The following is a 117,644-nucleotide window of genomic DNA, read 5'->3' on the forward strand; positions in this document are numbered from 1 at the left end:
GATGCAAAGCCTTGCGATACAATATAATAAAAAAAAAACACCACCCACGAATGTTTCGCTCACACTCGTGCAAGGATTCTACATACACTATTCCAAACTTTTGGCTGCAAATGTACAGATTTAGCTGTTTTGGAAGGAAATTGGTACTTTAATTCACCAAAGTGGCATTCAACTGATCACAAAGTATAGTCAGGACATTACTGATGTAAAAAACTGCACCATCACTATTTGAAATAAGTCATTTTTGATCATATCTAGACAGGCCCCATTTCCAGCAGCCATCACTCCAACACCATACCCTGGAGTAACCATGCTAAATTGCTAATATGGTACTAGAAAATCACTTGCCATTATATTAAACACTGCTGAAAGCTATTTGGTTCGTTAAATGAAGCTTAACATTGTCTTTGTGTTTGTTTTTGAGTTGTCACAATGTGCAATAGACTGGAATGTCTTAAGGTCAATGTTAGATCAAAAATGGCAAAAAAGAAACAGCTTTCTCTAGAAATTCGTCAGTCAATCATTGTTTTGAGGAATGAAGGCTATACAATGCTTGAAAGATTTCATACAAAGGTGTACACTACAGTCTTCAAAGACGAAGGACAACTGGCTCTAACAAGGACAGAAAGAGATGTGGAAGGCCAGATGTACAACCAAACAAGAAGATAAGTACATCAGAGTCTCTAGTTTGAGAAATAGATGCCTCACATGTCCTCAGCTGACAGCTTCATTAAATTCTACCTGCTCAACACCAGTTTCATGTACAACAGTAAAGAGAAGACTCAGGGGTGCAGGCCTTATGGGAAATAAAAAAAGCCACTTTTGAAACAGAAAAACAAAAAGAAAAGGTTAGAGTGAGCAAAGAAACAGATAATTGACAACAGATAATTGGAAAAGAGCGTTATGGATCTTAAACCCATTGAGCTTTGTGGGATCAGCTAGACTTTAAGGTGCGTAAGCAATGCCCGACAAGACAGCCACATCTACGGCAAGTGCTACAAGAAGTGTGGGGTAAAATGTCACCTTAGTATCTGGACAAACTGACAGCTAGAATGCCAAGGATCTGCAAAGATGTCATTGCTGCACATGGAGGATTTTTTGATGAGAACACTTTGAAGTAGTTTCAATTTTTTTTTCAAATTGTAATAGTAATTTTTCACGTTATTAATGTCCTGACTATACATAGTGATCAGTTGAATGCCACTTTGGTGAATAAAAGTAGAAATTTCTTTCCATAAGAGCAAAATCTGTACATTATTCCAAACGTTTGGCTGCCAGTGTATATGTATTTTAAATAATAAATGTCTGACATTGGCAACAAAAAGCAGAGCTCTATAAAAAAGTAACTTAAACAATAGCACTGCATTTATTGTTTGATTGTAATGAGAAACTCATGAACTCACAATTTTCATGTTTTTCTTGAGAAAAATGTGTTTGTCTACACAAGTCATTTGTACTGAAGCAGCTTTATAGAAAATCATGCCTTAATGTATTAAAGCCCCCAGTGATCAAGCTAAAGTAACTGTAGCAAGGGAAAAACTTCTTTCAATGTCATTTAGTGGTAAAAAAAAAAAAAAAAACTAGAGGTTTTACGATATAATCAAATATTAACAAGCGGACTGAGCAAAAACCGATTGGTGCACTTTTTTTTTTTTTTTGCCCTCTTCCCTGTTTCACTTTGCATGTAAACATTAACGGCATATAACATGTGCACAAGTGTTGTGATTATACCCGTTTACATTTCAACGTCAAAAGCAGAGAATAATAAGTGTCATGTAATCGTGGGTTTCTTACGTTGTCAGTTTTTTTGAATAAGCTTGTTTTTGATACTTACTAGCGTCTTGCTCACTGTCATGCTCAGTGTCGTCTGGGAGAGGCTGGCTGTTAAATGCAACTTTGCTGCTGCTGTTTCTGCCTCGCAAATCCACCGATTTGTGTAGTGATGTCGGCGTAAATAAAAGAACATTGAACTGTAGCGCCGGGACATGACGCCGTTGTTTGGCAAATTCGTCAAGCTGTAACGCTACAATCTACTTGCCGTTTGCCATCGATCTTCTCACCTATGTACCGTAAGTGTTGCTCTGTTTTTCCTGTGAGCGCTCAGCACCCCATCACCGTTTTTCAAAAAAAAGAGTGAATCTTTAAAACATCTTAAACTGTAATATAATTTCAGTGTAAAATTACCCTCCTTTGCCCTTGCACTGCTGTTCAAAAGTTTGGGGTCACTTGACTGAAATGTTTCTCATGATCTTAAAAACCTTTTGATCTGAAGGTGTATGCTTAAATGTTTGAAAATAGTTTTGTAAACAAAAAAATTGTGCCAACATACTAATTTATTTCATTACAAAACTAATATTGTATTTATTTATTTTTTTGAATGGATGACTTGGGCCGAATAATAACGAAAAGCAGCCAATAAGTGCCCAGCATGGGATGGGAACTCCTTCAGTACTTTTTAAAATGCATCCCAGGGTGATACCTCAAGAAGCTGGTTGAGAAAATCCTAAGAGTACATTATTGCAAATTCTAGGCAAAGGGTGGCTACTTTGAAGATGCTCAAACAAAACAGTTTTGATTTTATTTTGGATTTTTTTAGTCATAATATAATTCCCATAGATCCATTTCTGTTATTCCATAGTTTTGAGTACTATTATTCTAAAATGTAAAACAAAAAATAAATAAATAATAAAGAATGACCCTAAACTTTTGACTGGTGTTATTTTACAGCACAGAGCAGTCACAATTCAAAATTTAAAAAAAAAAAATTTGTACATTTTTGTATGGTTGTATTGTGAGACATAAAGATTGAAAAAGAGGCTCTAAAACGGATTCTGTGATTGTTCTGTTAAAGGAATAGTTCACCCAAAAATGAAATCTTTTTGATAATTTACTCAGCCTTAGGCCATCCAAGATGTATGTGACTTTCTTTATCACAACAGGATTTAAGATTTTTAGGAAAGTATCCCAGGTTTTAGCTTCATCCATTGCAAGTAAAAGGACACCCATTTTTGATGGTCCAAAAAGCATATTTAGGCAGCATCAAAGTAATCCACACGACTCCAGCCGACTAATAAACATCTTCTGAACCGAAACGATTGGTCATTTTAAGAAACAATTAAATTATACTATATTTTAACTAAAGTTTCGCTTCCGCCCAGTTCCTACTCTTGCCAACATGCTTATGTCACGCAAGAGGTTGTAAACTCACCCCTCTCGTGAATGCGCATTCCAGAGCTGGGCGAAAATGAAGTTTTTTTTTCGTTAAAAAGTATAGATGTATTTAATGTCTTTTAAATCTTATGTTACACATAATATATAACTGAAGTTATAGATTGTGAAATTAAAGACGTGTCATTGTGTTTTTCAGTTAGCATGTCACTGAAGTGTAGGCTATCACAATACCATTTTTGCTCAGGCATTACAAACGGTTACCCCAATAGGGACTCGATTTACCAGGCGGACTCGATGTATCATGACACCGGCTATCTGGATTGCTTATTTATTGTTTATACTTTGTTACACATTATTCTTTTTGCTGTTCATTTATGTCAGTTTTGGTCCAGGTTCCCCTCAAAAAAAAAAAAAAAAAAAAAAAAAAAACTATATCAAAATACTCTAATTTCTGGATTTAGTTGTTTGTGTATGCTCATTAATAGGTGTACAGTGCATCTGGAAAGTTTTCACAGCACTTCACTTTTTCCACATTTTGTTATGTTACAGCCTTATTCCACAATGGATTAAATTCATTATTTTCCTCAATTCTACAAACAATACCCCATAATGACAATGTGAAAAGTTTGTTTAATCTTTGCAAATTTATTAAAAATAAAAAACGAAAAAAATCACATGTACATAAGTATTCAGAGCCTTTGCCATGACACTCAAAATTGAGCTCAGGTGCATCCTGTTTCCACTGATCATCCTTGAGATGTTTCTACAACTTGATTGGAGTCCACCTGTGGTAAACACACTTGTCTATATAAGGACCCACAGTTAACAGTGCATGTCAGAGCACAAACCAAGCCAGTCCAAGGAATTGTCTGTAGACCTGGGTAACTGGATTGTATCGAGGCACAGATCTGGGGAAGGGTACAGAAAAATGTCTGCAGCATTGAAGGTCCCAATGAGCCCAGTGGCCTCCATCTTCCGTAAATGTAAGAAGTTTGGAACCACCAGGACTCTTCCTAGAGCTGGCCGCCTGGCCAAACTGAGCGATCGGGGGAGAATGGCCTTAGTCAGGGAGGTGACCAAGAACCCGATGGTCACTCTGACAGAGCTCCAGCATTTCTCTGTGGAGAGAGGATAACCTTCCAGAAGAACAACCATCTCTGCGGCACTCCACCAATCAGGCCTGTATGGTAGAGTGGCCAGACGGAAGCCACTCCTCAGTAAAAGGCACATAACAGCCTGCCTGGAGTTTGCCAAAAGGCACCTGAAGGACTCTCAGACCATGAGAAACAAAGATTGAGCTCTTTGGCCTGAATGGCAAGCGTCATGTCTGGAGGAAACCAGGCACCGCTCATCACCTGGCCAATACCATCCCTACAGTGAAGCATGGTGGTGGCAGCATCATACTATGGGGATGTTTTTCAGCAGCAGGAACTGGGAGACTAGTCAGGATCGAGGGAAAGATGAATGCAGCAATGTACAGAGACATCCTTGATGAAAACCTGCTCCAGAGCACTCTGGACCTCAGACTGGGGCGAAGGTTCATCTTCCAACAGGACAACGACCCTAAGCACACAGCCAAGATAACAAAGGAGTGGCTCCAGGACAACTCTGTGAATGTCCTTGAGTGGCCCAGCCAGAGCCCAGACTTGAACCCGATTGAACATCTCTGGAGAGATCTGAAAATGGCTGTGCACCGACGCTCCCCATCCAACCTGATGGAGCTTGAGAGGTCCTGCAAAGAAGAATGGGAGAAACTGCCCAAAAATAGGTGTGCTAAGCTTGTAGCATCATACTCAAAAAGACTTGAGGCTGTAATTGGTGCCAAAGGTGCTTCAACAAAGTATTGAGCAAAGGCTGTAAATACTTATGTACATGTGTTTTTTTTTTTTTTTTTTTTTTTTTTTTTTATAAATTTGCAAAGATTAAACAAACTTCTTTCACATTGTCATTATGGGGTATTGTTTGTAGAATTGAGGAAAATAATGAATTTAATCCATTGTAAAGGTTTTTGCCAGGGAGGACACGGGGAACCAGGTTTTTTTTCACTCGGGTAAGGGTCTTTAATGGAGTTACAGGGTTGCCACAACACGTCATCTTCACGCTCTCACAATACTCTTTAGCTTCACAGTAAGATTCTAGCTTCACAATAACAGTGTAGCTTCACGAAGAGCTTCAAGACCCAGACTCTCTCTCTCTGGTCTGCTGGTGGTGTGGCTCTTTTATGCCGCTCTCCCCATGCTCACTGTAATTAGAGACAGGTGTTAGACATAATTTAGCTCAGGTGCAAGCGCCCTTACTGCTTTCTCTCTCTCTGGACGGATGCTTGACCATGCCCCCGCTACCACAATTGGCTATTTGTATAAAAATAGCCATAGGCTACTTGTACCCGCCGCCCGACTCAGGCCGGGGAGGCATCCGGCCTGCCTACCCCCCCCCCCCCCATTTCTGGAAAGGAAATCGGCGGCAGCCATCTGTGCTCCCAGTCTGTGGACCACCTTAAACGGCTGAAGAGCCAGATACCAACGGGTGATCCACGCGATAGTGTCTTTCATGCGGTGGAGCCATTGGAGTGGGGCGTGATCCGTACCCAACAGGTAGTATCGGAGATTGATTTTCCACGGTGCTGTACTTAGTTTCCATCAATGAGAGCTTGCGTCTAATGTACAGCACCGGGCGCTCCTCCCCCTCCACCACCTGTGAGAGCACGGCACCCAACCCTCTGTCTGAAGCGTCCATCTGTAAGACAAAAGGGAGAGAGAAATCAGGTGAATGTAAAAGCGGCCCACCACAAAGTGCGGCTTTAACTTGCGTGAATGCCTGCTGACACTGCTCCGTCCACTGGACCGGGTCTGGAGCTCCCTTTTTAGTGAGATGAGTCAGCGGGCTGGTGACGTCTGAATAATTAGATACGAATCTCCTATAATAGCCAGCCAGCCCCAGGAACTGTCTCACCCCCTTTTTGGTCTTGGGCCTCGGGCAGGTTGCAATCGCCGCCATCTTATCAATTTGGGGACTCGGGCCCAAGTGGAACTCCAGATACCGTACCTCCACCCATCCAATTGCGCACTTCTTTGGGTTTGCCGTGAGTCCCGCTCGTCGCAGCCAACTCAGAACCACCCTGAGATGCTGCATGTGCCGCTGCCAATCATTGCTGTAAATGATGATGTCATCTAAATAGCTGTAAGGCGTAAGCTGAATGCGGTCTGAGGATTCGGTCCATGAGACGCTGAAACGTAGCCGGGGCCCCAAACAAGCCGAACAGAAGTGTCACAAATTGGTGTAATCCAAACGTGTTGGAGAAGGCTGTTTTTTCACGGAAAATTAGTGTCAAGGGGATCTGCCAATAACCCTTCGTCAAATCCAATGTCGAATAAAATCGAGCAGTGCTTAACCGATCGAGCAACTCAATGCAAGGCATTGGGTACGCATCAAATTTAGACACCGCGTTGACTTCTATAATCCAAACAGAACCATACAGACCCGTCACTCTTAGGCACTAGAACAACCGGGCTGGACCAATCGCTGTGGGATTCTTCTATAACCCCCATATCGAGCATTGCATCCAATTCTTCCCAAACAATTTTCTTTTTGTGCTCAGGTAATCGGTAGGGGCGGCAATGTACCACGACCCCCGGCTCGGTCTCGATGTGGTGCTGAATGAGGTTCATACGTCTCGGTAGAGGGGGAACATCTCCGCGAACTCCTGTTGCAACCTGGCAACCTCTGCGAGTTGACTCGGTGAGAGGTGGTCTCCTCAAGTGACCGGGGTGAAATGATTATGTTTTGAATTCACCTCTGGCCCGAGCTCCGCCCTCTCCGGAACTACTGTAGCTGACATCACAGGGTCCGCCTCCCTCCACAATTTCAGGAGGTTGAGGTGGTATATTTGACATGCACCCCCTCTATCGGTTCATTTAACCTCATAATCGAGCTCCCCCACTCATTGTGTGACCTCAAAGGGTCCTTGCCACTTGGCGAGTAATTTAGAGCTTGATGTAGGAAGCAATACAAGCACTTTATCTCCCGGTGCAAATTCCTTTAGCTGAGTTCCCGTCATACAGTCGGTGCTGCCGTTCTTGAGCTTGGAGCAAATTCTCCTGTGTTAGCTCTAAGATCAAGAACGAACGGAATTTCATTCTTACTATTTGAAGGTCCCGCCTCCCAGGCTTCCCGCAAGACATCAAGCACACCGCGAGGGCGCCGCCCATACAGCAGCTTGAATGGGGAAAACCCAGTGGAGGCTTGCGGGACCTCCCGTACTGCGAACAACAGGGGGTCAAGCCACTTATCCCAATTTCTAGCATCCTCGTGCACGAACATATGAATCATATTTTTAAGGGTTTTATTAAATCATTCCACCAGGCCATCTGTTTGTGGATGGTACACGCTGATGCGAACCGATTTAACGCCCAATAACTCGTACAGCTCACATAGTGTCCGTGACGTAAATGCTGTGCCTTGATCGATGAGGATTTATTTCGGAATCCCCACCCGGGAGATTATTTTGAAGCGTGCCTCCGCTACACTGCATGCTGAGATGTTGCGTAGAGGCACTGCTTCCGGATATTGCATTGCATAGTCCACTAGGACCAATACAAAGTGATGTCCGCGTGCTGACCGCTCTAATGGCCCGACGAGGTCCATTCCAATTCTCTCAAAGGGGACCTCGATCAATGGAAGGGGACGCAATGGTGCTTTTGGGGTGGCCGGTGGATTTACCAGCTGACATTCGCAGTATGCCGCACACCACCTGGAACACCATTTCCCGACGGCTCCGCAGTATCAAAAGCTGGGTTGTGTCTTCTTTTGTTTGAGCATCCTGCGGCACTCTATACAACAACTCTATACAAAAGTGTGACGTTCGGCTGGAGTTGTTGACCATCGACCACTCTCACTTGGTCAAAGGCATGCTTGAGCGTTTCGTCTCGTGATTGCTCCAAAGGGAAATCCCCTGAGGATGGGAGGGGCTGCAACCTCTCCCCACCTCTGTCATTCTGACGTGGAGTTGACAAGGACGGCCCCGGCTCCTCCGCCCCTGCCAGAGCATAGCACATTTCACATCTCCTTACTTTAGTGCAGGATCCATCCACACAAATACCTTCCAATAGATTTCTAAAATCAGGCCAATCAGTCCCCAAAATCAGCGGATGGGTGAGGCGGGAACTAACTGCGGCCTCCAGTCTATGCTTTTTCCCCCAGAATTTAATTACAAGTGTCACCACCGGGTACTTGTGAATATCCCCATGCACACACTTCACACTCACCTTTTTAGCTGTGCCCAAAGCCTCGTGTTGAACCAAGCGTTGGTGGATAGTGGTTTGATTACAACCTGTATCCACCAATGCTTGGTGAATACCCCCCTGACACTTAGCGGAATCCGGTATGCTCCAGCCCGATCGGGGGCAGCCTGCGGAATGTCGGAAACCCGAACCACTGTCCCCAGCTCCATCACAGGGCACTGATCGGAAGTGTCCCGGATCTCCGCAAATCCAGCAGGCTGGCCCAGGCACTATGCCCACAACTGTGTCGGCAGACGCCCCCACCTGAGGGGGAGAGTGGCGGAGCATCATAGGAGTTGAGGGGGGTGCTCCCCTCGCCCAGAGAACTGGTCTTGGTGGCGGTCCTCCTCGCATGCGTGGGGCAGGAACTGGCCCTGGAGAGAGAGCAGAGTGAGGGGGAGGAGAGAGAGAGTGTAGGAGGGCTCTTCTGCCCTCGGGAATGGTCCTCCATGAGCTGGACAGCCTCCTCCAGTGATGCCGGGTGGTGGAACTGGACCCACTCCGCCGTCGCTTTTGGTAGTCGATGTGTCCGCTGCTCCAGTACCACCTGATTGATGACTCCCTCAACTTCGCGGTCCCCTGCCAGCAGCCATCTTCGGCAGGCGTCTCGGAGCCGCTGGGCGAAGGCGAACGTGCGGTCGGTCCTCTCAAACTCCATGCTCCAGAAGAGCTGGCAATTCTCTTCCGTGCTCCGGCACACCCATTGCAAGATGGCCTTTTTTAGATCTTCATAGGCCAGGAGACTCGCTGCCGGTAGATGTTGAGCCGCGAGCTGGACTTCCCCCGACAGTAATGGTATGAGCCTCGCCACCCACTGGCCACGTGGCCATGACCAGATCTTCGTGGTGCGTTCAAACAAATCCAAGAATGCTTTAGGATCATCTGCCGCCCCCATCTTTTGTAGCGTGGGCGAGGGCAAGGGGGTTGTGGTGTCCGGGGTCGCGGCTGGGGCAGTCTCCTGGCTGAGGAGGCTCCGGATCACCTGCCGGTCCTCTGCTTGAGCTCGTAGGATTTAAAAAAAGCGACATTCTTGGTCTTGTCGGAGCTCAAGCAGGGATTGTTGGTGTGCTTGGTGAAGGCCAGCGAGGGATTGGAGGATCTCTGACAGCTGGGAGGACTCTATGGGGCGATTCGCTTCCATCCTAGGCTCAATCCCGGGTTTCGGCACCAGTGTAAAGGTTTTTGCCAGGGAGGACACGGGGAACCAGGTTTCTTTCACTCAGGTAAGGTCTTTAATGGAGTTACAGGGTTGCCACAACACGTCAGCTTCATGCTCTCACAATACTCTTTAGCTTCACAGGAGGTTTCTTGCTTCATAATAACACTTTTGCTTCACAATAACACTATAGCTTCACAAAGAGCTTCAAGACCCAGACTCTATCTCTCTCTCTGGTCTGCTGGCGGTGTGGCTCTTTTATGCCGCTCTCCCCATGCTCACTGTAATTAGAGACAGGTGTTAGACATAATTTAGCTCAGGTGCAAGCACCCTTACCGCTTTCTCTCTCTCTGGATGGACGCTTGACCATGCCCCCGCTACCACAATTGGCTATTTGTATAAAAATAGCCATAGGCTACTTGTACCCTTACCGACTGTGATTAAAGGTCATCTTGAAAGAAGAACATGATTCCCTGCTGTTAAACAAGAAATGAATGATCTAGCCTAATAATTACATCAACTAAACCCTAGAACAGCATTATTTAATTCAACAGAATTTGTAGTTTTAAACATAGTGTTTAAGTTAGAAAAAATCATTCAAAGATTAACAGTGTAACTAGGGTGCATCTCAGTCAGCTCCCTTGATCAGTAGTCAGGGCACTGATCAGGGAGTCGGCCATTTATAGGGCTGTCTTAATCGTACAATTGTTCCAGTGCATGGCAACATTCGCTCCCAAAACATTCCCACAATGCGCCATAAAAACCAGGGAGCATCATTGGTCACTATATTCTTTAATGGAAATGTCGCTATGCCTTCTGAAGTTTTTTGATTCGTTAGAAGACAAGCACAAGTGTAAAACTATAAACTCAAAGCCTTATTTTCTCTTTAAAAGAGATGTTGTTTGCAATGTATTTCATTGTTAGAGTTGTTAGCAGAAGGATTACCAGTGCCTGAATTTGAGTTCAGGATATACTGATTCACGACAGGGAGCTAGGGAACTGATTGAGACACAGGGAGTGACATAATAGAGACCAAGAGAGAGTGATACAGTATAAATGGAAACATTGCAGTGTTGCTGACATGGCAAATGACTGAAACACTGAATCTTTCCCCTTGTCGGGTGATAAACTCTAACCATCCCAATCATCAAAAGCATTAGTTGGCACAAGGTATAAATAGATACCCATGTCATACACTGGGAGTGAACTTTTATGGTATATTGCATTTCAAATATTTTACATACCTTTTTTATGGCTTGCCTGTTAAATTAGGTGTCTGTGCTTGTGATAAAAATAGAGATCTTAAATGTGTAGTTTTTGTTTCTTATGAAGATATGTTTTTTGAAATCTATATTCCAATTCGTGAAATAATTCCTTACTTATTAAAAGCCATGGCATGCATACCCCCCATTCTAGGTTCTGTAAATGGAAATTATATTTCTTGGTAGTCAAGCTGAATGAGTATAAATGTAAATACTGTAGATTTTATAATATGATTATAACTACGTATTATAGTTTTGTTGTACTTAATTTATCACTTGTTATTTAATCTGAATGTGGGGACTTTATTGAACTATTTCTTTTTGTGCAGATATTAACACCCAAGTTGTCAAATGTCATACCTTTATCATACCACGGGTGTCATTAATGAAAGGCTGTCATATCTGTTTCTATATGTGAATGCACAGCATCTTACCATACATTAAGACTCTAATGCGTGTCTATACATAGCATTTATATATAGCATATATAGCATGTGCTTAGTGTGCAAGTTGGCCTCAATATAAGTGTGAAGGAGATCACAACCAGCCTCAGAGGAGACTAGAGGGGTTCCAGCTTGTGGTAAGATGCTCAAGCACTTTGCAATTGATAATGGTGTTGACTGAGATTGTAAAAAATAACACTAAAGCCATTAGACAGAATATACCTTTTGATAATATAGTATTAACTTGAAATCAAATTTTTTATGATACACTGTAAATACAATTAAAATGCTCTGGTATTTAAAGTGTACATATATTACATTCACATGCAGAGATACATCCTATGACTAAATGTAGTTTATGTGTAACTATTTTTGACAGGTCTGTAGAAGTTTCATCTGGTCTCTAGGAGAAGGAAGGTAGGTGGCCCATACATTACATTGCTGAATTGAAGATGCAGATGGATATTAGCAGTCTGTAGTCAAATGCATGAATGTATGTTTATGTCAGCTGTTTGTCATATGTCTACTGTGCTAATGTTTTTGATAAATGAGGCTTATGTTTTTCTCCGGCCAGATTTTGATTCCTGACATTTTCTCACACATGTACTGTATAAAACCTAAATCTGTAATATACAGAACTGTCTGGAAGACAGTGAGAGATAAAACATGGATTTAAAAGGATATTTTTTCATTTTGTCTTCATCTGTGTATTTGTGTTCATATAATCAAAAGACTCCATAAATTAGGAACAAGTGTTTTCACACAATTTTTTGTATCCCTTTGTTGACATTTGCATTTTAGTAATAAACAGCTAAACTAAGTGAGACTCTTAGTGAATACAGTGTATGAATTGTATATTTGATTGCTATAGTGATTCTTTTCCCATTTTTATTAAGCCGCCACCATGAGTACGGATGCAGAGATGGCCATTTATGGCAAGGCTGCCATTTACCTCCGTAAGCCTGAGAAGGAGAGAATTGAGGCTCAGAGCAAGCCCTTTGATGCTAAGACTGCCTGCTATGTGGTTGATCCCAAAGAGTTGTATGTCAAAGGAACAATCAAGAGCAAAGATGGTGGCAAAGTCACCGTTATTGTGCTTGACACTAAGGAGGTGAATTTTCCACAATTCATAAAAAAAAAAAATAAAAAAAAAAATGTAATTCTCATCTCAAACCAATCAGTTACATAGTCTTGATAAATCTATTGTACTGTTTGCTTGATGACATTTATAGGAGAGAGTTGCTAAGGAGGATGATGTCCACCCAATGAATCCTCCTAAGTTTGACAAGATTGAGGACATGGCCATGATGACCCATCTCAATGAACCCTCTGTGCTGTATAACCTCAAAGAGCGTTATGCAGCATGGATGATCTATGTGAGATAAGAAGCTACATAAAACAGCATTCAAGTTCATTTTGACTATGATGCTGTAATCTGACAACTTCTCTGCTAATTTCAGACCTACTCTGGACTTTTCTGTGCTACTGTGAACCCCTACAAGTGGCTCCCAGTGTATGATGCAGAAGTGGTGTCTGCCTACAGAGGCAAAAAGCGTATGGAGGCCCCGCCCCACATCTTCTCGGTCTCTGACAATGCCTATCAATTCATGCTTACTGGTAAGATCTAGATTCTAAAAAGGTGATTCTGATATGTGGAATACTGATCTTTAGTTTTCATCAAACAATTACTTAAAAAGTTATTGCCTTTGAATTTACAGACAGAGAGAACCAGTCTGTCCTGATTACGTATGTATCTACTGCTATAAGATGTAAAGAACAGTAAAAATTTTCTTCTCATGGAACTTGTACATGTCTAATCATCTTCTGTCTTATCATCTCTCATAAACCAGTGGAGAATCTGGTGCTGGAAAGACTGTGAACACAAAGCGTGTCATTCAGTACTTTGCCACAGTTGCAGTGGTGGGTGACAAGAAGAAAGAGCAAGCTTCTGGCAAAATGCAGGTATAAGATATAAAACTATGTTCATATCTTTATGTGATATGTATTATTTTAAATGATACAGTGTCTCAAAATATATGATTACTATATTGAGCATTGCCAGCTGAATTTGCAATATACCAATAACTGACTGCAAACATAAGATGGAAAATAAATGTAAATCCTTGGCACGAAACAGGGATCTCTTGAGGACCAGATCATTGCAGCCAACCCTCTGCTTGAGGCTTATGGTAATGCCAAGACTGTGAGAAATGACAACTCTTCTCGTTTTGTAAGTTCACCAGTTTTTATTTACATGCAGTACAATTGGAATTTTCTATTACATTTTTCTATACACTGTTGCCTAAAAAGTCTGTTCATATTTTATATAGCCTTCTGTCTTTGCACAACAGCAACTCAAATGTTATTTTGCTTTAAACAGGGTAAATTCATCAGAATTCACTTTGGCACAACTGGGAAACTGGCTAGTGCTGATATTGAGACATGTATGTGGACATGCTTTTAATTTTTCAATCTGTATATTTATCTTTGTCTATCACTCTTCAGAACATGACTTCATTATATTTTCTCAACAGATCTGCTGGAGAAGTCTAGAGTGACATTCCAGCTTCCAGATGAGAGAGGCTACCACATCTTCTACCAGATGATGACCAACCATAAGCCTGAGCTGATTGGTAGCTACACAAATGTTTTTCAGTTCCATTTTGAAATGTCAGTGTATAGTGTAAAAGGCTTGGTGATAAGCACTCGGCTTATTTTACAGAAATGACACTCATCACCACCAACCCCTATGACTTCCCCATGTGCAGTCAGGGTCAGATCACAGTGGCAAGCATTGATGATAAAGAGGAGCTGGTTGCAACTGATGTGAGCTTTAGACAACTTAAATATACAGTATTTCTCTTAATTATTACTGTATATACTATAAATAACATATATTTTTTAGACTGCTATTGACATTCTGGGCTTTAGTGCTGAGGAGAAGATGGGCATCTACAAGTTCACTGGAGCTGTGCTGCATCATGGTAACATGAAGTTCAAGCAGAAGCAGCGTGAGGAGCAGGCTGAGCCTGATGGCACAGAGGGTGAGACTAAATAATTCTTATGTGTTATCAAGAATGCTTTGAGGGATCTTGATTTGCATTAAGTTGGGGGTTTTTTTCAAGGTAAGAAACATAATTACATTTTTTTTTTTTTTTTGTAAAAACAATATTTAATTGCAGAGGCTGACAAAGTTGCCTACCTTCTGGGCTTGAACTCTGCTGAAATGCTGAAGGCTTTGTGCTACCCCAGAGTGAAGGTTGGAAATGAGTATGTGACCAAAGGTCAAACGGTGCCACAGGTATGTAGTAGTATCAAGTGTCAAGCAGCAAGAGTTGCCAGCTAAGACAAATTATTGCAAAAATGGAGTAGGTTTGAATAATATTTACACTAAATCCTATTCACAGGTGTACAACTCTGTTAGTGCTTTGGCCAAATCTATCTATGAGAGGATGTTCTTGTGGATGGTCATTCGTATCAACCAGATGTTGGACACAAAGCAAGCTAGACAGTTCTTCATTGGTGTGCTGGATATTGCTGGCTTTGAGATCTTTGATGTAAGAATTTTTATTGTATACAATTTTAATGAGTTTAATGAGTTGACTCATATTCAGTGTTCTGTACATGTTTCATTCTCTCCAGTTCAACAGCATGGAGCAGCTGTGCATCAACTTTACCAATGAGAAACTGCAACAGTTCTTCAACCACCACATGTTTGTGCTGGAACAAGAGGAGTACAAGAAGGAGGGCATTGTTTGGGAGTTCATTGACTTCGGCATGGACTTGGCTGCTTGCATTGAGCTCATTGAGAAGGTTTTTACTGGCTTGATTGTACATTTTCATAATTTGCCATTCTTAAAATCGGAAACTTTTTAATAATACTCTTTAATCATTTACAAATAGCCCATGGGTATCTTCTCCATCCTTGAAGAGGAGTGCATGTTCCCCAAGGCTACAGACACTTCCTTTAAGAACAAGCTGTATGATCAGCACCTTGGCAAGTGTGCAGCTTTCCAGAAACCGAAGCCTGCCAAAGGCAAAGCTGAGGCCCACTTCTCTCTGGTTCACTATGCTGGAACTGTAGATTATAACATCGCTGGCTGGTTGGACAAGAACAAGGATCCACTGAATGAGTCTGTTGTGCAGCTCTACCAGAAGTCTTCTGTCAAACTTCTGGCCACTCTCTACCCACCTGTTGTTGAGGGTGAGTATATTCATTACAAGTGCATATTTAAAATATAGCTCTGTCATGATCACTTTTTTCAAATAATATCTAACATCTAAAATCAGAGTGGGGAGAGCAGCAATTCACTGCAGAATTACATTACAACTTGGTACCAACTATTTCACAAATGTGCTTTCAGAAAAGAAGTGTATCTGGGGATGGAGGGGGGTGTCAAAGCAACCTGGGGCAATGCAATAGAAAGGCAGCTTAAGAATGAAGAATGGAGGACTTAAAAAGAATTGCTCTGATATTTGTTACCATCATAATTCAGCTGACCGCAAAGACTGACTGAAGTGGCCTGCCTGAACTAATGCAATGCTTTAATAATTATTGAATTACACAATCTGGGTCATTATTTCAATGTTTGTGCAGAATCTGGCGGTGGCAAAAAGGGAGGCAAAAAGAAGGGTGGTTCCATGCAGACTGTGTCCTCCCAGTTCAGGGTATGTATAGAGGATGCTAAACTTGATATGACAACAATATTGCTGTGTTTGAAAGAAAATTAGAAAACGTCTTTATATTTTCCTCAGGAGAACTTGGGCAAGCTCATGACCAACTTGAGGAGCACTCATCCTCACTTTGTGCGTTGTCTGATTCCCAATGAGTCCAAGACTCCAGGTAGAGTAATAAAGAGCTTAGAGATATTCTGACATCAGCACAATATACTGTATGATAATGCTCATGTGAAATGTTTATGTATTGAGCTCAAGATGTAAGCTGTTCTTTATAGGTCTCATGGAGAACTTCCTGGTTATCCACCAGCTGAGATGTAACGGTGTACTTGAAGGTATCAGAATCTGCAGAAAAGGCTTCCCCAGCAGAATTCTTTATGGTGACTTCAAACAGAGGTAAATAGGACTGCATGAAAATACTACCTGTAGGAGGGTTATCTCAATGCAAAAATATGAAGCATTTTGATAAATCTTCCACAGATACAAGGTGCTGAATGCCAGTGTTATCCCTGAGGGACAGTTTATGGACAACAAGAAGGCCTCTGAGAAACTCCTGGGATCTATCGATGTTAATCATGATGAGTATAGATTTGGGCACACAAAGGTTCATATTCTGAATTAAAAAATTCAAAGATTCAATAATCATGCTGTATGTTTTCAGCTATGATTTAAATCAACTCTGCATTATTGTGCATGAATTCAGGTGTTCTTCAAAGCTGGTCTTCTGGGTGTTCTTGAGGAGATGCGTGATGAGAAACTGGCGGCTCTGGTCACAATGACTCAGGCTCTCTGTCGTGGTTACCTGATGAGGAGGGAGTTTGTGAAGATGATGGAGAGGAGGTTAATTATATAAATAAGGTCTGCAATAATAATTGTGACAAGAATAAGTAATGATATTTATGACATTTATTGGCAAAATAATTCACAGGGAGTCCATTTACACCATCCAATACAACATCCGCTCATTCATGAATGTCAAACACTGGCCATGGATGAAAGTTTACTACAAGATTAAGCCTCTGCTGAAGAGTGCTGAGACTGAGAAGGAGCTGGCAACCATGAAAGAAGACTTTACAAAATGTAAAGAAGATCTTGCCAAGGCTGTAGCCAAAAAGAAGGAGCTTGAGGAGAAGATGGTAGCACTGCTGCAAGAGAAGAATGATCTGCAGCTTCAAGTAGCCTCTGTGAGTTAATTGAGGAAAACATTCATTTGGATTATTTCATAAGAGACTTCAGATACAGTAGGCAATGAGCACAAGCTTTTAACATAATATGTATCTTGACATTCATATTTTGCTACCATAAAACAGGAATCTGAGAATCTCTCAGATGCTGAGGAGAGGTGTGAGGGTCTGATCAAGAGCAAAATCCAGCTTGAAGCTAAACTCAAAGAGACAACTGAGAGACTGGAGGATGAGGAAGAAATCAATGCTGAACTCACAGCCAAGAAGAGGAAACTGGAGGATGAGTGCTCTGAGTTGAAGAAAGACATTGATGACCTGGAGCTCACCTTGGCTAAAGTCGAAAAGGAGAAACATGCTACTGAAAATAAGGTTTATGACAGAGTTGATTTAATATTTTATTACATTTCAATTGCACCTAAATTTTGTTCAAGAATATTAATTATAACAAAAGGAAGTAATATATCACACAGGTCAAGAACCTGACTGAGGAAATGGCAGCACAAGATGAGAGCATTGCCAAGCTTACAAAGGAGAAGAAAGCCCTCCAAGAGTCACATCAGCAGACTCTGGATGATCTCCAGGCAGAGGAGGATAAAGTCAACACCCTGACCAAAGCCAAGACGAAGCTTGAGCAGCAAGTTGATGACGTGAGTTACTATTTCAACATGTCCTTAATTCTTTAAATTCACATTTTTGCTTTGGATGTTTATTTATTGTTTCCCCATAGCTTGAAGGTTCCCTTGAACAAGAGAAGAAGCTCCGGATGGATCTTGAGAGAGCAAAGAGAAAGCTTGAAGGAGACCTTAAATTGGCCCAGGAGTCCATTATGGACCTGGAGAATGACAAGCAGCAATCTGAGGAAAAACTGAAGAAGTAAGTAAAAACATAAAATAATTAGAAATTATATAGTTATGTTTGTGTTTTATTGTTTTATGTATGTTATTGTTTTACAAACAAGTTATTATTGAACTCCCACAGGAAAGACTTTGAAACAAGCCAGCTCCTCAGCAAGATTGAGGATGAACAATCTCTTGGAGCTCAACTCCAGAAGAAGATCAAGGAGCTTCAGGTATTTGGAATTATTTGGAACTTTTTTTGGTTACATTGTTATTTGTTTAAAAAAAATCAAGATCAGAAATTCATTAATTACTTGCCCCAATAGGCTCGCATTGAAGAACTGGAGGAAGAGATTGAGGCTGAGCGTGCTGCTCGTGCAAAGGTGGAGAAGCAGAGAGCTGATCTCTCCAGGGAACTTGAAGAGATCAGTGAGAGGCTTGAGGAGGCTGGAGGAGCAACTGCTGCTCAGATTGAGATGAATAAGAAGCGTGAGGCTGAATTCCAGAAGCTGCGTCGTGATCTTGAAGAGGCCACCCTCCAGCATGAAGCCACTGCTGCTGCCCTCCGAAAGAAGCAGGCCGACAGTGTGGCTGAGCTGGGAGAGCAAATCGACAACCTCCAGCGTGTCAAGCAGAAACTTGAGAAGGAGAAGAGTGAATACAAAATGGAGATTGATGATCTCTCCAGCAACATGGAGGCTGTTGCCAAAGCAAAGGTATGCAACAATGAAATGCAAGATAATTTAATGAAAAAGTCCACACCCACAAAGCAATCCACAATATTTTGATATCATTCTGAAAATGTTTACATTTACAGGCAAATCTTGAGAAGATGTGTCGTACTGTTGAAGATCAACTCAGTGAACTCAAAGCCAAGAATGATGAGAATATTCGTCAGTTAAATGACCTCTGTGCTCAAAGAGCAAGACTTCAAACAGAGAATGGTAATTATTATTATTTTTGACTTCTGTTATCCAGGGCTTTCTTGTAAATGAAAACCAAGTGTCTCTTAATTGTGGATATTATTTTTTTTGAATGCCATAAATATTCATGCAGGTGAGTTTGGCCGTCAGCTGGAGGAGAAAGAGGCTCTGGTTTCTCAGCTGTCAAGAGGCAAACAAGCTTTCACTCAGCAAATTGAGGAGTTAAAGAGACATATAGAGGAGGAAGTGAAGGTAAAAAAAGAACTAAAAAAACAACTCTTGGAAAGAACTTTGTGCTGATTGATCTGAGGAATCAGTTAATCACTGACTTTTAAAATGCATTAAACATAAATTGTATTTTTTAGGCCAAGAATGCTCTGGCCCATGCTGTGCAGTCAGCCCGTCATGACTGCGACCTGCTCCGTGAGCAGTTTGAGGAAGAGCAGGAGGCAAAGGCTGAGCTGCAGCGGGGAATGTCTAAGGCCAACAGTGAGGTTGCTCAGTGGAGAACCAAATATGAAACTGACGCTATCCAGCGCACAGAGGAGCTTGAAGAGTCCAAGTATGAACATCAGAAGAGTTGATAAACGTGTTAATATTTGAAATGTTTGCATCATAAGATTAATGTTGACAAATTCATAACAGGAAGAAGCTGGCTCAGCGTCTACAAGAGGCAGAGGAACAAACTGAGGCAGTGAACTCCAAATGTGCCTCTCTGGAGAAGACCAAACAGAGACTCCAGGGTGAAGTGGAGGACCTCATGATTGATGTGGAGAGAGCCAATGCTTTGGCTGCCAACCTTGACAAGAAGCAGAGGAACTTTGACAAGGTAAATTATTTAAGTCTTTCTTTGAAATGACTTTATGAGTCTCTTTAAAAAATAGCTTAACCTGACCCTGAAATGTCTCTACCCAAGGTCCTGGCAGAATGGAAGCAGAAGTATGAGGAAGGTCAGGCAGAGCTGGAAGGTGCCCAAAAAGAGGCTCGCTCACTCAGCACTGAGCTGTTCAAGATGAAGAACTCCTATGAGGAGAGTCTGGATCAACTGGAGACACTTAAGAGAGAAAATAAGAATCTGCAGCGTAAGACCACAACTGTTGAATTAATTATTAACTTTAACACTCTTACAGTGTTAAATCAATATTGGGAATTCAATGTGTGTATTGTTTATAATATGCTGATACTATTTTCTTTTTCTTCTGTAGAGGAGATATCGGATCTGACAGAGCAGTTGGGTGAGACTGGTAAAAGTATTCATGAGCTGGAAAAGGCCAAGAAGGCAGTGGAGACTGAGAAGTCTGAGATTCAGACTGCCCTGGAGGAGGCAGAAGTGAGTTTCTGGAGAGAATTGTATTGTAGATAAATATGTATTATTTTGTTGTAATTCTTGCTAAAAAACTGTTGCACTATCCTGTCATGTTAATGAATGTTTTCATTTTGAAATTCAAATTATTTATTTATTTTTTCACATTTCATAGGGCACCCTGGAGCATGAGGAGTCCAAGATTCTTCGTGTCCAGCTTGAGCTAAACCAGGTCAAGAGTGAGATTGACAGGAAGCTTGCAGAGAAGGATGAGGAGATGGAGCAGATCAAGCGGAACAGCCAGAGAGTCACTGAGTCCATGCAGAGCACTCTGGACTCTGAGGTCAGGAGCAGGAATGATGCCCTGAGAATCAAAAAGAAGATGGAGGGAGATCTTAATGAGATGGAGATTCAGCTGAGCCATGCCAATCGCCAGGCTGCTGAATCCCAGAAACAGCTAAGAAATGTTCAGGGACAACTCAAGGTATGTGACCTTTCTCTGGTTTTCAGTTGTATAAATAAATGAGTATTATGAACAAAATTTAAAGCAAAAAAACTATTCAGGGAGCCATCAAAAAACTGCTGTGTACAGGACGCCCAACTGCACCTTGATGATGCCCTGAGAGGACAGGAGGACATGAAGGAGCAGGTGGCCATGGTGGAGCGCAGAAATACTCTGATGCAGGCTGAGATTGAGGAGCTGAGAGCTGCTCTGGAGCAGACAGAGAGAGGCCGCAAAGTGGCTGAACAAGAGCTGGTGGATGCCAGTGAGCGTGTTGGACTCCTGCACTCTCAGGTAATCATTACACAAAATGTATCTTAAAACACAACAGCAATCAAATACAGATGTAATATTTTCACTTTATTATGTACTTTTTCCTCTATTTCAGAACACAAGCCTTCTGAACACAAAGAAGAAGCTTGAGGCTGACCTTGTCCAAGTTCAGGGTGAAATTGATGATATCGTCCAGGAAGCAAGGAATGCTGAGGAGAAGGCTAAGAAGGCCATCACTGATGTTAGTTTTTAAGTTATAAAAATTATAGCCATTTAAACTAAAATCAAAGTTCACCTTTTGGAGGGCAGCAAAGACTCTCACTGATTTTTTTTATGTGCTAATTAGGCTGCAATGATGGCAGAAGAGCTTAAAAAGGAGCAGGACACCAGTTCTCACCTGGAGAGGATGAAGAAGAACCTGGAGGTCACAGTAAAGGACCTGCAGCACCGTCTGGATGAGGCTGAGAATCTGGCTATGAAGGGAGGAAAGAAACAACTCCAGAAACTGGAGTCCAGGGTGGGATTTTATTTATTTCCAAGTTTATAGTCTTGGTGTGGGTAATGTGAAATATATGTTATGTTATGAAATATTGTATTTTGTTTGGATAAAATTAGTTTAACAATATGTATCGTGTAGGTCCGTGAGCTTGAAACTGAAGTCGAAGCAGAGCAGAGACGTGGAGCTGATGCTGTTAAAGGTGTCCGCAAATATGAGAGGAGAGTTAAAGAACTCACATACCAGGTATGACCATACCTGACCATATCCATGCATTAATTCTCACAAAATTATTTCCACAAAAGTGTATAAGCTGTACTTATAGTAAAACCTTTCAAATAAATCCATAAAATATTTGTATTATTTGTAGACTGAGGAGGACAAGAAGAACATTACCAGACTCCAGGATCTGGTTGATAAGCTGCAGCTGAAAGTCAAGGCCTACAAGAGGCAGGCTGAGGAGGCGGTATGTAAAATATATCTGAACATTTTGATTCTGTAATTTTCTCGCTTTCTACTTAATGTAATATTAGCATAGCATAGTTCATAAACATGCTAAAAACAACCTTTTTTAGGAGGAGCAAGCCAACACTCACCTATCCAAGTTGAGGAAGGTGCAGCATGAGCTGGAAGAGTCTGAGGAGCGTGCTGACATCGCTGAGTCTCAGGTCAACAAACTCAGAGCCAAGAGCCGTGATGCTGGAAAAGTCAGTTGAATAATATTCTGATATATAATAATATATGAGTGTCTGTACTCAGTAGATTCTTTCTTACATTTACTAAGTTCAGTTTATTCTAAATTTTTCTATGCAAATAATAAGGACAATATATACAGTTGTGAAGTTGTATTAAGCTTATGCTTTATGACTGTTTACATGATTTATGTCTAATTTGCTTCTTTTTTCTTTCATAGGCCAAAGAAGAGTGAACACCTAAAACCACCTACTGAAGTCATATAATATGATTGTTCAGTAGAATTACCTTTAAAATTCCTTTTGAAATAAATATGTACATACTGTATCAGCATATTAATTTGTTTTAGAGTGCTTTTATTCTCAAAGGAAATGCTTTAAAATCTCTATAAAACTACTTAAAAAAGGGTATTAATGACAATATTACTTACATTAATGATAAATATCACTGAACTACTGTATTTCTGTAGAGTTCCGCAGTATGGTTTCAAGTTAATGGCTTCCCTAGGACAGTTAGTGAAAGAGCCTGTTCATGAAGTCTTCATTTATTAATGGCAGACAATTACAGTTTTACATTTTTTTGGAGTTAAAATGTCTGTTAGAACTCACACTTGGGTGACTAGCTACCTGTAAATGGTTAAGAATCTACTACTAAAACAAGACTGCCATTTCAGTGCAATGTTCAGTGAACTGGCAATAGGAGAGTTACTCAAATCTCAATTCTGCTTTGAATATTGTGTTCTCAAACTAATTTGGTGTATTGTACCTACAATTTGTGTAAGGCAAATTGTTTGAATGAAAAGTGTATTCAAAAGGCTGCCATGGAGAAGAGAAAAAGAACTTATTTAATTTAAGTAAAAAATTAGTGCACTTGTTTTTATAATTCATGGATGTGAAAAAATTAGCAGAACATGAAAAGACTGCAGGATTTGGAAACAGGTTTAAACTGAAGGTTTACAAATAAGGCTTAAAATGAGGCATGCTGACAAATGTGTGTTTAACACATTCATTTATAGATCATAAGCATACATGCTAATTCAAATATGTTTTGTCTTGGATGATTATTTGCCTTTCAGGAAGAGCAAGCCAATGCTCACTTGTCCAACTGAAAATGAGCTGGAGGAGGCTGAGGAGTGTGTTGAAATCACTAAGCCTCACAAGCTCAGAGTCAGAGTTTCAGAGATAATTTATCTTCTAATGAAAAGCACCACAATTGCTAAATTAATCATGCTGAGAGCCATGAAATATTGTCTATATACTATACTGTATTAAACCATTTGCTAAATATATTTAAATAGCAATACATTGCTTTGTGTTTACTAAACAGTTGGGTCTGAAGCAAATACAAAGGCAATCCCTTCATGTGCCACAAATGGTTTCATCAGGTCTCTGGTGTAAATCTAGGTAACCCTCCACAACATTAATGCATGTTTTCTACATTTCCTTTTTGTATTGTATTTTATCTTATACAACTTTCTCCCTCAAACAAAGTGCAAATTAAGGCTATTAAAGAAATACAGTATAAATGTATGAATAAAGGCTAGGCTACAGTGGCAAGATGTTGCAGGTTACAATAATGAACAAACACAATCTGTTTTCACTAATAACACACTAGTTATTGCATTGTTTTTGTACATGTTGAATACATGATTCAAATATTCACAGTGTAGGTTGGAAAAAAGTATGTGAACCCCTAGGCTAATGATGAAAAAAAAGAAAAGCTTATTAGAATCAGGAGTTGTCAAACCTGGATTATCCCAAGTTCATCAAGATATCCTACAGGATAATGTCAGGGTGGCTGTGTGCCAGCTGAAGCTCAGTAGAAAATGGTGCACAGCAGGAAAATGACCTTAAACATAGAAGTAAATCCACTACAGAATGGTTTCAAAAAAAGAAAATCAATCTTTTGGAGCAGCCAGTCAGAGCCCAGATCTTAACCCAATAGAGATGCTGTGGAATGACCTCAAGAGAGCCATTCACACCAGACAACCTAAGAATATGGCTGAGCTGAATTCCATGTAAACATTGTGCAGGTATAATCTTCAGCTCCCGAAAACGCTTGGTTGAAATTATTGCTGCCAAAGCAGGATCAACCAGTTATTAAATCCAAGGGTTCACTTACTTTTTCCACAACACTGAAAGTTTAACGGGATGTGCTCAATAAAGACATGAAAGATTATAATTGTTTGTGTGTTGTTAGTTTAAGCACATTGTGTTTGTCTATACTTGTGACTTTGATGAGGATGAGATCACATTTTATGATCAATTAATGCAGAAAAACATCTAATTCCAAAGGGTTCACATACTTCTTAATTATTCTTAATTTTACTGATAAGAAAATGTTCTGCAGGGCATTTTCCTGTATCTAAATATAAATTAATCTTTATTATAATCTCATTATAAGGTTAATTTATTTAGCACCCAACATCAAATATATTATCAAAATTTATATTTTTCTTAAAGTTACTTCAATCCCGGGGGAGCCTGTGTAGCTCAGCAAGCAAATACGCTGACTACCACACCTGGAGTCACAAGTTCGAATCCAGGCCATGATGAGTGACTCCGGTCAGGCTTTCTAAACAACCAATTGGCCCGGTTGCTAGGGTGTGTAGAGTCACGTTGGGTTAACCCTTCGTGGTTGCTATAATGTGGTTCTTGCTCTTGGTGGGGCACGTGGTGAGTTGATGTGGATGCCGCGGAGAATAGCGTGAGCCTCCACACGCTCTAGGTCTCCGCAGTAATGCGCTCAACAAGCCACATGATAAATTGCACAGATTGACCGTGCAACGGCTGTTATGCTGCATCCAAGTCAGATGTGGGATCTTCCTTCTTAAATTTCTCAGATCCCTGACCATAAAGGCATTATATTATCCTATGTTCAGAAGGTTATGTACAAGTAAAAAGCTAAATCAAATAGTTGCTGACAAAACTGCAACACCCTTTTGTTTTAGCAGTGGTGCTGGGTAGATTACATTGAAATTGTAATCTGGTAATGATTACAAATTACATGACTGTAATTTTAACAAATTACATGATCTCTCCAATTACTATTTTTATGTAATGTAATAATCTGATTACTTTTGAATTACTTTCAGTTTAGGCAACCTCTGACCTAACTTTTGTTTTTTTGATGTCACTTGCATTTAGGACATAATGTTCCTTAAATTCATTTAAGAAAACCTAATTAATGAACAGTGTTGGGCAAGCTACACAAAAAAAGTAGCTAGCTAAGCTACCAACTGCTCAACAGAAAAATTAGTTAAACTAAGATAAAGCTATACTTCAGAGAAAGTAGCAAGTTACACTACAAGATACATGCCAAAAGTAGCTTGCTACATTTAAGCTACTTTTACTACTTTTTTTCCAACCAGATGCACTGAGCATACTGTCATTCACAAAGAATCTAAAAGGCTTATTCACATGGCACAGCTTAGTACAGTATAGTACAAGTATACACTATGATACAATATAAAATGTGTGTGCATGTAAAAAAATAAATAAATCCATATTTATACATGCTACCGATTCAAAATTCAAAATTACTATTTTTTTCATTTATCATATTTACACTACTACCTGTAGACAAAGAAACCAGGGGAAACAAGGGCTTAAATACACAAGGGCAAACAAAGGAACGAGGAACACCTAGGGAAAACAATCAGGGGAAAACTAATCATGAAAGGAAACTACAAAGAACTAGAAAACTAACAGGAACGGGGAACTAAACAAGAATTTCAAAATAAAAGTCTAGGCACAGACACAGGGAATATGTGACAAAGCCCCCCTTTAAGGAGCGGATTCTAGAAGCTTCACAAAAATAAAAAAATTGTCCTGGGGTGTGGGGGAAAACAGGCAGTTCAAGGGGGCACAAGGGGCAAGGGGAGCAGAGGAACAAGGCAAAGTCAGGGAGGCTTGAGACCAAGGCAGAGCTGGAGGGATGGAGAGCCAGGGTGACACTGCAGGCTCCGAGGACCAAGCTGGAGCCAGAGGATCAGAGGGCTGAGGTGGAGCTGGGGGCTCAGACGACCGAGGCAGAGCCGGTGGGATTGAGGCCCAAGGAGACCAGAGCAGATCAGGCGGACAACCAGGAGACCAAGGAGACCAAATCAGATCCGGCGGACGGCCAGGAGACCAAGGAGACCAAAGCAGATCCGACGGACGGCCAGGAGACCAAGGAGATGACCTCAGGGTCGGGACTGGGTCAGGAGTTCTGGTAAGCCGAGACAGGGTCAGGAGGTCTGGGGGGGGCGACCACAGGGTCAAGACAGGGTCAGGAGGCCTGGGGTGCGACCACAGGACAGGGACTGGTTCAGGCGGTAGAGCCGCTGGAGGAGGGGTGGGCAGAGCGGCTGAAAGAGGAGTCTCTGGTAAGGCGGGTGGAACCGCTGGAGGAAGAGTCCCTGGAGGAATGGGCGGAGCCGTGGAAGACTCTGTGGGCAGAGCCACGCAAGGCTCTGTGGGCGGACCCAATGGGCCCTCCACCTGCTGTTGCTGCTTTCCGGGGAGGCCCTGCTCACGGTGCAGCAACTTCCAGCTGAGGACCGCCTGGACTACGTCAAGCTCCGGGTTGGCCGGAGCCCCGAAAAACACCATCAGTGATTCCGCTCCCTCACCTTGAGCGATGCCGCCCACCCGTTCGTGTTTGTCCAACAGCTCCATGATGCCTGCTGTAGATGGGTGCTGGCCAAGGAAGGGCACGCGTGGAGGATCTTATCGACCTGATAGTGCTGGAGCAGCTAACCATTCACCTGCCCCGAGGAACAGCGGAATGGGTCCAGTGCCATCGTTCCACGTCGGTGGATGATGCCGTCCAGCTGGCCGAAGCCCACATGGTGGCCTACCCGGAAGCTGGCGAGCCGCAGTCCAGTTCTCTCTCTCTCCCTCTCTCACTCCCTCTTGCTCCTCCTCTTGCCCCTCCCTCTCCTCCCTCTCGCCCTACACCCACTCCCCAGAAATGGCTGCACTATGCTCCGTCGTCCTTCCCAGGTTGATGTGTCCTCCGCCATGGGTGCAGCTGGGAAGACTGGGCCGGTCTGTCAGGGTTGCGGGGAGCCGGGTCGCGTTGAAAACCGGCATCCAGTGATGGAGGTGGAGACGTGGATTCAGGTCCGCAACACGCCACAGTCTGCCCCTGGTCGAGCAGGGACGTAGAGGATACCGGTAAAAATGAAGGGGTATACATACCAAGCCCTGGTGGATTTGGGTTGTAATCAAACCTCGATCCACCACAGATTGGATTATGATGGGGCTCTGGGTACAAAACACAAGGTGATGGTGAGGTGTGTGCATGGGGATGTTCACAAATACCCAGTAGTGACTACCGCCTCACCCATCCACTGATTCTGGGAACAAATTGGCCGGGGTTTAAAAGATTATTTAAAGCATTGTGTGTGGATGCTTGTGTGAGAACCAAAAACACGGTGTGTGATGTGTGACGCGATGGCTGGGGAGGCAGAGCCGAGGCCATCCGCATCTGATCAGCGTCAGAATGATGCAGGGGGGAATCCTCCGGCATTCCCGCCCTTAGGGAATTCCCAGAGGGGGACTTCCCTCTAGAGCAGTCATGTCATGAAACCCTTTGGCACGCTTTTGACCAAGTGAGAGTAATCAATGGCCAGCAGCTCCAGCCTGATGTCGCCCTCACATATCTGTATTTTTCAATTATTAGGGACCGGTTGTATCGAGTGACGCAGGACACTTAAACCCATGAAAATACAACCCAGTTGTTAGTCCCGAGAAGCCGTCGGGAAACACTTTTCCAGGTGGCTCATCACAATCCTATGGCAGGTCACTTAAGGCAAGAAAGAACACTACACCATTTAATGGCCTGCTTTTATTGGCCGGGCATTCGCAGGCATGCGCGCAGATTGTGTGCGGCATGCCGCGTATGTCATTTGGTGAATCCACCGGCCACCCCAAGAGCGCAATTGTGCCTGTTACCGCTAATCGATGTCCCCTTCAAAAGAATTGGCATGGACCTCATTGGGCCATTAGAACAGTCAGCACACAGATATGGTTTGTGTTAGTCCTGGTGGAAGCAGTGCCCCTGCGCAACATCTCAGCACGCAGTGTTGCAGAGGCACTCTTCAAAATTATCTCCCGGGTGGGGATCCGAAAGAAATCCTCACCAACCAGGGTGCTACATTTATGTCTCACACTACGCAAACTTTATGAATTGCTGGTGTAGGGTTTTACTGGTTGTTTAGATCAGTGTTACTATAAAAAATAATTAATAATTATTTCTTTAGTTATTAATTAATATTTAAATTAATTAATTTAATCTAACTCATTAAAACCTCATATGGGGCTCCAGTAAATGTAGTGTGCTACGTTTAGGAGCGGGTTTGGTTATTTGCAATAATTAATAATTATCAAAGACAATTATTAATTATTAAAATCAATAGAACATTGATGAGAATCAATGTTAGCTTTTTCTAATCATTTAAATCAACAATTATCAAAGATAATCATCAATGGTTAACATCGATGAAACATTAATTAAAATTAACACTAGCTTATTGATCATTCAAATTCAACAATCATCAAAGATAATTATCAATTATCAAAAATCAATAGAATATTAATAAGGATTAACACTGACAGGGCACCACCCTGGAATCAGGGACTAATAACCAGATAGTATAGCAGTCTTAATATCAGATTGTTTTCTTTGGAAAATCGACGTCCGAAGAATATCGATTTTCGGGAAAAAAACAATGAATGAAGGCTTGAATCCGAGCACTGACATCCCGTCAGCATGACACAGGTGTATGCAAAAAAACCAAAACACTTCTCTTTGTAATATAACAAAGTTTATTTATGCAGTAATATCAATTAATAATTAATCAAATGCAGTCAATAAACTTCTGACTTACAAATACAAACTAAACAGTGATATGATTTGATATGGAAATCAAAATAATCCTATAACACATGAGGGTGTATGTGTGAGAGTATGTGTGTGTGTGTATGTGTAAGGAGGGATGCGCACAAAATGGCGGACATGACTCTCGTGGAGAATATGTCATGCGAGACATCTGGCCAGGGAATATGACTGCGAATGTGGGCAGAGAGAAACCAGTCAATGGTAGCTTAGGGACAAAGCTGAACTTTCTCATGAAGCTATCTACTAGCCAAAAATGTGTGCCAGAATGTTTGTGAGGGGTCGCGTGTGTGTGTGGTTAGTACGAGAGAGAGAGAGAGAGAGAATTAAGTGACGGCCCCAAAGCCAATTTCGCGATCGTGGGAGAGAAAGCAGCTGTTAGTTTATCACTCAGAGACGCAGTGGATGGCTCGTAAACAGTCCTGCGTTCTTTGATTCTTTAATGGATAAACTCAGTTTGCCGGTCTCACCCGCAATGGCGAAAACGCACAACAGCCCATTGTGGTTGGACCACAATACAGCAAATCAAATTCGTGATAATTTATACCTTGAGTATTAATAATGAGTGGACATGGCGGTCCATAAACTGTACAAGCAAAAACCTTGAAACACAAGAATAACACACTATAATATTCGATCTCTGCCCAGACGTAAACCTCTTACTTGAATCACATGAGGATGCAGAATGTGTGTTCATCTGTCCTTTAACTCAGACTCGGTTCCTCGAGGCTCGGGTGATGACGGGAGGCCGTTTCCTCGCTCTGTCGGCAGGCGGTACAGCTGCTGATTCTCGGCGGGCTGGCGGAGAAATCAGAAACGTTGACTTGATTGAAGATGGAAGAGAAATCTTTATCTCTTCACTTCTGCAGGCAAACGGATGAAGATGCGGATTGCTCGGTGGTCTCCTTCGGTTGAACATAGAATAATCTCAACTCGTCCAGTGAGGTGGAGATTGTATGGCCACAGTTTCAAGTTGGACGTTACTTCCTTGTGCCACGAGACTGCACCTGACAGCAGCGATGAGCTGTGTCTACCCACGGCGAGCAAAGTTGCTGGAAGCAAATCCCAGAAGCATTTCAGAGGTATTTCTACTCCTGATGATGTCATGGTTGAGGTGCGTTCTGTTGTGTGCCTCATCCAATAGGAGTTGAGAGTTCGATCCTTTAGTGAGCAAGGCTTCATGGGATTTGTAGTCTGTTTTGGACTCCCTTTGTTTGATTTTGGCGTGATTTTTATCAGTATAATTTATGACCTGGTATGTGGGGGCCTGAGTTAGGTTTTATCTGAATACATGAGGCCCAACACTGGGGATGAGTTGGGGACGATTATGAAGTTAAATGAACGGATAGATGCGGGACATGTCAAATTTACCACCTCAACCTCCGGAGTTCCGGAAAGTGCGGAGTTTGGGCCAGAGGTGAAGTTCAAAGCCAATCCATTCACCCCAGTTCCTTGTGGAGACCACCTCTCACCATCCCAGCACACGGAGGTGGCCAGGTTGCAAAAAGCGTTTGCGGATGTGTTCTCCTCTTCCCGGTCAGACTGACCTCATACAACACCATATCGAGACCCCACCGAGAGTGGTAGTGCGTAGTCGGCCATACCACGTACCCGAACACAAGAAAAAGTTGATTCGGGACAAATTAGAGGCAATGCTTGAGATGGGGGTAATACAAGAATCACACAGCGATTGGGTAAGCCCGGTTGTTCTTGTACCTAAGAGTGATGGGTCAGTACGGTTCTGTGTTGATTACCGGAAAGTCAATGCAGTGTCTAAATTTGATGTGTCCCAATGCCCCGAACTGACGAACTGCTCGATCGGTTGGGTGCGACTCAATTTTATTCGACACTGGATTTAACTAAGGGATATTGGCAGATCCCCTTAACTCCATTATCCCGAGAAAAAACTGCCTTTTCCACACCGTTCAGATCACACCAATTCATCACTCTTCCGTTCGGTTTGTTCGGGGCTCCCACCACATTCCAGCGCCTCATGGATAAAATTCTCCAGCCACACACTGCGTATGTCGCTGCCTACTTAGATGATATCATTATATACAGTAATGATTGGCAGAGGCAGGAGGAGCTCACGGCAAACAAGAAAAAGTGCGCAATTGGGCGGATGGAAGTACAGTAATTGGGCTTTCACTTGGGTCATGGGCAGGTATGTCCCCAAATTGACAAGACTGCAGCGATAGCGGCCTACCCACGTCCCAAGTCCAAAAAGGAGGTGAGGCAGCTCATGGGACTGGCTGGCTATTACAGAAGGCTTGTTCCAAATTTTTCCGATGTCACCAGCCCCTTGACTGATCTCACTAAAAAGGGGGCACCAGATCCGGTCCAGTGGACAGAGGCATGCCAATAGGCTTTCACAAGAGTGAAATCTGCACTCTGTGGCGGGCCGCTTTTACATGCTCCTAACTTCTCTCTCCCTTTTATTTTACAGACAGATGCATCAGAGAGGGGGTTGGGGGCCGTGTTCTCGCAGGAGGTGGAGGGTGTGGAGCACCCCATGCTGAACATTAGTCATAAACTCTCTTTGAGAGGGACTAAGTACAGCACCATCGAGAAAGAGTGCCTTGCCATCAAGTGGGTGGTCCTAACCCTCCGCTACTACCTGCTGGGGCGGGCCTTCATCCTCCACTCGAATCACACCCCGCTTCAGTGGCTCCACCACATGAAGGATACCAATGCATTGATCACTCGTTGGTACTTGGCGCTTCAGCCCTTCAAATTTAAGGTGGTCCACAGGCCGGGGCCACAGATGGTTGTGGCTGATTTCCTCTCCAGGAATGGGGGGGGAGTTGGCAGGCCGGACGTTGCCCGGGTGGTGGGGGTATGTGGAGCGGGACGTGGTCATGTGTCTGTCACTGGGGAGAGAGGAAGTGGTAAGGGCCATCACCTGGTGATTAATTATAATATGTAACAGCTGTGTCTCATTACAGTGACGATGGAGATGGGCTTGAAAAGGCTGCCGAGACACTAGTGAGGGAGGGAGAGTCCCAGTCACACAGACCTGCCAGATCATGAAGCTAAACGCTGCAAAGCTGTGAACCTTAATTATTTATGAGTTTGTGTGGTCTCTTACGACTAAGGCTAGAGTAGATACCTTGTTGTGAAGCTGAAGAGTAAATGCACTGCTGTAAAGCTGAAAAGCCAAAGACTGTTTGTTAGACTGATAAACCATTAAAGCTTGATTTACCTGGACTGCCACCCCACTTCCCGCTTCCTTATTGTTGATCTTTCTACATCCCCATTGGTTCATTGTTTCATTAGGTTGTTAGCAGTCTTGCTATCTTGTTTAGTGTCCTAAGTGTTCATTGGTTATCATTGTCATGTGTTCTCCCAAGTCCTAATATTTAACCCTCATGTTTGCCACTGTCCATTGTCGAATATTGTTTGTGTAATGTTGGTTCTATAGTCAAGTCATGTTTATGTTTTGTTTCATAGTCAAGCCAAGTCATGTCAAGTCAAGTCAAGTTTAGTTAAGTCAAGTTCATGTTTATGTTTTCTTCACATTTAATGTTAGGGTTCTTGGATATCACTTTTGTAAATAAACTGCACTTGGGATCATCACACTTCATTGTCATCGTCTCTACCTCTACCTTGTTGCCAGCCAACATTACAGGCCCGCAGGATAAACTAACTTCCAGTATTAACAACAGCCATTTAAACGTGAACAAGATCTGCTGAAATCAAAGTCTTAATACAAATTAAATAGCGTGTAAATGTTTGATCTGACTTTATGTTTTGTTTGCCACTCTACAGAGCTCTAATTTACATTCTGACAACTTTAAGGAAGGCATAATGTGACTGAATCCAACATTTTCACTGAGATATTCAAGCTGCTACTGGTCATAGACTACACCGGTAATAAATAACTATAATCATAACATAAATAAGATAATAAATTCTCATCATTATTCTCCATGTCTGTTTGGGCCAGCTCTGCATTATTGCAAGTAAAACTGCATGTGTGCAGAAAAAATCATCGGCAGCCAGCTCCGCTCTCTCACACACCTGTGCAGCTCCAGAATGAGAAGCAGGGCAGGGAAAATCATGTCTGATCGCTCGCACCATGGACACTTTTATAAACAGAGACACTTCTGTCATCTCTCTATCTGATATTTCATCTAATTCACATGCTCCTGACATCATCATAAAACTGAGTGTGGTAAAGTTAATGTTTGACTTTCGGTATAATATTAATTGAACTCTGTGTATTTCACACCATGAAGCTAAACCAACTCAGATATATAGTACATCTGTCTTATACATAGTGCACAGTTGAAATTTTAAAATATATACCCGGTAATTCACTGGGTCTTTACCACATGAAGAGCACCAATTTGCAAACACGCGCCATTTAAGTGCATTGAGGCATCTCGTGGACGGTGCTCTAGCCTGTAAAATGGTTTTCTTCACGGACCAAGCCAATTCTGGCTCGTCTGCTATGCTCCGTTCAGAGGCCACACGTGTAGGCTCCACAGCTCTGGCTGGGGATGCCAAATCATGCCTTGTTCTTGAGAGAGAAGGTCTCTCCTCAGTGGTATTTCCCATGGAGGGCCGTCCAGTATTTTTAACATCTCCAGAAACTAGGACTGATTGGGCCATTTTGGCGCAGTTAACAGAACAGTTACCATGTCCACTCGAACTTAATTAAAGAGGTGCACCAGGGGAAATGCATACTTGCATTTTGCTGGCCAATTGTGAGCCAGTGCATCCACGCCCAGTGGGGTTTGGAACATAGTGTACCAAAGGGGATAGTGGGCATTCTCCGTGGAGGCGAATAGGTCAACTTCCGCTTTGCCAAATATTTCCCAAATGCTCATCACTGTCTGAGGATGAAGTCTCCATTCCCCTGGTAATGCTCCTTTTCGTGAGAACAGATCCACTCTGAAATTCAGATGGCCAGGAACATGTGTTGCATGCAACAAGAGGTGATGACGTCCGCTCCATTGGAGGAGGCGTTGTGTCATGCTCATTAATTGTAGCGATCGGAGTCAGCCCTGGTGAATTATGTAAGTGGTATGCAGCGTGCCGTGAATGTGAATCCACTGGCCACCACAAAAGCGCCATTGCTCCCGCTGCCGTTGATCAAGATCCCCTTTGAGAGAATTGGCATGGATCTCGTCGGACCATTAGAACAGACTGCATGTGGCCATTGCTTTGTATTAGTTTTGGTGGATTATGCAACGCGACATCTCAGCATGTAGTGTTCAAAAGGAAATCCTCACTGATCAAGGAACATTCATGTCATGTACACTTTGCAAACTATATGAATTATTAGGTAGTAAATCGATTTGCACCAGTGTTTATCACCCGCAAACCGACGGGTTGGTCGAACGATTTAATAAGACCTTAAAAAACATGATTTGTAAGTTTGTACACGAAGATGCTAAAAACTGGGATAAGTGGCTCAAACCCTGCTGTTTGCAGTACGAGAGGTCCCACAAGCCTCCACCGGGTTTTCCCCGTTTGAACTACTGTATGGGCGCCAGCCGCGCGGCGTGCTTGACGTCATACGGGAAGCTTGGGAGGAAGGACCTTCTAATAGTAAAAATCTAATTCAATACGTTCTTGACCTTAGAGCAAAACTCCACACTTTGGGGCAGGTAACACAGGAGAATTTGCTCCAAGTGCAAGAACGTCAACGCCGACTGTACAACAAGGGCACTCGACTACGGGAATTTGCACAGGGAGATAAAGTACTTGTATTGCTGCCCACCTCGAGCTCCAAATTACTCGGCAAATAGCAAGGACCCTTTGAGGTCACACAATGAGTCGCAGATCTCGATTATGAGGTTAGGCGAACAGATAGGAGAGGGGCATGTCAAACCTACCACCTAAACCTCCTCAAGCCATGGAGGGAGGAGGTAACTGTAGCCTTGGCAATGGTAGTTCCAGAGAGGGCGGAGCTCGGGCCGGAGGTATTTCCCAAATCAAGTTCATTCACCCCAGTCCCTTGCGGAGACCACCTCTCACTGTCGCAGCTTACAGATATTGCCAGGTTGCAAGCGGAGTTGGCGGACATGTTTTCACACCTACCCGGTCGCACAAACCTCATAGAGCACAATATTGAGACCACCCCAGGGGTGGTAGTTCATAGCCGCCCCATTGTCTTCCTGAACACAAAAAAAGATTGTTCAGGAAGAATTAGAGGCAATGCTTGAAATGGGCATAATACAAGAGTCGCAATTGGGCCAGCCCGGTAGTTCTGGTACTGAAGAGCAACTGCTCTATCCGCTTCTGTGTTGACTAGTGAACGCGGATATCCAATGCTGCGATTAGACGAGTTACTAGATCGGTTGGACGTGGCTCAATTTTTCTCAAAACTGGACTTAACAAAGGGTTATTGGCAGATCCCTTTAACTCCAATCTCCCGAGAAAAGACGGCTTTTTCCACACCGTTCGGATTACACCAATTCATGACTTTTCCATTCGGTTTGTTCAGAGCCCCGGCCACGTTACAGCGCCTTATGGACAATATCCTCAGACCGCACACGGCATATGCCGCCGCATATCTAGACGACATCATCATTTACAGTAATGATTGGCAGTGGCATATGCAACATCTGAGGGCTGTCCTGAGAGCGCTGAGACAGGCGGGACTCGCGGCCAAACCCTGAAGAAGTGCGCAATTGGGCGGGTGGAAGTTAGGTATCTGGGGTTCCACTTGGGTCACAGGCAGGTGCGTCCACAGGTTGACAAATCTGCAGCGATCGCAGCCTGACCAGCGCCCAAGACCAAAAAGGGGGTAAGGCAGTTTTTGGGGCTGGCTGGCTACTACCGAAGGTTTGTGCCTAGTTATTCTGATGTCACCAGCCTGCTGACTGACCTTGCTAAAAGGGGACTCCCGATCCGGTCCAGTGGACATTGTCATGCCAACAGGCCTTAAGGTAAAGTCCACACTGTGTGGGGGCCGCTTTTACATGCACCTGATTTCTCTCTCCCCTTTGTGACTGATGCATCTGACAGGGGGCTTGGCACAGTGATCTCGCAGGAGGTGGGAGGGGAGGAACGGCCAGTGCTATTTATTAGTTGCAAGCTCTCCTTCAGGGAGACAAAATATAGTACCATTGAGAAGGAGTGTCTTGCAATTAAGTGGGCTGTTCTGACCCTCCGCTACTACCTGCTGGGGTGGGCCTTCACCCTCTGTTCTGATCATGCTCCTCTGCAGTGGCTTCAAGCTGTCCACAGACTGGGGGCGCAGATGGTTGTGGCTGACTCTCTCCAGAAACGGAGGGAGTAGGCGAGCCGGATGTTGCCCTGGCCTGAGTCAGCGGTGGGGGCATGTGGCATGCAGAGCGTGGTCATGTGTTGGTCTGCGGGAGAGAGAGAGAGCGGTTAGGCTCGTCACCTGGCTCATAATTATCTCTAACACCTGTCTCTCCTTATAGTGATGGCGGAGGGTGACTTAAAAGGCATGCCAGAGCATCAGAGAAGGGAGAGAGTGACCTTAAGCACAACAGCCAGAGTGTCTGGGAGTGTGCCACATTTATTTAACTTGTTTATTTATAATGATGGTTACCGTTGTGTGTGTCAGAAAAACTGCCAATTAAAGAACTGACCTTGAACCTGCTTCATTGTCTCCTGACTCCTCCATTGCCCTGAACTAAGAACATTTTCACAGCATGATATGCAGATATAGTTGCCACATACACTTTGAGCATTGATGGAGTGAGTCCTGCGTCTATTCGCTCTTGAAGAAATATGAGAATTTCATGTATGGGGCAGTTTACTGGGTCTTTGCCATGTGAAAGACAATAATTAGTGAACACATTCCATTTTAGCACGTAGAGGTGTCTTGTGGACGGTACTCTGGCCTGTAAAATGGTGTTCATGACTGAATGTGTCAGTTCTAGTGCATTTAGCTCACTCCGTTCAGGGGCCACACATGCAGGTTGTGCCTTGCGCCTAAGAGAGGAGATCCCTCCTCAATGGTATTTCCCATGGCAAGTTGTACAGCATCTCTATCATTTCCGGAAACCATGGCTGGTTGGGCCATTTAGGCGCAACCAATAGAATCGTTTCCTTGTCCTCTCGGACTTTGCATATGACAAAGTGAATCAGGCATACCGGGGGAAATGCATATTTGCGATTTGACGGATATTTATGTGCCATTGTGTCCGCTCCCAGCGGGGCTTGTGACTTTGAGTATCAGAGGGTACAGTGGGTATTCCCCACTGAGGCAAACAGATTTATTTCTGTTTGCCGAATATTTCCCAAATCCGCAATACAGTTTGAGGATAATGTCTTCACTTGCCCAGTATCACCCCTTGGTGTGACAATAGATCCGTGCCGTAACTCAGGTGGCCTGGGACATATGTTGCTCTCAGGGAGATGAGTTGACGCTCACTCCATAGGAGGCGGCGACACGTCAGTCTCAATAGTGGCCATGAATGAATTCCGCCTTGTCGGTTTATATATGCCACAACTGTCATGTTGTCTGAGTGAACCAGGACATGACAGTTCACTATTTCTGATTGAAAAGCCTTTAAGGCTAGAAATATAGCCGATAGTGCCTTGGAATCTTTACCTCTAATATAAAGATTCACTCTCAAATTCTTGGGTTTTGATGCCATAAGATAAGACTATTAAAAACATAACAAAGCCGAGGTGGTCCATGGAGCATCTGAAATTACACTTCAGAATCATGCATTTTTATACAGTTTATGCTCCCCTTAACTTTTTGAGGGATGGCCTCTTCATCTAATGAAATCTTCTCTGCCTCCCTAGTTTCATCTTTCCCATCTCCCTTCCAGCTGGTCACCTTTGGCTCCAACTTGCTGTTTCATCTTAATGCTAGCACTTAGTAGTGCACATATATCGTTTGCCTGTTTTGGTAATCTTGGCATTCATCTGCACCAGTCCTGCTCATTAAATTATCCTTTCAATACCCACATGCCCATCTCCCTTTGGGCCATACAAAGTTTGATAGAAAGAGGCTGTAATTCTTTCTAAAAGCCAAGCAACTACAGGTGTTGTTCCTTATCTAAACCTCCTTACTCATTCGCTTGACACAGGCATCCCATCTCCCAGGTCTCCTACTTTCTGTATTACAATTCATTTTCCCTTGACACAAAGGCCTTACACAGAGAGAGACTGCAAGCTAAACTGTTTTCTGCACTTTCAAACTGTATCTAAATAATCAGATTATTAAATTAATAAAAGAATGATTAAATATGTAACATACTGAATAACATTGATAATGCAGCTTATCATAATACATTGATTACACATTGTCATTTTTAGATCATTGCATATTGCATAAATATTAATTCAATTATCAAAAACAGATTAACTGAATGATTAAATAAAAATATCCCATATAATCCCTCCGTTGGGACTTCCTACAAAGTCCCACTAATTTAGTCTAATTTAAGAATGCTACTTCACAATCCATTCCCTTCACCCATCACTTTCTATTGAGCAATTTTAGGTCACACAGTGTCTCTTATCAATGTCCAGATTATGGAACAGCACTCCTGTGAGGCATCAAGACCAAAAGTCTCCCCCCACACTTAAAGCTAGGGTGTGCAATCTTTTCCAGAAACATTTTTTGAAAGTCTCTTCGCATCCTGATAGCAATCAATAATTTAAGTGGTGTAAATGTTAAAAAAAAAAAAAAAAAAAAAATATATATATATATATATATATATATATATATATATATATATATATATATATATATATATATATATATATATATATATCTTCTGTGGAAGGGACAGGACTAAAAAATGATCGACCAATCATTGCATTCGGTCCGAATGTAATGATAGGATGTCCTTGCTGTCTGTTAGTCTATATTTGCATACCACTGCGCAACTTGTCCGCACAATCACACGTTATCAGCGCGGGTTCCTTGACACTGTGCAGAGCGAGCACGAGAATGGAAGGCGAACCACCAGTAAAAGGAAACAAGAAAAGAAAGACCGTGTTAGAAACTTCTACAACGAAGCGTACTAAAAGCAGAATTAACATTGGTGTTGCTTTTCCACGCTGGAGGCAACTGTGGGACTCAAAGGGTCTGAAAAATGATGCCATGCTTGCTGTTTTTCTTTTGAACAGGTAATTACATGGTTTGATTTGTTTTTGAAATATTTTGTTAATGCAATGAAGTATTTAGCTCATATAGTTTGTGTACCTGTACAAATGATCTCAACACTAACAGCAGCTACAGTGTAAAATGAAACTATTTTTATGTTTTCAAAGTTACGAAAACACTGCAACATCCACACCTTTGGTGCATGGATTCATAAGGCCACCACCACCAACTGTTTTGACTATTTCATCAGTCTCTCCTAAAACAGTGAATACAATGTCATGTTTTTACTTGATGTGTGATAGAGGAGGTGTGGCTTTGGAGACATCTCTGAAGTGAGGGCGGGCTCTATGCTTTCAAAGCTAGCATGCTAACTGCTAGCATCTCTGGATTACACACCCTAGCTTTAACAAGAGAGCAGTAAAAGATCCTGTTTCCCTCAACCCTACACTCAAGAGAGAGAGAATATTGTGTTATAAGCATGAGCATGTAAATGGTTCAGCACTTGCCTGTGGTTTCAAGGTTATGTAGAATATTAACAGAACATACCATTCAAAATCATAACATTTTGATTAGAGTAACATAACATCACATTGGATATAACAGCATAAATATCAAAATCAGTAAATATATCAAAGACATCAAAGATAATAGAAATAACCCAACACAAAAGTTATTTTTCCTTTCAAAGATTCCGTTGACCAAAAATCTTCAATCTAGTTACTTTGCGTAATGTAGAGGGTCACCACTGGGGAGAGGTTAGGCTAGCACTTACATCCCAGGGCAGGGCTCATCATTCATCTCCTCATACATATCTTCATTGGAGGACTCAATTTCCTCCCAGTTTGGTGTTTCTGTCCATCCAGAGTAGTTGTCATTGTATTGCATTGGACAATTCACATTGATCAGTGTCATCTGCTTCATTGTTTCTCGGATCAAGAATGATTTGATCAATGGTAACACACAACAGAATATTATTCCTCTCACAAGAATTGTTATTTCAATCATTATACCAATTTTAACCAACCATGCACCTCATTTCTTAAACAATTCTATTTAAATTGTTATAAACAAACAAGACAAGCAATCTTAATCTTTAGTCATCACCATGTTTTCTTCTTTTCCTTTCACTCTTCATTAATATTAAAATGTACATCAGTTCAATAAAAGCACAAGTAAAAGTAATAAATCATCTTTCAATCTTAATTATGCATCATACAAATATTCCCAGGTTTGTTTAATGCTTCTTTAATAAGTCAGGCACTCCTTTGTCTGCAACAGTTCTCAAAAATTTACCCCCAAATCCCATCTATAAATAATCTTCTACACAGGGTATGATCTCCTGATGGCACAGTGACAGAATGCTTAGTATTGACCACTGTGGTAAGCTTTTTTAGTAAAGTGGTTATTAAAATGCAGTTGGGTTGTGTGGAACTCACAATTTTCAGGCAGGTTTCTTCTAGACCTCCCTTTTGATGCTTCTGAAATAAAAGCATCCATCCACTTCCTTAAACTCATATAACCCTCCTTCTTGGGCAGGCTTCCAGGGTGGTGATGCCCTGCCTTAGGTTGCCCCCCCCCCCCTTTTTGCCATTGGAGAGTCTTACCTGTCATTGGGTCATCACCTCTTGCCACTGGTCTCGATACTGCTCAGTCCTATTAGCCAATCCTTAATAATTTGGTATCAGTAAACAGATATTTTCTTTTCAGGGAGTATCACCTGAGAACCGTCACAGCCAAGGGAACCATCTACAACTGCTTAAATATGGAGACAGTTCAAAACATGGTTAAATTCACAAAGCATTATTCAAAATTCAACAGTCTATTAAAATTGTCCAAATTAAAAGTAAAATTGCTAAAATTGAACTCATTTACAGATCACTAATTTCCCTTCAGGTTGTATTTCTGCTACTTTTAGCATACATCACAAAAGACCCTGTATCATGGTGGGGACTAACATCAGAACAAAACAAAATAAGGGTAGCCTCTGTCAAGCTACTAGGAAGCTTAATTTAAAAAACATCACCTTAATTCAATAATAGTCTCTAGATTGTTTTGAACCTACTTTAAGGGTGTCAGATCAACTTTCAACTGAATCTCTTGTCTGTAGTATAAACACTTAACTTCAAATTGCCCTCTGAATATATAAAATCTTTAATCATGATGAGGAAAACTGTTTGAAACTTTCCTTCATATCACTGTATCTAACATTATTGTCAAGTCACATCATTTTCCATATAAAAATAAAATAAAATAATTTAGAGATGTGCCTTTAGCACACTTCTGAATCTGCTTTTGTGTTTCTGTTTCAAACAGATACTTATCAAACTTAGACTGAGAGTGAGAGAGAGAGAGAGTAGGGCAGGGGAGAAATTTAGAAGGGGACATTCCACTCTCTCTAATCTTCCACACACAGAATAGATGCATGAACATAAAGTTATTAACATTCATAGTTGAGGAAGTTACAATGTTCAGTTTAATCTTAATGTTTCTCCATGGGTTTCACTTACTACCAATGACCAATCCTTAGCATTATCAATATTTTTTTATAATCAAATAAGATATTTCTTAAATCTTCAAATCTGAACTTCTAGCACGAATAACTTTTTCCATTTTATGCACTTTTAAAAGAAGAAAACTTCAATTTTATTAGATATCAGAGTATCTGAGCAAAACTGTTTACAACATTTGCTTAGTTCTGCCTCCTTATTGGAGGTTGGGACTTTATTTTCCATTTTATCTGGCATGATTGGTCACAGATCAAACCCAAGGAAAAAGTATCACAATATTGGCAAGGCTGCCACACATAAAAATCAGAAAACCAGATATTAAGAGCATTCTTAAATTTATTTTCCATTAATTCTAGTCTCAAGGCAGCTCTCAGTGCACCCATGATCAACCAATGCCTACACTGTGTATATAAAACAAGAAAAAAAATCTAATCTAAACTAAAAGAATCTGCTATCTACCTTTTCCTAAATTTGGGGCGCCCCTGCCTGAGTGGAAATACCAAGAGAGATGAGTTTTCCATTCAGAGTCTGCAGACTATCATTTGTGCACCATCCTCGCAGAGTACAGGCCACCCGCTCACTCTCCTTACAGAGCGCGTAACCCCTCCCGCTCACTCTCCTTACAGAGCACGGGGTCTTAGGTCTCTTAACAGCATCTCACTCAATCTCTCCATCAGACAGTCCCTAACAAAATAATAAACTCTACCTATCTTATTTTTGTTGGTTGATCAAGTTTGCACCGATAAAGTTGCAACTCACATGTAAATTTGTTCTCCAGACATACTTAAACATATAGGAAATCAAAAACAAAACAAATAATCATGGGTTCCTTCATTTAGATATCAAGACTTTACAGTGTTTAATTTAATATTGTTCAAAATTTTATTTTCTCATAATCTGGACCAGACGGAACGTAAAACATGAATGTGAAGTTTTCACATTTAAGGTTTGCTTTTCATACTCAAGTTATAAAATAGAATTTGGTTTTGGAAAAAGTTTTCTGATTAGTCAGTTTCACCCTTTTTTTATTTCGCTTTCCCGTTTCTTTGAGATTTTATCAATCAATTATTTACACAGTAGATTTCTAGATTTTAGTATTTCCACTGGAATGTTTGCCATAATTATACCTTATGTAATATAACAACACTTATCTTCAATACAACCTTTGTTTAAAATCCAATTACTTAGTTGACTTGAGTTTAATGCAAAACACTGGACTCAAAGCTTTGTTGTTTGTCCAGATAATGTGATTTCCCAAATGGAATTCAATCACTTTAAAGTTCTTTATAATTTCAATATTTTTACTTGTCACTGTAATATGAACTTTAACTCTAAGCACGGTTATACAACTTGAATATATATATTCTCTATATGAAATCAAATACATTTTATTATGCTACAGTCTAGTTTAGGAGTTATGATCTGGCACACATCCAACAACAGCTGCTCTTTCTCAGTTTAGTTAATCTTACATCACGCTTCCTTCATGGCTTGAAAAAAACTGTCCAAGACCAAATTTTGTCCAGACAGCTAAGATTTAACTTCTTGCTTTCATGCACATTTTGTTTTACAGCTGTGTTGTCTCACCGTTTTTATTCTTTTTCCTATTGTCAGTTTATACTGTATTACATTTACCCTTCCATATATATATATATATATATATATGTAGGGCTTTACTGGTTGTTTAGATCAGTGTTACTATCAGAAATAATTAATAATTATTTCTTTAGTTATTAATTAATATTTAAATTAATTAATTGAATCTAACTCATTAAAACCTCATATGGGGCTCCAGTAAATGTAGTGTGCTACGTTTAGGAGCAAGTTTGGTTATTAGCAATAATTAATAATTATCAAAGATAATTATTAATTATTAAAATCAATAGAACATTGATGAGAATCAATGTTAGCTTTTTTTAATCCTTTAAATCAACAATTATCAAAGATAATCGTTAATTGTTAACATCGATGAAACATTCATTAAAATTAACGCTAGCTTATTGATCATTCAAATTCAACAATCATCAAAGATAATTATCAAAAATCAACAGAATATTAATAAGGATTAACATTGATGGGGCACCACCCTGGAATCAGGGACTAATAACCAGATAGTATAACAGTCTCATTATTAGATTGTTTTCTTAGGAAAATCGACATCCGAAGAATATCGATTTTTGGGAAAAAAAACAATGAATGAAGACTTGAATCCGAGCACTGACATCCCGTCAGCATGACACAGGCGTATGCAAACCAAACCAAAACACTTCTCTTTGTAGTATAAACAAAGTTTATTTATGCAGTAATATCAATTAATAATTAATACAATGCAGTCAATAAACGTCCGACTTACAACTACAAACTAAACAGTGATATGATTAGATATGGAAATCAAAATAATCCTATAACACATGAGGGTGTGTGTGTGTGTGTGTGTGTGTGTGGTTAGTACGAGAGAGAGAGAGAGAGAGAGAGAGAGTGACGGCCCTAAAGCTGATTTAGCGATCGTGGGAGAGAAAGCAGCTGTTAGTTTATCGCTCAGAGATGAGGTGGACGGCTTGCAAAAGTCCCGCGTTCTTTGACTCTTTAATGGATAACTCAGTTTGCCAGTTTCACCTGCAATGGCGAAAATGCACAACAGTCCAATTTGGTTGGACCACAATACAGCAAAACAAATTTGTGATAATTAATACCCTGAGTATTAATAATGAGCGGACATGGCGGTCTGTAAACTTTACAATCAAAAAACCTTGAAACACAAGAATAACACACTATAATATTCTATCTCTGCCCAGATGTAAACCTCTTACTTGAATCGCATGAGGACACAGGTAGAATGTGTGATGACGGGAGGCCATTTCCTCGCTCTGTCGGCGGACGTACGGCTGACCGCTTCTCGGCGGGCTGGCGGAGAAATCAGAAATGTTGACTTGATTGAAGATGGAAGAGAAATCTTTTATCTCTTCACTTCTGCAGGCAAACGGATGAAGATGCGGATTGCTCAGCGGTCTCCTTCGGATCCGTTAGACTGTTCGGTTTTACACAGAGTAATCTCAACTCGTCCGCGAGATGGAGATTGTATGGCCACAGTTTCAAGTCGGACGTTACTTCCTTGTGCCACAAGGTTGCACCTGAGAGCAGCGATGAGCTACGTCTATACTCGGTGAACAAAGTTGCTGGAAGCAAATCCCGGAAGCATTTCAGAGGTATTTCTACTCCTGATGATGTCATGGTTTGAGGGACGTTCTGTTGTGTGCCTCTTCCAATAGGAGTTGAGAGTTCGATCCTTTAGTGAGCAAGGCTTCATGGGATTTGTAGTCTGTTTTGGACTCCCTTTGTTTGATTTTGGCGCAATTTTTATCAGTAAGATTTACGACTTGGTGTGTGGGGGCTGAGTTAGGTTTTACGACTGTCTAAGGCCTGCCTTTGTCTTCTATCTGAATACATGAGGCCCAACATAATAAAAGAATAATTAAATATGTAACATACTGAATAACATTGATAATGCAGCTTATCATAATACATTGATAACACATAGTAATTTTTAGATCATTGCATATTGCATACATATTAATTCAATTATCAAAAACAGATTAACTGAATGACTATATAAAAATATTCCATAATAGCTCTAGGCAGTTGATGTGCCACGCTTTCTTTGCCCCTGTCCAGGTGCCGAAAGTTGGGTGTCCATCGCACACCACCCCCCAACCTGTGTTGGAAGCATCCGTAGTCACCACGTTCCGCCTGACAACTTACCCCAGCGCGACACCTCGCTGGTAAAATGCAGGAGATTTCCATGGTGCTAAAGCAGCTATACAGTGGCGGGATATAGTGATGTGCATGCGCCCTTGGCGCCAAGCATGTCGTGGCACACAACGCTGCAGCCAGCACTGAAGAGGTCTCATGTGTAAGAGACCTAATGGATTGACGGCGGACGCGCCACCATAAATCCCAGTGCGTTCTGAAACAGCTTCAGTGGAAGTGTTCTCCCCAGTTTGAACTGAAACAGACACTGTAGAATGGCCTGAACGTGCTCACTCGTGAAGTGCGCACGCCCGCTTGTGGAGTAGAGGCGGACCCCCAAAAAGGAGATGTGTTGGCTGGGGAAGAGCGTGCTCTTCGCCCAGTTCACATTGAGGTCCAAGCTGATTAGATGCTGAAGCAGTAAGTCTCTATGCTGGCATAACAGAGCCTCTGATTGCACCAGTAAGGGGGGAGACGCCAACTCATAACTTATATAGCATATATGGGGGATCCGAATTCAACCTACAATCCATCGCACCTACTATTCGACTACTGGCAGCTTAAACAAATGGGAAAATTTCCACAAACCACCTAGGTTCCCTTACTCTTGGAAGGCAGGGCCAAGAGGTCAAAGGCACTGTATGGACACCACTAGAGGTGCTCTGGGGTTAGAATGGGCATACGGGGGGTTGTTCACCAGTCTCCTAGTGTCCACTCCCCATAAGCTCCATTATAAGTGTCCAAAGAGTGTCATTTTGTCCCCTTACCTACTAGTCTTCCCAATGGTCTTCATCACGTCCATGAAGTGTCTATAGTGCCCCCTTGCCACCTAAACTTCACCATAGTCTTCCTCATGTCCCCAGAATGCCTATTTGTCCCCTTACCTACTAAATAACACTTTTGCATGCCAGAGCCCCTGGGATGACCACCGATGCCCATCGTCAGCACAGTTTGTGACGGGCAGTGCCTGGGAATCCCCCAGAGCCGTTATAAGTGTGTTTTTGGTCATTTATGGCACTTAATATTTTTTGGCTGGTTTTCACTTGGTTTTGCCCCAGACCACACGGTGGGTGTCTGCTGTGCCCGCCCAGTGCCCTTTAAACCCTTTCATTGACTTTCGACCAAAACGGCACCAAAAAGGCCACCTCTCTTAGTATATTGTCGAGGGGCTCTTGAGGTGTCACCGTGTCAGGGTACATCCCACATGCAATCTATTTTTAATTCAAATAGGCTTTCTGTGGACAGAGTGGTTTTGTTTGCAAATGATGCACCTTATTGAACTTCAAATTTGATAAGTACCACTATTTGACTGTTCTGGGTGTAAAACAAGTGGTTTAGTTGAGAAAAGTCAGCTAGATAGCTCAGAAGAGGGCACTTCCTGTGTTTTTGCCGTAAGTGCCCACCTGCAACTTAATTGACAAACTCCACATAGGCTGTCCATGGACAGATGTTTTTATACAAAATATAAATGTCTATGAATTGTAAATTGCATAAACGTGTTCAATAGGAAGCCCTGAGTGCCTTGCATGTGGTGTAATCCCAAAACTCATCGAAATAGCTATAAATTATCTGATGAATGTTTTGATGCATTTAGGCCTCTCAGGCAGACTGTCTCACAGACTTCTATGACAGGCAGAGAGATCTATTGAAAATAATTAAAACTACTTTTTTGCCTCCTTGGCCTTAGTCCTCTTAGTATGTCGATAAGGGGTCACGGGACCTTGAAATTTGAGATCCTCGACTGTCAGAGGCCCCCGAATCGGGCCCCAAAATACCTTCCTGAGTATAAATCCCAACCCTGCCCTAGTTGTCTCCAATCTAATTCAAGAGGCTCTGTTAAGCTTTGAGTGCGAGAGGCCTGTGTGAGAGAATCTTGCATAAACTCTAAAAAAGACTTTTCCTCTTTTCTAGAGCCTCGTGCTCTCGATATATCTTTCGAGGGACATCTGGCTACCTCTGTGTTAAATTTGGGGTCCGTGGGACCTCTGGGCACCCTGCCAGGGCGAATCCAACGAGCAACTAATTCCATTCATTTCCATAGGCTTTTCGTGTACAGCACTTAGAAAGGTCCGATCGTCCCAAAATTGACATATATGTCTCGTCACAGTGCCCTGTGTCAGCGTCCATAGGTCCGCAGCCCTGCAACCTTTTTTAATACTTAATTGGCCCAAAAAGGTACAGTGTCCACGGTCTACTTATGGATTTTCCATTGTTTAAGTTGCAAGTGGGATGTCTAGAAATAAAGGGGTCAAAATGTCACAGGCACTTGAAATTCAGTACGGTGGTAGTCCAGGGCCCCCTCGATCCTGCCATCGAGTTCTGAAGCCCTAGATGTTTTCTAGATATTTTCTCAATGCTCTAACCCTAGCCCTGTCTGACAAAGGCTCTTTCTGGCTATGTGAGCAAGAGGGCTGTGGGGGAGATTCTAGAATAAAATGCTAGGAAAAATCTCTTTGTTCTAGAGACCTGTCCTCTAGATATGATATTTGGGGGCTTCCAGACAACTAGCATGTGAAGTCTGGGGTCCGTCGGACCTCAGGGTGCGAGACGGGAAGGAGTTACACGCGCAACATATTCCATTCATTTCCATAGGCTTTTCGTGTACAGCACTTAGAGAGGTCTGATCTTCCCAAAATTGGCATATATGTCTCGTCACGGTGCCCTGTGTCGGTGTCTGGAGTTCTGCAGCCCTACAACCTTTTTTTAATACTTAATTAGCCCAAAAAGGGACAGCGTCCACGGTCTGCTTATGGATTTTTCGTTGTTTAAGTTGCAAGTGGGACATCTAGAAAAGGGGGTTCCAAAGGTTACATGACCTTGACATTTGAGATCCTTGAATGTCAGGGCCCCCCGAATCGGGCCCCAAAATATGGGGTCTCTAGAACCTTCCTGAGTGTAAATAACCCTACCCTAGTTGTCTCTAATCTAACAGCTCTGTTAAGCTGTGAGTGCAAGAGGCCTGTGTGAGAGAATCTTGCATAAACTCTATAAAAGACTTTTCCTATTTTCTAGAGCCTCGTGCTCTCGATATGTCGATAAGGGGCACTCGACATGTCAGTATGTGAAATTTGGGGTCCGTGGGACCTCTGGGCACTCTGCCAGGGCACATCCCATGAGCAACTTATTCCATTAATTTCTATAGATAATTTGTGGATACCCCTCAGAAAGCTCTAAATGACTCCAATTTGAAATCTATAGCTTCTCAGGGGCCCCTTAGACAGTGTGCAAAGTGTGAAGTCTGAATGAGTTCGTTAAGTGCTTAATTGGCTGACTTGTGCACCAAAAATGACTTAAATTATTTTTTTAAGTACTTCCCAAACTCTGAGGGACACTGCTTTTTAATAATTTGTTTATGAGGGCCCTACGATGAAGTATTCGAAGCCCCTAGGTCTTAGCATCAAATTTAAGGTTATTTTCACCAGTTCATACAGGAAGTGCCCACGTGCAACCTATTTCAAGGCCGCCAAATAGGTGGTCCATGGACAGTCATTTTTCATGCAAAATCAACATTTTCAAGACTTGTGGTTTATGTAAACATGTTAAATGGGAAGTCCTGAGAGCCTTGCATGTGGTGTCATCCCAAAACTCATCCTAATAACTATTAATTATCTGATAAATGTACTGGTGCATTTTGGTCTCTCAGGCAGTCTGTCTCAGACTTCTATGACAGGCAGAGAGATCTATTGAAAATAATGAAAAATACTTTTTTGCATCCTAGGCCTTAGTCCTCTTAGTATGTCGATAAGGGGCACTCGATGTATCAGAATGTGAAATATGGGGTCCATGGGACCTCTGGGCACTCTGCCAGTGTGCATCCCACGAGCAACTTATTCCTAACCCTTTTCAAACATGCCAGGGAGCCCTTTTTCTGGGCTGCCTGGCCGTGGAAACACAGAAGGAAAAGGGGAAACAGAGCCGGCCAGAGTAAGAGTTCATCAGAGTAAGACGTTGTGCAAATCGACCCCCGCTACCCAGTATTCTACTGGCAAATGTTCAGTCTCTGGACAGCAAGCTCTGTGAGCTGAGAGCGCAGATCTCTTTCCAACGAGAGACGAGGGACTGCTGCATTATCTGCCTTTCGGAAACTTGGATGTCTGCGGAGATTCCAGACTCAGCCATCAAACCTGCAGGGTTATCCGTGCACCGAGTGGCCACAGCAAAAGACCTCTCAGGTAAAAGCAGAGGTGGTGGTGTATGTTTTATGGTCAACAAATCCTGGTGTGATCAGAGGAACATACATTCTATCAAGTCTTTCTGCTCTCCTGATCTGGAATTTCTCATGCTTCTATGTTGACCATTCTGGCTACCGAGGGAATTCACAGCGGTCATTATCACAGCTGTGTACATCCCACCACAAGCCGACACAGACCGGGCATTCAAGGAACTGTATGGGATTATAAGCAAGCAGGAAACCGTGCACCCTGAAGCCGCGTTCATTGTGACCGGGGACTTTAACAGGCAGAAACTGAAACAGGAAGCACCCACCCTCAGAATGATCCAGTGTTGGTTGGACCAGTCAGACTCTATGCTACAAGACTGTTTTGATCACGCAGACTGGGAGATGTTCCGGTCCGCCTCTGATGACGACATCGAGGTTTATGCTGATAACGTAATGTGTTTCATCAGAAAGTGCTTAGAGATGTTGTTCCATCCAAAACAATATGGATCTACCTGAACCAGAAACCTTGGATTAATAGCGATGTTCGCGTGGCACTTAATGCGCGGACCTCCGACAAACTATCTGAGCAGCAAAAAGCCAGTACAGGAACAAGATTGAAGGACAGTTTAACACCACCAAATCTAGAAGCATGTGGCAGGGAATTAATATCATCACAGATTTTAAAGGGAATAAAAACTCCGCCGTGAACACTGCTGCCTCTCTACCGGATGAGCTAAATTCTTTTTATGCATGGTTCGAGGGAAATAACACCGCCCTCACAGAGAGAGCTCTCGCAGCCAAAGCTACAGAGGTTAGTTCACTCTCCGTCTCTGTAGTGGATGTAACCCGATCCTTCCGATGGGTGAATATCCGTAAAGCCGTGGGTCCGGACGGCATTCCGGGCCGCATCATCAGAGTGTGCGCGAACCAACTGGCTGGTGTTTTTAATGGACATTTTCAACCATTCCCTCTCCTTGTCTGTAGTACCCACATGCTTTAAAATGTCCACCATTGTGCCTGTACCAAAGCAATCCAAAATCACTTGCTTAAATGACTGGCGTCCTGTTGCTCTGACCCCCATCATCAGCAAATGCATTGAGAGACTAATCAGAGATTACATCTGCTCTGTGCTGCCTCCATCACTGGACCCATTGCAGTTTGCTTACTGCAACAACCACTCCACTGATGATGTCATTGCATCTACAATACACATTGCTCTCTCCTACCTGGAAAAAAGGAACACTTATGTGAGAATGCTATTTGTAGGCTACAGCTCAGCATTCAACACCAGAGTGCCCTCCAAGCTTGATGAGAAACTCCAGGCTCTGGGCTTAAACAGCTCGCTGTGCAGCTGGATCCTGGACTTCCTGTCAAGCAGATGCCAGGTGGTTAGAATGGGCAGTAACATCTCCTCATCACTGACCCTCAACACTGGAGCCCCGCAGGCCTGTGTTCTTAGCCCACTCCTGTATTCTCTGTACACACATGACTGTGTGGCAACACATAGCTCCAATGCCATCATTAAGTTTGCTGATGATATGACGGTGGTAGGTCTGATCACTGACAATGATGAAACAGCCTACAGAGAGGAGGTGCACACTCTGACATGCTGGTGTCAGGAACACAACCACTCCCTCAATGTCAATAAGACAAAGGAGCTTGTGGTGGACTTCAGGAGAAGAGAAAGAGAACACAACCCCATCACCATCAATGGAGCACCAGTGGAGAGAGTCAGCAGCTTCAGGTTCCTGGGTGTCCACATCACTGAGGAACTCACATGGTCTGTCCACACTGAGGACGTTGTGAAGAAGGCTCATCAGCGCCTCTTCTTCCTGAGACGGCTGAGGAAGTTTGGAATGAACCGCCACATCCTCACACGGTTCTACACCAGCACTGTAGAGAGCATCCTGACTGGCTGCATCCCCGCCTGATACGGCAATAGCCCCGCCCACAACTGCAAAGCCCTGCAATGGGTGGTGCGAACTGCCAGACACATCATCAGAGGTGAGCTTCCCTCCCTCCAGGACATATATACCAGGCGGTGTGTGAAAAAAGCTTGGAGGATCATCAGAGACTCCAGCCACCCGAGCCATGGGCTGCTCTCACTGCTACCATCAGGCAGGTGGTATCGCTGCATCAGGACCCGCACCAGCCGACTTCACGACAGCTTCTTCCCCCAAGCAATCAGACTTTTGAATCTTGATCTCTCATGATCAATATACATCAGCTCTGCACTATATTAATCGTATTATCTCACACTGGACTGTCATAAATTATATTCTCTCTTAACAACACACTGGCAACTGACTATCAACCGACAGCCTGAATGTCAATACAGTACAATACAACCTACTGTATATTTTATATATACTACATATACTGTTTTTTTTATTGTATAATGTGTATTCTATATTGTGTATATTGTATAATGTACGTTGTATGTTATTATTTGTATATTGTGTTGTGTGTAATTGTGTATATTAGATTTTAAATTGTGTTGTGTAAATTTGATGTTTATTGTAGATGGGTATAGGTCTCATCACTGTCACAACTGTTGCTTGGAACTGCACCCAAGAATTTCACACGCTATTGCACTTGTGAATATGGTTGTGTGACAATAAAAGTGATTTGATTTGATTTGATTTGAAATGGTGTGTCCAGGGTATTATACAAATGTTTTTTTTTAAATATGCACCTAAATAATAAATATGTCTCGAAAATGGATTGTCCAGAGACCACCTATCTGAGGCCCATCAAATAAGTTGTACTTGGGAGACCATAGCTAAAAAAAAAGTCCAAAACAGCATCCCACCTGCAACTTATTTGACAGGCTCCACATAGGCTGTCTGTGGACAGATGTTTTTATGCAATAATATGCATTTCTATGAGTTTTAAATTGCATACATATGTTAAACGGTGTTACCTGAGCATTATAAATGTGGTTTTGTCAATAAATATGAATAAATGAATTAAATGTCACTTGTTAATTGTCAATGTAATACCTAACTAGGGCCCATTGAATAAGTTACAGGTGGGCACTTTCTGTGTTATTGCTTAGTCATAAAAGAAGTGCCCACCTGTATCTTATTTGACAGGCTCCACATAGGCTGTCTGTGGACAGGTGTTTTTATGCAAAAATATGCATTTCTATGAGTTTTAAATTGCATACATATGTTAAATGGTGTGTCCGGGGTGTTATACAAATGGTTTTATTTAAAAATGTGCCCCTAAATAATAAATATGTCTTGAAAATGGATTGTCCAGAGGCCACCTATCTGAGGCCCATCAAATAAGTTGTACTTGGGAGACCATAGCTAAAAAAAACTTTGTCCAAAACAGCATCCCACCTGCAACTTATTTGACAGGCTCCACGTAGGCTGTCCGTGGACAGACGTTTTTTAAGCTCCAAAATTAATTAATCTAATAAAAAACCTATTTAGGTGGCTCTGCACTTCATCCTGTTGCATGTTCATCCATCAAAACTTCAAAATTACTCTGTCCATGAACAGCCTAATTTTTTTAATAGGATAGGTTGTACATGGGATGTCCAAATCTCCGACCTCGGGAGGCATTGGTGTCACTTAGGTGGTAAGGGGGCACCAGAGAGACGATTGGATTTATCACGGCCCGGGGTGGGTGGTTCAAGGCAAGGCAGAGCAGATGCCGCACCGGGAGGATCGTCCAGGGGAGACGTGCTGCTCCGAGAGCCCGCAACGGTGACCGGGTGGCTGGGGTGGGTGAGCGGCCCCAAGAACCACCATACTTACCTGTTTGCCGGCTTTCTTTCGACGGAAAACAAGGGAACGTGAAATACTCTTGTCCCGCTCGCTGACCGGAAAGAATTTCAGCGCCTGGCCATCGTGGGTGCGAGGGCCGGAGGGGCTGAGCATTGGAGAATAACCCAGGGAATGAGGAAACTGCTCTTTTATTGACAATTTGGGTGCCGGAGCCCAGAAGGCATCCGGCGATGTTAGGATACCCACCTCGTGCTGACCCAGGGGTGGGAGTGGGGCCCATGTGCACACCTGAGTCAGAGTCATCAGTGAGAGCTGCCTCATCCCTGGGTCACCCATCTCAGGATCGCCTCGAAGCCTGTCCGGGTTCTTGGTGGCCGGCTGGCGGGCAGGTGGTGCCGCCTTCCTGCGGGAGGATCTTCTTCTCAAAGACCGGCGTACGGGCTCCGATAGTGGGGAGCCGGGGCCGGCACCGCAGGAGGATGGCCCTGGTGAGAGGCAGACGAGGTGTGGGACTTCGGAGGCCTATAGGCGGCTTGGATGTGTTTGATGGCCTCCATCTGCTTCTTCACAATCGAGAACTGGTGGGCGAAATCCTCGACAGTGTCACCAAAGAGCCCCCCTTGGGAGGTGGGCACATCAAGAAAGCAGACTTTCTCGGCATCACACATCTCCGCAAGGTTGAGCCACAGGTGCCGCTCTTGGACCACCAAGGTGGACATTGTCCAGCCCAGGGTGCACGCCATGACTTTCGTCACCCGTAGAGTGAGATTTTTTAGTGCTTTGACCTGGTGGACCTTCAGGATGGCCATGGTGTGCAGGGTGGAAGTGGCCTGACCCACGGCATTGTAAGCCTTCACCACAAGTGATGAAGAAAACTTCCATACACATATTGGAAGGGAGCCTTGGTCGGTTCCTCCAGTTGGCTGTGCTCTGCGGGCATAAATGCACCGTAATGGCACGCTCTACTTGGGGAAGCTCGACATATCCCTTAGCCGCTCCACCGTCAAGGGTGGTTAGGGTGGACGAGCTCGCGAAGCGTGTATGGGCAGAGAAAGGTGCCTTACACGAATTCGTGAGCTCCTCGTGCACTTCCGGGCCGAAGGGTACTGGGGTGGGGCGTGGCTGTGAGTCATGCTCAGAACCCAGAAACCAATCATCTAGCCACGAGCGCTCAGGGCAGGGCGGAGGGTTCCACTCAAGCCCGGTGTTCGTGGCTGCCCAGGCAAGCACGGCTGCCAACTCAGCATCCGCCTCATCCTGAGCTCTACCGCCTGAGAGCGGGAGCTCAGAAGATTCGTCCGCTTCCGAAAGCAGAAGCCCACCCTCCGATGCTGCAACTGATAACTCATCCTCGTCGTGAGTCCCGAATGAGATATTAAATCCACCCTAAGGCAGACCGCCTACCTCGCTCATGAACTCTACCGGGCGGAATGAGCATGCTGGGGGCTGGGAGGTCCGCGGGGACTGAACCGGTGAAAACACTCCCATATCCATATCAAGATCGCCTGCGGCGCTCGCCAACGCAGGATGGACCGGGTCGGGAAGTAGCAGGGCGGAGAGTGGCATGCAAATTCCACTCACCAATTTTCATTGGCCTTTTCTGAATAAACAAAGGTGATTGGGGCTCTCAAGAGTGAACCCCTAGTGTCACTACATCGACACAACATTGAGTGAGTGACAGACAGGGAACTGCCAGCATCAAATCTGTATTAATGCATCATATCTAACAATAATTCAATGAATTCATGGAAACAACTTAGAAATATACTTTTTACCTCTAATGTTATCCTTGTATCTGGATTAGCCCTGCAAGTATACTGTATGTAGTATTTATACATAGTTGTTAAAAAGGTCTTTAATTTTTTCGGGCAACATGTAGTGGTGTAGTTTGAAAAAATTATCAGAACTAAATTAACCAGTTATAACCGGTTACTAGCATTTAAAAATGAAGTTTTCACTCCTGAACAACTGAGTCAAGTCATTTTTATTTGTATAGCGCCTTTCACAATACACATCGTTTCAAAGCAGCTTTACAGAAAATCATGCATTAACAGAAAATGAAACTGTAATATCTATAATGTCTTAGAGTCATCATTGTGTAGTTTGATAAAATACGATTGTGAATTGTTTAAAAATAAGTAATTAAATAATAATTGTTTTTAGAACCCCAGTGAGAAAGCCGAAGGTGACTGGCAAGGAACACAAAAGTCCATAAGATGTTGGTTAATGGAGAAAAATAACCCTGGGAGAAACCAGGCTCACTGTGGGGGCCAATTCCCCTCTGGCTAACATCATGAATATAATGCCAATATTACTTATGTATAGTGCAAGTCATGGTTTAAATTTATTAAACTAATTAAGTGTTAAGGGTCAGTGTTTAAACAAAGATTTTGTATGAACTGCAAGAATAATGATTAATGTCTTTGAAGTCCATCCTGGATTAACTGCAGAAGTTCACATAGATGCAATTGTCCTTGTTAGTTGACTGATGAAGGGTTTTGTTGGCAATTAATTGATAGTCTATGTATTCCATTTCAAGAGTGTAGTCCATCATTAGACCAAGGTGATGCAGGCAGAGATCAGTTAGGTGCATCGCAGTTCAACCGGCTGGTAATTTCAGTGAGGTCTATCCTAAGTCCAAGGTACAGACAATGGCATATGAAGTATCCCATGTCTTATGGTTGGAGTTGGCATCAGTTCATCCCCTGAAGTCCATTGTAATAGACTGAAGTGGTGTTTGTCTGGCACCGGCTGCTATTCGTCGTCATCACTCAAGAGACACGTAGCAGTGGAGTCCAACACAAAGCAGGAATGGAGCTGGATCCAGCCAGTTCTGGTGACCTCAGGATAGGAGTCCCGAGGTTGAGACAGGGAAACAAATAGAATAATATTAGCATAGATGCCATTCAATTTATTGCAGAGTTATAGAGCTATTATTACTAGAGTTATTCCACTAGACCTAACTAAAGTAGCCTAATTGTGAGTTGAAGGATAAATTAGGTATATGCCTGGCTAAATAGATGAGTCTTTATTCTAGAATTAAACTGAGTGAGTATGTCTGCATCTCGAACAGTGTTAGGGGGACTATTCCATTGTTTAGGAGCCAAATATGAAAAGGATCTACCTCCTTTTGTGGATTTTGATATTCTAGGATCTATTAACAGGCCAGAATTTTGCGATCGTAATGAACGTGATGGAATATAGTGTGGTAGAAGGTCACTTAAGTACTGTGGAGCTAGACCATTCAAAACTTTGTATGTAGTTAACAGAATTTTAAAACTAATACGAAATTTAACAGGTAGCCAATGTAACGACGATAAAATGGGGCTAATATGATCATATTTCTTGGTTCTAGTCAGCACTCTGGCTGCTGCATTTTGAACCAATTGAAGTTTATTTATTGATTTTGCTGGACATCCTCCCAGTAATGAATTACAATAATCAAGTCTTGAGGTCATGAACGCATGAATTAGTTTTTCGGCATCAGCAACAGAGAGCATGTGTTGTAATTTATTAGTATTTCTTAGATGGAAGAATGCTGTTCTTCAAACTTTGGTAATTTGATTTTCAAAAGACAGACTGGTATCAAATATAACATCTAAGTTCTTTGCTGTTGAAGACGATGTAACAGTACATTCATCGAGAGTCAAATTATATTTTAGCGGCTTGTTTTTAGAGGTTTTTGTTCCAATAATTAGTACCTCGGAATTGAGTAGAAGGAAATTTCTGGCCATCCAATCTTTTATTTCATTGATACACTCTGCTAATTTGGAGAATTGTGAAATTTCATCAGGTTTTGAAGAAATATAAAGTTGGGTATCATCGGCATAACAGTGGAAACTTATTCCACAATTCCTGATAATATCTTCCAGGTGAAGCATATATAAGGAGAAAAGCAGAGGCCCTAAAACTGATCCCTGTGGCACTCCATACTTTACTTTTGTTTGGTTTGACAATTCCTCATTTACATAGACAAAGTGGTAGTGGTCTGCTAAATAGGACCTAAACCATGCTAATGCAACTCCACAAATGCCAACATAATTCTCTAGCCTATTCAAGAGAATGTTGTGATCTATCGTGTCGAATGCAGCACTAAGATCTAAAAGCACTAGAAGTGAAATGCAGCCGCAATCAGATGATCAGAGCAAGTCATTTGTAACTCTGATAAGTGCAGTCTCTGTACTGTGTTGGGGCCTAAATCCTGACTGAAATTGTTAATGTATACTATTTCTCTATAGAAATTAACATAGTTGGGAGGATACTACCTTTTCCAGTATTTTCGACATAAATGGGAGATTTGAAATTGGTCTATAATTAGCCAGTTCTCCAGGATCAAGTTGTGGCTTCTTAATAAGCAGTATGATAACTGCCATTTTAAAGTTTCTTGGGACATTAATAATATTAAAAAGAGGTTCTGAGATTACAGGGAATACCACTTTTAAGAGCTTGGTTGGTATTGGATCTAACATACATGTTGTGGCTTTTGATATTTCGAAACGTTTTGTTAGCTTTTCATGAACTATGACAGCGAAGGATTGAAGTTGCATGTGAGGAAAATTATGAGACATTGTTTTCTGAGGTACTGTGAAGATGATTGCATAATTCTAATTTTATTTCTGATTATTTCAATTTTATCAGTAAAGAAATTCATGAAGTCATTACCCTTGTGCTGTGATGGAATATCTGGTTCTGTTGAGGCTTTATTCCTAACCAATTTAGCCACAGTACTGAATAAACACATTGGATTGTTGTGGTTATTTTCTATGAGTTTGCTAAAATATGCTGACCTGGCAGCTTTTAGTGCCTGTCTGTAGCTACAGACACTATCCTTCAATGCACCGCGAAATACCTCTAATTTTGTATTCTTCCACTTGTGCTCCATTTTCCGAGCTGCTGTCTTGAGAGCATGAGTGTGATCATTGTACCATGATGCAGGGCTTTTTTCTTTAATTTTCTTTAATCGAAGGGGGGTGACACTATCAAGAGTGCTAGAGAAGACTGTATTTATATATTCTGTTATTTCATCAAGTTCTTCTAGGCTTTGGGGTTTACTGAGTGTATGAGATAGATCTGGAAGTGTGATTATTAGTTCTACCTGAACAATAACGTGGTGTAGATTGAGTAACATTAGCTGATCGCAGCATACAAGAGACTAGGTAATGATCCAAGATGTCATCGCTCTGCAGCAGAATTTCTATAGTATCAACATCAACTCCATATGACAGATCTAGCGTATGGTTATGGCAATGAGTTGGTCCTGTCACATTTTGTCTGACTCCAAGAGAGTTGAGAATATCGATAAATGCTAATCCCAATGTGTCATATTCATTATCTATGTGAATGTTGAAGTCACCAACAATTAAAGCTCTACCTACAGTAACTACAAAATTTGATAAAAAATTTGCTAATTCACCAAGGAAATCAGAATAAGGCCCAGGTGATCTATATACTGTAGCAAGGGTAAAAGACGAAAATAGTTTATTTATTTATATCTGACGGTGTCACATTAAGCATTATTAGTTCAAAAGACTTAAACTTATATCCTGTCCTCTGAGTAACACCAAATATGTCACTGTAGATTGTAGCAACACAACCTCCTCGACCCTTCAGATGAGGCTCATGTTTATAACAATAACTTGGGGGAGTAGATTCATTTAAACTAATATATTCATTCGGTTTAAGCCAGGTTTCAGTCAAACAGTGTGCATCCAATTTATGATCTGTAATAATTTAATTTGCAAATATAGCTGCAAGCAGCGATACTGGGGTCAAGCCAATTATCGGCACCATGAGCAGCAAAAGAAGCTTTGTGACATGAATTTCGTTTCTAGGACTCACGGTTCAAAAGTTATTAACATAAACGTGAGTGCAAATTTGGGAAGTTGGTGGCGGAAAACTGTTGGCAAAAGAAGCTTTGTGACATGTTTTTGGTTAGAGTCCGATGAACAGTGTATGAAGAGTTAGAAAAAGCAAACTTTCAATCATAAAAAACCCCATTTATTTTAAAATAACTAAAAAATAGCAACTTCTTAGAATTTTTGTTTAGTATGTGGCGCTGTTCTGAAACTGCTCAGGTAGTATCTGGGCATGATGGTTATCATGCAGGAAAGCATTCAAGAGTTATAAGCCAAAATAGCCATTTTTCTATCTCCTGACCAGTAGGTGGCAGTGCACCAAAATGCTGCAGGTAACCTCAGGACCTAATGGTAATGACATGTACCAAGTTTTGTCCCAATCCCTCAAAGCGTTGCAGAGATACAGCCTCAAGTTCAATTTAGCGCGTTCTTCATCAAATTCGTTGAAGCGCCATTTGAAAACGGTATGGTTTATCAAAATTCTGTGAATAACTTTTTGTCGTGAGTGCTTCTAGATGATGCAGGCCAATTTACATGCAAATCAGACAAACAGTCTAGGAGGAGTTCGAAAAAGTAGGTTTTCAAAACATGACATAATTGGTATCATTGTTCTCAGCATGAACCACGGAATCTATCAAGACCAAAAGGAGGCAAAAGGAGTTAATAGCTATTAGCATTTTTAGAAATAGCATTATAATTTGTGACCACAAGGTGGTGCTGTCCAGAAACATTTTGAGTCCCTGCATAGCATGGTGCCAAAGACACTTACAGAGGTTCGTAACAATACGTCAAGTCATTCGTAAAATACAGTGACTAAATTCAAAATGGCCGACATTCAAAATGGTCGACATAGGAATTTTCATATCGTTGGACTCGCTATACCCCACTGAATCTAATGAGACCAATTTGATTAACTTATGAAAAACTGTTCAGAAGTTATAGGCAAAAATGTGTTTTTTTCATATCTCATGACTACTAGGTGGCACTGTTCCGAAACTGAGCAGGCACCCTCAAGTCATGGTGCCTATGACAAATAACAAGTTTGGTATGAATACAATAAAGCGTTACGGAGAAATACCCTCATGTCCATTTTGGCGTGTTCTTCGTCAAATTCGTTGAAGCGCTATTCGAAAACGGTATGGTTTATCAAAATTCTGTCAAATTTTTTTGTCGTGAGTGCCTCTAGATGATGCAGACCAATTGTCGTGCAAATCGGACAAACAGCCTAGGATGAGTTCGAAAAAGTAGGTTTTTCAGAAAATTCAAAATGGCGGAAAAATTTACATGACGGAAAATTAATTTTGTTTCTAGGACTCACGGTTCAAAAGTTATGAACATAAACATGAGTGCAAATTTGGGCAGTTGGTGGTGCTAGAGGGTTTGAGGTAGAGACGCCAAATTTGCTGCGGTAACAGATCAGACTGTCCTCTATCTGTGTGCCAAATTTCATAACTTTCCCGCAAGCAGTTCTATGGGCTGCCATAGACTCGAGCTGAAGAATAATAATAAGAAGAAAACTAACAAAAACAATAGGGGTCTTTGCCCCTTCGGGGCTTGACCCCTAATTAGTGCTTTGGTAGAAAGAGATCTAACGTTTAGTAGCCCTACCTTCATATGATGTTTATCTTTAATTTTTTTGTTTTGTTCAAGTTTGACCTTAATAAAAAAAAATTCTAAATGATTTTGTGACAGTTTTGTAATTTGTAGTTCGGGGAACAGACTCAGTCTCTATGTGATATCTAGGTGATACAGTCTCTGTGTGTTGTAGTTTATGTGACCTGTGTGACGTCTCAAGGCAGCTAGCAGACGTTTGGATTAACCAGTTTGTCTGCTTCCTGACCTGGGCCCCAGTTAGTCAAATACTATCATTATTAAGACTACCCTGTAGGGATGGGGTCCGTCTCTCTTTAGCAGGTCGGGTCTACCCCAAAAACTCTTCCAATTGTCTATAAATCCTATGCTATTCTCCAGACACCACTCAGACATCCAGCCATTCAGTGACACTTAATCTACTATAAACTTCATCACCACGAGGAGCAGGGAGGAGGCCAGAGCACATTACACTGTCTGACATCATTTTTGCAAATTCACACACCTCTTTAACATTATCTATAGTGATTTCCGACTGGCGAAGTCGGACATCATTAATGCCGACATGAATAACAATTTTAGAAAATCTACATTTAGCATTAGCCAGCACTTGTAAACTTGATCTGATGTCAGACGTTCTGGCACCCGAAATGCATTTAACAATAGTGGATGGAGTCTCTATTTCTACGTTCCTTACAATAGAATCACCAATTATTAGGGCTCTTTCAACATGATTCTCAGTGGGTGCATCACTGAGTGGGGAGAATTGATTCGAAGCACTAACAGGAATGGGGGCTGGGAGGTCCGCGGGGATTTCCGGCGGAAACGCTCCCATGTCCACATCCAGATCGCCCACGGCGCTCGCCGATGCAGCCGCCTGAGTTTCAACGCAGGACGGACCGGGTTGGGAAGCAGCCGCGGTGGCTCTCTGCTTCACAAAGAAGGAAGAGAGCCATGACCGCAACATTCTCATGGGCATGTTCTAGCAGTAAGAACATGACCCCTCCACAAAAGCTGCCTCGGTGTGCTGGCGACCCAAGCACTCGAGACAGATCTCATGGCCATCCGGTGGGGAGAGATAACGGCCACACCCAGTAGCACAAAGGTGAAAGGACATCTTTAAAAAGATGCCAATCATTTGTGCGAGCTCTTTTAGAGAAAATATACTCTTTTTGAATATACTCTTTTAACACCTCTGGATTCAGCCGCCGTAGCACCCAGGGGAAGCACAACGCTCGACCGTGCGAGGGCGACCGCTGATATGCGCCGTAAATTCCAGCAGCAAGGAATAAGGTGATGGGAAGGACACACATGCGCTCGGTTCCGAAGAACAAGTCTGAATGAGTGGTGCATGCCTTCTGCTTTTATACCCATATTTCCGGTGCAGAGAGTGGCATGCAACTTCCATTTGCCAATTTTCATTGTCCTTTTCTGAATAAAGCAAACGTGATTGGGGCTCTCAAGAGTGAACCCCTAGTGTTACTACATCAACACAACGTCGAATGAGTGATAGACAGGAAACAGATAGATAAGCGATGCTAAAAAATCTAGCAGGCTACAAACACAGACTCGAGCTAGGCGCCAGCAGCAACAGGTAAAATACACACAGATGAAACAGTAGAAAAGGGGAAAAACCCAAAACACGTGGTAAAATGACAAAGGATAAACAATGAACGGATGAGAATAAGAAAAAGCAATGCTAAGCAAGCTAGCAGGCTACAAACACTCGCGCAGCATGCCGTCAGCAACAGGAACAGAAAATCACTTTGTTCCTGTTTTCAGTTACAGGGCATTTTCCAAACTGCATTTTTGCACCCTTGAAGGCCACTTCGGGAAGAGGATGCCACTCAAAGAGTCATTCCAAACAAAAGTAAGAATCATATTTTTTCACAAAGGGCCCTTTTACAAGACATTTAGTGAAGGGTACGTTCAAACTGTAATGCCATGCTCTCTTTAGAGAGCCCACATTAAGAGCTTTGTCCTTTGTACTGAGTAGGGCATAGTGATGATCACTTTCGAATGGAATTCGCCCACATTCTGCTAAAAATTTAGTTCGTGTTCGGTTTTTGTTCCTTGAACCGTTTTTAGTCCCTGGCTAGTGGCTAGTATCAGTTCTGTGTGTGTGTAATTCTACAACCTTCCCTCCCCCTCCCCCTCTCTTCCGAAAACACTGAAAGACGTACAAAATGTATATCTGCTGGGGGCTGGTTTGGATTAAAAATGAAAAAAGGATAGAAGGGAATCAATATATATGAACAGTTTACTGCCATTGCCTGATTAATATTTAATTATGTAATGGATTACATAATTAAATATTAATCAGGCAATGGCAGTAAATTTAAAGTAAAAGTAATCTGATTATGAGATTATTGGTTAATAACACATTTTCTCTGTGATTGTTTTCAAATATTTAATGCTTGCATAAGTACCTATTCTAACACATCAGCTGTAAAAAAAAAAAAAAATCTATCTATCTATCTATCCATCCATCCATCCATCCATCCATCCATTCATTCATTTAATTGTCTGGCTTACTTATCTAAGCTTTCTGACTGAATAAAAGCTAACACTAACTTTAGAAGGAGCATTTGTTACCATGTTTCTTATGCAGCGGGTACAGTTGTAATACGTCTGTCTCCCGCTGACCACCTTGCATATTTACCTGATTTTCTCAGTGATTGTGCATCCTAGCATGTTATTTTTAAGAAGACAGATCAATAATTAAAACAAGCAAAGTTTCCTTTCATGGTCAGGCAGAAATAATTATTTATTCACAATGAAAGAGGAGTAAGAAAATGAAAAATGTGACTATGCGATAGTGCGCCAGAACACCTACCACACACCAACTACCAGTGTAGAGGAGAGTAGTACAGTGATGCAGCCAATTCATATTTATAGGGGATTATTTGGAAGCCATGATGGACAGAGGCCAATGGGCAAATTTGGCCAGGACACAGGGGTTACACTCCTCCTCTTTTCGAGAAATGACATGGAATTTTTAATGACCACAGGGAGTCAGGACCTTGATTTAACCTCTCATGTGAAAGACGATGCTTGTACGCTGTGAACAAATTACCTTTTTGGCACCACTTATGGCAGGACCAACTTTTCACCTTGCTCTAGTATGTGCTGGGAGAGGGGGAAAGACAGGGTGAAAGAACGCAAACAAGAAAAGAAGGGTAACACACACCCATTATATCGCTGACCTCAATCCTACTTTACACATTTCTCGAATTTCTTAACAATTATAAGGTGTGGTAAGTTTGATTAGTCATTTACTGTTTTTGTAAACAAATGACTAAGCAAAACGATTAATAAAGAAAATACATCACCCGCATATTTGATCAAATGGACAGTTTAATCTATAATTATGAATAAAACGATTTTAACGTTTACACACGACAGTGTTGACAAGCCATATGGATAATTTCTCCATGAACTCACAGTGAGTCTGCATGTGTGATCATGAGTCAACTCCCACCCCGTCTGGCGAAATGCCCTGTTATAACACATCAGCTTGCCATGGTGTAAATAGAAATGATATAAAACAAATACGCAGTGGTCAGCTTGTCATTACTTTAACTCAGTATGTGTCTGTTTTGATGCAAGGTATATCTGTTTTGAAAAAAAAATGAGAATCATTCAGAGTATTCGCAATGTTTTACATCGTTTTGTTATTCAGGTTCCGGCTGAAAATTAATACCTGCATACAATCCATAGTATTCCCTTATCAATATGTTATAAGACCCATACAAATTTAAATGATCCACTGATTATGATTCTACCTGATATCTCTATTACATTTGATACAACTTCTTTATTGCTTATTTCTGGAACTGGTTTCTAATAAGGCTCTACATCCATTCTTAACTCTAAATGGACAGCTTATATACACAGCAATTAAAACTCGAATGCCTGTCCATATTTAGTATCTGCTTAGTGTGCAAGTAAATCTTAATATAAGAGAGGACAGTATGATCAGCCCAATAGAAGACTGAAGGAGCTCCAGCTGGTGGTAAGTTCATTTGCATGGATGTTGGCATACACTTGGCAAGATTGATGTTAACCACTTCAAACCTGCAGGGGAAGCAAAACGGGATAAACTGATCATACATCTAGGAACCTGTTTAGTTTGTAATGAAGCAGTATCAATTATAAAAATACTCTGTGTTTACAAAATTCATCATTTGGGTAATCATGGATGTTTAACTGTTTTATTTTGCAGGAAATTTTCATCTGGTCTGAAAAAGAGGGAAGGTAGGTGGATGTCCCTACATTAATGTAATGAGTGTTGGATTAGTTGGTGTATTGACATCTGTGTGTCTGTTTATGTAGCTTATTCTGTCAAGTGAGTCTTTGTTTTTTATACCTTGGTTAAGATTTTGTGTTGTTTGTTCAAGAAATTTTGTCACAAACATGGGAAAATATAACTATATTTGTGCTTTGTAGATAATTTCATACTGTTGTGGGGAATTAGATACAGTACAGAGATAGAACATCTTGATGTCAGAGTTTATCAGACATTTATCATTGCTATCAGACTTGTTGTGAAACAAAACTGAATTTGTGTCATTTATTGTTATTTTAGTATATTATTTTAGATGAAATTAAATTGTAGGTACAACATTGCAAATAACTTTGTTAATAGTGTGCTTGGTGTAATGTTGCATTGTTTAGGTTATTATTTCAAAACAATACAATTTCCCTTTATGTTTTCCAGTAAGCCGCCACCATGAGTACGGACGCGGAGATGGCTGTTTATGGCAAGGCTGCCGTATATCTACGCAAGCCTGAGAAGGAGAGAATTGAGGCTCAGAGCAAGCCCTTTGATGCTAAGACTGCCTGCTATGTGGTTGATCCCAAAGAGTTGTATGTCAAAGGAACAATCAAGAGCAAAGATGGTGGCAAAGTCACCGTTATTGTGCTTGACACTAAGGAGGTGAATTTAACTTATTGCATGTAAACAAGATGCTCAAAACATTACTCATTGCAATTTTTCTTTGGTAAATCTAATATATGCTGGATGACATTTATAGGAGAGAGTTGCTAAGGAGGATGATGTCCACCCAATGAATCCTCCCAAGTATGACAAGATTGAGGACATGGCCATGATGACCCATCTCAATGAACCCTCTGTGCTGTATAACCTCAAAGAACGTTATGCAGCATGGATGATCTACGTAAGTTAAAAAGCCAAAAAAAAAAGAAAAGAAAAAAGAAAAACCTTTTCAAGTTCATTTTGACTGTGATGCCATAATCTGACCTCTTCTCTGCTCATTTCAGACCTACTCTGGACTGTTCTGCGCTACTGTGAACCCCTACAAGTTGCTCCCAGTGTATGATGCAGAAGTGGTGGCTGCCTACAGAGGCAAAAAGCGTATGGAAGCCCCACCCCACATCTTCTCTGTCTCTGACAATGCCTATCAGTTCATGCATACTGGTAAGATCTTAATTTTAACAAATGATTTTGATTTGTGGAATTCTGGATTTTAGTTTTTCTAAAACAATTATTACAAATGATTATCTTTGAATTTACAGACAGAGAGAACCAGTCTGTCCTGATTACGTATGTATCTACTGTTATGGGATGTAAATAACAGTTATATTTTCTTCTCATGGAAATTGCACATGTCTAATCATCTTCTGTCTTATCATCTCTCATAAACCAGTGGAGAATCTGGTGCTGGAAAGACCGTGAACACCAAACGTGTCATCCAGTACTTTGCCACAGTTGCAGTGGCGGGTGGTGACAAGAAGAAAGAGCAAGTTCCTGGCAAAATGAAGGTATAAAACTCTGTTCATATCTATGTATGTAAAAAATAGTAAATAATTATAAAGAATTGCAGTTGTCTTACAACCCCTGGCAAAAATTATGGAATCATCACACTTAGAGGATGTTCACCCAGCTTTTTTACTTTGTAGCAAATAAACAAATCACAGATTTGACACAAAACAATCTTTGTTTAATAGCTGAACATTCTGGCTTTGTGAAACATACCTCAAACAAATTAAATACTTTATTTTAATTAATGGCATATTTTTTTTCCAGATAATGTAGTGGAAAAAATTATGGAATCACTCAGTGTTGAGGAAACAAAATAGGGAATCATCAACAACAACAAAAATAAAATAAATCATAATTAGTGCTTTGTTGCTCCTCCTCTGGCTTTTATGATGGCCTGAAATCTTTGAGGCATGGACTTCACTAATGAAAAACAATATTCTCCATCAAACTGTTTCCAACTTTCTCAAATAGCAGTTGACAGATCAGCTTTGCAGGATGGAGCCTTGTCATGGACCAATTTTTTCAATTTCCACCATAAATTCTCAATCGGATTGAGATCCGGACTGTTTGCTGGCCATGTCACTGAGCTGATATGTCTTTCCTGAAGAAAAGCTTTAACACTCTTTGCTCTGTGGCAAGATGCATTATCAGAGTTGGGAAGGTTACTTTTTAAAAGTATTCCGCTGCAGATTACAGAATGCATGCTGTAAAATGTAATTTGTAACGTATTCCATTAGATTATTCAAAGTCGTAACGTAATCGAAATTCTTTGGATTACTTCTTTAGTACTGGCAAATGTTTCACTTGTTTTCACTATAAACAAGTAAATACAGTAAGAAAATTCACTTATATTTATCTTGCTTTAAGGATTTTTTGATATTTTTTACAGAAAAACAATATTTAAATTCTCATTGAGAATAAGATTTTTGCAGTACATCTTTGCTGTAATATCAAAGTTCTTACTAGAGATAAAAAAAGCTCCAACGTGTATTTTCGTCATAGATTTATTGGTTGTAGCTTTCTATACGATGTTAAAAGCTACATTGGTTAGCATTTCTTGTAAAAATACCCTAACCTCATAAAAAACATTGACAAGGTGTATAATCCTATATTTATTGGATTTATGCTTCATCTGTCAAAGCGTTTCTAACTGTTTTCTTGTTAAGCTGTAGAAACGTGATGTAGCTCCTATATTAAGCTCCCAAGGGAAAATTCCTCAATGATGTCATATACACCTTTTCACTCACAACAGTATGAACTTGTATGAATGTAACACATCTTAAGAAAGTGTTTCACTGCTGTTCAAAAGCTCCTCAGATTGCATCGTTTATATGGATAAATGTTTTCCAACTGAATAGTCTAAACATTAAATGAAACAAATGACAATAAAATGCAAAGTAATCTCTTCAGTAGTCATCTTTGTATGTTTCATTAGAACGGCACCAGACAAAAGTTTTTTTGACAAAAAATATTTGCCAGGGGTTGTACATAATATATTACTATTATATTGAACATTGCCAGATGAATTAGTAAAAAACCTGCACCTTTTGCTAAATATTTTTAACTATACACTTTGTAAAAAAAAAAATAAAAAAACCCTGACTAAATTTAGACATGAAGTGTACAATACATTAAAACACTTCACACAATACAGGGATCTCTTGAAGACCAGATCATTGCTGCCAACCCTCTGCTTGAGGCTTATGGTAATGCCAAGACTGTGAGAAATGACAACTCTTCTCGTTTTGTAAGTTCACTAGTTTATATTTATACAGAGCACTTGGTCAGTTGTGCTGGATTTTTCTATTGCACAGTAACAACAATGTTATTTTGTTTTAAACAGGGTAAATTCATCAGAATTCACTTTGGCACAACTGGAAAACTGGCAAGTGCTGATATTGAGACATGTAGGTGGACATGCTTTTAATTCACCAGTCGGCATATTTTTCTTTGTCTATCACTCTTCAGAACATGACTTTCTTACATTCTCTCAACAGATCTACTGGAGAAGTCTAGAGTGACATTCCAACTTCCAGATGAGAGAGGCTACCACATCTTCTACCAGATGATGACCAACCATAAGCCAGAGCTGATTGGTAGGCGGACACATTTCATTCAAAGCTTTTATTTATTGATTTATTTTTTATGGAAAATAATAATGTTAAATACTTTGTCATGAATGCTCTGCTAATTTTACAGAAATGACACTCATTACCACCAACCCCTATGACTTCCCCATGTGCAGTATGGGTCAAATCACTGTGGCAAGCATTGATGATAAAGAGGAGCTGGATGCAACTGATGTGAGTCATTGCTAATTGTATTGACATACAGTATTCCATGTAAATATGGAAGATCTAAGTGCCTTTTTTTTTTTCTTTTTTTTTTCTTTTTGTTTCTTCTTTTTTTTCAGACTGCTATTGACATTCTGGGCTTTACTACTGAGGAGAAGATGGGCATCTACAAGTTCACTGGAGCTGTGCTGCATCATGGTAACATGAAGTTCAAGCAGAAGCAGCGTGAGGAGCAGGCTGAGCCTGATGGCAATGAGGGTGAGAATAAATTGTTTTAATTTGTAATCCCATTTAAGAATGCTTTGTCTGAGAGATCCCTTTCTATTTGCAAAAAGGAAAGAGTATTTCCTATAGTGTTCAGAGCAATAAATGGGATGACTTTTTAGATTTTTAACCAAAAATTTCAGAGGCTGACAAAGTTGCCTACCTCCTGGGCTTAAACTCTGCTGATCTGCTGAAGGCTTTGTGCTACCCCAGAGTGAAGGTCGGAAATGAGTATGTGACCAAAGGTCAAACCGTGCAACAGGTATGTAGTAACATAATTTTTTAGGTCTAACACATACGTAGCTGGACATAATGTATGAGTGAATCTGACTATTATTGCAAAACAGAAGTACGTTAGAATAAAAATAACGCAGTATTATATCCACAGGTGTACAACTCTGTTAGTGCTTTAGCCAAATCTATCTATGAGAGGATGTTCTTGTGGATGGTCATTCGTATCAATCAGATGTTGGACACAAAGCAGGCCAGACAGTACTACATTGGTGTGCTGGATATTGCTGGCTTTGAGATCTTTGATGTAAGAATGATTCTTTTATCCAATTTTAATGATAGTTGACTCAAATTCAGTGTTCAGTAAATATTTATCTCTCTCTCCAGTATAACAGCATGGAACAGCTGTGCATCAACTTCACCAATGAGAAACTGCAACAGTTCTTCAACCACCACATGTTTGTGCTGGAACAAGAGGAGTACAAGAAGGAGGGCATTATTTGGGAGTTCATTGACTTCGGCATGGACTTGGCTTCTTGCATTGAGCTCATTGAGAAGGTTTTACTAGATTCTAAATTTTTATCATTTACAGTTCTCAAAATGTGAAACTTTTAGTAATACTCTTCTTTCATTTACAAATAGCCCATGGGTATCTTCTCCATCCTTGAAGAGGAGTGCATGTTCCCCAAGGCTTCGGATGTTTCCTTCAAGAACAAGCTGTATGATCAGCACCTTGGCAAATCCCAAGCCTTCCAGAAACCAAAGCCTGCCAAAGGCAAACCTGAGGCCCACTTCTCTCTGGTTCACTATGCTGGAATTGTGGACTACAATGTCACTGGCTGGTTGGACAAGAACAAGGATCCATTGAATGAGTCTGCTTTGCAGCTGTACCAGAAATCTTCAGTCAAACTTCTGGCTACTCTCTACCCACCTGTTGTTGAGGGTAAGTGTGTATGTATTACAAGTGAATATTTAAAATACAGAATGATTGAATTAGCTAATTTGAATTGGCAAATTGGCTTATAATTTTCATGTTTGTAAAGACACTACCAAGAAGGGAGGCAAGAAGAAGGGTGGCTCCATGCAGACTGTGTCCTCCCAGTTCAGGGTTTGTATAGAGGATGTTGAAGTTGATATAACAGCAATATTGCTGTATTTGAAAAAAGTTAAAACTCCTTTCTATCCTCCACAGGAGAACTTGGGCAAGCTTATGACCAACTTGAGGAGCACTCATCCTCACTTTGTGCGTTGTCTAATTCCCAATGAGTCCAAGACTCCAGGTAAAGTAATGAAGGACTTTCAGATTATTTAATGTGAATTGTTTATATACAAAGCTCTTGATTTAAACTGTTTTTATAGGTCTCATGGAGAACTTCCTGGTTATCCACCAGCTGAGATGTAACGGTGTACTGGAGGGAATCAGAATCTGCAGAAAAGGCTTCCCCAGTAGAATCCTCTATGGTGACTTCAAACAGAGGTAAACAGGACTGCATTAAAATACTACTTCCTGTTGGAGGGTTATCTCAATATTAAGATATGAAGCATTTAAAAAAATCTTCCACAGATACAAGGTGCTGAATGCCAGTGTTATTCCTGAGGGACAGTTTATGGACAACAAGAAAGCTTCTGAGAAACTCCTGGGATCCATCGATGTTAATCATGACGAATATAGATTTGGGCACACAAAGGTTCATATTCTGCATTAAAACAATTCAAAGATTAATTAACCATGCTGTATGTTACAGCTATAATTTAAACTCTGCATTGTTGTGCAGGTGTTCTTCAAAGCTGGTCTTCTGGGTGTTCTTGAGGAGATGCGTGATGAGAAATTGGCTACTCTGGTCACAATGACTCAGGCTCTCTGCCGTGGTTACCTGATGAGGAGGGAGTTTGTGCAGATGATGGAGAGGAGGTGAGTATTATAAGGATAATTTATGGTCAGCCAGTCATTATCACAAAAATAAATCCAGATAGGGGAATCAGGACCTCAATGCAAAGCGGAGTGGACTTGTTTCAAGCTGAAGGAGTTTATTTTGCGATAATTACCGACTGACTGTACATTATCCCACTTATTACACAGCTACTTACAACCAAATAAATAAATAAATGGACATCAAATATAGATTTGCATTGAAATTATGCTATTATTTGAGAAGAATTAAATTGTTAAACAGCTAAATTCAACCTCTGGTTTTGAGTTCTGTTGGTGTTTATTTTGTGAAAATAACTGACTGCTCATTATCCAGCTAATTACAACACTTATTATAAAATAAATAATTAAATATATAAATGTAAATTAAACATTGATTTAAGTTGAAATTATTTATAAGCTTACTTGTAGAGATTAGCCAATAACGTTAGAGCGACAGCAGTAGAAATGCCCACTAGTGAATTACAGTACAGCAAGGCTGGTCAACTGGCGGCCCACAGGCCAAATCCAGTCCGCCAATCATCTTTGTCTGGCCCTACAACTGATTTTTGATCAAATTGTCTCACCATCTGAAATACCAGAGCGCTCTCTGTGCAAATCTTAGCATTCATAGGCGCGAGCCTCAGCAATCAGTGGTGAGTTTAACAACGCTCATAGACCTTATTCATGCTAGCGCCATCTTTGATTTTTAATGGGAATGACAACAAGGCTGTGAGGGATAGACTTAGGCTTGTTCACAATGCAAAAAAAAATTTGATTTTTTGGACGCTGTCAAATCTGTTTGGGATTTACAAGCCTCATCCAAACCACGTTCGTAGGTGGTTTGGATTCCGACTAAAATTTATTTTTTCTTAATGCGTCTCAGTCTGAACGGTCATGTGGTTTTTTCATCATTTGCTATGCGTGACGGTTGTTATATGTCAGGTTTTGTGACAAGAAAACATAATGTGCTCCGAACGGCATAATTAATGCCTTCACAGGGCACTTCAAATTTAATACAATAATGATAGCCATGCAGTAGGATCGTTACAAACAGAATTTTCAATAAAAAATGACTTCAAAAGTGAGTTCAGCCTGTTTTATAACACATTTCAGCCCTACAAAACTCTCACAGTGGAAGGTAAACAGGGCATAGAGATAATCACTTCTGAATGAAACACCCATATGTCATTTGTAAGTTACAGGGCATGCAAAGCATTTCAAACCTCTTATAATAATACAGACATTGGCTTAACTTACCCAAAGTGATGCACTAAGGTGCAGTAACCCATACTGGTTGCGAGAAACCACAACGCGTTAAAGTATTGAATGTAACGCGAATATGGGACGCTTTAGCATTTTGAGCTATCATAACAGGACGCGGGTCTTCGTCTCACCGTCTGACCTTTTTATGATTTAATATGGGACACAAAGCCTTCAATACGGGATGTTTCGCTCTCTGCTAAAATACAGGACCCCAAGATAAAAGGGTCTGTAGGGCTTGGAAAAAAGTATAACGTAAAACTGTACATGCAAATATCCTGGTTATATTTGGTTCTATACAGTTGTGAGTCAGCCCTCTCAGCCATGAACAGAATCAACTCAGTTTGTTCTTCTTTTGACAGTGATTACCTACACAAAAATCTGGCTCCTGCACTGGCTATTGTGTGCAAATTCACAATATTTGCAGCACTATTTTATTCCTCACTGAATAGGATGATACTTTATAGAGAAAACTGAAGAATAGACATTTTATCTCTTTTTTTTTTCTTTTTCAAAAAAGAAAATTAAATTTAAAAGCATTCTTAAGTAAATTTGACATTTTTATATGACCATTGTTTTCATATGTTGGCTGATATTGTGAGATGGCTTTAGCAGGTCTAAATGTGTCTCCTCAGTTTTAATAATCTGTAAACAATAGCCCTAAAATGTTTAAATAATTTTTTAGTTAAGAGTATAAGTCATGTTTGTTCTTCAGCCAAAACTTATGAAGGAATTTATGGCCAGACCTTTAAAAATTATAATTCAATATACAGTATACCCTGTGACTATTTTAATATGAATAAATGCACAGTATTACGGGTGTTTTTTAGGTAACATGCTACTTGTTAAATCCGGAAAAAAATTTGGCCCCCACTAAGTTTTCATCTGGATAATCTGGCCCCCTCAAGAAAGTAGCTGAAGAACTCTGCAGTACAGTGACTAGCGTCAAAAAGCGATAAAGTTGCTGCATGTGAATGGGGCTTTAATCCCCAGATGTGCGGTTGTTACTGAGAAATATTAGATTGCTAGATCATGCCATTGACCAATCAGAATTAAGTATTTCAGAGAGTAGTGTAATAAATTATATTATATTTATGACATTTAATCAACATTTATTCACAGGGAGTCCATTTACACCATCCAATACAACATCCGCTCATTCATGAACGTCAAACACTGGCCATGGATGAAGGTTTACTACAAGATTAAGCCTATGCTGAAGAGTGCTGAGACTGAGAAGGAGCTGGCAAACATGAAAGAGGACTATACAAAATGCAAAGAAAATCTTGCCAAGGCTGAAGCCAAAAAGAAGGAGCTTGAGGAGAAGATGGTATCACTGCTGCAAGAGAAGAATGATCTGCAGCTTCAAATAGCCTCTGTGAGTATGTACTAATTAATTTAATGAAATTTAAAAATTATACATATTTTTTTACCATAGTATGTCAAATCCTTTTTTCCTGTCAGGAAGGTGAGAATCTCTCAGATGCTGAGGAGAGGTGTGAGGGTCTGATCAAGAACAAAATCCAGCTTGAAGCTAAACTCAAAGAGACAACTGAAAGACTGGAGGATGAGGAGGAAATCAATGCTGAACTCACAGCCAAGAAGAGGAAACTGGAGGATGAGTGCTCTGAGTTGAAGAAAGACATTGATGACCTGGAGCTCACCTTGGCTAAAGTGGAAAAGGAGAAACATGCCACTGAAAATAAGGTTTGAGTTTGAGTTGGTTTAATACAGTATATTATTTCATTTCTATTGTTACCTAATATTTTTTAAAAGAATATTAATTAGGACAAAAGGAAGTAATTAAGTATCCAACATCACTCAGGTCAAGAACCTGACTGAAGAAATGGCAGCACAAGATGAGAGCATTGCCAAGCTTACAAAGGAGAAGAAAGCCCTCCAAGAGGCACATCAGCAGACTCTGGATGATCTCCAGGCAGAGGAGGACAAAGTCAACACCCTGACCAAAGCCAAGACAAAGCTTGAGCAACAAGTTGATGATGTGAGTTACTATTTCAACATTAAATAAATTTAATTCATTAAATTTAAATTTTTGCTTTGAACATTTATATATTGTTTTCCCATAGCTTGAGGGTTCCCTTGAACAAGAGAAAAAGCTCCGCATGGACCTTGAGAGAGCCAAGAGAAAGCTTGAAGGAGACCTTAAATTGGCCCTTGAGACCACAATGGACCTGGAGAATGACAAGCAGCAATCAGATGAGAAACTGAAGAAGTAATTAAAAACATCGAAATATTTGAATTTATATTGTTATGTTTGTGTTATGTTGTTTTATGTATGTTATTGTTATAAAAACAAGTTATTGTTGAACTCCCACAGGAAAGACTTTGAAACAAGCCAGCTCCTCAGCAAGATTGAGGATGAACAATCTCTTGGAGCTCAACTCCAGAAGAAGATCAAGGAGCTTCAGGTATTTGGAATTTTTTGGCAATTTTTTGGTTACATTGTTATTTGTTTAAAAAAAAATCAAGATCAGAAATGCATTAATTACTTGCCCCTGTAGGCTCGCATTGAAGAACTGGAGGAAGAGATCGAAGCTGAGCGTGCTGCTCGTGCAAAGGTGGAGAAGCAGAGAGCTGATCTCTCCAGGGAACTTGAGGAGATCAGTGAGAGGCTTGAGGAGGCTGGAGGAGCAACTTCTGCTCAGATTGAGATGAATAAGAAGCGTGAGGCTGAATTGCAGAAGCTGCGTCGTGACCTTGAAGAGGCCACCCTCCAGCATGAAGCCACTGCTGCTGCCCTCCGCAAGAAGCAGGCCGACAGTGTGGCTGAGCTGGGAGAGCAAATCGACAACCTCCAACGTGTCAAGCAGAAGCTTGAGAAGGAAAAGAGCGAATACAAAATGGAGATTGATGATCTCTCTAGCAACATGGAAGCTGTTGCCAAAGCAAAGGTTAAGAATTGTGTTTCTAAAGAAATGAATCAAATGTGTAGGATTTTTGGAATATCTAACAACTTTGTATTTGCAGTCCAATCTAGAGAAGATGTGCCGCACACTGGAGGACCAACTTAGTGAATTTAAGTCCAAGAACGATGAGAACCTTCGCCAGTTAAATGACCTCAGTGCTCAAAGAGCAAGACTTCAAACTGAAAATGGTAACAGATGAAAATTATGAACAAATTACTAGTATGTTGAGAATTAAGTATAGTGTATTAAAATAATTCTACATTGAATTTCTGACTCTAAGAAAGGCTTATTAGAAGAAACAAACATACTGATTACTAAAAAACTTGCCTCCATAGAGATTGTTAAAAATTAGCTGATATAGATCTGATACAGTGAATCTAAATCTCAAAAGGTGAGTTTGGCCGTCAGTTGGAGGAGAAGGAGGCTCTAGTTTCTCAGCTCACCAGAAGCAAACAAGCTTTCACTCAACAAACTGAAGAGCTTAAGAGACATATTGAAGAGGAAGTTAAGGTATTTCAGCAAAAGTATTGTGACCACATATTTGCCATTGCAGAGTGAAGCTAATAGCATGACTTTGCATCCTAGGCCAAGAATGCTCTGGCTCATGCTGTGCAGTCAGCCCGTCATGATTGTGACCTGCTCCGTGAGCAGTTTGAGGAAGAGCAGGAGGCAAAGGCTGAGCTGCAGCGGGGAATGTCTAAGGCCAACAGTGAGGTTGCTCAGTGGAGAACCAAATATGAAACTGATGCCATCCAGCGCACAGAGGAGCTTGAAGAGTCCAAGTATGAACATCAGAGGAGCTGATAAACACTTGTTAATATGTGAAAATGTTTGCATCATAAGATTAATGTTGACAAATTCATAACAGGAAGAAGCTGGCTCAGCGTCTGCAAGAGGCAGAGGAACAAATTGAGGCAGTGAACTCCAAATGTGCCTCTCTGGAGAAGACCAAACAGAGACTCCAGGGTGAAGTGGAGGACCTCATGATTGATGTGGAGAGAGCCAATGGTTTGGCTGCCAACCTTGACAAGAAGCAGAGGAACTTTGACAAGGTAAACAATTTGACTGCTTCTGTGATATGATAATTCCTCTCAGATCTCAAATTAAGTAATAATATTGTTAGCTAAGCCTGAAATTTCTCTACCCAAGGTCCTGGCAGAATGGAAGCAGAAGTATGAGGAAGGTCAGGCAGAGCTGGAAGGTGCCCAGAAAGAGGCTCGCTCACTCAGCACTGAGCTGTTCAAGATGAAGAACTCCTATGAGGAGAGTCTGGATCAGCTGGAGACACTCAAGAGAGAAAACAAGAACCTGCAGCGTAAGATAACAGTTGTTGAATTAATTATTAACTTAAACATTCTTACAGTGTTAAATCAGTATTGGGAATTCAATGTGTGTACTGTTTATAATATGCTGATACTATTTTCTTTCTCTTCTGTAGAGGAGATCTCGGATCTGACAGAGCAGTTAGGTGAGACTGGTAAAAGCATTCATGAGCTGGAAAAGGCTAAGAAGGCAGTTGAGACTGAGAAGTCTGAGATTCAGGCCGCCCTGGAGGAGGCTGAAGTGAGTATCTGAAGATAATTGTACAGAAGATTAATATGTATTATTTTGTTGTAATTCTTGTTAAATTATTTTTTAGCATTATCCTGTCCTGTTATTGAATGTTTTCATTAAGAAATTCAAAAATTATTTTTCACCTTTCTTAGGCCACCCTGGAGCATGAGGAATCTAAGATCCTTCGTGTCCAACTTGAGCTAAACCAGGTCAAGAGTGAGATCGACAGGAAGCTTGCAGAGAAGGATGAGGAGATGGAACAGATCAAGAGGAACAGCCAGAGAGTCATTGAGTCCATGCAAAGCACTCTGGACTCTGAGGTCAGGAGCAGGAATGATGCCCTGAGAATCAAGAAGAAGATGGAGGGAGATCTTAATGAGATGGAGATTCAGCTGGGCCATTCCAATCGCCAAGCTGCTGAGGCACAGAAACAGCTGAGGAATGTTCAGGGACAACTAAAGGTATGTGACCTCTCACTGGCTTTCAGTGTATAAGTATGTAAATGAGTATGCTACACAAAAAGCAAAAAACTAATCAGGGAGCCCTCTTAAATTGACATAGATTTACATAAATTTTATGTACAGGATGCCCAAATGCACCTTGATGATGCCCTGAGAGGACAGGAAGACATGAAGGAGCAGGTGGCCATGGTGGAGCGCAGAAACACTCTGATGCAGGCTGAGATTGAGGAGCTGAGAGCTGCTCTAGAGCAGACAGAGAGAGGCCGCAAAGTGGCTGAACAAGAGCTGGTGGATGTCAGTGAGCGTGTTGGACTCCTGCACTCTCAGGTAAGAGCATATAGTTGTTGTTTTTGTAGAATGAAATTATGGTAATTGAGAGTGTTGTTAAAAAAGACACTGAATTATCTTATCCATTTTGTAGAACACAAGTCTTATGAACACCAAGAAGAAACTTGAAGCTGACCTTGTTCAAATCCAGAGTGAAGTTGATGATACTGTACAGGAAGCCAGAAATGCAGAGGAGAAGGCCAAGAAGGCCATCACTGATGTGAGTAATTGAAAAATTAAGAAGCTTCTCAAGAATCTGCACACTTAAATATTTAGACCTAAAGCAAATTTGTGGAATTTGTGATTTCCAAAAGGCTGCAATGATGGCAGAAGAGCTCAAAAAGGAGCAGGACACCAGTGCTCACCTTGAGAGGATGAAGAAAAATCTGGAAGTCACAGTGAAGGACCTGCAGCACCGTCTGGATGAGGCTGAGAATCTGGCCATGAAGGGAGGAAAGAAACAACTCCAGAAACTGGAGTCAAGAGTACGCTTGCCTTTATTTCAGTGTTCATAATCTTGATATGGGTGCTGTGAAGTGTATGTCATCCTATAATACTGATTATTTTGTGTTTGATAGTGTAAACCTAATTTCTTTGAGTGAAATGAGTTTAATAATATCTATAATTAAGGTCCGTGAGCTTGAAACTGATGTTGAGGCAGAACAGAGACGTGGAATTGATGCTGTTAAAGGTGTTCGCAAATATGAGAGGAGAGTGAAGGAGCTCACCTACCAGGTAAAGAAAATGTAATAAAATTTCAGATAACATTTTTCTTATTATATTCTAGTCTAATGTCTGTTTATTACCTTGAGACTGAGGAGGATAAGAAGAACATCACCAGACTGCAGGATCTGGTTGACAAGCTTCAGCTGAAGGTCAAGGCTTACAAGAGGCAGGCTGAAGAAGCTGTGAGTATCTCATTTGAAAATGACAAAGGCCACATTTTACATTGTTTGTGCCTTGTATACCAATATATTTGACATTGCAGGATGAACAAGCCAACACTCACCTGTCCAAATTGAGGAAGTCACAGCATGAGTTGGAGGAGGCTGAGGAGCGTGCTGACATTGCTGAATCTCAGGTCAACAAGCTCAGAGTCAAGAGCCGTGATGCTGGAAAGGTAATTTATATGATAATATCAATTCTAATTCTTACTGGAATATTTACTTTCTGAGGTATTTTAAAACATACTTGCCACAGCTTTAAAGCTTTAGTTTAATACTTGCATTTTAACTTTAAATTTATACTAATAATATATTTGTTCAATTTCAATTTTTTTCAGGTTAAAGAGCTAGCAGAGTGAAAACCTTTCAAAAACATCTTCGAAAATGTCAAATTAATACTAAATAAAACTTTTATTTAGCAACTTCTTTTGGACTTGATTGATTTGTAGCTGAACACCTAACACAACATTTTCTAGTACACACAATATGAACTTTTATATGACATGAACAAAGATCTCAATAGGTCACTAAACATTATTATTGCAGGTTTATATTTTTCACTTTAAAAAGTGGTAGCAACTTGATCATTGAATAAAATTTCCGGTCATACTCAAAGATAGTAGAGAGAGTACATATTTTGAGAGGTTATAATGATTGTGAGGGGCGGGAAACAATGCTGAAATGCATCCCATGTTTGCCAGCGATGAAGAAGGTCTTCATTAAGTACAACGTCTCTGCTGCTTGTGAATGACTGCAGATAACGGTATTTTCACAGACAGTGCTGGGTAAATTACTTCTGAAATGTAATCTGGTACTGATTACAAATTACACAATTTAAATTGTAATCAACAACATAATCTTTTAGATTACACTTTTTATGCCATATCTAATTCCAAACAGATCTAATCTGATTACTCTTTGATTACTTCTGGATTAATCATTGCATATTTTGCTGAAAATCTAATCATTCATTTTAAATGTATTAAGTACCAAGAAACACTCCCTTATTAAACATTTTTATATATAAAATCAAACAGCAACTTGATGTCAAATCAATCAAATCAAATCACTTTATTGTCACACAGCCATATACACAAGTGCAATGGTGTGTGAAATTCTTGGGTGCAGTTCCGATCAACATAGCAGTCATGACAGTGATGAGACATATACCAATTTACAATAACATCAAATTAACACAACACAATTTAAACGTCTGATATACACATAATTACACTCAACAATATACAAATAATAACATACACTGTACAGTATACAATACGCACTATATAGATACACATTATTCAATAAAAATAAAAATATATAAAAAAGTATATATAGTAGTATATATAGAATGTACAGTATTGTACTGTATTGACATTCAGGCTGTCGGTTGATAGTCAGTTGTTAAGAGAGAATATAATATAATAATAATATAAGTTATGACAGTCCGGTGTGAGATATAAGAGTAAGGGTAATAAAGTGCAGTGCTGATGTATTTTGATCGTGGGAGATCAAGAGTTCAAAAGTCTGATTGCTTGGGGGAAGAAGCTATCATGGAGTCGGCTGGTGTGGGTCCTGATGCTGCGATACTGCCTGCCTGATGGTAGCAGTGAGAACAGCCCATGGCTCGGGTGGCTGGAGTCTCTGATGATCCTCCGAGCTTTTTTCACACACCGCCTTGTATATATTTCCTGGAGGGAGGGAAGCTCACCTCCGATGATCTGTCTGGCAGTTCGCACCACACTTTGCAGTGCTTTGCGGTTGTGGGCGGTGCTATTGCCGTACCAGGCGGAGATGCAGCCAGTCAGGTTGCTCTCTACAGTGCAGGTGTAGAACCGTGTGAGGATGTGGCGGTTCATTCCAAACTTCCTCAGCCGTCTCAGGAAGAAGAGGCGCTGATGAGCCTTCTTCACAACGCCTTCAGTGTGGATGGACCATGTGAGTTCCTCAGGACACCCAGGAACTTGAAGCTGCTGACTCTCTCCACTGGTGCTCCATTGATGGTGATGGGACTGTGTTCTCTGTCTTTTCTTCTGAAGTCCACCACAAGCTCCTTTGTCTTACTGACATTGAGGGAGAGGTTGTGCTCCTGACACCAGTGTGTCAGAGTGTGCACCTCCTCTCTGTAGGCTGTTTCATCATTGTCAGTGATCAGACCTACCACCGTCGTGTCATCAGCAAACTTAATGATGGCATTGGAGCTATGTGTTGCCACACAGTCATGTGTGTACAGGGAATACAGTAGTGGGTTGAGGGTCAGTGATGAGGAGATGTTGCTGCCTATTCTAACCACCTGGCGTCTGCTTGACAGGAAGTCCAGGATCCAGCTGCACAGCGAGCTGTTTAAGTCCAGAGCCCGGAGTTTCTCATCTAGCTTGGTGGGCACTATGGTGTTGAATGCTGAGCTGTAGTCTACAAACAGCATTCTCACATAAGTGTTCTTTTTTTCCAGGTGGGAGAGAGCAGTGTGTATTGTAGATGCAATGGCATCATCAGTGGAGCGGTTGTTGCGGTAAGCAAACTGCAACGGGTCAAGAGAGAGAGGCAGCACAGAGCAGATGTAATCTCTGATTAGTCTCTCAAAGCATTTGCTGATGATGGGGGTCAGAGCAACAGGACACCAGTCATTTAAGCAAGTTATTTTTGATTGCTTTGGAACAGGCACAATGGTGGATGTTTTAAAGCATGTGGGGACTACAGACAAAGAGAGGGAAAGGTTGAAAATGTCTGTAAAAACACCAGCCAGCTGGTTCGCGCACGCTCTGATGACGCGGCCCGGAATGCCGTCTGGGCCCGCGGCTTTGCGGATATTCATCTGTCGGAAGGATCGGGTTACATCGGCTACAGAGACGGAGAGTGAACTAACCTCTGTAGCTTCGGCCGTGAGAGCTCTCTCCACGAGGGCGGTGTTATTTCAAAACGAGCATAAAAAGTATTTAGCTCATCCGGGAGAGAGGCAGTGGTGTTCATGGTGGAGTTTTTTTTCCCTTTAAAGTCCGTGATGATGTTAATTCCCTGCCACATGCTTCTAGAGTTGGTGGTGTTAAACTATCCTTCAATCTTGCTCCTGTACTGGCGTTTTGCTGTTCTGATGCTCCTCTGCATTCCCGGAATTAAGTGCTGTGCGAACATCGTTATTTATCCATGGTTTCTGGTTCGGATAGATCCATATTGTTCTGGTCGGAATCACGTCCTCCATGCACTGTTTGATGAAACACATTACGCTATCAGCGTAAAGCTCGATGTCGTCATCAGAGGTGGACTGGAACATCTCCCAGTCCATGTGATCAAAACAGTCCTGTAGCGTAGAGTCTGATTGGTCCGACCAGCACTGGATCGTTTTGAGGGTGGGTGCTTCCTGTTTCATATTCTGCCTGTAAGCGGGCAGAAGCAGAATGGAAGAGTGGTCCAATTTGCCAAATGGTGGGCGGGGGAGGTATTTGTAGCCATCCCAGAAGGGAGAGTAGCAATGGTCCAAAACCCGGTCCCCTCGTGTGTTGAAACTAATGTGCTGGTGGTATTTTGGTGCGACTGATTTTAAACTGGCTTTATTAAAGTCTCCGGTCACAATGAACGCAGCCTCAGGGTGCACGGTTTCCTGCTCACTTATACTCCCATACAGTTCCTTGAGTGCCCGGGCTGTGTCGGCTTGTGGCGGGATGTACACAGCAGTGATAATGATCACTTTGAATTCCCTCGGTAGCCAGAATGGTCGGCACAGAAGCATGAGAAATTCCAGATCAGGAGAGCAGAAAGACTTGATAGAATGTATGTTCCTCTGATCACACCAGGATTTGTTGATCATAAAACATACACCACCACCTCTGTTTTTACCTGAGAGGTCTTTCGCTCTGTCCGCTCAGTGCACGGAGAACCCCGCGGGTTCAATGGCTGAGTCTGGAATCTCCGCAGACATCCAAGTTTCCGTAAGGCAGATAATGCAGCAGCCCCTCGTCGGAAAGAGATCCGCGCTTTCAGCTCGCAGAGCTTGTTATCCAGAGACTGAACATTTGCCAGTAGAATACTTGGTAGCGGGGGTCGATTTGCGCGGCGTCGATTTTGTCTTACTCTGATGAGAACGCCGGCTCTGTTTCCCCTTTTCCTTTTGCGTTTCCGCGGCCGTGCAGCACAGACAATGGGCTCCGCTGCCGTGTTTGTAAACAGCGGGTCGGCATTGAGGAATTTGAAGTCGGGTTTACAGTGTGAAATTGCTGAACCAATGTCCAAAAGTGTTTGTCTGTCGTAGACAATAAGGCAGACAACATCCAAGACAAAAAACATAAGAATTGTGAACAAAACAAACAAAACACTACTATGTTGTGTCGGAGCTCGCAACGCAGCAGCCATACTCGGCACCATCTTAAGTTTGTCAGTTGCTGGGTAAAACAAATGTGCTTAAACTGTCATTGTTGAAAGATGAAAGATAATGAAAAAAAGCTTTTTATTTAATTATTGTTATTTATAAAAATAGGGATTGGACTTTAGTTATCCAGATTAAAGCCAATAATGAGATAATTTCTCTAGATACGATTACGTTAATTTGTTTATTGTTTCAAAATTAAAAAAAATATATGTATACATTTTGCTTTAAATGTTGTTTTCTATTTCAAAGAAATTGAGAAAACTGCTTAATTTCTCATGTTAATTGTTCATAGATCTGAAATGCGATTGGTCATCTTGCACTGTCATCTGACCTGCCTCAATCATAATAAGAGTTCAGTGCTATACAGCTCTGCAGCATGGCTGGGTCTAAGGGGGACATGGGGGACATGGGAATCATTTCCCACCTAAATTTTCCTTGTACCCCGCCCAGGAATCTTCTCGCACCCCTACCGCTGTGAAGAGACAACCAGTTGCCCAACCTAAAGATACAAATAAATTATTGCCAAGTAAGAACATTCTAGAGATGTGATTTGATTTTCACTAAACAGAACATGCGAGTTTATTCATTTAAACAAAGGAGAGAGTTTTGTTTTTTTTCTAATGGATGTATTTAAATACACCCTATACGAATTAACATCCTCAGAGAAAGATGGGGAGACCATCTTGTGACACCACTCTCCAACTGATTTTTTTTTTTTTTTTTTTGTCTGATAAAAAAAAAAAAAAAGAACTAATAAATTCACTAATTCTTGGCAAGTTAATTTGTGTCTGGCTCTGTGACTTCTCAAGGTGGAAAAACAGAAGTTCAACATCTTCAACCTTTACTGGGTTAAGGTCTGGGCTCTGACCTCAGGTCACTCAAAAAGATAGGTTTAGTTTAGTTTACGTTAATCATTTATAAAGCACATTTAAAAACAACAGGAGTTGACCAAATTGCTGTACAATGCAGAATAAATTAATATAAAAAAGCTATAACAATAGTAATAGAATCAAACACACAATATGAAAAAAAAAAAAAACTCAGACTGAATTAAAAGCTAAAGAATAAAAAATAGGTCTGTAAGCTTGATTTAAAAATAGCAGTTGATGGGGATGATCTAAGATAAAAAATCAGTGGCAGATGTAGGCTTAGGCGACATGGGCAGCCGCCTGGGATGGCATCTTGCCGGGCGCGGCACGGGGTGCTTGCCGGGGCGGTATGGACCACCACCCTTTCTTTCATTCTTTCTTTCTTTCTTTCTTTCTTTCTTTCTCTGTCTGTCTGTCTTTCTAACAATTCATTCATTTATTTAATTGTCTGGCTTATTTATCTAAACTTTCTGACTGAATAAAAGCTAACACTAACTTTAGAAGGAGCATTTGCTACCATGTTTCTTATGCAGCGGGTACAGTTGTAATACGTCTGTCCCCCGCTGACCACCTTGAATATCTACCTGATTTTCTCAGTGACCGGGCATCCTAGCATGTCCCAAAATATGTTATTTTTAAGAAGACATATTAATAATTAAAACAAGCAAATTTTCATTTCATGGTCAGGCAGAAATAATTATTTATTCACACTGAAAGAGGAGTAAGAAAATGAAAAATGTGACCTTGAGATGGCAGCAATAGTGCACCAGAACACCTGTTTCAATTTCCAGTCTCCAGTGTTTTCATTCACATCGGCGTATATTCTTAGCAGGTAATGTAATGTTTAAGGTATTACATTTACAAAAATTGTCAAGAAACATGCCAATAGTTCACAATGTAGAAATTACATTTCTTTTTATAGACAGTGCCTCACCTGAGTGCGTAGATGAGATGAAGTGATGGTCAGAGGTGAGTAACATTGACATCATTCATTATTTTGAGTTGTTATGACAGCCAACAGCTGCACAAGTTGAGACTGAAATTAATTTTTTTCTCCAAGTAACACTTAAATGGTTGTTGCATCAAAAATTAGCACTTGTGCAAAAACATGCAGTATTTTCACAAATATGTCAGAAATGAACGTTCTGATTGGTGGATTCGTTTAGTCAGACTGTCTGTCATGTTTGTGCCATCAGTTGTGCTACCGCAACACCATGCGCATTTAGAGAGAAGCTCTGTACACTTTTAAAATAAAATAAAAAACACAATTCACTCAACGGTGCTGTGGCATTGCATTAGCAGTGTGGCAGCGGGGGTGTGGTCAAACATCTCTCCGGAGAGAGAGAAAGCGGTAAGGGTGCTTACACCTGAGCTAAATTATGTCTAACACCTGTCTATAATTTCAGTGAGCACAGGGAGAGCGGCATAAAGAGGGCCACACAGCACTCAGACGAGAGAGAGAGCCTGGGCACTAGAGACCTCATTGTGAAGCCAAGAGCTTATTATTGCAAAGCTGAGAGTTTATTTTTCTGAAATAGTTGTTTATGTTTAGACTGAATTATTGAACACGGTGAAAGCCCTGAAAGAGTGCATTTGCTGCAGTGGGGAGAATAAAACACTTACCTGAACCACAAAATCTGCTTCTCGCCTCCTCCTTTAACTGAGAAGTGTTACAAGCAGATTGAAAGTTCTGGGTCAAACATACCCGTTGTTCTGGCGGCCATACGTAACATCACTGGTGACAATAAAGATGGTGCCATGGATGGCAGCCATGGTGTGGAGCTCTCCAATTCTTTTGTTGTTTTTGTTTGTTTGTCCTGTGTTTAGCAATCTTTTTCCAATCAGTTTTACCAGGGACGAACTGTTGAACATTCGGCAGAACATACCAGACAATCTTTTCCCGGTTTTTGACTATTCGGACGCTTTGCTGGACATTTTAGTCGGAGGCGCAGCTGTGTTGTTTAAGAGAAGCAGGCAAGGAAAACGAGCTGGCGCACTGGTCAGGCTTCATCGGCGCAGATTTGGAACAGCGCTGCCGAGTATTCATCTAGCGAATCTCCGCTCTCTTCCTAACAAAATGGACGAACTACATCTCCTCAATTGTACAAACAAGGACTTTTCAACCTCTGCTGCCTTGTGCTTCACAGAAACCTGGCTGAGTGAAGCCATTCCGGACAGTGCGTTACATCTGCCGGGCTTTCAGCTGTTCAGAGCAGATCGCATAGCGGAGTTAACGGGGAAAACGAGGTGATGGAACATGCTTTTACATCAATGAAAGTTGGTGTAAAGTTGTTACAACGTTAAAGAATATGTGCTGCCCTAATTTGGAAGCGCTCTTTATTAACTGTAAGCCTTTATACTCGCTGCGGGAGTTTTCCTCATTTATATTCCTCCACAAGTGTGTGTGAACGCAGCGCTGCAACAGCTTGCTGATCACATCACAGACATGGAACAACAGTACCCGGACTCAGTTATTATTATTCTTGGGGATTATAACAAATCAAACCTCACACGTGAACTGTCCAAATACAAACAGCACATTACCTGCCCCACCAGAGACAGAAATATACTGGATAATTGCTACACAACAATAAAGGATGCATTTTCTCTGTCCCTAGAGCAGTTTTGGGACTCTCTGATCACTGTCTGGTTCATCTTCTTCCAACCTACAGGCAGAAACTAAAAACAGCTAAACCTGTAAAGAGACTTTAAAGAGATGGACAGATGAAGCAGAGCTGGAACTACAAGCCTGCTTTGACTGCACTGTTTTTGTGGCTGTAGACACCAATCTGGATGAGCTCACAGATACTGTGACATCATATATCAGTTTCTGTGAGGATATGTGCATTCGTACTAGGACTTATTTAACATACAACAATGACAAACCATGGTTTACAGCAGAACTCAGGCAGCTTCGTCAGGCAAAAGAGGATGCTTACAGAGGTGGGGATAAAATCTTGTACAATCAGGCCAGGAACACACTGAATAAGGAAATCAGAGTGGCTAAAAGAAGCTATTCTGATAAGCTGATAAACAAGTTTTCAGCTAATGACCCTGCATCAGTGTGGAGTGGTCTGAAACAACTTACTAACTACAGGACTCCTACCCCCAACACTGTAGTAGACCAACAACTGGCTGACGACCTGAATGTGTTCTACTGTAGATTTGAAAGGCCTAATCTCACACCCCACACCCACTCTGACCTTCACTTCACCAAACATCAACACCTCCTGCAACCCCTCTCCTCCCCCCTCCTGCTACTCAACCTGCACTTAAGATCTGTGAAGAAGAGGTGTGCAATGTTTTCTGAAAACAAAAGACAAGGAAAGTACAGGGCCTATACGGTGTTTCACCCACTTGTCTAAAATCATGTGCTAACCAGCTGGCCCCCATCTTCACACTGATCTTCAATAGATCACTGGAGCAGTGTGAAGTCCCATCCTGCTTCAAACGCTCAATCATCATTCCTGTCCCAAAGAAACCCATCACTCTGACATCTGTTGTCATGAAATCAATTGACTCCATTGTGAAAAAGGCCCAGCAGAGGTTGTACTTCCTTCGCCAGCTGAGGAAGTTCAACCTGCCACAAGTGCTGCTGATACAGTTCCACTCAGCAGTCACTGAGTCTGTCCTCTGCACCTCAGTAACTGTCTGGTTTGGTGCAGCTACGAAATCGGATATCAGAAGATTACAAAGGACAATTCGGAATGCTGAGAGGATTGTTGGTTGCCCCCTGCCCTCCCGTCAAGAACTGTACACTTCCAGAGTGAGGAAAAAGGCTGGAAAAATCACTCTGGATGCCACTCACCCAGCCCAGTACCTTTTTGAACTGTTGCCTTCTGGCAGGTGCTGCAGAGCACTGAGCAACAGAACCATCAGGCACAGGAACAGTTTTTTCCCTCAGGCTATCCATCTCATGAACAGTTAAAACTGCCCCATTTAGCAATAATTAATGTGCAATACACAGCTTAGTCACAGAGGTCGCAGAGGCTGCCCTGGCCCCGCTAAGGGAGAAGGGCATACGCATTCTCAATTATCTCGACGACTGGCTAATCCTAGCTCACTCGTGAGATCTATTGTGTGCACACAGGGATCTTGTGCTTCAGCACCTTGACCGACTTGGGCTTCAGGTCAACTGGGAGAAGAGCAAGCTCTCCCCTGTGCAGAGCATCTCTTTTATCGTATGAAGTTGGACTCGGTCGCTCTCAGGGCACGTCTTACGACCCAATGTGCTCAGTCAGTGCTGACCTGCCTGAAGACCTTCAGGCAGAAGGTAGTGGCACCAGTGAAACAATTTCAGAGGCTCCTTGGGCATATGGCATCTTCGGCGGTGGTTCTCCCCCTCGGGTTGATGCATATGAGACCGCTTCAGCGCTGGCTACAGACTCGAGTCCCGAGGTGGGCATGGCACCATGGCACCTGGTGTGTGACCATCACGTCACAGTGCCGGCAGACTTTCAGCCTTTGGTCGGACCTGGCATTTCTACGGGCAGGTGTTCCCCTAGAGCAGGTCTCAAGGTGTGTCATGGTCATGACAGACGCCTCAAACCCGGGCTGGGGTACTGTGCACAACAGGCAGGCAGTGTCGGGGCTCTGGACGGGGCCCTGACTCCAATGGCACATCAACTGCTTAGAATTGCTGGCAGTATCACTGGCCCTGAGGAGGCTCCGTCTGTTGATTCAGGGCAAGCATGTGTTGGTCCAAACCGACAACACAGCGACCGTAGCATACATAGTCGCATGTTGCAACTCGCCCGCCGCCTCCTCCTTTGCAGTCAGCTGAACTTGAAGTCTCTGTGAGCCACTCATCTTCCGAGCGCCCTCAACCATGCAGCAGACGCGCTTTTATGGCAGGTAACGCTCTGCGGGGAGTGGAGACTCCACCCCCACGTAGTCCAGTTGATTTGGGAGGGATTCGGGGAGGCACAGGTAGACCTGTTCACCTCCCAAGACTCCTCTCACTGCCCCCTGTGGTACTCCCTGTCCGAGGCTCCCCTCGGCACGGATGCCTTGGCGCACAGCTGGCCTCGGGGGCTACGCAAGTATGCATTTCCTCCTGTGAGCCTCATTGCACAGACTCTGTGCAAAGTCAGGGAGGACGAGCAGCAAGTCCTTTTCGTTGCGCCGTACCAACTGGACTTGGTCCTCGGATCTGATGCTCCTGACAGTAGCACCTCCCTGGCGCATTTCCCTGAGGCAGGACCTTCTCACTCAGGGGCAAGGCACACTCCAGCACCATGGCCGGACCTCTGGAATCTCCACATCTGGCTCCTGGACGGGATGTGGAAGACCTAACAGGTCTTCTGCCAGCAGTAGTAGACATGATCACTCAGGCCAGGGCCCCCTCTATGAGGTGGCTGTATGCCTTGAAGTGGCGTCTTTACACTAACTGGTGTTCTTCCCGTGGGGAAGACCCACAGAGGTGCGCCATCGGGTCTGTGCTGTCTTTTCTTCAGGAAGGGCTGGAGAGACGGCTGTCTCCCTCTACCCTGAAAGTCTACATGGCTGCCATAGCAGCTCACCACGATACACTGGACGGCAATCCCTCATGACAGCGCGACCTGATCAACAGGTTCCTCAAAGGTGCGAGGAGATTGAATCCTCCTAGACCCACCTGATCCCCTCTTGGGGTCTCTCTGTGGTCCTACCTGCCCTACAGAGAGCCCCGTTTGAGCCCCTGGAGCAGGCCGAGCTCAGCACTCTGTCTCTGAAGATGGCCCTCCTGGTGGCACTCACTTCCATCAAGAGTGTGGGGGACCTGCAGGCACTCTCTGTTACCAGCGAATGCCTGGAGTTCAGGCCAGCACACTCTCATGTGATCTTGAGACCCCGGCCTGGTTACATGCCCAAAGTTCCCACCACTCCTTTTCAGGACCAGGTGGTGAACCTGCAAGCGCTCCCTTCAGAGGAGGAAGACCAGGCCTTGTCGTTGCTGTGTCCAGTTTGTGATCTGCGCATCTATCTGGACCGCACGCAGAGCTTTAGATGCTCGGAGCAGCTCTTTGTCTGTTTTGGAGGACAGCAGAAGGGGAAAGCTGTCTCCAATCAGAGGTTGGCCCATTGGATTGTGGATGCCATTACTCTCGCATACCAGTCTCAGGACTTGCCGTGCCCCTTGGGAGTCCGGGCGCACTCCACTAGAGGCGTTGCATCCTCCTGGGCACTGGCAAGGGGGGCCTATCTAGCAGACATATGCAGAGCTGTGGGTTGGGCTACGCCCAATACCTTTGCGAGGTTTTACAACCTACGCATAGACCCGGTTTCACTGTATATGTGCATGTCTGTATTACATAGACAAAATATTGATAGCAGCATATTGATGATTCTCTTTCTGTTCTATGTCATGCAGAAGTAATGCAATAGAAGATTCTGATGAGGATTGGCATCCAGAGATCGTACAACCACATGAAAAAAACCCCCGCCTGTCAAACTCTCCATCTCTTGCACCATCTATCAGTTGCAGAGGGAGAGGTACCAGAGGGAGAGGCAGAGGAAGAAACATCCGATCATCAGTGGGTTCCCTTTGCACTTATGAAGGGAGATGGAATGACTCTAGTGAGGAGGATGTTGCACCACAGCATGTCTTCAGGCCTGCAAGAACAGAAGGCCCACAGCTAATCCCAACTGCATCATAAAGTCCTCTGGAATTATTTCAGCTCTTTATTTCCACTTCAATGCTGCAGACAGTTGTTACAAATACAAACGCCTATGGGACTATCCATCAGCAGGGCAAGAAGCCATGGAAGGGCATTTCTTTGAATGACTTGTACTCTTTTTTGCCCCTTATTTTATACATGGGTGTGTCAAAAGCTTGTTCACTGAGGGATTACTGGAGGAAGGCCAAAATGTACAGCTCCAACTTTCCTGCAACAATCACGTCTTGCAGGAAATTTCTCTCCATCTCCGCTACTCTTCATCTCAGCGATCCCAAGATGGATGCTGAAAACGACCAGAAAATAGGAACAGCTGCCTATGACTGCCTTGGCAAAATCAAACCAATGTATCTGCAATTGAGGGATGCATGCAAGACATACTTCCAGTCTTACGAGAACAATGCAACTGATGAAAGGATGGTACCAACAAAGGCAAGGAATGGCTTGAAGCAGTACATGAAGGACAAGCCGACGAAGTGGGGGTACAAGCTGTTTGTACTAGCAGACTCACTCTGTGCCTATACTTGGGATTTTTTTGTTTATGAGGGGAAATCCCCTGTTGAACAGAACAATCTGAGCAAGGGACTGAGCTATGAGCCAATAGATGGCGCTGGTGGATGCAAAATTGTTGGGAGCTGGCTACAGACTGTATGTGGACAATTTTTACACCAGTCCAGCACTGTTCAGGGACCTCCTCCTAAAAAACATTTGGGCCTGTGGGACAATTTTCCAAAACAGGGTGGGTTACCCCAAAACTACTGAGAACAAGCTGCCTAAAAATGCTCTCCGTGGCAGTCATTGCTGGCTAAGGGATGGCAAATTGTTATTTGTTGAATGGAAGGACACACGGGAGGTTCGGATGTGTTCCACCTTCCATAAAGGCACTGCAGGAGGTACTGTGCAGAGGAGGGTGAAGGGCACTGATGGAAAATGGTCCCTAAAGGATATTCCTGTTCCAGGTACAGTGGCAGACTACAACAGGTTTGTATTATATATTCAGTTGTCAGTGTGTATGTTTCTGGTGTTATTTACATTCATTTATGATGCCTTTGTGCTTGTGCCTAATGTCAAATTTATTTCAACCCAGGTACATGGGGGGAGTGGATGTGTCTGAAGCCCTCATCCACTATTACACAGTCCTGCTCAAGACCACAAAGTGGTACCGGTCTTTTTTTACCACTTTGTGGACATAGCAGTTGTGAATGCATTCATCCTTCATTGTTAGATGGCACGAATGAAGAATCAACGACCACTCAGACAGAAAGCATTTATTATGGACTTGGCGAATTTGGTGTCTCAGGATGAGAATGTTCCAACATTTCCTGGTATTCACCACATGCCAAGGTACATAACTCCAGACAGCACAAATGGAAGACTTTGCAAGCTGATGTGCGATACTTGTGGTGTTGCATTGTGCTTGCAACCGACACATTCCTGCTACAAAGAGTGGCACAGTATCCAAAACTAGGCTTTATGTTCTGTATACAACTTGTAAATACATATTGTAGAAGTATATTTTGTAAATAGTTATGTTTTCTTATAGTTCTATAGTGATTTTGTTTCTTATAATAGCGCTAAAACTTGAGTGCACTGTTTCATGGCATTTATTCAAATTTTTAAATAAAATAATAACATTTTAACTACATGAAATTGTGTCATATTTTAAAATTGGGGGGAAAAAATAGTTTGGTAGATGTGGTACATATTAAAATAACTATAATAGCTTTCTCTAGCCCTCGGATCATTTTGTTACCAAGTGGCCATTTGGAAACTCCAAGTGCCCGTTTTAGGTTTTGTCCCTAGTCAGAGAAAAAAGCTTGCAGGAACCTCATTTTTGGTTAGATCATCTTCGAATTTGAAACATAACTTCTTTAGACTTGTGGCTTTGAGAACTTTGTATTTCTGGGTTGTTCTGGCACTTTTATTATTGTTTTTTTTTTAGATGATGAAAACATGTTCAGCACAAAATAGTTCCATTACTATAAACTTCAGCTTCTCTAACTTTAAAAAAACAAAACATATATATTAATTCTTAATAAAGCCCCAAGTGTCTTCTTTCAAAAGATACTACAACTGTGTCCATACTCCAAAGGGTCCAGTAAATACAACCATTTAAGTTCAGGTATGTCGTTTTCATGGTTTGTGCTCAAAAAGGGGGTGGTATCAACAGGTTCAGAATAAATCTATTAGAGGATAACACAGAAGAGATTAGACCTCGCCTGAATAAATTTGGTGATCATTAGACACACTTAGTTGAAATTAAAGAGGGGTAATAGATTTCGGTAAACTCAAATGTCCTGTTAGATTTGGTGACCCTGCTGTTTCTCTATACTTTGTCATTTACGACAGGAATAAATCTATTAGCGGATAACACTGAAGAGATTAGACATTACCTGAATGAGTTTGGTGTACATTAGACACACTTAGTTGAAATTAAAGAGAGCTAACATATTTCGGTAAGATCTAATATACTGTCAGATTTGGTGACCCTGTTGTTTCTCTATACTTCAATATATACCATAAGAATAAATCTATTAGAGGATAACAGAAGAGATTAGACATAACATAAATGATTTTGGTGTTCAGCAGACACAATTAGTTGAAATTAAAGATGGGTAACAGATTTCGGTAATCTATAATGTACTGTCAGATTTAGTGACCCTGCCGTTTCTCTATACTTTGTCATATGCAACAAGAATAAATCTATTAGAGGATAGTACAGAAGAGATTAGACATCATCTGAATAAGTTTGGTGATCATTAGGCACACTTAGTTGAAATTAAAGAGGGGTAACAGATTTTGATAATCTCTAATATACTGTCAGATTTGATGACCCTGCTGTTTCTCTATACTTTGTCATATACCTTAAGAATAAATCTATTAGAAGATAACACAGAAGAGATTAGACATCACCTGAATGAGTTTGGTGATCATTAGACACACTTAATTGAAATTAAAGAGGGGTAACAGATTTTAGTAAGCTCTAATATACTTTTAGATTTGGTGACTCTGCTGTTTCTCTATATTTTGTAATTTACAACAGGAATACATCTTTTAAGGGATAACACAGAAGAGATTAGAAATCTTCTGAATGAGTTTTGTGTACATTAGACACACTTAGTTTAAACTAAAGAGGGGTAACAGATTTCAGTAAACTCTAATGTACTGTCAGATTTGGTAACCCTGCTGTTTCTCTATACTTTGTCATATGCAACAAGAATAAATCTATTAGAGGATAACACAGAAGAGATTAGACATCACCTCAATAAGTTTGGTGATCAGTAGACACACTTGGTTGAAATTAAAGAGGGGTAACATATTTCGGTAATTTCTAATATACTGTCAGATTTGGTGACCCTGCTGTTTCTCTATACTTCACTATATACCATAAGAATTAATCTATTAGAGGATAACACTGAAGAGATTAGACATCACCTGAATAAGTTCGGTGATCATTAGACACACTTAGTTGAAATTAAAGAGCAGTAAAAGATTTCAATAACCTCTAATATACTGTCAGGTTTGGTGATCCTGCTGTTTCGCTATACTTTGTCAAATAATTTAAGAATAAATGTACAAGAGGATAACGCTGAAGAGATTAGGCATCACCTGAATAAATTTGGTGATCATTAGACAAATTTAGTTGAAATTAAAGAGGGGTAATAGATTTCGGTAATCTCTAATGTACTGTCAGATTTGGTGACCCTGCTGTTTCTCTATACTTTGTCATATCCAACAGAAATAAATCTTTTAGAGGATAACACTGAAGAGATTAGACATCATCTGAATAAGTTTGGTGATCATTAGACACACTTAGTTGAAATTAAAGAGGGGTAACATATTTTGGTAAACTCTAATATTAATATAATTTAATATTCAACTGTCAGCATTGGTGTACCTGCTTTTCATTGACCAATGTGGATATATCACTAAAGTAAGTGTGGTGAATAGATGTAAGATGAAGAACAAAGACAACAATACAAATATTACAAATAAATGTATTTCGTGCTCAAATAAACAACAAAAAACAGGATAATACAAGTAATTAAGAACAACAATATTAAAAGTAAAATACACAATGGCATATGGATTGCTTGTGGTAGCACAAGGGGGACCTACACAATATTAGGCAGGTGGTTTTAATGTTGTGGCTGATTGGTGTATCTACGTAAGCCTGTGAAGGAGAGAACTGAGGCTCAGAGCAAGCCCTTGGATGCTAAGGCCACCTGCTATGTGGTTGATGATAAAGATCTATATGTCAAAGGAGTAATCAAGAGCAGAGATGGTGGCAAAGTCACCGTTATTGTGCTTGACACTAAGGAGGTGAATTTAACTTATTGCATGTAAACAAGATGCTCAATACATTACTCATTGCCATTTTTCTCTGGTAAATCTAATATATGCTGGATGACATTTATAGGAGAGAGTTGCTAAGGAGGATGGTGAATCCTCCCAAGTATGAAAAGACTGATGACATGGACATGATGACCCATCTCATTGAACCCTCTGTGCTGTATAACCTCAAAGAGCGTATTGCAGCATGGATGATCTACGTAAGTAACAAAAATAAAATAAAAAAATGTTTTCAAGTTCATTTTGACAGTGATGCTATAATCTGACCACTCCTCTGCTCATTTCAGACCTAATCTGGACTGTTCTGTGCCACTGTGAACCCCTACAAGTGGTTCCCAGTGTATGATGCAGAAGTGGTGTCTGCCTACAGAGGCAAAAAGTGTATGGAGGCCCCACCCCACATCTTCTCTGTCTCTGACAATCAGTTCATGCATACTGGTAAGATTTTAATTTTTACAAATGATTTTGATTTGTGGAATTCTGGATTTTAGTTTTTCTAAAACAATTATTAAAATGGATTATCGGGGGCCTGGGTAGCTCAGAAAGTATTGACGCTGACTACCACCCCTGGAGTTCGAATCCAGACCGTGATGAGTGACTCCAGCCAGGTCTCCTAAGCAACCAAATTGGCCTGGTTGCTAGGGAGGATAGAGTCACATGGGGTAACCTCCTCGTGGTCACTATAATGTGGTTCTCGCTCTTGGTGGGGCACGTGGTGAGTTGTGTGTGGATGCCGCGGAGAACAGCGTGAAGCCTCCACACGCGGCATGTCTCCACGGTAATGCGCTCAACAAGCCACGTGATAAGATGCGCAGATTGACGGTCTCAGACATGGAGGCAACTGAGATTCGTCCTCCGCCACCCGGATTGAGGCGAGTCACTACAATTATCTTTGAATTTACAGACAGAGAGAACCAGTCTGTCCTGATTACGTATGTATCTACTGTTATGAGATGAAAATAACAGTTATATTTTCTTCTCATGGAAATTTCACGTCTAATCATCTTCTGTCTTATCATCTCTCATAAACCAGTGGAGAATCTGGTGCTGGAAAGACTGTGAACACCAAATGTGTCATCCAGTACTTTGCCAAAGTTGTAGTGGTGGGTGACAAGAAGAAAGAGCAAGTTCCCAGCAAAATGCAGAGTAACGAACTTCACAGCAGAAGGAAAGGAGGACACAGGGAAGCGGATTTTCCAGGCTCAAGTAAGACATTTAATCGGTCACTTCAGTGCTTTACAACTTCACAGACTCATCAGCTTCACAGGCATGTAGTTACTTAAACACATCAGCTTCACAAATACAACAGAATGAAAGCAACAGCTTCAGGAGCACCTTGGACTTCCTTGTGCCAGACACTCTCTCCTCTCTGCTGGTGGCGTGGCTGTTTATATACTGCTCTCCCCATGCTCACTGGAATTAGAGACAGGTATTACACATAATCTAGATCAGATGCAAGTGCCCTTACCGCTTTCTCTCTCTCCGGGCGGACGCTTGACCATGCCCCCGCTTCCACATATCCCCACCGCCTGACTCAGGCTGGGGAGACATTCGGCCTGCCAAGACTCTCTCTCCTCTCTGCTTGTGGCGTGGCTGCTTATATGCCGCTCTCCCCATGCTCACTGGAATTAGAGACAGGTATTACACATAATCTAGATCAGATGCAAGTGCCCTTACCGCTTTCTCTCTCTTTGGGCAGACGCTTGACCACACCCCCGCTTCCACATATCCCCACTGCCCGACTCAGGCCGGGGAGACATCCGGCCTGTCTAGCACTCCCCCCCCCCATTTCTGGAAAGGAAGTCGGCGACAGCCATCTGCACTCCCGGTCCACCTTGAACTTAAACGGCTGAAGAGCCAGATACCAATGGGTGATCCATGCGTTTGGTATCTTTTATGCGGTGGAGCCATTAGAGTGGGGCATGATCTGAGCAGAGGGTGAAGGCCCGCCCTAACAGGTAGTACCTCCCACTTGTGAGGACCTCCCACTTGATGGTGAGACACTCCTTTTCTACGGTGCTGTACTTAGTCTCCCTCAGCTAGAGCTTGCGGCTGAGGTACAGCAACGGGTGCTCCTCCCCCTACACCACCTGCGAGAGTACGGCCCCCAACTCTCTGTCTGAAGCATCTGTCTGCAAGACAAAAGGGAGAGAGAAATCGGGTGAATGAAAAAGCGCCCCCCCGCAAAGTGCGGCTTTAACCTGCATGAACGCCTGTTGACACTGCTCCGTCCACTGGACTGGGTCTGGAGCCCCCTTTTAGTGAGATCAGTCAGCGGGCTGGTGACATCCGAATAATTAGGCATGAATCTCCTATAATAGCCAGCCAGCCCCAGGAACCGTCTCACCCCCTTTTTGGTCTTGGGCCTCAGGCAGGTCGCAATCGCAGCAGTCTTGTCAATTTGACGACGCACCTGCCCGTGGCCCAAGTGGAACCCCAGATACCGTACCTCCACCCGCCCAATCGCTCACTTCTTGGGGTTTGCTGTGAGTCCCACTCGTCGTAGCGATCTCAGAACTGCCCTCAGATGCTTCATGTGCCGCTGCCAATCATTGCTGTAAATTATGATATCATCTAAATAGGCAGCGGCATAAGCCGAATGCGGTCTGTGTATTCGGTCCATGAGACACTGAAACGTAGCCGGGGCTCCGAACAAACCGAACGGAAGCATCACAAATTGGTGTAATCCAAATGGCGTGGAGAAGGCTGTTTTTTCACGGGGAAATTGGTGTCAAGGGGATCTGCCAATAACCCTTTGTCAAATCCAGTGTGGAATAAAATCGAGCAGTGCCCAACCGATCGAGCAACTCATCAACGTGAGGCATTGGGTACGCGTCAAACTTAGACACCGCGTTGACTTTTCTGTAATCTACACAAAACCGAACTGACCCATCGCTCTTAGAAACTAGAAAAACCGGGCTGGACCAGTCGCTGTGGGATTCCTCTATTATCACCATATCAAGCATTGCATCCAATTCTTCCCGGACAATTGTCTTTTTGTGCTCGGGCAATCGGCAGGGACGACTACATACCACCACCCCCGGCTCGATGTGGTGCTGGATGAGGTTCGTACGACCCGGTAGAGGGGAAAACACGTCTGCAAACTCCTGTTGCAACTTGGCGAGTCTGCCTCAGGGCGGGTTTAATGTGTCGTTCGCGGCTCGCGACGAGGATGAGGTTTCGGTCGCAGCATCGGAGGGTGGGCTTCTGCTACTGGAAGTGGACGAATCTTCTGAGCTCCCGCCCACGGGTGGTAGAGCACAGGATGAGTCGGACGCTGAGATGGCAGCCGGGCTTGCCCGGGCGGCTGCGAACATCCTGCTGAAGTGGAACCCTCCACCCTGCCCTGAGCATTCGCGGCTGGATGATTGGCTTCTGGGCTCGGAGCGTGACTCACGGCCGCGCCCCGCCCCGGTGCCTTTCTTCCCGGAAGTGCACGAGGAGCTAACGAAGTCATGGAAGGCACCTTTTACTGCCCGTACACGCGTCACGGGCTCGTCCACTCTGACTACCCTCGACGGCGGAGCGGCTAAGGGATATGTCGAGCTTCCCCAGGTAGAATGCGCCGTAGCGGTGAATTTATGCCCACAGGGCGCAGCAACCTGGCGCAACCGACCAAAGCTCCCTTCCAAGGCCTGTAAGTTCTCTTCCTCTTTAATGACGAAGGCTTTCAAGGCCGCGGGTCAGGCCGCTTCCGCCCTGCATGCCATGGCCATCCTGCAGTTCCACCAGGCCAAGGCCCTAAAAGACCTGCACGAGGGTAGGACCGACCCAGGGCTGATTCAGGAACTGTGCACTGCGACTGACCTCGCCTTACGTGCGACGAAGGTCAAGGCGCGTGCCTTAGGGCAGACGATGTCCACACTTGTGGTCCAAGAGCGGCAACTGTGGCTCAACCTTGCGGAGATACGTGATGCCAAGAAAGTCCGCTTTCTTGATGTGCCCATCTCCCAAGGGGGGATTTTTGGTGACACTGTCAAGGATTTCGCCCATCAGGTGAGAAAGCAGACCAAGGCAATTAAACACATCCTGCCACGGCGCGACCCGGCCGCCTTCAGGCCACCGAGGTACCGCACCCTGTCTGCTTATCGCCAGAGCCGTTCCCCTGCGGTGCCGGCCCCGGCTCCTGTACCATTGGAGCCCACAAGCCGGCCTCAGAGAAAAAGATCCTCCCACGGGAAGTCGGCTCCACCTGCCCGTCAATCGGCCCCCAAGAACCCCAGATGGGCATCGAGGCGGTCCTGACATGGCCCACCCAGGGATGACTCGACCGCTCCTGACTGGTCTGGGCTGGGACATCTCTCCAGCCCCACCATCGCCCCTGGGCCAGCGTGTGGTGAGTATGACATCGCCGAGTGCCCTCTGGGCCTCAGCACCCACATGGCCAATAAAAGAGCAGTTTCCTCATTCCCTGGGCCAGCGCACACACAACGGCTAGGCACTGGAAGTCTTTCCGGTCAACCAGTCTCAGGACTTGCCGTGCCCCTTGGGGGTTCTGGCACACTCCACAAGAGGTGTTGCATCCTCCTGGGCACTGGCAAGGGGGGGCCTTTCTAGCAGACATATGCAGAGCTGTGGGTTGGGCTATGCCCAATACCTTTGCGAGGTTTTATATCCTACGCATAGACCCGGTTTCGACCCGAGTGTTAAGCGGTAACAGCAGGTAGACCTGGCGGCCAGTTGGGTGTACCGCTTGCATTGTGCCTTTCCCCTTTTTCAAAGGTGATAATGTGCGCTTTTTGTCCACAACAGTTCCCCGTACCAGTGAACTCCGGACGCCTCTTTAATTCTTTAGCACTGTCCAGTGACAAACTCGGAGGAGGAGTAACGCCACCAGGCCCAGTACTCGTGGTATTCCCCTTTTCAGGTGAGCCCGTGTGCTTGGGCTCAGTGCTCCATGTGTGGTGATTCCCCTTTGGTAATCCCGTATGATGAGTTTCCACTGTTTGGTTTCCTCCTTAGGTGAAACCTGTGTTTCCCCTCATCAGAGCTTTCTCTGTCTTGGCCACTGTGCTGCGTACCCTCTCTGTAGATAGGTTCCTCCTGTGGTATCATTCCATATGTGTACTTCCCCGTTGGTAAGTCCATGTGAGGTATGCTCCACATGTTAACCTCCCTCCGGCAGGATGTGGTCTCCGTAGTGCTCTCCTTCCTGGAGTGGGAAGAGCACTTCCCAGCACTATTCTAGAAAGTGCTCGGCGGGAGATTGCTTAACAGCTAATTAAGAAAGGCACTGCCGGTAGCCTACTAGGGTAAGTGCCTTCTCCCCCCTTAATGGGACTAGTGAGCCTTACCTAACTTGCTGGAAGGTCATGACATGATTGAGCGCTTGCTGTGAGGCACGCAGCAGCTTGCCCGTGTCCACTCTTCTGTACCTCGTGACACGGTTCAGCGCCTGTGGCGTTTCCTATATTTCCTGTCACTTGCCATCATGAAGTTTTTACTTGCAGTGCCCCCACATCAATTTTATTGGTTACCTGTGGCATTGTTATTAATCCCAAAAAATAAATCTTAAATGACTACTTATACTGTATAATGTGTCACTGTTTTTATACAGAAGAGAAAAAAAATTTTCAGCATTGTCTACAGTATACTAAACCTCTTCCGGTAGTAATTGCCGCATGCCACTCTCTCAGTTACATTTAGGTGAAGAGCAGGAGGCGAATGCCAGGCTTTAAGGCAGTAGCTCCATCAGGAGATGGAGCTCCTTGATGCCTCCCAGAACAAAACTAGGGTGCAGATGGAGGCCCAACATAAGTGTGAGGTTCAGAAGTTGGAACAGAAGGTGTCCTTGTGTCAGGCTCACTTGGAACAGAAAGTGCGTTATTTATTTTTTTTTATTTTTTTTGGATAAACCTTTATGACAGGTTAGATTTATAGGCCCATGTACTGGTCGCTTAGTATACCAACATGGTAGTGCAACTAGCTATTAAAAATTAGAAATCCTGTCTGAAATACTTAGTGCTATATCTATCTAAATCTCTGACTGTAGGTACAGGCCAATGATGTCTCTATTTTATTTACAGAAAGGGGCAGATCTAGATTTTTTTTTATGGGGTGGATAGGGGGTGGCATGAAGACTATGAGGGGTGGCAACACCAAAGCAAGGGCCCATGCGTTGTTCTTATGGATGAAGGTACCAAGCTTCATTGCAACAAGTATTAGTTCATTAATTGGAGTCACTATCAAATTACAAATGTACATTAATTTGCAATACAACTGCATTTCCATAGTAACCATTTTGATTTGCCAACATTAAATTTTTTTTTTTTGCAAAATAAAAAATAAGTAACAAAAAGTATATCTCCAGAGCACCAAGACATTGTCTATTAAACACATCAACAAATTCTAAACATTCCTAAGCTTCACATATATAACCGGTAATCTTGAATAAACGTCACAACCAGTAGTGTAGTCTAGGGCATATGCCGTATGCACACCTATCTTTCTTAGGATTTTGAGTATGCCCACCTAAAATAAGTGATGATAAGTATGGCCGTCAGAACAACTACTAGGCATTTGACCCAGAACTTTTGCAGTCTACTAACGCGATGACACAGCACCGTTGAGTGAATTGTGTTTTCTTATTTTGTTTTAAAAAGAGTACAGAGATTCTCTCTAAATGCGCACAGAGCTGCGGGAGTGCAGCTGATGGCAGGGGCAAGCCAGACATTCCGACTAATCTGATCCACCAATCAGAACATTCATTTCAGATGCAATTGAATATTTGTTAACCAATCATTTTTTCCATTTCAGTAAGGGGCGTGACATTTCCAGCATCTAATGCTGTAAATGGATTTCTCTGCTAAATGTAAATATATATATATGTGTATATATATATACACACTGGTGGCCAAAAGTTTGGAATAATGTACAGATTTTGCTCTTATGGAAAGAAATTGGCACTTTTATTCACCAAAGTGGCATTCAACTGATCACAATGTATAGTCAGGACATTAATAATGTGAAAAATTACTATTACAATTTGAAACATTTTTTTCAGAACTTCTTAAACTTCTTCAAAGAGTTCTCATCAAAAAATCCTCCACATGCAGCAATAACAGCTTTGCAGATCCTTGGCATTCTAGCTGTCAGTTTGTCCAGATAATAAGATGACATTTCACTCCATGCTTCCTGTAGCACTTGCCATAGATGTGGGTGTCTTGTCGGGCACTTCTCACACACCTTACAGTCTAGCTGATCCCACAAAAGCTCAATGGGGTTAAGATCCATAACACTCTTTTCCAATTATCTGTTGTCCAATGTCTGTGTTTCTTTGCTCACTCTAACCTTTTCTTTTTGTTTTTCTGTTTCAAAAGTTGCTTTTTCTTTGCAATTCTTCCCATAAGGCCTGTACCTCTGAGTCTTCTCTTTACTGTTGTACATGAAACTGGTGTTGAGTGGGTAGAATTCAATGTAGCTCTCAGCTGAGGACACCTGAGGCATCTATTTCTCAAACTAGAGACTCTGATGTACTTATCCTCTTGTTTAGTTGTACATCTGGCCTTCCACATCTCTTTCTGTGCTTGTTAGAGGCAGTCATCCTTTGTCTTTGAAGACTGTAGTGTACATCTTTGTATGAAATCTTCAGTTTTTTGGCAATTTCAAGCATTGTATAGCTTTCATTCCATAAAACAATGAGTGACTGATGAGTTTCTAGAGAAAGCTGTTTCTTTTTTTCCATGTTTGACAGCGACAACCACAAACTCTCCACTCCAGCAGCAGGAACCTGGAAAAATTTCAATATGTGCCTGAACGCCCGTGAACGAGATGACACAGCTCACGAACACCTGTCTCCCATCACACAACCCAGCCATGAAACACTCAGTTTATATAGGGAGGAAACGCACTCGTGCCATCAACAATCAGCTCACCTTACCGCACACCTGAGAGCGATTAAGAGAGAGGGAGAAAAGAGAAAAAGACAACACACACACTCTACATACACACAAAGAATGGTAGAATGGGCCCGTAGCCCTACCGGAGGCGGCACGTCCTGGGCGTGATATGCCATAGTTATGGCGTCAATGAGCCAGTGGGTGTGGCATGCGGTGAAATTAAATGAAAAAGCAACAAAAGATTCTCCTCCCGGCCCTCCACCGGGGGATGGAGTGGTCTGCTTACCAGCTCCAAGGTGGGTTTCGTCGTCCCTGGGTCGCCCGTCTCAGGGGCGCTTCAAAGCCTTCCGAGGGTTCTTGGTGGACGGCCATGAGACGGGTGGATCTGCTTCCTGCAGTGGGCTCCATGCCGGGGTCGGGCCGAAGGGGCGGGCTGCGGCGGAGCCGGTGCAGTCACCACAGGGGGATGCCCGTGGCGACGAGCAGGAGGGGTGCGGGGTCTTGAGCCGCACCGGGGCAGGATGTGCCGGATAGCCTCCGTCTGCTGCTTCACCGTCAAGAACTGCTGGGCAAAGTCCTCGACGATGTCACCGAATAGGCCAACCTGGGAAATGGGGGCAACAAGGAACCGTGTCTTGTCGGCCTCACCCATCTCGACCAGGTTGAGCCAAAGGTGGCACTCCTGGACCACTAAGGTGGACATCGCCCGCCCGAGAGACCGCGCCGTGACCTTCGTCGCCCGGAGAGCGAGGTCGGTCCCCGAGCGCAGCTCCTGCATCAAATCTGGGGCGGAACTACCCTTGTGTAGTGCGCCTTGGCTTGGTGGACTTGCAGGAGAGCCATGGCGTGCAGGGTGGAGGCGGCTTGTCCAGCGGCACTGTAGGCTTTGGCCATCAGGGATGACATGAACCTACAGGCCTTGGACAGGAGCTTTGGGTGTCCGCGCCAGATGGCGGCACTCTGCGGGCATAGGTGCACCGCGAGTGCCTTATCCACCGGGGGAATGGCCGAATAGCCCCTGGCTGCCCCGCCATCGAGTGTAGTGAGGGCAGGGGAGCTGAAAGATTGGGACCGGGCAGTAAAAGGTGCCTCCCACGATCTTGTCAGCTCTTCATGCACTTCTGGGAAGAAAGGGACTGGAGCGGAGCGTGGCTGCTTTGAGTGGCGCTGCGAGCCCAGGAATCAATCATCGAGCCGTGAGGGTTCAGGGGAGAGCGGAGGGTTCCACTCTAGCCCGACGCTCGTGGCTGCCTGGGAAAGCATGTCCATCATTTCTGCATCAGCCTGTGACTGGGCAACTGCACCCGAGGGGGGGAGCCCAACTGAGGATTCTGCATCCGACTGGACGAGCCCGCTCTTCGATGCTGCGCTCGAGAGCTCATCAGCTTCACGGGCTCCGAACAAGAGGTCGAACTCGCCATGAGACGAGCCAGCGGACTCATCCAGAAGCCCGATCGGGGCAGACGAGCGTGCTGGGGAATGGGAGGTCTTACGAAAGCAAGCCGCGACCGCAACGTTGCCATGGTCATGTTCTCGCAGTGAGTACATGATCCATCCACGAATGCTGTCTCCGCGTGGATCGTGCCCAGACACGAAAGACAGCGATCGTGACCGTCAGAAGTTGAGAGGTAATGACCGCAACCAGGAATAACACACAATCGGAAAGTCATCTTTAAAAAGATGCGTCTTTAAAAAGACGTTCCGTATGTGCTGCTCTTTTAGAGAAATATACTCTTTTAGAAAAATATACTCCCTTTTTTCTGCCGAAGCGTCCAGGGGCATTCTCTGCAGTGCACCAGTGCAGAGGAGGGAGAAGCCGCTGAAATGCGCTGTCAGATCCAGCAGAGGTGAATGAACAGTCAGCTCAGTAAACATCGACCGTTCGGCTCCGAAGAGAAAATCTGAATGAGTGGTTGCATACCAGCTCCTTTTATACCCGTATGTCTGGGGGAGTGGTATGCAAATACCACTCGCCAATTTTCATTGGCCTTTTATCAAAGACCAGAGGTGTCTCGGGCTCCCTAGAGTGACCCCTAGTGTCACTACATCGACACAACGTCGAGTGAGTGACAGATAGGGAACCACCGACACTAAACGACACTGATAACAGTCGTAACAAACATTTATAATAACATTCAAAATAACACATTCCAGCACCAGATCGCCCACGAGAGCCCAAATTAGCAATTTTGCATGATTACTCAAGGATAAGGTGCTGGAGTGATGGCTGCTGGAAATGGGGCCTGTCTAGATTTGATCAAAAATGACTTTTTTCAAATAGTGATGGTGCTGTTTTTTTTACATCAGTAATGTCCTGAGTATGTGATCAGTTGTATGCCACTTTGGTGAATTAAAGTACCAATTTCCTTCCAAAACAGCAAAATCTGTACATTATTCCAAACTTTTGGCCGCCAGTGTGTGTGTGTGTATATATATATATATATATATATATATATATATATATATATATATATATATATTGTGATATCAAATCATTTCAATTTATATTTCTAGGTAGTAAAACAATTTTACTATACTCAAAAAAGCACATTATAGTACACAAATAAAACAAAAACCATTAATTCTTATGTAGGCTCTATGGTAATCCTAGATAATGTGTTAAAGTGAACATTACCACACTCATATTAGCTATAAAATGCTTAACAGTTTATTGCATATTATGTATGTATTAGTTTATTAGTTTTAAAGTATTAACAATTTTCATAGATTCACAGTATGCCCACCTCTTCGGACACTACTACTTTGGTTACTACCTTATGCAAGCCAATTTTATTTTATTTTGTTAAGTGTACCCATGGATGGAAAATGCATGCATATCCCATGTCATTCTGCTAATAAAACCCTGTAGGCCTATCACCTTTTTTACAGCTGGAATAAGCCATTTGAAAGCGAAGATTAACACAAAGTTAAGTCTAAATAAAAATAAACTGTACAGAAAATATTTATGTGCTGCAAAACTCGTGAATATTAATTATGCTATGCACAGTAAAAGATTATTTTAAATTACCTGTTTAACGGTCATTCTTAATGACTAATTCAAGCACCCAAATATTTCACATAATATGGTAATTTCAACTTTACATCTGCCACTGTCACTCTTGGGATATTGTTAGTCAATAGATGAATACGTAGATCAGCACTTTGATTAAGAACATGACTGATTGATCTAGTAGTAACTTTCTACCTTTAGTTTTTAGAGGTTTTGGATTCTAATTCACCCAAATATAACTTTTTATTTCAATAGAACAAGATTACACCTGTACATCAGTGGATGGATGTTACACTTTAAAAATGCAATAACAGATGCGGGGAGATCAGACACACAGACACATTTATTGAAAGTTCTGTATATGAAAAACGGTGAACTGTGAAATTCAGACAGCGACAACCACAAACTCTCTGCTCCAGCAGCAGGAACCTGGAAAAATTTCAATATGCGCCTGAACACCCGTGAACGAGATGACACAGCTCACGAACACCCGTCTCCCATCACACAACCCAGCCATGAAACACTCAGTTTATATAGGGAGGAAACGCACTCGCGCTATCAACAATCAGCTCACCTTACCGCACTCCTGAGAGCAATTAAGAGAGAGGGAGAAAAGAGAAAAAAACAACACACACACTCTAAATACACACAAACAATATGGCTGTTGGGCCTCATCTATTCAGATAGAAGACAAAGGCAGGCCTAACACAGTCATAAAACCTAACTGAGGCCCACACACAAAGTCATAAATTTTACTGATAAAACCACACCAAAATCAAGCAAAGGGAGTCCAAAACAGGCTACAAATCCCATGAAGCCTTGCTCACTAAAGGATTGAACTCTCAACTCCTATTGGATGAGGCACATGACAGAACACCCCTCAACCATGACGTCATCAGGAGTAGAAATACTTCTGAGATGCTTCCGGGATTTGCTTCCAGCAGCTTTGCTCACCGTGCGTAGACGCAGCTCATCGCTGCTCTCAGGTGTAACCTTGTGGCACAAAGAAGTAACGTACGACTTGAAACTGTGGCCATACTATCTCCATCTCGCTGGACGAGTTGAGATTGCTCTGTGTTCCACCGAACACTCTAACGGATCCGAAGGAGACCGCCGAGCAATCTGCATCTTCATCTGTTTGCCTGCAGAAGTGAAGAGAAAAGATTTCTCTTCCCTCTTCAATCAAGTCGGTGTCGCTGATTTCTCCGCCAGCCCGCTGAGAATCATCAGCCGTACCGCCTGCCGACAGAGCGAGGAAACGGCCTCCCGTCATCACCCGAGCCTCGAGGAACCGAGTCGGAGTTAAAGGACGGATGAACACACATTCATCTGTGTCCTCATACGATTCAAGTAAGAGGTTTACGTCTGGGCAGAGATAGAATATTATAGTGTGTTATTCTTGTGTATCAAAGTTATTGCTTGTACAGTTTACGGACCGCGGAGTCCGCTCATTGCTGCTAATAATACTCAAGGTAGTACTGTAATGTACTGTTATCACGAATGAGATCTGCTGTGTTGTAGTCCAACCACATTGGACTGTTGTGTATTTCCGCCATCGCGGGTGAGACCGGCAGAGTTTATCCATTAAAGAACCGAAGACCGCGGGATGGTTTACGAGCCGTCCACCACATCTCTGAGTGATAAACTTACAGCTGCTTTCTCTCCCACGATCGCGAAACCGGCTTTGGTGCCGCCACTTTATTCTCTCTCTCTCTCGTACTAACCACACACACACGTAACCCCTCACAAACATACTCGCACACACTTTTGGCTAGTAGATAACTTCGTGATAAAGCTCAGCTTTGTCCCTAAGTTATCGTACAAGCAGAGACACACGGTAAACGGGCAGACGCCATTTCCCAGCTTCTCTCCGCCCACATTCGTGGCCATATTCTCTGGCCAGAAATCTCGCATGACGTACTCTCCACGAGAGTCACGTCCGCCATTTTGTGCGCGTCCCTCCTTACACACACACACACACCCATTCTCTCTCTCTCTCTCTCACACACACACACACACACACACACACACACACCTTCCTCTCATGTGTTATAGGATTATTTTGGTTACCATATCTAATCATGCCACTGTTTAGTTTGTAGTTGTAAGTCGGAAGTTTATTGACTGCATTGTATTGATTATTAATTGATATTACTGCATAAATAAACTATGTTATATTTCAAAGAGAAGTGTTTTGGTTTGTTTTGCATACACCTGTGTCAAATGCTGACGGGATGTCAGTGCTCGGATTCAAGCCTTCATTGTTTCTTTTCGAAGTTCGATATTCTTCGGATGTCGATTTTCCTAAGAGAACAATCTAATATTGAGACTGTTATACTATCTGGTTATTAGACTCTGATTCCAGGGTGGTGCCCCGGCGATATTAATCCTTATTAATATTCTATTGATTTTTGATAATTATCTTTGATGATTGTTGAATTTGAAGGATCAATAAGCTAGTGTTAATTTTAATCAGTGTTTCATTGATGTTAATAATTAATGATTATCTTTGATAATTGTTGATTTAAAGGATTAAAAAAGCTAACACTGATTCTCATCAAAGTTCTATTGATTTTATTAATTAATAATTATCTTTGATAATTATTAATTGTTGCTTATAACCAAACCCACTCCTGAACGTGGCGCACTACATTTAATGGTGCGCCGTGTGAGGTTTTAATGAGTTAGATTCTATTAATTAATTTCAATATTAATTAATAACTAAAGAAATAATTATCAATTATTTCTGATAGTAACACTGATCTAAAGAACCAGTAGAACCTACATGGCCGAGAAGGCCATCACAGTGGGGGACATGGAAAAGAGCACGAACTGCTGAAAAACCACTGACACTAAACGACACTGATAACAGTTGCAACAAACATTTATAATAACATTCAAAATAACACATCCCAGCACCAGATAGCCAGTCGAAACACACAGATGAAATAGAAACTCCTACTCAAGAACTGGAGATGTTTCATCTGGATTATACACATACCTGACGAAAGCTATTTCAAAAAGTGGTGAGGACATGTCCAACCCATCTCAACCCATAACTGTCAGCGATGTATCTAATAATCATTAAGTGAATACTTGGAAACAACTGAGAAATTAATCTTTTACCTCTTTTTTTTCCATGTATTCGTCCATGTGGTCATTGTTGTTGAGAAACTAAGCTCATCAACCCACGAGAGCCCAAATCACTACACATTTTAGCATCTTCTGCAATTAGTTGAACCTTATAAATATTATTAGAAACCTTATAAATAAGAACTTGTGACCATGGGTCTATTTTTAATTAACGTGTGAACCAATTTTACAACCCTGCATAATTTATCGCACATTTGCCCCCTTTGAGATAAATCATCTGACATGCAGTCCCTCTATTGACCAAAAGATGGTGACATTCCTTCAGTGGTTCTCAACCTTTTTGACTCCAATGACCCCCAATATTCAAGACTACATTCACACTATTCTGTTTTTGTTTGAAAATTCAATTTTCAGTTTCCTTACATCCGAAGTATTCAAATTGGCATGTGGCATGGGGGGCGTGGTCATGTGTCAGTCTGCGGGAGAGGGAGAGCCTTAAGGCTTATCACTTGGCCCGTAATTATCACTAACACCTGTCTCTCATTATAGTGATTGTGGAGGGAGAGCACGCCAGAGCGTCAGAGAGGAGGGAGAGTGGGCAGAAAGCATGACAGCCATGCACAGAGAGAGAAATTTATGATTTGGAGTGCTTTCATTTATTTAAGAAACTTTTCCTTTTGTTATTGACGGTTGCCATCGATTGTGTGTTGCACAAGCAAAATAAAAAGACTGACCGTGATCCTACTTCATTGTCTCCTGACTCCTCCATTGCCCACGAACCAAGATCTTTCTACAGTGGTGCCGAGAACCCAGCTTTGGAGGAGAACGCTGCTATGGAGTCTTCACCGCTGGCTGAAGTTTTCAAGACCCTCACCAGTATCCAGCTGTCCCAACATCAAGCCCTCATGGAGGTACACCGGGAGCAGAAACAATGCTTTCAAGTCCTGCTCCAGGCACAAGCGGAGGACCGGCAGGTGTTCCAGAGCCTGATTGCCAGGGAGCCAAACGACAATCCAGAGGCCTTCCTAGACCTGTTTGAGAAGACCGCAGGGGTTTGGAGATAGCCTCCCGATCAGCCTGCCTGTTGCCCCTGCTCTCCGGGAAGGCACAGCTGGCAGCACAACAACTTTCCGCTGCCAGCCTCCTGGATTACAATCACCTGAGGAAGGCCATCCAGCAATGGTTTGGTCAGACCCCGGAGCAGAGTTGACAGCTCTTCTGCTCTTTGAGCTTCAAGGAAGGATGGCCGCCCGTTCGCTTTTGCGCAGCTGCTCCGTGACGCCTGCTGGAAATGGTTGCTGGTGGGGGGGAACCCGCGGCGTTGTGGAAGTCGTTGATCTGGTTGTACTGGAGCAGTTCGTCTCCCAACTCCCCCGAGGCATGTCCGAGTGGGTCCAGTGTCACCACCCGGCGTCATTGGAGGAAGCCATCCAGCTGACAGAGGACTACATGGCTGTGTTCCCAGGAGGCGGCAAAGCAGTCTCTTCTTCTCTCTCTCTCCTCTCTCTCCACCCCCTGTGCCTCATGTTCCCTCTCCTCCCACCTATCCCCCTCACTCACGCCCAGTTCCAGCTCCTCGGAGGTGGGGAGGAGCCCCACCCAAACCCCGCCCCGGTCCAGATGACTTTTCCCTTGTCTGTCTCTCCTACCCCCCTTGTCTCCCTCTGCTATCACCTCCAGGTTGGCGAGACCACCCCCACGAGTGCGGAAGGAAGACCTGGGCCAGTCTGCTGGAGCTGCAGGGAAACCGGACACGGCCAGGAGCGGTGTCCATTAATGGAGGTGGGGACACTGGTCCGGATCCCCAACGCTCCACAGGCTCCGCAGCCATCGCTTTGTTTTAGTTCTGGCAGATTATGCAATGCGATATCAGAAAGCAGTGCCCCTGCGCAACATCTCAGCATGAAGTGTTGCAGAGGCACTCTTCAGAATTATCTCACGAGTGGGGATTCCAAAGGAAATCCTCACTGATCTAGGCACAACATTCATGTCACATACACTTCACGAACTATATGAATTATTAGGCATTAAGTCGATTCGCACCAACGTTTATCACCCGCAAATCGACGGGTTGGTCGAACAATTTAATAAGACCTTAAAAAACATGATTTGTAAGTTTGTACACAAAGATACTAAAAACTGGGATAAGTGGCTCGAACCCCTGCTGTTTGCAGTACGAGAGGTCCCGCAAGCCTCCACCGGATTTTCCCCATTTGAGCTACTGTATGGGCACCGGCCACGTGGCATGCTTGACGTCATACGGGAAGCTTGGGAGGAAGGACCTTCGAATAGTAAAAATCAAATTCAATACGTTCTTGACCTTAGAGCAAAACTCCACACTTTGGGGCAGGTAACACAGGAGAATATGCTCCAAGCACAAGAACGTCAACACCGACTGTACGACAGGGGCACTCGACTACGGGAATTCGCACAGGGAGATAAAGTGCTTGTATTCCAAATTACTTGGCAAGTGGCAAGGACACTTTGAGGTCACATGATGAGTCCAAGATCTCGATTATGAGGTTAGGCAAACAGATAGGGGAGGGGCACATCAAACCTACCACCTCAACCTCCTCAAACCATGGAGGGAGGTGGTACCTGTAGCATTGGTAACAGTAGTTCCAGAGAGGGCAGAGCTCGGGCCGGAGGTATCTCCCAAATCAAGTTCATTCACCCCGGTACCTTGCGGAGACCACCTCTCACTGTCGCAGTTTACAGATATTGCCAGGTTGCAAGCGGAATTCGCGGAAGTGTTTTCACCCCTACCCGGTCGCACAAACCTCATAGAGCACCATATCGAGACCACCCCAGGGGTGGTTGTTTGTAGCCGCCCATATCATCTTTCTGAACACAAGAAAAAGATTGTTTAGGAAGAATTTGAGGCAATGCTTGAAATGGGCATAATACAAGAGTCGCACAGCGAATGGGCCAGCCCGGTAGTTCTGGTACCGAAGAGCGACGGCTCGGTCCGGTTCTGTGTTGACTACCGAAAAGTGAACGCAGTGTCCAAATTTGACGCTTATCCAATGCCATGAATTGACGAGTTACTGGATCGGTTGGGCACGGCTCAATTTTACTTGACGCTGGACTTAACAAACGATTATTGGCAGATCCCTTTAACTCCAATTTCCCGAGAAAAGATGGCTTTTTCCACACCATTCGGATTACACCAATTCGTGACGCTTCCGTTTGGTTTGTTCAGAGCCCTGGCCACGTTTCAGCGCCTTATGGATAAGGTCCTCAAACCACACACGGCATATGCTGCCGCATATCTAGATGACATCATCATTTATAGTAATGATTGGCAGCGGCATATGCAACATCTGAGGGCCGTCCTGAGAGCGCTGAAACAGGCGGGACTCACGGACAACCCGAAGAAGTGTGTGATTGGGTGGGTGGAAGTTAGGTATCTGGGGTTCCACTTGGGTCAGGGGCCTGCGCCCAAGACCAAAAAGGGGGTAAGGCAGTTTTTGGGGCTGGCTGGCTACTACCGAAGGTTTGTGCCTAGTTATTCTGATGTCACCAGCTCGCTGACTGACCTTACTAAAAAAGGGGCTCCCAATCCAGTCAAGTGGACAGAGTCGTGCCAACAGGCCTTCCTTACTGTGGTGGGGCCGCTTTTACATGCACCTGATTTCTCTCTCCCCTTTATTTTGCAGACTGATGCATCTGACAGGGGGCTGGGCACAGTGCTCTCACAGGAGGTGTGGGGGGGGGGGACGGCCAGTACTATTTATTAATCTCAAGCTCTCCTTCAGGGAGACAAAGTATAGTACCATCAAGAAGGAATGTCTTGCGATTAAGTGGGCTGTTCTTACCCTCCGCTACTACCTGCTGGGGCAGGCCATCACCCTCTGTTCTGATCACACTCCTCTGCAGTGGCTCCACTGCATGAAGGATACTAATGCGCGGATCACCCATTGGTATCTGGCTCTCCAACCCTTTAAGTTCGAGGTGATCCACAGACCGGGGGCACAGATGGTTGGGGCTGACTTTCTCTCCATAAATGGGGGGAATAGGCAGGCCAGATGTTGCCCCGTCCTGAGTCAGTGGTGGGGGCATGTGACATGGGGGTTGTGGTCATGTGTCGGTCTGCGGGAGAGGGAGAGCGGTAAGGCTCGTCGCCTAGCCCGTAATTATCTCTAACACCTGTCTTTCATTATAGTGATTGTGGAGGGAGACCTAAAGAGCACGCCAGAGCATCAGAGAGGAGGGAGAGTGGGCAGAAAGCATGACAGCCACACATACAGAGAGAGAGTTTTATGATCTGGAGTGCTTTCATTTATTTAAGAAACTTTTCCTTTTGTTATCGAAGGTTACTGTCGATTGTGTGTTGTGCAAGCAAAATAAAAAGACAGACCTTGATCCTGCTTCGTTGTCTCCTGACTCCTCCATTGCCCATGAACCAAGATCTTTCGACAGAACAGAATCTAGGTGTATCAAAATAATAAGTAATTCTGAATAATTTTGTGATTCCAGAAGTTAAAGTGTGTTATTTAATAAAAAACAATAGGGAGTTGCATTAAAATAAGATGTAGTACATCCTGATTCTAGCAGTTTTTAACATTTTAATAAAGTTAAATTATTATTAATTCAAGTCATCTTGGGGCCCCCTTGGAAGCCTGCTGAGGACCCCAGTAAGCCTAGGTGGCCTGGTTGAGAACCACTGCCTTAAATAAACACAGAGTGCATTCAGGGTGCAGCTCAGGTGCATCCCATTTATCTGGATCATCTCTGAAATGTTTCTACACTTTGACTGGAGTCCATCGGTGGCAAATTCAATTGATTGGACATGATCTATATAAGGTCTTACAGCTGAAAATGCATAGCAGAGCAAAAACCAAGCCATGAGGTCAAAGGAACTGCCTGCAGAGCTCAGAGACAGGATTCTGTCGAGGCACAGATCTGGGGAAGGCTACAAAAAATTTTCGGCTGCATTGAAGGTTCCCAAGAGCACAGTGGCCTCCATAATTCTTAAATGGAAGAAGTTTGGAACAACCAGGACTCTTCCTAGAGCTAAACTGTAAAATCAGGGGAGAAGGGCCTTGATAAGAGAGCCCGATGATCACTCTGGTTGAGCTCCAGAGATCATGTGTGGAGATGGGAGAAACTTGCAGAAGGACAACCATCACTGTAACACTCCACCGATCTGGGCTTTATGGCAGAGTGGTCAGATGGAAGCCTCGCCTCATTGCAAGACACATAAAAAAGCACCTAAAGGACTCTCTGGTCTGAAACAAGATTCTCTGGTCTGATGAGACGAAGATTGAACTGTTTGGCCTCAATTCCAAGCGTCATGTCTGGAGGAAATCAGACACCACTCATCACCTGAGCAATACCATCCCAACGATGAAGCACAGTGGCGATAGCATCATGCTATAGGGGTGTTTTTCAGCGGCAGGGACTGGAGGACTGGTCAGGGTTGAAGGAAAGCTAAATGCAGCAAAATACAGAGATATCCTTAATGAAAACCTGGTCCAGAGCTCTCAGGACCTCAGACTGGACTGAAGGTTCACCTTCCCCAACAGGACAATGACCCTAAGCACACAGCCAAGACAATGCAAGAGTGGCTTGGGGATAACTCTGTGAATGTTCTTGAGTGGCCCAGCCAGAGCCTGGACTTGAACCCAATCGAACATCTATGGAGAGACCTAAAAATATCTGTCCACTGACGGTCCCCATCAAACCTGACAGAGCTTGAGAGGATCTGCAAGAGTTCAGAAATTTTACTGTTTCCCTCCACTGGGTTCAACTAATTGCAGAAGGTGCATTGGTGACACTTGGTAGGATATACTAAATTAAAAGGGTGTTGAACTTTTGCATATAAACAGTTAATCATGTCATCACATTGCATATGTTTCATCAAATTAACGCTTTACTTTTTAAACTTCAGCAAGCATGGCTCTCTGTGCCAATTGGCTACTTTTTGATTCACCCCACTGAGTCGAGTCTTTTGAATCCGTTCAACAAAAAAATTAGTTCAGTCACCATTTCTGCAAATTACATATTTTACGTCAGTATGTGGTCTTTTATGTGTTATGTGAGTCATTAACCCTTAAATGCATGGGAATTTTATCAAACACTCTTATATATTCGAGTCTTTAGAGACCCAGAACTTACCTGTCGGTGGTTATCTATCACAAATGGATATACAAAGTGTCCAGATAGTGTCAATGTCTTTTCAAAACAATTAGAAAGTAACAGAATAAAATATATTTTGAATATATTTTGATGCTTTATTTATTATATATCAGCGAGAAAATGCAACAAATCAGGACAAATCTAGAACAGGAATCATTACTTTAACACTGAAATTTCATGAGATGCAACTGGCTGACAAACACATATTAAGCTACATATGACATATAAGATACACATAAGCTACGCATAAGTATTTTTTTCAGGCACTTATTGAGTCTAAATAGATGCACAACTTACATCATTTCAGAAGTACACCCAAATGACAATAGCCAAATCATACTGTTCATGTGTTACACTTGCTATAGTTTACTTTCATGTTGTTTCTTCATCAAATAGCAATGTCAAATGTAAATCAAGTCAATCACTAAAACAACAGCGCCACCTTGAGTAAGAAATAACATATGAAATAATGATAATTCACCATTGTTAATAATTCATTGCTGCACAGAAAATCAACATGATATAGGGTTTATTTGTATAAATATAGTACTCATTCCTCTTGTAATAAACAAAGAAATAGATAACTTGTGATAGTAAACTTATATAGATATGAAATAATCATAAAAATATAATTTGTAGAAGTGCAAAAAAAAAAATACAAAATAAATAAATAAATAAAACGACACTCTTACATACATAGGGTCTCTAATGACCCTACACTCTTTTGGTATAAACATTTTATTTTCATTTTTTATTTCTTTTTTTTTGTGTGTGTGTTTGTGTGTGTGCAATTTTACAGGTGGAGGAATGAGGTCCTGGGTCACTTAAGACCCGAGGCAGTGATCTACTATAAAAAGATAACAACCTTAAAAGATTTACCATAAGAGAGAGCATAATGGTCAACTAGCGTGTTACAACAGTAAGTCACTGTTTGCTGATACCATACAAATGAATGGGGAGAGCCATAAACTGATGCCTACCTGTTGCAAAATTGTCGCAATTTTATCGTAGTAAACTCTACACTTTGTTCATTCTAAATGGATTGTTTAGAGTAAAACATGTTGAAGATTAGTGGAGGGGGGTCAGGGGGTCAATTCATGAACTGTGATGAACTGTTTCCTCACAAAAGCAGTTTATTTAGCATCAGGAAGCATCTCCTCCATAGACACCCATTCAAAAAGAACGGCCCCTTGTCTCCTCACCAGTGTACCAACTATTGAATGTCTAAGGGACCACCGCATTATGCTATATTATGCTAAGCTTGTAGGATCCCCTATGTAGAAGGGCTCTGTCCAAGGTGTGCTTTTAAAGGAATAGTTCACCCAAAAATGAAAATTCTCTCATCATTTACTCATCATACCCTTATGCCATCCCGGATGTGTATGACTTTCTTTCTTTAGCAGAACACAAATGAAGATTTTTAGAAGAAATTCTCAGCTCAGTAGGTCCATACAATGCAAGTGAATGGGTGCCAACATTTTGAAGCTCCAAAAATCACATCCTGTATGTCCACATAAAAGTAATCCATATGACTCCAGTGGTTAAATCAATGTCTTCAGAAGAGATTTGATAGGTGTAGGTGAGAAACAGATCAATATTTTTTGTCAATTTACTATATTTACTATATTTTTACTATTTACTATAAATTATCCTCCCTGCTCAGTCAACCTCCACTTCAACTTTCACTTTCATATCCTTCTTGTGTTTTTGGTGATTCACATTCTTCATGCATACACCCCCTACTGGGCAGGGAGAAGAATTTCTATCAGAAATAGACTTAAAAATGTATCGGTTTCTCACCCACACCTATCATATCACTTCTTAAGATATGGATTTAACCACTGGATTCTTGTGGATTACTTTTATGCTGCCTGTATGTGCTTTTTGGAGCATCACAATGTTGGCACCCATTCACTTGCATTGTATGGACCTACAGAGCTGAGATATTCTTCTAAAAACCTCAATTTGTGTTCTGCAGAAGAAAGTAAGTCGAACACATCTGGGATGGCATGAGTGAATAAATGATGAGAGAATTTACATTTTTGGAGGAACTATTCCTTTAAGTGTTTAACATTGAGTCAATTGATTCATTACAAACAGCGAGTCACGGCCGTAAGAATGAAAGTACGAAAGAACGAAAATGATTCATTCACTTGCTAAATAACGAACCACGTCCAATGTGTTGTATGTTCTGATGTGCTTGCAACAAACAATTTAAAACATGTGAAACTTATAAGAAAAACCAAACACTCCCGTTCATAGATAAGATGGTTGACTTCCGCCATAAAGAGTTAGAAACAATATGGTAAGCTAAGGTCTATTAGTGTGTATAATAACTTGTTTAAATTGTAAGCCAAGTGTGATAGCATTTCTTTTGCAGTTGATTTTAGGTTGAGAGATGTCCCATGGTAGACAAACAGAGGGTGGCGGCGCATGTCCTGAAAGTTTGAAAGAGTATATTTTGGCATACATTATAGAAGGGAAGTAGGCATATTTGGACATAGTCACATGGTACCTGCTACTTTTCTCAGGGTTGGTCATACTGGACCTAAAAGATTTTTTAAATCACATCACAAAAACAATGGAGAATTCAGTTTTCAGAGCCCCCATGCACTCCATGGAGGAAGACAACTTTGTGT

The 117,644-nt window shown here is 42.5% G+C and overlaps 1 protein-coding gene across 2 annotated transcripts; it reads left to right on the forward strand.

Moving 5' to 3' along the window:
- Positions 1-12,207: 12,207 nt before the first annotated feature.
- On the forward strand, positions 12,208-79,111 carry LOC127422003 (myosin heavy chain, fast skeletal muscle-like). Of its 2 annotated transcripts, none has more exons than XM_051665316.1 (39): positions 12,208-12,422; positions 65,763-65,906; positions 66,010-66,166; positions 66,265-66,292; positions 66,396-66,510; positions 68,166-68,258; positions 68,355-68,418; positions 68,509-68,607; positions 68,711-68,814; positions 68,925-69,063; positions 69,213-69,331; positions 69,458-69,607; positions 69,688-69,858; positions 69,943-70,243; positions 70,344-70,408; positions 70,493-70,580; positions 70,660-70,777; positions 70,865-70,988; positions 71,076-71,212; positions 73,595-73,850; positions 73,937-74,179; positions 74,298-74,474; positions 74,560-74,705; positions 74,811-74,901; positions 74,995-75,384; positions 75,461-75,587; positions 75,791-75,909; positions 75,985-76,181; positions 76,268-76,451; positions 76,549-76,714; positions 76,838-76,962; positions 77,106-77,414; positions 77,538-77,741; positions 77,836-77,961; positions 78,056-78,226; positions 78,372-78,476; positions 78,554-78,649; positions 78,730-78,861; positions 79,024-79,111. In XM_051665316.1, the coding sequence occupies exons 1-39, from the start codon at positions 12,216-12,218 to the stop codon at positions 79,042-79,044; spliced, it is 5,808 nt and encodes a 1,935-aa protein (XP_051521276.1). In that variant the 5' UTR covers positions 12,208-12,215; the 3' UTR covers positions 79,045-79,111. The 2 variants fall into 2 exon arrangements, with proteins under 2 accessions (XP_051521276.1, XP_051521269.1); XM_051665309.1 differs by lacking the exon at positions 12,208-12,422 and adding an exon at positions 65,447-65,665.
- The last annotated feature ends 38,533 nt before the right edge of the window (positions 79,112-117,644 follow it).

The sequence above is a fragment of the Myxocyprinus asiaticus genome, chromosome 3, assembly GCF_019703515.2.
Source record: "Myxocyprinus asiaticus isolate MX2 ecotype Aquarium Trade chromosome 3, UBuf_Myxa_2, whole genome shotgun sequence".
Taxonomy (NCBI): domain Eukaryota; kingdom Metazoa; phylum Chordata; class Actinopteri; order Cypriniformes; family Catostomidae; genus Myxocyprinus; species Myxocyprinus asiaticus.

Coding starts and splice junctions, on each gene's coding strand:
- LOC127422003 (XM_051665316.1), top strand. CDS start 12,216: ATGAGTACGGATGCAGAGATGGCCATTTATGGCAAGGCTGCCATTTAC. Junction 69,332..69,457: donor AAGGTCAAACCGTGCAACAG/GTATGTAGTAAC, acceptor TTATATCCACAG/GTGTACAACTCTGTTAGTGC. Junction 74,902..74,994: donor AGAAGATCAAGGAGCTTCAG/GTATTTGGAATT, acceptor TTGCCCCTGTAG/GCTCGCATTGAAGAACTGGA.